The sequence below is a fragment of the Amborella trichopoda genome, chromosome 10 (assembly GCF_054954075.1).
Source record: "Amborella trichopoda isolate Santa Cruz 75 chromosome 10, AtrichopodaSantaCruz75HAP2 v2.0, whole genome shotgun sequence".
NCBI classification, from domain to species: Eukaryota; Viridiplantae; Streptophyta; class Magnoliopsida; order Amborellales; family Amborellaceae; genus Amborella; species Amborella trichopoda.
This window is the reverse complement of record NC_142345.1, coordinates 36,115,904-36,260,082: the sequence shown is the minus strand read 5'-3', so window position 1 is coordinate 36,260,082 and position 144,179 is coordinate 36,115,904. Positions and strand designations below refer to the sequence as shown.

The 144,179-nt window shown below is 35.5% G+C and overlaps 6 protein-coding genes, 1 long non-coding RNA gene and 1 pseudogene across 58 annotated transcripts in view; 2 read left to right on the top strand and 6 right to left on the bottom strand.

The window, feature by feature from the left end:
* The first annotated feature begins 27,368 nt into the window (after positions 1-27,368).
* Positions 27,369-29,354, top strand: LOC148780190 (retrovirus-related Pol polyprotein from transposon TNT 1-94). The gene is made up of 4 exons (XM_088850566.1): positions 27,369-27,527; positions 28,260-28,394; positions 28,614-28,941; positions 29,110-29,354. Exons 1-4 carry the CDS (start codon positions 27,369-27,371, stop codon positions 29,352-29,354), a joined length of 867 nt encoding a protein of 288 aa, XP_088706692.1.
* A 14,787-nt stretch (positions 29,355-44,141) lies between these two features.
* On the bottom strand, positions 44,142-44,936 carry LOC18427631 (zinc finger protein 5). Its single transcript, XM_006836680.4, has one exon. It carries the CDS (start codon positions 44,934-44,936, stop codon positions 44,142-44,144), a length of 795 nt encoding a protein of 264 aa, XP_006836743.2.
* An 8,942-nt stretch (positions 44,937-53,878) lies between these two features.
* On the bottom strand, positions 53,879-72,359 carry LOC18427632 (DNA glycosylase superfamily protein). Of its 2 annotated transcripts, none has more exons than XM_011622619.3 (4): positions 71,816-72,359; positions 58,083-58,283; positions 54,892-54,966; positions 53,879-54,654 (listed from the first exon to the last, which is right to left on the bottom strand). In XM_011622619.3, exons 1-4 carry the CDS (start codon positions 72,257-72,259, stop codon positions 54,439-54,441), a joined length of 936 nt encoding a protein of 311 aa, XP_011620921.1. In that variant the 5' UTR covers positions 72,260-72,359; the 3' UTR covers positions 53,879-54,438. The 2 variants fall into 2 exon arrangements, with proteins under 2 accessions (XP_011620921.1, XP_006836744.1); XM_006836681.4 differs by having other exon boundaries at positions 54,892-54,948.
* Positions 72,360-79,732: 7,373 nt separating this feature from the next.
* Positions 79,733-81,738, bottom strand: LOC148780189 (uncharacterized). Its single transcript, XR_016042907.1, has 2 exons — positions 80,667-81,738; positions 79,733-80,060 (listed from the first exon to the last, which is right to left on the bottom strand). It is a non-coding gene; the product is annotated as an uncharacterized LOC148780189 (long non-coding RNA).
* Positions 80,495-84,962, top strand: SAG101 (senescence-associated gene 101). The gene is made up of 2 exons (XM_006836682.4): positions 80,495-81,750; positions 84,033-84,962. The coding sequence occupies exons 1-2, from the start codon at positions 80,968-80,970 to the stop codon at positions 84,774-84,776; spliced, it is 1,527 nt and encodes a 508-aa protein (XP_006836745.2). The 5' UTR covers positions 80,495-80,967; the 3' UTR covers positions 84,777-84,962.
* A 295-nt stretch (positions 84,963-85,257) lies between these two features.
* Positions 85,258-115,115, bottom strand: LOC18427634 (Glycosyl hydrolase family 47 protein). 50 transcript variants are annotated; one of them, XR_016042906.1, is made up of 17 exons: positions 114,921-115,115; positions 109,680-109,891; positions 102,637-102,679; positions 102,497-102,562; positions 102,331-102,392; positions 98,408-98,507; positions 98,021-98,203; positions 93,356-93,401; positions 93,094-93,273; positions 92,701-92,821; positions 91,414-91,472; positions 91,129-91,210; positions 90,959-91,044; positions 87,337-87,437; positions 86,881-87,022; positions 86,627-86,777; positions 85,258-85,933 (listed from the first exon to the last, which is right to left on the bottom strand). XR_016042906.1 is itself a non-coding variant. In XM_088849866.1 (16 exons), coding segments are annotated over exons 2-16 (1,599 nt in total). In that variant the 5' UTR covers positions 109,682-109,947; positions 114,921-115,115; the 3' UTR covers positions 85,258-85,708. The 50 variants fall into 50 exon arrangements, 34 of the variants coding, with proteins under 34 accessions (XP_088705992.1, XP_088705998.1, XP_088706005.1 ...); XR_016042904.1 differs by having other exon boundaries at positions 93,353-93,401; positions 109,680-109,851; XR_016042905.1 differs by having other exon boundaries at positions 109,680-109,851.
* A 6,076-nt stretch (positions 115,116-121,191) lies between these two features.
* Positions 121,192-123,689, bottom strand: LOC18427635 (peroxidase 31). Its single transcript, XM_006836684.4, has 2 exons — positions 123,201-123,689; positions 121,192-122,200 (listed from the first exon to the last, which is right to left on the bottom strand). The coding sequence occupies exons 1-2, from the start codon at positions 123,618-123,620 to the stop codon at positions 121,625-121,627; spliced, it is 996 nt and encodes a 331-aa protein (XP_006836747.1). The 5' UTR covers positions 123,621-123,689; the 3' UTR covers positions 121,192-121,624.
* Positions 123,690-143,879: 20,190 nt separating this feature from the next.
* Positions 143,880-144,179, bottom strand: part of LOC105420138 (pentatricopeptide repeat-containing protein At4g33990 pseudogene) — a 2,818-nt pseudogene continuing 2,518 nt past the window's right edge. The window contains exon 1 of the transcript XR_016042885.1: positions 143,880-144,179. This exon is cut by the window's right edge and continues 2,518 nt beyond it. The product of XR_016042885.1 is annotated as a pentatricopeptide repeat-containing protein At4g33990 pseudogene (transcript).

The following is a 144,179-nucleotide window of genomic DNA, read 5'->3' as shown; positions in this document are numbered from 1 at the left end:
AATGTTACGTGGTGAAGAAACAACATACTCATAAGATGAAGGCAGTTGAGATGGATGAGTAACAAGACAAAAAAATGATAGAATTCGTAATGAATACATCGTTAACTTAAGCGTGGCTTCAATATGTGATAACATAGACATAGGCTGTTTAGTCATGTGCAATATCCATCTAGAACAACATTGGGTAGGACGGGTGATTTGGTTCAAATGAAAAGCTCTACAAGGGTAAAGAGAAGACCTAAAATGACCTGGATGGATGCAATGAGAAGATATATGGTATCTTATACTTTCATTGAGGGTGTGGCCCATGATAAAGTGGAATGGTGAAACAAGATTTGTGTACTTGACCTGAAATAATTGGTGTACATTGGTGATGGTGATGAAACATGAAAATAAACTTTATAAGGGTTTCCTGCACTGGAAATATATCTTTTAGCACATTGTATAGCCCTTCCCCTTTCATTTTTTTTTTTAAAATTTTTATTTTTGCATCATATTCTTTTTTCATGTTTTTATCATTTTAACCAAATTGTCCCTACTTCGGACCTTCAAGGAGTTTAACTTATGTATTAATGTTTGGTAAGTGTTTCTCATTCACTTATGTCAGACATTTAAGATCTGAATTTGTTCCAAAAGTAAATATCATTCTAAAGTTCTTCCCACCTTAGATGTGCACACTATAAGACGGAATAGCTGAACACATATAAGATAGAATATTTAGGTGTGCACACTATGAGACGGAATAGCTGAACACATATAAGACAGAATAACTGAATACAAGACAGAATAATTGAACACACCAAAGCAATAATTTTAGATAATAGAGAGCTTACAAGTTGAAAGACATAAGAAAAAGCTGAAAGCTGAAAGATAAAGCAAAGAACACCGAAGTAAAGCATACCACACCAAAGCAGTAAACTAGGCTGAGAGGCTCTAAGCAGCACTCTGCCTTGATAAACAACCTATGAGGCCTTTTATAGGAGCCGAATTTGAAATCCGGACTTCCAACAAAAATAAAAAGGTGGCCGACACAGGTGGCCATTTTGTATAGTGAAAAGTAGATGGCCGACATCTACAGTGAAAAGTAGATGAACAATGGACAGGTGGCCGACATCTATAATGAAAAGTAGATGAACAGTGGACAGGTGGCCGACATCTACGGTGAAAAGTAGATGAACAGTGGACAGGTGGACGACATCTACAGTGAAAAGTAGATGAACAATGGACAGGTGGCCGACATCTACAGTGAAAAGTAGATGCTTTCTCATCTTGATCAGTGATTCGTCCTTTTCTTGAACAGTAATTCATCCTTATCTTGAACAGTAATTCGTCCTTCAATCCGAGTCATAGTCTAAGGTAAGCCATCAAAATTATAACTTGGTGAAGAATGGTTGGACAGGCTATATGAGGGTCCCATACAAGTATCATCACTAGAGCTGTCTATCTGTGCTTCAGCAGGGGGAAGGTGATGAGCAAGCCATATATGCAATTGGTGTAGTAGGTCGAGGAGCCTCATCATTCCATATTGTTGTTCATGTATAGACATCCAAAAGAATCCATTATGGCTAGATTTTATTGATGTAGCACATGAGAATTTTTAATTCTTCCATAGCTCCGTTTGAAATAACAAAAAATTTAGGAGATTAGAATCATACCATCCAATAGTCTGAATATGAGGGTATTGGGTAATGAAAGTATGTTCAGGATAAATTTGAGATCGAAGGTCTAGGTGAAAGGCTATAATGATATAGAGTATGCGATAATAACCAAAAGATTTCAATCCATTGATTATAATGGTAATGCTTTAAAAGGAATTTGTAAAAGTTGAAAGCTCTGTGATTGGGGTGAATATAATTATTCCATTGTAGGAAATGATAATGTTTGAGGTAGGATAATAGTTTCCTTAAACATTAATTCATCCTTATCTTGAACTGTAATTCGTTCTTCAATCCGAGTCATAGTCTAAGGTAAGCCATCAGAATTATAACTTGGTGAAGAATGGTTGGACAGGCTATATGAGGGTCCAATATAGGTATCATCACTAGAGCTGTCTATCTGTGCTTCAGTAGGGGGAGGGTGATGAGCAAGCCATATATGCAATTGGTGTAGTAGGGCAGCTCCTCGAGGAGCCTCATCATTCCATATTGTTGTTCCTGTATAGACATCCAAAAGAATCCATTCTGGCTGGATTTTATTAATGTAGCACATGAGAATTTTTAATTCTTCCATAGCTCCGTTTGAAATAATAAAAAATTCAGGAGATTAGAATCATACCATCCAATAGTCTCAATATGAGGGTATTGGGTAATGAAAGTATGTTCAGGATAAATTTGAGATCGGAGGTCTAGGTGAAAGGCTATAATGATATAGAGTATGCGATAATAACTAAAAGATTTCAATCCATAGATTATAATGGTAATGCTTTAAAAGGAATTTGTAAAAGTTGAAAGCTCTGTGATTGCGGTGAATATAATTATTCCATTGTAGGAAATGACAATGTTTGAGGTAGGATAATAGTTTCCTTGTATGGAAAGTAAAGTAAATATGGTGGTTTTGGGTAAGATACCAAAAAAAACAAAGAGCTTCTCTAGGCATATTATAATAATGTCTGGTCTGAAATAAAGATAAAAAAAGATATGGAAGATGGCATCGAATTCCTTAAAAACATTCTCCATGATTTCTTATTAATATTTCATGCATTTTTTGTTGCATAATCTCATTTCTTGCTTCCATTGTCTTGGTGAGTATGATGTCAAATATTTCATCAGGAACATCTCTAGATTCATCATCTATTCTGATTATTGTTCCTAAAAAATGAACAACTTGAAGAACATTATCTTCAGAAAATTTCTTTCGAGAAAACATATCAGCTAAGATCTTGTTCTTTCCAGGAATATGCTTATACTCAAAATTCCATTGAGAAAACCAACTTGCCCATCATCTTAGTAATTGTGGATCTGGAAGAATCTTATTTTTGAACTTGAGCATATTTGGAAAGGCTTACAAATCCATTTCTACAAGAAAAGAATGTTCTATTAGATGAAATTGGAATTTTTCAATTCTTCTTTTTACTACATGGATTTCTTTGAATGTAGAATGGTAATGAAGTTAAGATTCTTTGAATTTTCCACTTTTATATCCGCAAATCATCCTTTCTTTTCCTATTTCTTCAAGCAAAATACAAGCCCAAAATTCATTTGAAGCATTTGTTTGTAAAATCCGTTTTCCTGTAGATGGGATTTTCAAAGAAGGTAAATTTTGAGATAGTCTTTTGCGCTCTAGAACACGCTCAGTCTGTTTTCTTGTCCATTGTGGTGCTTTTTTCTTTAGTAAGAGATAGAGTGGACTAGTAAAGAGAGAAAGCTTAGGAATAAAAGGGGACATATAATTTACAATTCCTAAAAATTGCTGGATCTGCTTTACAAAAGATAGGATATCTGGAAAGTCTAGTAGGTGTTTTGATATATGAGGCTGAAGTTTATACATTCCATTATAGAAATACATACCAAGAAAACAATTTCAGTTCTAGCAAAGACACATTTCTTTTCAGAAAGCATAATTCCATATTTATAACAGAGGGAATGTAATTTTTCTAACAGAAGTATATGACTATCAATATTAGGGGAGAAGAGGAGTATATCATCTATATATATCAGCGCCTGTGTTGAGATTGGTTCGAAAATGTTACTTAAGACTTTTTGAAAATATGTGGCTGCATTTTTCAAACCAAAAGACATGATTGTCCATTGAAAATGATAATTTGGTAAACAGAAAGCTGTTTTAGGATGATCATCTGGATGAATTCCTATTTGCCAAAATTCAGATTTTAAATCAAATTTAGAAAACATGTGTGCGTGAGAAATATAAGAGAATAGAGCAATTTGACTTGGCAGAGGGAATTTATCATCCGCAAGAAAAGCATTCAAGGGTTGGTAATTGATCACTAATCTAAGTTTTCCTCGAATTTGTTCTGCTCTTTTATTAACATAAAAAGTTTCACAAGCCCAAGGAGAACTGGTAGGCTCAATTAAATGTTCTTCTATCAAATCTTGTATTTCTAGTTTAGCTTGTTCCAAAAGATCTGGATTTAAACCTCTGTGCGAAGCCTTTGTGGGATTTATGTCCTCATTCTTCTTAAAAGGCAATTTAACATAAAAACTATGGTTTCTCTAAAGTGGGTTGGTACATTTTTTGAGAAATTCGGAGTGGGAATTGGCACAGCAGTCTGACAAGATTTTCTGTCTAATGGTTTCCAGGGAGTGAGGTTGATCTATACAAGCTATCCAAGGTAGGGTTAGGTTCCTATAATGTAGTCGTTTGGAGGTCCATTGAAGTTTTACTTGGTGTAAAACATTAAATCCAAGAAAAAGTTCTTTATTGGGTAAAGATGATCCTAATAGTTTGTGTTGGATAACTAGTTTAGGAAAAAGTTTAATCAAAATGGGTTTGCTAATCTAGTTTATGGTAAATTTCTATCCATTAGCAGCCCGAAAAGTTTGGTTATATATTTCCCAAAACTGTTTTGGTAGCAAATTTGATTTTAAGATACTAGCTGATGCTCCTGTATCAAAAAATGCTGGTATGGTCATGGGTTTTGGGTAGTGTTTTTGTAATATTTGAATCAGGGCTACTGGGGTAGGCTGAACGGGTAAACTGTTTATGTCTGCACTATTTTCTTGTGGGGACAATATCTTTGAGTTTTGTGTATTGCTTATCTCATTTACCTCATTGTCTTCAGAGTATGCAATGGATAATAATGTTTCAGGACTTTCATCAACGGAAAACGCTTACTCTAGATCATCATCAATTTCTTCATCTAAAACTTGTGACAGGAGATGGATTATTTTTTTCTTCTTTTTTTGATTCGGACAATCTTTTGCAAAGTGCCCCTTTTTGCCATATACATAACATATGTCTCCTTTCTTGTGTTTGAAACCTCGAAATCTTGACCTTCTGAGATATTTGAACCTTTTTAATTTCTTCTTTCTTGTTCTCTGTTCAAGCTTCTGGTATCCCTTCAAAGTAGTTGGATATGCACACTGTTTCACAAATTCGACTTGATTGCACAGTCTTTCTAAAGCATGGAGGAGAAATTGATATAATTCACCAAAACTGGTGTTTTGAATAGTAAGTCCTTGATTTTCCATTGTTTTTGTAGCTTCTTTGCCAAGAGTAGGAGGTATAGATTCAAGATAAAATTGTTTTAAATTTACATCATCAAATCCTCCTATCTTATCGTACCCTCTTATTTATCTCTGAAAAATGTTTTCAAGATCTTGCCTCTTGAAAGAACAACATTTAAGTTGGAAAAATTCTTCTCTTGCTGCTATTTGTTCATGGTTGACTGGGCATGAGAATTCAGACACTAAATAATTAAGAAATTCAACAATGGACTGACTATTTCTCAATTGTGTTTGTCTGTATTGTCCAAGACTTATATACTAGTAAAAAAGACGTCCTTTTAGCCTTACAATAACTTCAGCAATTGTATTGGCTAGAGTATTAGCTGGAGTAAGCATTTCGGAATGCATCCATCCTTGGATTTCTCTGAATCTGTCATTCTATCGTGATGGTGGAATGTCATCAATTGTAAAGCCTTTAGACGAGTCACCATAGGTAGGCGTAGTTTGGGGTTCATGGTGGTCAGGAGGTCTGGGATCTTCTTCCATAGCTGGGTCAGGTTCATGGGGAGGTTCAGGAGGATTCATCATCAACAAGGTCTCTGAATCCATGGAAGAAGAAGATTTATCTTCAATAAATGTTTCAGATGTATTGGACATATCATATGAATATTGAGTTTCATTTTGAAGTTCAATTTCAGGTTGGTTTGTTAAGTTCTTGAGAAATGAACTCATATTATTTAAAGGTTTAAAGGGGATATTTATTTGAGCTGGGACATAAGAGGCTACAACATCTGATTCAGTATCAGAATTTTCAGACATTTGGGTTTCTTGTTTTGGTAATTGAGAATCAGGAGGAGGTTGAACTGTTATTGGTGGTAAGGTAGTTGGGGGACTAGGAATTGGATGTTGGAATGAGCTGGGTATTGAAACATTTGGTTTTTTTCTTAATTGAAGAAAAAACATTTCTTCAGGAAATCGTCTTTCCTCTTCAAATGAACTTAGAGCTCTAAAACCATAATGTCTGAGAGGAATAAGACCAGTTGGCGAGTAAAGATTCAGGACTTCTTAAAGTTGGATACGTCTGGGTATACGGATTTGATAACAAAGGTTAGGATTGGGACTGGTACCGGTACTGAGGGTATTAGAATTTCATCCAAAGATCTCTTTCAAGGTTTTGCAACTGTTTTTCCAAAAAAGCTTTTTCTTTTCCTTTTTGACTCAGCAAATAAGATTGTTCATGAATATCTTTCACAGTATATAAAATTTGCATCAATTCTTCATGCAACAATTGAATTTTTTCTTTTAATTGAACAATTATGCCTGATAATCCTTGCAACTGAGAAGACATAACATTTTGTTTTTCTTCTATCCGAAGTAATGCTAAATTTTGAGATTTAGAATTTCCAGCTTGCCAATTCAGACTGGCTTCGGCTGGAGAAATGGACTTTTGTACACCCGTAGTATCTCTAGTATTGGAATTCTTAATTTTCCATATATGTTTTTTATTTTCTTAGAGTTTCTCATAATCATGTAATGGAGGAAAATTTAAAGCATAACTTGAGCTTTGGGGATCAAAGGCTAAGCATTCTGGGACGTGATTTCTTTCTGGATCTTTTTTATCATCCCATCCTGTCGGGACGATATTCGAAATAGTGTGTTTGGATTTTGAACAACCATCTGTTACGTAGTAATCATATTTTCCAGAACTTTCTCCAAGTAACCCAACAGATGGATCACCTTTGTATATCTCTGATGAAGTTTTTGTTGTAATGATATTTTCTTTCTGTTTTTTCTCTTTGGAAAATCATTTAAATCATCTTCAAGACAAGAAGAGCAATTACAAGAGTAAAACCAATTATGTCCATCAGAAGGTTTTTGTTCATAAATTGGCTTTTCTGCTCTATCAAAAGCAATAACCGGAACTTTTTCAAGTAATCCTTGAAATTGAGTAGGAAATATTTCTCTAGTCTGGTTCTCAGTTACTTTTGGAGTCTGGAAATTTATCTGCACAGTTCCCTCTGGCATTTTAATCATCCTGGAATCAGATTGCATCACTGGTTGACTTTGATTTTGAAAAGTTTTATAATTTGTCACCCATGTAGATGGAATCAATTCAAGCAACCTTTCTCGAGAGATTTGTCTAGGAATATAATGACAGAGAGGTTGGGAATTATTATCCACATTGATTAACAAGGCTGTATTTTCTTGTTCTGGAGGTAAAGGGGTGACTATGTCAAAAGCATGGTTCTGTAATCTATACACCATTTGATAATGGAGTGTAGCTACAGTGGCTGTTTCAATTTGTTTGGTTCTTGTGATTTGTAACTGGACTTTAAAGGCCGAACTCAAATGGGGGTCTTTAATTGGGATATTAAAATTTGGAAAAAAAGTAACAAATATAGTTCTTGCATTCAAAGTTGTTTGCACAGTTCCAATACATGCATGCTGGTATTCTAAAAACCTAGAATCTAGCAAAGCAATTCGAAAACTGCTTTCATACCTTTTCTTCCATGAAAGGTCAAGGGTAGCTTTATGGCTCCAAAGTGAATATGAGTGTAACCATCTCTAAGCCATTGAGGAAATAAGTTGTTGGGTAGGGTAATGGTAATAATGTATTGTTCAGATTGGGTAGCAGGTATCTGGTATCTGGTGTTAGTCAAAAGAAGAGGCTTGAACATATTCTTTAATAACTTCAGGGTTCTTTTTTCCACACAGCTTTTTATTCTTTTGGTCCAATTTAAACTAGAGTTATCATAGGCATGATAAGAATTAATTAACTGAGAATTGGTTTCAGAAAACTTTTATGGGGTATAGGTTATTTCAAAAAGATGGTCTTATTTAGAAAACATAGGACGTAAATTTGTACGAGAAGAAGGGGTACTATCTATAGAGATTTTTGAAACAGTATTTTCTGCCATTTTAAACCTATTTTCAAAATAACTTACTATATTGACTGTATATTTTGAAACAAAGGTAAGGCCAACTTTTTTTTTTTGTTAGCAAGATATGAACTCCAACTATGGCCTTCTCGACTTCAACAGAGTTCCTGTTATGTTAACCTTCAGAAAGTATTGACAGTGGAATAACATCAACACTAGAAATCAACCTTTAGTTCACACCACGTTTTCTGATGCGAGAGATCCTAAACCAGCGAGGCAGACGCAGAGCATACTAATATCAGTATGAGCTTTAAATTAATGCAGCCAATATAATAAATTTTTAGAATTTAATCTCAACACGGCTCTGATACCATTTAGATGTGCACAATATAAGAAGGACTAGATGAACACATATACGACAGAATATTTAGATGTGCACACTATAAGACGGAATAGCTGAACACTCATGGGGCTCCTAAGGAAACAAATTAACTCAATATAAACTTTGAATATTGAAAGCCCAAAGTTTGTGTTCAAAGCTTAGAGTAAACTTTACAAAGTCCAAAGATTATTTTTGGAACAATTTGAGGTTGTACTTCAACTTTTTTTAATTTGTAAATTTTAATTTTAGATGCACCTAACACAGATTATTTTCGAATCTTGGGTCGATAATTCATGAGAATGGAGACATTTAGGAAGATGTCGCGCACAAAACTAGAGTTGGATGGATAAAATGGAAATGTGTTTCTTGAGTCTTATGTAATCATCGCATACTAATGAAACTAAAAGGAAAGTTCTATATGATGGCTGTAAGATTAGCCATGTTTTATAGGACAAAATGTTGGGTGGTTAAGAAAAAACATATTTATAGGAAGAGTGTAGCTGATATTAGGATGTTGAGATGGATGAGTAGCAAGACAAAAAATAGTAAAATTATGAATGAATATATTCAAGGGAACTTAGGGATAACTCCAAAAGGAGATAAAATAAGGAAAAATAGACTTAGATAGCTTGATCATGTTGAATGCGAACCAAGAATGCACCGGTTAGGAGGGGTGATTTAGTGGCTCTAAAGGGTTAAGGGGAATTATCTAAAAGGGCAAAGTGGAGATGTGCAATCGAAGTTTTATGTGTTCGATGCATACCAATGAAATTAAAGGGGGAGTTCTATAGGATAACTATGAGACTAGTTTTGCTTCGTGAGGCAGAATATTGGGCAATCAAGAAACAACATACCTATATGATGGATATAGCTTAGATGATGATGTTCAGATAGATGAGTGACAAGACTAAAAGAGATAGAATTCGAAATGAATACAATTGGAAGAACTTAGGTGTGGCTCCAATGTACATCATAGACCCAATACGACACTTATTAGGAAATGTGAGTTGGTTCAAGTGGAGGGTTAAACAAATGTAAGGAGTAGGCTCAAAAGGACATGATTGGAAGTAATGAGAAAAGATATGGGGCCTTATGACCTCACTGAGGGTATGACCATTGATAGAGCAGAATGTAGTTCAGAATTCGAGTAGTTGACCCCTGATAATTGGAAAAAAGCTATGATGATGATGATGATGATGATGATGATGATGATGATGGAAGGCCCAAAATGACATGAATGGAATCCGTAAAAAGATATACGGTGACTTATGATCTAATTGAGGATAAGACTCTTGATAGAGCAAAGTGGTGAAACATATTCGTGTAAATAATCCTAAATAGTTGGTATAAGGCTTGGACAATGATGATGATGATGATGAATTGTAATCCTAGACCGAATGAGAATGAAACTTTCAATGTCTTGTTACGACACTCGTCACCATGACCACATATGTTTAGTGCCATCTCTCTCTCTCTCGTTTAATACAAGAGAATAAAAATGATCTCTCTCTCTCATACAAATGAACAAAAATAATTTGAGAGCTTGGGTCAAAAAATCCCTTTAGAAAATAAAAAAATAAAAACCAAATAAAAAAAACAAAGAAGCAGTTTCCACCTTGTGGATAATCCCATGGCCGACATTAATATATATTGATTTAAAATTATTGATCTGACTCAAAATCACCCTAGTTGGACTAGGAACAAGAGGTGGGTGGTTCCAGTTTAACGAACTCCAAAATCACCTCAATTCTCCTATTCTTTTTATTTTTTTTTAAATTTTTTTTGTAAACAATCATCCCTATATGATTCAAGAATTGTTCGAAACATACTAAAAAACTCAGGATTAGGATACCTGGTGCCCTATTATGACTTTCAAATCACCATTTGGAAGATCTAAGTTTGGGAGATGGCCTCTACTATATCCCAATGGTGTCATGGATCCTATGACCATGGTAGTAATGTTCACTAATATATTACAAACACAAAGTGTGCCTTGACACGTTGAGGCACATAGGTAGGTAGTGTGAAAGACTAAGGAACTGAGACATGCCATGTGGTCTAATATGTGATCCTCACCTGAATACTTCATGATATCGACCCCCCACCTCAGTATCTATTAATGTATATATGTTTTAATGGTACCTATTTATTACTTTAGTATACGCTTGTTGTGTGTGCATGCTCCTTAAGAGGTAAAAAAGAAGGGAAAAGTACATAAAGAGACTGTATCTTTAGTATAAGGAGGTCACAATTATTCCTGGCTGTCAAAGTTTAAATTGGGTGGTTGTATGTGTGTCATTGAATATACTTCAAGCTTTTAAATTTTTTTTTAAACTTCATGATACATCTCAAATCATTTAATTTAATATCTGACGGCTAGAAGTAATTGTCACCTACTTATAACAATGTTACATAGTCTCATAGTATACAATCTCTAAAAAAAAACCTACATTTTTTTAAAAGATTTTTTTTAGGAAAAAGATTACATTATTTGGTATCATTGGATGCAAAAATATTTTAATAATCATAAGCGATCAACAACATTAGTATTTTCTATAGTTAGCAACAATTGCAGACATATCCTACATTTGAAGGAGCTTGCTGTATATTTACTTCCACTTGTAAAGTGCTAATTAGGAGTTTTTTTTTGTCTAAATTCTTGAAATCAACCTAAGAATCACTAAATGATTATTTGAAAAAAAAATTCGATTTTGAATTCTTGAGTACTTAACACAATTAAAAAAATTAGACGGTCTCTCTTCAACATGTTATTTTTTCACGCATAATTTACATTTAAACTGTTTTTGTTTTTTTTTTGAGGTTGGTCACTAGATTGAAGACGTTGCATCACCAACCAATAAACATATGGCTCCTGCAACTTAAAATTGATTCACCAAACCCTAACCTTAGAATCAGCTACATATTCAAAACTAATTTTCATTTTATTGTAGCGTAATTATGATTTGAAAAGAAACATAGTAGAAAGTGATATATAAGCTGTGGAAAATGACATTTTCAAAACTTGGAAGGACATAACTTCTTATTATTGATGACCCACCGCTTACATAACTGATGTTAACATGTGGCTTTATGTGCCATTAATGGTTAAAGTTCAGTTTCATATTGAATTGTGATAGTGACATTGTGCCTCTTCTTTATGAAATAAATAGTTATTTAAGAATATGATATTGAGTTCAATTATACATTGTCTAGAAAATACGTAGTTGTCAAGTAAATCATAAATGATGGCATTATAGCTGTAATATGAAAGAAAACAAACTTAAATGATAATATAAGAGAAAGTAGATTTAAATAGGCTGGCTATATGCTGCACAAACCCAGTACAACACCTCTTAGAATACAAATTAATTCAAGCGAAAGGCTAAAAAAAGACAAGGGGTAGATCTAAGAGGACATAGTTGGAAGTAGTGAAAAAAAATATAGTGGAAATTATGACCTCATTTAGAAAATGACCTTTAATAGAGCAGAATGACAAATCAAGATTCATGTAACTAACCTCAATTAATTGAAAAAAAACTCTGATGATGATGATAACAATAAAATATTTAAAAATCATTTTTAAAAAATAAAAAATCATATAAAAATCGACATCATCATTATCTTTGAGCCATTTGAACTTATTGTGCAAATTCTTTCCTAGAAATCTATCTACTTATATCAGCAAGTTGGCCGCCTTGTGTCATTCTAAAATATAAAGAATACAATCATTCTAAAATATAAAGAATACAATCATTGTTAAATGATGCCATGACTAAAAATTTCAAAATATACAAAGCCTTTTCACAAATGCTTCTCAGCAAAGTTATGCATGTATCGATTGATTGTCGTCTACTTTACATAATGCAACCCTAAGAATATTAGATTATTAATTCCCCCTAAGGATAAAGGATTTTTATGCTGCGTATTTCCTATTTATTTATTCAGACCGATGACAACCACGATAATCACGGCTACATAAAAGTTATGTTTACATGAGTCACGTTGGTGCACGATAGCTCAACAAAATCTTTATAAAGCCAATGCCCAAAAAACAAAAGATCAGGCAAATATAATGGCAATTGTGATCGATAATTTCTCCACCTGATGTGAATGCGTTTGACTCGGTATTATCAAGATCGGATCGGCTCCCAAACCAAAGGATCTGTCCGGTCAAAACCTCCCAAACCAACAAGTGATCTGTCTAGTCTCAGTTGAATCAATTGGATTGGCTTTGAAAATAAAGAAAAAAAGGACAGGAGTTTAAAATGTGAAGTATCCTAAAAAGTTTTTCAACTTTATTTATTTGAATCAGTTAAAAAAATGGGTCTAATTGACTAAAACTGGTCAATTATTAATTTTGACTAGTTTTCAATCAAACCTGTTTTTTATGTTGGACGAAACTAAACAAGGTACTTGTCAGCAGTCCGACGAGTAGGACTGATCTACTTAGTCCAATGTTGATAGCCATGGTCTTACCTTTAGTCATCATTTTTGGGTCATGGTGAGTTTGAATTTCAATTCAAAGCATCTTTAAATTCACGATGAGTTCAACTTTGTATTCTCTGATATTGTTTTAATATGCTTAAGCTTTAATGCCTCTTTACAAACCTTTGGACCCTTTGCATTTGGTTTCTGCTCCAACCTTTCTATTCATGCATTTATTGTAATAAACAGTTTCATTACATTACAATAAACAAAATTTATTTCTCTTTTACTTGAGCACCAACCTTTGCATTCATGCATTCATTGCAAGAAACAATTCACTGGAGAGGAAACATCAATGTAGGATGCCATGGAACAAGATGAACAAAAACATATAAAAGACAGAGCCCTTCAGAAAATATAAACCCTAGGCTGAAAATGGAAAATATTTGTATCCAAATGCATATGCATGCCATCACTATAAAAATGCATCACCACATGGCACACATCCATTCAAACTTATTTGGAACTTTTGTCTAAATTTTCCATCTGGTGACAAATCATTTATTTTTTATCATAATATGACACCAAGATATTCAATGTAGTCATAATTTTAAATTTTAAATGATCTCAAATTAATGTCATAATACTCCTAATTTAAAATGGGTTAATCATGTTTATGTTTGAGGAGGATGTTAAACCTGAACAATTAAAAGATTGTAGGATTATGGGAGGAAGCCATTAATTCACAGCACTTATGATTTGGGTATAAACAACCTATTAATTGCATAATTTAAACATAGTAATTGACGTGCTATAATTGACTATTACCAGCTTTAAACGCCGTGGCATTCATGGAGTAGCATGGGAGCTATGACTACCCTATGGAAGCTGTGGCTTCCCCATCAATCCCATTTTAAACTTGTTTGGAAGTCATTGGAAACTGCGTCTTCCAAAACATCCTAGTACTTTTTATTAATAAACACGAGAAATGGGCTTGTTTGGATAACAATTAATTTTATCTGAAGTAGACTATCTTATATGAAATTAATATACTCTAGATAATATTATTCTGTCAATTGTTTGATATATTTATTGTTTTATATCAATTTTTAATTTTTTTATAATATTTAATTATTTTTAGCTTCAAATGGTTTTCATCAAATTACTTTGAATAAAGTAAAAATATATTTATAAAAAGATAAATTATATTTGAATTTGTCTGTAAGTTTATCTTAAACATCGCTAAATAACGACGAATTCATCATCGCTATTAACTTTATTGAAATAGTAGATTATTTGTATACCAAAATAATGCCATCAGTGTAATTATTGTGGTAACCATGTGATGCGTGTGATCCATTGTACGCTTTTGAAAAGGGACTTATAACTCACTTCAATTTCAATATTGTATAACAATTTCGAATGATAATTATATTCTGCATTTTAAACTTGAAAGTGTCTAGTTAAAGACCCAACTTAGGTAAATTATCTGGATTATATGTCGAAGTGGTTCCAAATATTTTTTAAAACAGCCCAAACGGTCAGAATGGTGTAAAGTACATTTGGTCACTTACTTTTTTTTCTTTTCCTTTCTTTTCTTTTTTTTCCCTTTTATTATTATTATTATTATGCATTTTAAATTTGACACCCAAAATATATGTGGTTGGCTTCATTGAGGGTATGGCTCTTGATGAAGTAGAATGGTGGATCGGTATTTTTGTGTAATGGATCCCAAATAGTAAAAAAAAAACTCTGATAATGATGATAACGACCCAAAATATAGGTGGCACACTGAAATAGTTTATTCATCTGCTAATAGTATTTGCTGGGTTACTGAAAATTGTGGCCGAATAATGTGCTTCCTAGTGTAAATCATAATACAAATATATGATGAATCATCGATTATCTTATAAGATTTGACGAATTATGGTAGTTACTTTGTGAAATTATTGAGGAGTTTCACATATTTTGAAAAGTCCAAAATGCTCCCCTATGGTGTAACCCATGCTCCGCTTTTGTATATGACCATTTTATCCTTGACGTTTAAATTTTACAAAATTTATGATTAACACTTTTAAAAAACATTAAAATAAATCTCATCATCACCATCACCCCACCAACACTGCAAGTATCAACATCATCATCATACTTTTTTTTTTTTTTTGACAAGGGTTCCAAAGTTTTATTAAAGCAATCAAGCAAAAGAAATTACATCAGCACATGGAAAAATAGAGGGAAGAGAAGACCGGCCTTTGGCCAAAGTCTTAGCAAGAACATTCGCTTCACGATACACATGGGAGAAAAACATTGAAAGAGAGGCATAAAGATCTAAAATTTCCAGCCAGATGGACCTGAGCTTCCAAGGGATAAAGTGTTCTTTCTTGCACCAACCAATCACATTTAAGGAATCACTTTCAAATATGCAACTTCGACCAAGGTTATGGGATAGAAAGAATTTTAAACCTTGTAATAACGAAGCAAGTTCGACATGGTTAGCAGTGGCAATGCCTAAGGGACCAGTGTAGGAAAAGATGATAACACCCGAGCTATTGCGTAAAACCCCCCCATGCCAACTAAACCAAGATTGCCCATAGAACTTCCAATCAAAGTTCAATTTGAAACGCCCCTCCTCCGGTGGTGTCCAAAAATCCGAGGTCTCATTTTAACTTTACCCAAAAGGAAGAGGTTAGGTAAACTAAGCATAACATTTGAGAAAAAGAGACCCCATCCCGGCTTAGTGACTGAAAGCCAATTCCATAACGAGAGCTTGATATTGTCAATCAAGTGAGCATCCGGTAGACTCACCACATCAAAAGTATGCTTATTTCTCTCTTTGCATATTTCCCACATCACTGCCCCTCTAGCAATCATCCAAACTATACTTCCTCCCACCGGTAAATGAGGAAAGGATAGTTGGGAAACAATTTCCATAACCAACTAGGGAATGGGGGTGTGGATTCCAATAAGACCGAAAAACTAATACCAAATTTTTTAGGCAACCTGACAGTGTATGAAGAGGTGATTCCTTGTCTCCTCGTCCATTTTGCACATGAGGCAAATGTTTGGAAGTACTTTACCTCACTTTTTCAAGTTATCCACAGTCAAAGTCTTATTCTGGATAGCAATCCATAGAAACACCCGAACCTTATGGGTTATCAGCCATTTCCAAACCATGGCAACGAGAGGAAGAGATCATCGCCATCTGTCATGGAATAGGAGTCTATAGCAGGATTTAACCTAGAAAAGACCATTACATTCCAATTCCCAGATAAGATCATCTGAGTTGTAAGGGGAAATGTAAACATGCTCCAAGAGCCCCAACCGATGTAGCCATTGATTATAGGCCCCGCTGTTAAGATGGTTGTACGGGAATGAAATATGCTAGGCCCCACCTAGGCCATCGGAATCAAACATATAAGCAACCATGGCATTGGGGTGAAGCACCTTCGCAAAAAGAAGGGAGTAGCACAGCTTAAGTGGGACATCCCCTACCCACTTATGATGCCAAAAAGAAGTGGAAGCATCATTACCAATATTCCATCGAAAATGACTAGCAACCATAGGTATGCATCTGTAAATGGGCTTCCATAAAAAGGAGGCTTCACCAAGTCGTCCACTTTGTAACCACATTCCAAACCTATCCTTCCCATATTTAGAAGAGAGAACATCAACCCAAAGGTGGTTGGAACAATGAAAACTTCTCCACCACCATTTACAGAGCAGAACCACATTTATATATTTAAGTTTGCGAATGCCCAAACCACCTTCCCTATTTGGGGTGCAAATCCGATCCCACCTAGCAAATGAAATTTCTGGTCAGGTCCAAAGGATCCATACCAAAAATTGCGCATCATCATCTCAATTTTCTTAAGAACTGAGGAGGGCATGTGAAGAAGTGACATCCGGTAGATCGGGAGATTTGCTAGGCAAGCTTGAAGAAGAGTTGCCCTGCCACCCAAGGAGAGATATTTTGGCTTCCAAAGATCAAGTTTCACTTGAATTCTTTCTAGCACCTTATCCCAAACCGAGACGGGGTGTCGAGAGAGAGAAATAGGAATACCCAAATAAGAAAAAGGAAAAGAGCCAACAGGACAACCAAGTCGATTGGCCAGAAGAATAGTCAAATCTACAATTGATTCCAAAAAGATGGGTCTTGTTGAAATTAACTTTGATACCCAAAACCGCCTTACAACAAGCCAAAAAGTAGGCAATATTAAAAACTTGGACATCCGTTGCCTCACAAAAAATAAGGGTATCATCAACATACTGTAAATGAGAAACCAGCGGGCCCGAGTCAACCACCCTAAAACCATTGATACACATCATCATCATAATTATTGGTGCACTTCAAGAAACCCCAAGTTGTTGGAGAGGTTTAGTAAATACTACATAGTGAGATCACAGTTAGCAAAACTTTCTTCAAAGCCCAATTTTCTAAAAATATTGTATTATTTAAAATAAGAGTTTCAAAAGCCAAAAATAACAAAATTGTTAAGAAACTCAATTTGTTTTGGAAAAAGTTTATATAAGGTTGCAACCTTAAAATGTAGAACAATGAATGCACTTCAAAAATCCATCGAAAAAGGTTGTTTTAATGTTGAAAAACTCTAATTGAGTATCTCGAAATCAAGATGTATGATTATGAAAGAAAAAAAGATTTTGAGTCCCAGAAATAGTGCATCTTACAATACATTATCAAAATTGTCATAGGTTTATAGATCTACTTGATTTTAACCATTTTTGGAGTTTGAAATTTTATAATTAGATATGAAAATACATTTTGAGATAATCCTAAAAATATTTTGCATCAAAATTATATGTTATGATCAAATATGAAGGTGCACCTTAATTGGATTGTTTAAGGTCGCAACCTTAGAATAACGACACCCATTTGTTTTTGAAGAAAATGAAATATTAACATACAATATCATTTTTTGAAATATTTGAAAAATTGTCCTAAAATAGGCAGTAAATTTCCTTAAAATAAGTTCTGTTCATTTTATAGTGGAATGTATCTCTCTTTGAGCAACAAGGTATTAATATTGGCTTATTAGTTGTTGTGAACTGGAGTCCGTTGTTCTGTTTAAATTTAGTATAATTGACTATCCTCCTCTGTATTAAAAAAAAACTTTCCTCCCCTCACATATATACATATATATTCACATAAATATACCATTCTTTTTAGTCAAAATCCGAACCATTCACGACATTTTTGCTCAAGATCTTGGCCCTTGGGTTATTTTTGGCCCTTCCTTTGCTCCATATTTTGAATCAAAAAATAAAAGTGGCAAATGTCTATAAGTAATGATCCTCTAGGACCCTCTTCCACCCATGTGTCTAGGACCCCAAAGGATCACCATTAAAGTTGGCATGGATCTCTAGGAAAGTTATCACATGGGTGTGGGACTTGACTTTTTTATAGATCCGTGAAAAATTTAATGGTGATCCTTTGGGGTCCTACACACATGGGTGGGGGAAGGTCCTATAGGATCATTTCTCAATGTCTATTACGTGTGGAAATACTTCTGATATGTGCATAATTATGCATATGACTAAAAATTTATACGTGAACTATTTGCAGTGTTCTTTCAACTTTTTGAAGGAGGCCGGTAGTTCTTTATTTAATGGAAAAAGTTTATATTAGGTTGCAAACTAAGGTGCACCTAAAATATTTAGTGGAAAAAGCTGTTTTAACGTTGAAAAACCTTCTAATTGATCATCTTCACATCGAAATGTATGAATATGAGATTTTTTTTTTTAATTTCCAAAAATAATACATCTTGCAAGACATTATCTGGACTGTACATTTTCAAGATTTTCATATGTTTGTATATCTATTTGATTTGAACTATTTTTTGAGTTTAGAATTTTATAATTAGAGATGAAAATATATTTTTAGGTCATCCTAATAAATTTTTACACCAAAATTACATATTATAATAAAATTTGGAGGTATGCCTTAATTTGACTGTTTACTGCACCCTTATTTATTTATATTATTTTAAATTTCAAACTATACTTAACATGCTATTAAGTATTGAGCTTTGAGGAAAAGAGCTCGGGCTTAATTGGTTAGTGCTTGATGATTTGCAACGCTATGTCCTAGACTCAATTCCTCCCTGGGGCCTTTTTCCCACTTACTCACCCAAAAAAAAGAATTATCGAACTTTGCTTATTACATTGGAGAATATAAGATTAAGAGCACTTAGCCATTCAATTAATGGCGTTGAGAGATAACCCCCCATAGCCTCCACATCTTTCCATCACATGCTTAGTTGCTTCATGGATCTCATCTTTTACATGGTGAAGGTCATCTATAGAACCAAACTTTCAGTCAATCTATATTCTTAAGTGGTCCACAAATTCTCATACACTCCAAGGAACAATCTAGAAGATGGATGCTTTGGCAAGAAAACGTCAAAAGTGTTAATAGAGTAATAAAAAGTGTCATAAGTAGTTAAAAGAGGCATAAATTGATGAGAAAACAGACCTTATTGGAGGGATCAATTACAAAATAGGATTACGTTTGTCTTAAATTATGGGCGGCACCCCTTCTTGCGGTTTTTTGTTTTGTTTTTGTTTCTAAGTTACTCGTTGTCCGGTAATCATTATTGGACATGTGGGGTTTATATCATACAAAGTAAAATAGTTGTCCGGTGTTTGAAATACCGAACAGCTTCCCGCCATTTAAGTTTTTTTAATATTTACTGTCCAGTGTTCAAAATACTGGACAACTCTTTGTATTTGTGATAAAGTTAGAGAGTTAGAGACAGAAAGATCGAGAGCTAAAGAACCAAAAGATGAGTCCCAATTAAAGGTCAAGAAATTTGGAAATGGGGCTCGGGGCAAGAGGTTGGGGAGCTTCTGGCCGAGAGAGAGAATGGGTAGTAAGGATTGGTGATGCAGGGAGAAAACAAAACCAGGAAACTAAAAAAAAAGGTTGAGATAATATACCATCTCTCAAGGTTTGCAAGAGAATCCACCCCAAAATAATCTCTTCACGAGACCAAATTTTATTAACTCATTTACCACTTTTACAATGAAGGGAAACCTCTCTTTAAATAGACTAAAAAAAAAGAAAAAGATAAACAATTGACTTTCTATTTTATCTCCCTTAACCTATTTTCTCTCATCCATATCTTCTCTCTCTTAAATTCTTGTGCCAATGTTGAAAAGATAAAGCACCACGTTTTACCCAAAGCTATTGTTGAAAAGACAAACCTTTTTAGATCTAACCTTATCCTATTTATACTCCTAAACTAACCAACCCAATTGATCAAATATCAATCACGACAAAATAAACTCTCCTAATTGTCCCTACGCACTTCCTATTCTTGAGTTAAAAGATAAACTAATAAAAAACTAATAATAATAAAAAATTTTTTTTTTTTTCACTGCATCATTCCCCCGGGGTTGGGAGAAGCTCAACTTCGAGCTTGATTTAAAGCGGATTTCCTTCTTCATCACCATGAAGGTCTATTTGTTGAATGTGATCTTTTGGAACTTCTTCCTCTTCCTTAGTCAAGTATACTTCGATTTTCTTTTTTGGGCATTCAAACAACGATGTCCTAGTTCGTTGCATTGATAACATATAAACTTTGCAGTATCTTGTTTTTCTTTATTAAATTTCATTTGGCGTAAAACCTCCTTCTGGGGGTAAAAGCACTTATCGGTGCTCCCTTGGTATTTCGTTTTTACTCGTAAAGAAAGTTAAAAGCTTCATTTAAAGTCTGTGAGCCATGTAGAAAAACCCCATCCCTAATGGTAGGTTAAAAGCCATGTACATATCGAGTAATCTTTTATCCATCTGTCTCTTTGAGGTTATTTCGAGCAACTAATCGATAAAACTCCCCGGTATTCTACTTTTTTTTCATTCTGTCGAAGATCTTGGAGTTCTTGAAAGAAAATTTGCTCATGATCCCCGCAGGAAGAAAATTTTCTTTCAATTTCTTTTTCATCTTTTGCCAGTTAGTAATTTTTCCTTTTCCACTATGAAATTGGGATTGTTGAACTTGCTCCCATTAGGCCGCAGCAGACGCACGGAGCTTGGTAGCAACAAGTTTAACATTACGCTCCTCTGGCAATTCATTCCATTCAAAATAATTTTCAATTGTACTTAACCAATCAATAAAGCCTTCGATGTGGAGCTTACCATGAAATTCTGGGCGGTCGACTTTAATACCAAAATCTCGTGGTCACTCTATAGGACGCGGATCTGGCCTGTAATCTTCGTTACGCTCGAAATCAACACCCTGATTTTGTCATGAAATTCTTGATGCAAGATTAATGTGGTTGCTAGTACCTTCTTCGTGAGGAAGATTATTCTCCAACCGCTACAACCTCCGATCCAATCATTGCATCCTTTGATTTATCTTATTCTCCAACCGCTACAACCTCTGATCCAATCCTTGCATCTTTTGATTTATTTCCTAATTTATCTCACGTACTTTAGTTCGAAATCCTCTAAGTGTTGCATCATATGATTCATCTCACGTACTTCAGTTCGAAAATCCTTTAGGGCTTTAGTCAAAATTTCTACCCAACGATCATCCATAGTCGGACTAGGACTAGCTTGATTTGCTTTTGGTGGCATTGTAAAATCTGAACAAACTCTGGACCTAACTTGTTTTGATACCAATTGATGCAGAGAGAAAATAAAACCAGAAAATTTAAAAAGAACAGGCTGAGAGAATATACTCTCTCTCAAAGTCTGCAAGGGAATTCACCCCAAAATAATCTCTTCACGAGACAAAATTTTATTAGCTCATTCACTACTTTTACAATAAAGGGAAATCTCCTTTTAAATAGACTAAAACAAGAAAAGAAGATAAAGAACTAACTTTTCTATTTTATCTCCCTTAACCTATTTTTTCTCATCTTTATCTTCTCTCTCTTAAATTCACGTGACATTGTTGAAAAGATAAACCCTCACATTTTACCCAAAGATATTGTTGAAAAGATAACCCCCCTAGATCTAACCTTATCCTATTTATACTCTTAAACTAACCAACCCAATTGATCAAATATCAATCACGACAAAATAAACTCACCTAATTATCCCTGCGCACCTCCTATTATTAAGTTAAAAGATAAATTAAAAAAAAAAATTAATAATAAATTTTCTTTTTTCTTTTCTTTCACTGCATCAATTTGACTCTCTCGCATGCTTTTCTCATAATTGGGTTTTGGACTCTCTATTGCTTCATGCTCTTCTTTGAATTGGGTTTTGAACTCTTTCTCTCTCCGTTTGGGGTTTTGCACTCACAACTACAGACCATCCATTCAATCGGGTTGTGGTAAGTGCATCATGACTAGAGCCAAAATTTAAAATAAAATTTCTCAAATATCGAAATACTCTTCCTAGTGGCATCTATTACAGCGAAGCTTCTGTAATTCCATGGTTGGGCATTTCTTCTGTTACATTGATTATTAAGTCTCTGTTTCGCAGCAGTATTCGTGTCATCTAGGAGTCTATCCATGGAGTAGGAGTTTTTTCGTTCTTTATGAGCGGAGCCAAAAAGATTGACAGAGGGAATAATTTCAATGTCTCCCATGCTCTTTGACTACCATTTCACAACCCAGTTGAATCAAGCCATTATTGGCCCTGTACTTCAATTACTCTTTCTGTCTAAGCCACCCAAGTATTATTGCATGGCTTTTCATGGCTCTCCTTTGCTTGCTCAGAAAAAATGGGAATTTGGTTTTATGGTTTTTTGGTTTTAAGCAATGGTTTAAAAAGCGGATCGGTGATCCGGATCGGGTACCTAAAAAACCGATTCGGATCTGCGAATTGGCGATCCGGATCGAGAATCAACTAAATCGGTCGGATTAAAGCTTCAAAAAAATCTGAAAAAATTATTAAAATTCATTATAAATGTTGTTTTTTAGGAATCCAATAAAAAATGAGGGTACTACATTATTAACTTTCATTTTTTTAATCAATTTGTGAATATTGAGATGTTCTTTCCCTGTATGAACTTATTTTAACTATTAAATTTGCATCACATAAAAGAAAAATCATAAAATTATCATGGATAAAATATATAATTATATATGGACTATTATAAAGAGTAGGCTAATAAATGAAAGAATGGCCATTAAAATCTCGTTTTGACGAAAAACCCTAATCCGCTAAAAAAACCCAAACTATTACAGCTTAACTAACTATAATCCAAAATTATTACAACCTCACTAATTATAATATTATATACTGAAATTATAATTATTAGTTTACATTTTATAATTATTTTATTAAAAAAATAATAACAAATTAAAAATATTTTATAATATTATCTAATTTAAAATGTATTAATGACAACTGTAAGAAAAATAATTATATGATTCATAATGTAAAAATTCATAAATAAAATGAAAGATTTGGTTATCAATGTAAAAATTAATAAAATATGTACAAATTTTGGAAATAACACTTCAATTTTTCAAAAATTTATTTTTTTTGGTTTCTATAATAAATTTAGTAAAAGAGATTGTTAGTAGAAAGATGGAGATTTCAAATAGAATAAACTTTTTATTTTTATTTTTTTTATTCCTTTCATATTATTTACAAAAATAATTATACCACTATATACAACAAAAATTAACTGTTATATAAAAAATTAATTTTTTTATTTTTCATTTTTTTATGTCTTTTATATTATTTACAAAAATATTTATATTTATACCAACCACTATATACACAACAAAAATATTTATATTTATACCAACTACTATATATACAACAAAAATGCAACACATGCAAATGGGGATTTGAAAACAACAAAAATATTTATACCAACCACTATATACACAACAAAAATGCAACACATGCCCAAGGGGATTCGACCTTGGGACCTCAAGTAAAAAAATCAAAGTCATAACCATCAAGCCATCTAACTACATGTGATTATAAATTGTTGATTAATAGACTATATTTACATTTCGTTTTTATTTAATGATGTTTGGGAATTATCCCACATCGAAAGATGGGTATTCAACTTTGGTATATAAATACCTATGTAATATGAACTATAAAATGTGTGCAAAAATATTAAGGCAACCTCACACGTGTGTTTGGATACACGTGTGCATGCGTGAGTGTGCGTGGCACACGTGTGCACGCGTGAGTGTGCACGTGTAAGTGTGCGGGGGGCACGGTTCGCACGTGCGCTTGGACACACGTGTGCACGTATGAGTGCGTGGGGCACGCTCGCACGTACACTTGGACACATGTGTGCCCGTGTGAGTGTGTGTGGGGCACGCTCGCACGTGCGTGTCATGCGTTACGTATGTGAACCGGGCGGAACCGGATAGAACCGGCGGTTCCACTATAGAACCGGGCGGTTCCTGGTTTTTGATTGGAACCGGCACGGGCATGCATGTTTTCGAGTAGAACCGGGCGAGTCCGGTTCGACTCGCCGTTTTTTAAAACACTGGTTTCAAGTCTTCTCCTCGACTGTGGGGAGAGAGACGTGAGAGAGAGATGGTTTGGGGGGAGAGAGAGTATCAGAGAGAAGAAGGGTTGAGAGATATTATTTTTTTAAAAAAATGTAAAGTCACGATGCGAACACTGGACAACTTTGCCCGATATAAACCTCACATGTCTGATGTTCGCATTACTGGACGGGAGTAATTTGGAAAAAAAAAAAACACGCAATGAGTGTGTGCTGCCCGTAATTTGGGACAAACGTGGTCCCATTTTGTAATTGACCCCCTAATATGGTCCGTACGTAAATTTCTCTAAATTGATAGCCAAAAATGTTAAGAGTACCAAACAAAATTGGTTGCTTAGTAATAGTTTGGATATAAATTTTTCTTGGGAAGGGTTTTTATACTTCGCATATTGTATAGAAGTTCTATACTTCCCTCCATCTAGCCATCTAATTTAGATCAAGTAAGCCATTGGCCTTTTGATCTAGATCCAACGTTTTAAAGTGTTTTATGTTTAGTTTTTATTATACAAATTATATGAATTTTGTATGTGCTATCATCTCAATGGGGCACACCTAAACAAAATATTTCCAATTAAATAAAATAACCAAAATACTCCTGAAATTTTTAGGGGTATTTTAATCATATTACTTTATTGGGAATATTTTTTTTATATATATTTTTTGTAGGTGCAAGTTTAATAGAGGAGTGGACGTCCAAAATTTAGTGTCAAAAAATTTTGTAGAATAAATATTAAAAATAAAAATGTATAGAGGCATGACATTATAATTGGATCCATCTCAGTCGTTCATTCTGATTTGACGGCTAGATAAGGGGAAGTATATAACTGCTATACATTAGGGGAAGTCTATACCTTCACTTCCATTAATCTTGCCAAAAATGATGTATAGGTATTAGAATATTGCGCTTTACAAACAAAGGTTACAAGTTTGATAAGGGGAAGAATATTTAGAATTTTATTAATCAAAAGAGGTTATAAGTTTGCTAAACAAAAGCATAATCAGAAACATCAAGAGAAGGAAGAGTCACACTCCTCTTTGCATACACATCTGTTACATCATTTGCCTCCCGAAGCACGTATCAAAATAAGAGAGAACAGAGATATGTGAGGAAGAGAGCTATTGTAATCCTATTCTTCATTGTTAGTAAAGAAGTTCTCATCTTCCGTGGACGTAGGCACATTGCAGAACCACATATATCTTTGCGTTGTGGTTGATTGTCTCTTTTTTTGTGTTTGTTTCTTCTTTCTTGTTTTTGTAGATTGCTTTTCGTTTCTACAAATTGATGTCAAAGCCTACTAGGTTATTTCGCGTTCTGGGGTTTGCTACCACGATGGCAGGAAAGGGCTCCAGGGTCAAGTATACATTGAGAGGTTCAATGGAAAGAACAACTTCACTCTTTGACGATAAAGGATGAAGGATCTTCTGATACAACAAGGTCTGACTAAGGCTTTACTAGGGAAATCAAAGAAACCAGCAAAGATAGACGATGAAGAGTGGCAAGAGATGGAGGAAAATGTGATAAGCGCAATTCGTCTGAATCTATTAGATGACGCCTTGCGTTATGTGGTGGACCTCGAAACTTCTCCAGAGATATAGATAAAACTCGAGAGTATCTACAGACGAAATATCTGACGAACAAGTTGTTCTTGAAGAAGCCATGTATTCTCTTCAGATGGAAAAAGGCATGGATTTGCTTGAACATCTCAGCGAGTTCAACCAGATCATAAGCCAGTTAGCAAGCCTTGAGGTCGAAATCGAGGATGAAGACAAGGCCCTACTTATGTTGGCTTCGCTTCCAGGATCATACGATCACCTTATTACGACTCTACTGTACGGAAAGGAGACTCTTGAGACGGACGAAGTCACTGCTATTCTTATGTCAAATGAGACAAAGAAGAAGACTAGCAGTATTAAATCTCAAAGAGAATATTTCTTTGGAAAACACAAAGAGAGTCTTGAAAGAGGCAGATCAAATCAAAGGAGGTTTATAAGCAAAAGTCACTCAAAATCGAAGGGGAAGGGCAAATTTATTTGCTATTACTGCAAAAAAGAAGGTCATATGAAGAGAGACTACCCGAAAAGAAAGGAGGATATAAAGAGGACAGAAACATGAACAACATCTGATGAAGCTAGCTTGACTGATAGCTCTGATAGAGATGATGAAGATCTTTTCTTTATATCTTCAGGTAAAAATCAATTTTACTGATTCTTGAATTTTAGATTCTGGTTGTTCTTTTCATATCTGGCCAAGTAGAAACTGGTTCGAAACCTACAAATCATATTGTGGTGGGTTTGTTTTAATGCGGAATGATGCGGTATGTAAGACCAATGGAATTGAACTATCAAAATCAAGATGTTTGATGGGATAATACGAATCTTATCAAATGTGAGGTATGTCCCACAATTAAAGAAAAACTTAATATCCTTGGGGGGCCTTGACTCAAATGGTTGCAAGTATATAGCAACAGGTGGAGTCTTCAAGGTTAGTAAGGGATCTACAGTTGTCATGAAAGATCAGATTGCTGAGAACCTATATAGGTTGATAGGGAATACAATTATATGTGGAGCTTCTGTAACCACAAGTGTAGAGTCCAGCACAGATGACACAAAATTGCGGTATATGCGTTTAGGGCATATGAGTGAACGAGGTATGATGAAACTTCATAAAAGAAAATTGCTGAAGGGTGTCAGAGCCTGTAAACTGGATTTCTGTAAGTACTATGTTTTCGGTAAACAGTGTAAGATTAGATTCAGAACGGCAGTTCATACGAATAAGGATATACGAGACTATGTACACACTGATGTATGGGGGCCTTCACCAATCAAATCCAAGGGTGGGGCTGAATACTTAATTACATTCATTAACGATTACTCAAGAAATGTCTGGGTCTACTTCATGAAACACAAAAGTGAAGCATTCACGAAGTTTAAACAATGGAAAGCAGAGGTAGAAAGGAAGACATGAAAGAAACTGAAATGCTTGAGAATAGATAATGGAGGGGAGTACAAGTCTAGAGAATTTCAAAAATTTTGTAAAGAAGAGAGGATTGTACACCGCTTTACCACACCAGAAACTCCTCAGTATAATGATGTGGTTGAGAGGATGAACATGACTCTTTTGAAAGGAGCTCGCAATATGAGATTGAATACAGATTTGAAGAAATTTGTTTGGGCAGAAGCAGTTAACATGGCCTATTTCATCATTAATAGGTCACCATCTACAGCTATTGATTGCAAAATTTCAGAGGAAGTGTGGACAGGAAAGCCGGTAGATTACTCTATGATGAGGATCTTTGGATGTCCAGCCTATCTCCATGTACAGAGTAGGCAACGTTCCAACTTAGACTTTAAGTCTAAGGAGTGCATCTTTCTCGGTTTTAAGAAGGGAGTGAAGGGATTCAAGCTTTAAGATCCTATTTCACATAAGGTTGGGCTTAGCAGGGATGTTGTGTTTGATGAATCTCACATGGTGAAGTCAATCAACATATAAGATGACAAAGTGCAAGTAGATGAAAGTGATGGAGAAAGATCGACAGTCCAAGTGGAGCTAGAAGGATCTGAAACCCTAGAAGAGGTAGAATCATCTAGCAGCATATCTGAACAGCAATAACCATATGGTGAACCCTACAATCTGGCAAAAGGCAGAAAAAAACGTGTTCACAAAGCCCATGTGAGATACGGTTTTGAGGATATGGTAGCTTTTGCTCGAACAGTTCGTACTGGAGAAATCGACTCTTTTGAAGATGCTCTAAGTGAAGCACAGAATGATAAATAGATGACAGCTATGATGAAGGAGATGAAGTCTCTGAAAAAGAACAAGACTTGGGAGCTTATCAAGAGGCCCAAGGGAAGAAAAGTGATTGGGTGCAAGTAGATCTTTCGGAAGAAAGAGGTAGTTACAGAAAAGGAATGTGAGAGATTCAAGGCTAGGCTCGTAGCAAAGGGCTACGCTTAGAAGGAGGGAGTGGACTATAATGAAATATACTCTCCTGTTGTCAAGCATACTTCAATAAGGCTATTACTTGCTTTAGTAGCCATGTTTGATTTGGAGCTAGAACAGCTTGATGTGAAGACAACGTTTCTTTATGGTAATATGGAGGAACAAATCTTTATGGAGCAACTCGAAGGCTTTAAGGTACATAGAGAGGAAGATCAAGTTTGATTGCTCAAGAGATCGTTTTATGGTCTTAAGCAATCTCCTAGGCAGTAGTGGCACAAGCGCTTCGACTCTTTCATGGTGCGGATTGACTATTCAAGAGGTGACTATGATTGTTGTGTTTATTTTAAAGTTCTTGATGATAATTCCCTTATTCTTTTGATGCTTTATGTTGATGACATGCTCATCACTGCCAAGAATGCATATGACATAACATTACTCAAGTCTATGTCAAGTTATGAGTTTGATATGAAAGATTTAGGAGCTGCTAATATGATACTTGGTATGGAGATTCATAGAGATAGAAGTGTAGGTAAACTCTGGGTAACTCAAAAAAGGTATGTTGAAAAGGTGCTGGAGCGTTTCAACATGGAAAAAGCTAAGTCAGTTAGCACTTCATTGGCAAGTCATTTCAAGTTATCTGAACGACATTGTCCCACTACGGATGAGGGGATAGAATATATGTCTATGGTTTGTAGCAGGCTAGATTTATCTCATACTGTTAGTGTTGTTAGTCGATACATGAGTAATCTAGGCAGGGAGCATTGGATTATTATTAAGTGGATTTTCATATATCTAAGCGGGACGTCAGATCTCAGAATTATGTTCAACAGGAAGAGAAACTCTACAGAACTAGTGGGATATGTCGATTCCAACTATGCTGGTGATTTAGACAAGTAAAGGTCTACTACAGGATATATAGTCACACTAGCAGGTGGACCTATTTCATGGAAGGTAATGCTTCAATCCACGATTGCCTTGTCTACGATAGAGGCAGAGTACATGGCAGCAGTTGGGGCTGCAAGGGAGGCAATCCGGTTGACTGGTTTAGCTCATGAGTTGGGGGTGGAGCAAGAACGTACTGTGATGCATTATGATAGTCAGAGTGTCATAAATCTTACAAAGAATCAAGTGTCATACAAAGACAAAACACATTGATGTGAGATATCACAAGATTAAGGAGCTTGTGTTAGAAGGAATCATTCACCTGAAGAAAATTCATACGAATGACAACCATGCAGATATGCTTACAAAGCCGGTCACTACAGAGAAGTTCAAGCTTTGCTTAGACTTACTTAATGTCACTCATTGTTGAACGTGTGGGAAGTAGCCCTGACAAGTGGGGGTGCAATCGCGTACCTTTATGGAGGTACGGGGATGAAGACATCTTCAAGTTATCTCTAGGGTGGCTCGATAGAATTCAAGCCAAGGTGGAGATTGATGAGGATTAATGTCTTATATTATGAGGAAATATATATGCCAAAGGTGGAGTCAAAGAGACGACTCCGGAGGGTCGTTAAAAGCATGAAGGGCTTAAGGCCCGGAGGAACTTTTCCATGTATTAGTAATAAGATTTATTACTTTAATCTCTTCCAACCAAGCCAAATCTAACTGAAAAGGTTTAGGGCTAATAATAGAATTCTCTGATGACAAACAAAGGGGAATGTGATCCGAAGATAATCTGAGCACTAACTTTGGTCAAAGGGAATCTTAATTCCCCATCATCTGAGCAAAAAAAATCTATCAATCTTACGGGTAAGATTATCTGTGCTATTGTTTGACCAAGTATAGTGTACTCCATTAATAAGAAAGTCTACTTTATGATGGCGCATAATGAACTAGTTAAAAATACGCATTGACTGATTCAGAATAGAGTTAGATGAAATTTCGACAGCCCATTTTATCATACTAAAATCACCACCAATCACAAAAGGGAGGTTGAGTTCCAAAATAAGACTAGAAATACCATTCCAAAAAAATCCCCTTTTAAAGAATTTGAGTTATGTCCATATACATTAAACCAAACCCATTGAAAACCATCATTACGCCTTCCAAAATTAAAACATACATTCTTTCTCCCCAAAAAGACCTTAACAGTTTAAAAGACGTGGTATCCCAAACTTTCCACAACCCACCAGATGAACTAACTACATCTACCCTCACAAATCTACTGACCCCCCACCCCAAACATCTTGTATTGTCATGACCGTTGGGGATGGTAATTTCATTTCTTGCAAAAAATGTAAAATGTCAGGTTTATGGATCATAACCAACATCAATATTTCTCTCTTCCGCTTTGCCTCCACCATCCCCCGAACATTCCAGCTAATCATCTTCATTAAAACGGGATGAAGATCGATATCTGATTCTCGACACCACTTCAGATATGGAATTGGAAGATGATGAATTTGAGGCCGCTGAAACGACCTTTTTTCCTTTGACTGATTCTTGAATGACGATCCCCCCCATTCTGAGCAGCAATACGATGAGGATCTTATGGGAGTTGCAGTCACCACAACATTCCTCCCCTCATTCAACCAGGCCTCAATATCTACATCTTGCACCAACCATCCATCAGCCATCTCAATATTTTACACTTTTGGCTTCGCTGGCTCCCCACTCTTATTGTTTGTCTTTACTTTGTCCTTGATCACCCCCAACACCTTAGCTATAAAAACATCAAACCCCATCCCAGTGTCATAAAAAACACATACATAGTCTTAAGGCTCATCAGAAATTGGAGCCCTATAATGCGGACTTGCCTTATCCCCTATAAAATTCCTTCCCCCACAGGTATGTCTCTGCTTCCCTCCCCTTCATCAGCACTCCTCCTATCTCATGTACCTCCCATTACAACAATGTTATCTGCCCCCCATCAGGAATATGATCAGCCACATGCAAGTTCTCCTCCAGACACAGTTACCCTCTATCTAATTGATCATTGCTAAAGCAAAGGGGTTAACTGAAGCTTCATCATCACTAGAGAGTTCATCATTCTCATACCCCGAGGATACGATGATTGATTATGTAGCCGGGAGCATCTGCAAAGGAGCTACATTGATCCCCTCAACTAGGTCAAGCACTATGATTGGAAGGCTTGGGCCACAGGAGGAACTCTAACCCTTCGCTCTCTTCTTTTATGTGTAGCTTGTTTAAATGGCTGAAATTTGAGAGCCTGCTAAGCTAATGAAATAGCTTTAGCAATGGTTCTATGCAATTTGAGCAGAAGAGCCAAGGTAACCAAGATCTCATTTGTCAAATATAGCTTCGCTTTCTTACTTCCCCCACTCTTTGCAACACCTTCGTCAAAATTTCTATTCATCAGTGGGAGAAGATGAAGCTTATGGTTCTTGACCTAAGGTTGCAGCCGCCCACTCCATCCAACAAAAATCTATATTCAGAAATATTCCCCTCAAAAGATGGTCTCATCAAATCTTCCATTCCCAACTCTGTTATAAAAAGATTTTAACTTTTTCCTTTCCCAAAAAGAGATTGCCCCAAGTACCCTTTAGAAGCCCAAGAGGGGCCCACAGATTGAGATGTTACCATGCTTATGAGATTGCATGTTTATTTCCCCATGTGTTTTAACATATTCAAATTTATCAGTTTTAAGAAAACTGCACTCCACTATTTTTGCCCCCTTCTTAGGTACCCAAATCTTTTTCAAATTTCTAGGAAAGTTTTGACCAACCTTCCCTTTTCCATTCCACACATCGGACTGAACATGTGTAGGTTTAGTCTTTCTTCGAAAGGCAGCCTCCATTGGAGCTCTGAATCTGTGCAGCTTTACCTCTCTACTAATGCCTATCATGATTAAGGATGACACCTTTTCACCCAACAGTTTGCCATTCTCCATAAAAAAAATTTGGCTTATTTCTTAGAACCTGATCGATAAAGCCCTCCGCATGTCCTTCAGCTGTCAAAACCTTTTTAAGAGGTTTTTGTATGTCTCGAAGACCCTCGCACACCACTTTGATTAAGAAATCATTGTTTTGAATAGAAACTCAAATATTTTTGGAAATGGTGCTAAAGAGTTCCTTTTAATTTTGATTCTAACAAAAGATATATCTTCACCTCTCATAACATTCCAATCCGTGCTTACAAAATCTCGATACATATTACCTAGTCTTTTTATACACAATGATATTCCAAATATGCGTAGGAACACCATAAAATCTCACCTAACAAAAAATTTTTTGAATAAAAGAGAATGAAAAGAAGGACTCTATTCTCTAATAATTAGAAGCTTACCTCTAACACGTCTTATCGGAATCTGCAAAGCCCTCTTTACATCATCACAAAAAGGTAAGAAGAAAACACATATGTTCTCCTCCACTTTTTAACTGAGGGAGTATATGTCAGACTCCACGCCCTGCGTGCCCATTCTTCTAACCCAAATAGATTATTTGATGGTGGAGAAAAAGATCCTACCACCAGATAGGTGGATCTTCTACCGATTCCCTCACATCATCCTCTTCCAGTAGTAAATAACTTACTGTTAACTATGATTTAGCCCGTCCCCATCATCCTCCTCATCCTCCTACATCTCCTCTTGTTATTGCCCTCTTATGACGGTTCAATCATTTGATTCACCCAAAAATTTGTGGCAAGATGTTCGTTGGAGATGGAAAACAAACTTTTTTTTTGTTTTTTAGAATTTCTTTCATAGATTTTAGAACAACCTCTCTACAGATGGTTGAGTACCATGATTACAATATCACCATGGTTTCTTAATAGAGCCTGGTTTATTGTATCAAACTATCAATCTCTATATCCAAGCCCCTTTCCAACGTGGGCTTCAGACCATGTCCCATTTGATTAGATGATATTTAGGCCTAGCATAAGCGATACAATTTTCTTTAGTGGTCACTAATGAATCATTTTATGGAATTATTTAATCCGCTATAGATGGGTTCCTTTCCTTCACCCATTTATGAAATATTCCTTTTAAAGGCTCCTAAGCCTATTTTTATTTTTGAAAAGCCTTGGCATGTCATTATTTCAATTTAACTACAGAGTAATAAAAATATGGGAGCAACCTATGTTTACTTAGACACTGGCATGGAGTATCGTGTCTCGTACATTGAAATGTCTAGTACTTTGATCTAAAAAGCCAAGACAACAAGATACTCTATGTAATTATTATTTTATAATTAAATTAACATGTATTGATGTATACATAACTCATTTTTATTACAATAAGATATATTCTATATGAACTGGGATGAAGATGTTTTTGTTTCAAAACTCTCGTTGCTTTATATACTTTTTTAATGTCCTAGTGTTCGAAAATGTCTACATGGTGACATCCTAGTGTCTGGAAGTGTCTATTATACGACGATGTATTTGTATCAATATCGTGTCCGAGTGTCAACACACGTCAAAAAATGATGTGGCCTCAAAAAATGAGGTATCTAGTTAATGCAAATGAGTATGCAAACTTGATGTAAGCTTTTCGATAAAGCATGAACCACATCATATTGGCCAAGAACTAATGAGATAGATGCAAGATCCCAAACATTTTCTAAATGAAAATATATAATAGGATTTATATAGTCACGACAACAACTATGACGTATGGTTTACCGTCATTCAATTATTTGGTTGGATAGTGATGGGGAGATATTAGGGATATACGAATCACTAACTAAAATATACACTTAAACCCACAACCCACTCCCTTCGACCATCCAATTTGTTTTTATTTTAAAGACATCGAGAGATCTTTATTAATCACAAAAGGGAGTTTATATCAAAAGAAATACAAAGAAGTACGAGACACCCCTACCATTAGCCTCATGGTACACGTGTGAGAAAGTAATTGAACAGTTTGAACAGAGATCCAAAATCTTGAGCCACACAGATCGTAATTCCCAAGGGACCATTTGTCCCTTACGATACCACCGGATGACATTCAAAAAATCACCTTCAACCTAGTAAGAACTACCCAAAAACCTCTCTCTAAAGATCTCCACACCTTTGAGCAAGGCATACAATTCTGCCGAGTTGGCCGTTGCCACACCAATAGGGCCCGTATAAGCCAACAAAAGTCTACCATCAGAATCTCGAAACACCCCTCCTCTCCCAGCTGGGCTTGGGTTCCCAAGAGAACTCCCATCAAAGTTCAGCTTAATGTACCCCAAAGGCGGTTTAAGGCAAAGGCCTTTGGGTTTACATTTGGGCAAACCAAGAGAGAGCAAGTTAGAGAGATTTATCATAACATCCATTTTCAAGATCCCCCAACCTTCCTTAAAGACCCAGAGGCTTGACCAAATAGACAATTTGATCAAATGAAGTATTTTATCCACCGGCATCACAACTCCTTCAAATGTCCGTCTATTTCTTTTTTTCCACACTTCCACCTATAGCAATTTCCCATATCGTTCGACCCACTTTAGGCAAAAATAAAGGGCTGAAATGATGAAGTAAACCCATCACACTATGTGGTAGAGGAAAAGAAACACCAATCACATTCATTAACCAATGCCATAAAATCGAGACAAAGGGACAATGAATCAACATGTGGTTCACCGATTCCCCATCTTGTTTACAGAGGAGGCAAATATTTGGCAGAATTTTGCCCCTCTTTATAAGGTTATCAACTGTTAAAATCTTATTATATGATGCCAACCACACGAAAATTTGGACTTTAAGTGGTATCTGCCATTTCCATATCTGTGCAATAGAAGGAGCTGACCACCTCACCCGATCATGGAAAAACAAATTATAGCAAGGTTTAACCGAGAATAATCCATAGATTTCGAGCTCCCAGACAAAAATATCCTCAGCATTTTGTGCCACATATGCTCTCTCTAAAAGCTCCATCATTGCACACGATTGTGCTTGTTCCATATCAGATAGCCTCCTATAAATAAGGGGAATACTCCAACTAGTACGACCACCATTCTTCTCCTCTACATCGCAAACCAAGATATTTTTATTTGAAGCCAACCGGTACACATCAATGAAAACGCACTTCAATGGATAATCCCCTACCCATTTATGATGCAAAAAAGAAACTTGTCTACCACTACCAATATTCCACCTAAAGTACCCCGAGACCATTGGCCTATAGTTATAAATGGCTTTCCACATATACGAGATCTCCTTGCCTTGACCCCCACCAATCCAAACACCATAACTTTCAAGTCCATACTTTGCAATCAGCACTTGGCACCACAAATGATTTCTAAAATGGGCATTTCGCCACCACCATTTACATAGTAGAGCTTCATTAAAATATCTCAAACTACGGATGCCCAAACCTCCTTCCTGCTTAGGTGTGCACACTCTGTCCCATATGAGAAAGTAGAATTTGTTATTATCACCATGCGTACCCCATAAAACGCCCCTCATTAATTTCTCTATTCTTTTGGCAACTGAGGCCAGCATGTGAATCACCGACATCTGATATATGGGAAGATTGGCTAAACATGATCTTAACAGAGTGACCCTGCCACCCAACGACAAATACTTATACTTCCAAAGATCAAGTTTAACTTGCACCCTTTCAATGATCCTATCCCAAACAGCAATAGGAAATTTTGAATCTGAAATGGGCAGTCCCAAATAGGAAATGGGGAAAGATTCTACTTTGCAGCCCAACACCAAGGCCAAACTATGATGGCTCGGGCCTGTACAATTAATCCCCACCAAAGAGGACTTATGCAAATTCACCTTTAACCCTATGACAACCTCACAAATTTCAAAAAATCTTACAATATTTTGAATCTGTATTTCATCCACATCACAGAAAATAATCGTGTCATCAACATATTGTAAATGAGAAACAGCAATGTTAGAATTTGTAATTTGAAAGCCCTTAAATTTCTCCCTACTTTTGATCCTAGAAAGCATCAAACTGAAACATTTAGCATAGATGTTAAAAAAGAAAAGGGATAGAGGATCAGCTTGGCACAGCCCTCTAGAGGCATTAAGAAACCAACCGGGCTTCCTTTAAAAAGGATCGAAAAGTGGGCAGTAGAGAGACAGCCAAAGATCCAACTCCTCCATCTTGGCCCAAACCCCATCATTTTCAATATTTCTAACAACACTCCCCACTCCACCCTATCATAAGCATTTTCTAAATCCAACTTCAGGAGCAAACCCGCCTTCTTACTCAGTGCTCGAGAGTGAATACATTCTTGCGCAACCAACACACTATCAGTAATTTGGCGATCCTTAATGAAAGCAAACTGTGAGGGCATCACCCCTTTAAGGCGTTCAGCCAAGACTTTGGCAATGATTTTATAAATGCTTATAACAAGACTAAGGGTCTAATATCTGATAACCCATTAACCACTGATTTTTTAGATATCAATGCCAAATAAGTGGAATTAACAACTTTAAAAATATGCCCTCTTGAAATGACTGATAACCCCATCCTCCATAGCCCCCTTATCCTCCAAGTCTATTCCAGGTATTGAAAGACCTGAAATATTATTATGCCTTCTTCTTACACTAGCAATGGCATGGAAGAACTTCGTGTTCCTGTCCCCTTCTCTTAGTCACTTGTTCTTGGATCTCTGCTTCTAATAAACTTCCTCGACCCTTTTAGCCTCCTCTAATTCTTGCAATTTCTCATGTCGCTCACAAATAAATTGATCTGACAACATACCACTCTCTTGGATGCTCAGGTCCATAACCTCAATCTCTGCCATAATCCTATCAATATTTGCTTTGTAATTGACCTGATTATCCTTTCTCCAATCAAACAATTTCTGCTTGACATAACTAATTTTTTATGTATTTGGAAATCCATAGATCCAGGCACCACTGTATTAGCCCATGTCCTCCTAATGAGGTCCACGGCGTTTTGATTCTCCAACCAACTTATCTCAAATCTAAAAGGTTTTGGGCCACCCCAACTACTTCCTGTGGTAAGAAATAGAGGGAGATGGTCAGAGGAAAGGCAAACCAAAGACTTCTAGAGAGAAAACCTCTGCAAATTTTACAGCAACTAAAAATCTGTCCAACTTGAACATAGCCAAAGCCCGAGCACTGTTATTAAACCAAGTGAACCTTGAACCAATAATAGGAGGATCCATAAAGGTATGGTCTTCAATAAACCTATTAAAAAGCCTCATCAAAGAGTTCATTGGGTGGCCTGCGAGACTTTCATCAGGTCACCTAAGAAGATTAAAATCCCCCCCAATTACAATAGAACAGGAAAAGGATTGTATCACAGTAGATATTTCCTCTAAAAAAACCGGTTTTAAAGCAGCGACAGATGGGCCATAGACGTTCATAAAACCCCAAGAGAGACGTAGGACCCACCAAGCCCAAAAGCAAAAAATTGTCTCTAATAACTGACACAAAATTAGAAAGTACTAAAGGATTCCATAGAATCCAAACACCACCAGAGTTACCCACAATATCAATACCATAAAAACAAACATCCCTTGAGCCCCAAACTTCCCTGGTGAAGGAAAGAGACAGCCTAGGAAGTTTGGTCTCTTGCAATGCCAAAATTAAAAGTTTAAACTTAAACACCAAAAATAACACATCCCTCTTTCGCCTAGGATCCCCTAGGCTCCTGACATTCTATGATAATATATTCATTAAAACAAATGATGAGAGGAAGAAAAACTTGGTCCCGACGGACTGACGCCATCATGATCTCCAATGAAGTCCATAGTCTCCTGATCATTATCATTAGACGAGGACGAGAAAGACGAGCTAAGGTCCACTAGTTGAGGTTCATGAAACAGATAACCTCCTTTAGGGACACCCCTCGCCTCCAATCTAGCCGAAGACCAGAATCCTTGACGGAAAGTCTTCTTGCCCTTCGCCTTTGGTGATGCTTTCCCAATCGGAGTGCAATCCACATCACCGCTAGGATTTACCTCAATCTCCTTCCGAGAGTTGGAATCTATACCCACACGGTCCTTACCTACACCCTCCTCCCCATTCACCTCCTTGAATTTCCTAATCTTGCGAATTTTAGTCATAACCATTGAAAGGGGCATAGAATCCATGCCCATGTCACAAAGCAACTCCTGGATTAAAGTAACATCATCTAGATTTTCATTCGCTGAGTTTAGTCCAACAACAGAAGGATATTGGAAATCATCCATCACAGGAACTGTACCTGGGCCAAAACCAGAGCCATATTATCCTCAGGTTCACCATCAAGCACCATGTTTGAATCATGGACCACACCGGCCTGCACTTCATCCTCCAGAATTGGAATGGCCCCCTGGGTTTCCTCCAACGCCATCAACGGCTCAACAGGGTCGACCACTGCGTTATCCTGCACTTGTTCTTCCAAAAGCAATAAACTACCCTGGTTGTCCTCTAAAACCATCAGCGGCTCAGTGGGGTGACCACCACTATGGCCAAAGGGGTCAATAAGCAATGGGTCAAACCTGCACCCCCCAAACCTCTATGATGGTTGACCTTTTCCAAAATCCTAGCCGGCGCCAAGAACTGAGGTTTCACCGGCAGTCGTGAAACTTCATCAAGGATGCTTTCCTGGTTCACCATCCGAGGACCGGAATTCTTGGCCCTAGTCTCTCCCAAAACTTGAATGATAAAGAAATCATCACCAATATTGAGGCACAACTGATCAGGTAAGGTCAAACCACTAGCTATAGAACTTTTAACTCGAACCTCAAAACATATTAGATTTAAAAATGAGTCCCAATCAAGATCTAGGTAGCAGCCAATGGAACCCACAATCCTCTTTATACTTGCTAAGTTCCACTCAAGCAAGGGAACTCCACGCAGGCATAACCAAATAATCTCCTTTTGCACGAACGAACCATAGTCACTAGGCTTCCAAACATCCACAGAGAGGAGGCAACCACGAATTCAACAAAAAGCGCTCTTCCTACTTCTTCCTCAGATCTCAGCTTAAAAACCACTTTATTCATTCCAATTACCTTTACAACATGAGATATTCGATCCTTCTTAGCCCAACCAGATAAACGAAAAAAATCAGAAATAGAAAGAGAAAAAGAACATGTCACAAGAAACTCGGGCTTGATATTGAGTTTCTCCCATTCACATTTGTCCAACTTAACCAACGGATGGTCGCCAAAAATCCCCAACCCACCTGAAACACCATGCTCACCATCCTTCAAAGCTTTTACCATTTCATCTCCTTCTCATCGGTCTCTTCTCGTCCATTTCATCTCCTTCTACCATCCAATTTGTTGATGGGACTATGATGACCTCATGTTCATGATATTACATTATCATCGCATAATGTGTCAACCTTATACTAGAGAAGTAAGGTGTACCTCAAAAATCCACTCAAAAAGGTTGTTTTGACGTTCTTGTAAAAAAAAAAAAGTGGTTGTCCTGACGTTGGATATAAACAAAATGCATCCCAAGTTCTAAAAAGAGTGCATCTTGTAACACATTATCTAGATACTTTATTTTTAAAATATTTAAGTATTTATGGCTCTACTTGATCTGCACTATTTTTTAAGCTTTGAACTTCATAATTAGGGGTTAAAAGAGATTTTTAGCTCATTATAAAAGTCTACGGCATGAAACTACATAAAAGTTTATGCTTTAACTATTTACATTGATACCTTATGTGAACCACACCTGTGGACCCCACGAAAATTTCAATTGCCACTTAACAATTTACAATACCCTAAAGAAAGGTTTTAAAACTGGCAATTATAATGAATTTAACAGCCCTTAGGCCTGGATCAAGGTAACAACTAGGGTTGTAAGATACAGTTCATACACTAACTGATATTTTCAATATAACGGCCATGATGAAAATAGCGTAAATTGTCAATTATGCAAAGAAAGGAAAAAGTAAATATATTAGAGGTACTCTTCAATTTTATCTTTTATTTCTCCTTTTATCTAGTAATTGTGACATCTTTGTGCCAAAAGTAAATAGTATCGTAGCATACAATCCCTTATATGTTTACCCCTTTCTTTATAAATTGTATTCCCTTTTTCTGTGTTTCTTTCATAATTAAAAAGGGCCGTAACCCGGTGCTAGTCCCGCCTAAGCAAGGCCCCAGGAGGGGTGGGCTGGAAATGGTCTTAGCCTTTAGCTTATGCACAAAGTGGCCGCTCTTAGGATTCGAACCCGCACACTTGCACTAGCTACCCGAGCCTTTACAGTCACACGAAATGAAGGCCTCTTGTGTTCCTTCCATAATTACCTATTCCATTTTTAGTAAGGGTGAGATTTACATTAGGCACACTCTATATATTATAGAAGTAGGGTGCACTTAGTAATTTTTTTTTGGAAATGTAGTTCTGGTGTTAAAAACCTCATGATAGCTTAGGGGATGAAATATTGTAGCTTCAAACGTACTTAAAATCAAGAGAGAGTACAAATGTATAACCATAGTGACTCAGAATTAAAGGTTTGATACTTTTTCATAGAGAGGGTAGAGACGCCCTTTTAAAAAATAAAATAAAATATTCTGACCATTAGCTGTCTTAACCACTAACGAATTTTGAGTGCTAAATAATCACATAGATTTGTATTGAATTATTTAGTATAAAAACCAACAATTGTACCTTTTGGACCATTTGGCCCTCTTGTTTGGCAAAAATATCACACGGTCAAAAAATGTGTGAAGCGTGAGCGAAGGCTAAGGGCTTCTCATCTGCAAGTACGAGGATGTGAAATACACCTTAAGCTAGGACTAAACAGGTCTGATCAGCTTCGGTTCGACCTTAACCCCAATCTGGGTTGGGCCGGCCTGACTGATCGGTAGGTCGACCCAACCCCTATGCTACCTTTGTCTTGAATGCCCTTGTGCATGTGGCACGTCACATGCTGTGAGTGTTACCTAGGCATTCTCGCTCATTTGATCCATAAATACAAAAAGTGAAAAGAGTTTCTCTATCACATGAGCCCCACCTAAGTCCTTTACATTTATATGAGAGAACTTTACTGTTGCACTAGTTATGATAACTATAAGCACCATTACCATAGAGAAATATAATAGTGAATACCAAATACATATTTGTATTTTACACATACTTACCTGACTTATTTCTTTCATAAACACCCCATTTTGAAAAATTGGTAAATTCAATGGCTTTTCTAAACTCTAGACAACCTTAGGACCACAATATCCCAGTAAGCCCCTAGACCATAGACCATTATAGTCCGTAATCCCTATCTTGTGATCCATAATCCTGCAAAATAGAAATTTGGCTAGCAAATCTGCTTGAAATTGATACATGTCCATTCTGATACAATTTGAATCTTTATATAAGCACATTTTGCAGCCCATTTAGGGTTGGACTTTGTGAACCCGTAGGCCAAGAAATCTGAGAAATAGAGAGAGCCAGAGAGCACCCTAGATCTAGAGAAGCAACCTTAAGCCCTAACCCCCCCTGAAACCAACTTTTAACCCAAATCAATAAAAACTCTAGTTCAACCAAGCCAAGGTTTGGTAAAGTTTGTAGAGAGAACAACACATGACATACGTACAAGACTGTGGTTTTGATACGGGCGAGGTCTCGAAGCCTCGGGTGCCTCGGGTGCCCCGGGCCAACTGGGCCGGCCATGTATTTTCCTCAGCATTTCTTTTTCTCTTATTTTTCATTTATTTTGTTAGATTTATGATTTTATTTTTAATTTTTATTCAATCTTTCGTGCTTTTTGGATCGATGCTGGCTTTGCCACTGATCTGAGAGCAGATCTATTCATTTTTTAATCGATCTAGCCTAATATCAAATTTTGATTTTCCCTACTTTCTATTACTTTTAAAATCAGTTTGTAGTACGGATCTGAAGGATCGTAAACATCTTTTAAAGCCCATTTGACAACAATACTTTGTCAAATTTACTATTATATAGCTGGGATACGTGCTTTACGGGATTTAAATAATTTACAAATCTTATCTTTATGTCTAGACATCATATAAATTTTTACATCTAAATCACCATTGAGTAATGCAATTTTACATTTATTTGGTGAATAGCTGGATAGTTACTTGAGACAATATGAGTAGTTATGGTATAGTATATGTCCTAACGACAAGAGCATATATGTTAAAACACTAGACACGTTCTATTTATTTGTATCTTTTTTCCAAGGAAACAGTTCATATAAGGATGCTACCTCATAATGTAAAACTACGGATGCCCCCTCAAAAATCCATCGGAAAAGGTAGTTTTAATGTTGAAAATTTGATTGATCATCTAGACATTGAGCTGTATGATTATGAAAAATAAAAAGATTTTAAATCTCAAATATAGTGCATTTTACAACATATTATCTACACCGTCCATTATCAAGATTTTCATATGTTTATAGATTATCTACTTGATCTACTTGATTTTAAATTATATACCATGATAAAATGTGAATGTGCACCTTACCTCTACACCTACGGATGTATGCAAACTACACCCTTTTTCCAATGACCTGCGCTTACTCTCATTAATGGACGATTGACATTAGTTTTCTTTTAAATATTTAATTACATCCTATTAATTTAGAACCAGGTGATAAATCAACTAGTTTTCAAGGTTTATTAGCCAAAAACCGAATGTACTTTACTGTTATGGCTTCTATGCAAACTACAATATCAAGCAATGGTAATGCTTAATTTAATCTGATAGGGTCATCCTCCACATTAAACACCACTTGAATTACTACTACTACCTCATCTTGGTTAGCTTATATGGTGGATAATTTCTTACTTTTCATTTTACTGAATAATTGTTAGTTGATAAGATAGGCTTATAGCTATATTTGGGCTGGAGAGAGAATTTGTGCTACAATTGAAACTATTGCTTTAGCAGTCATTAGATGATTGGTGCTGGATTAGTACGTTACCCATGGTAGGACGACATTAGTCCAAACTATAGTTAGGGGTGGTAACTAGGTCTGGTAGACAACATGAGACAGGTCCGGGGTCTGGTTCCAAGTCTATGTTTTGGACCCGGCAGGTCAGGTCCTGTCAAGTATCCTTTTTCTCAATCGAGTTACTCGGCCTTGGCAGGTTGCAAGGCAAGTACCAATGCAAAAGAAAGGGAATTATTATAAAACCCATGTAATTGTTCAAATGTCAAGTGACTATTAAGAAAACAATCCTATTGGGAATCTTAATGTAAATAAATGCAATGCAGATGAAAATACACATTAAATTTGTGACAAAATAAGCCAATTCCTACGATGTAGCTTACTTGAGAAATTAGTACTGCAAAAATTGTTCTAGAATTTATTCATGTGTAGTAATTTTAACTATTCCATTTTCGTTTTAATCTTTATTTATATAATTGAGCCTTCCTTCAAAATCAAGTTATTCATACCTATGATAATTATCCTTGTTTTTTTTTCTCATCTGAATTCTAAGACAAAAAAATAACAAGAAAAATGTGGATCAGAGGAAAAAATGGAAGAAGGCCTGGCATAATTTTTGAAAGCCAATTTCTGTACATTCCCTTTGCAAGGCAGAGTTGACCTTTTTCCACAAAGATTTTAAAGATAGAACCTCATATCGTTGAACAAATTCATGTTCTGTCATACAGTTATAATGAAGTTTGGAGAGTGGACAGACAATCCTAATTGGCTTTAAACAGTTAACACAGCTTTTGATCAGGGCAAGCCATGAACCACAGTGCTGTGGCCCTTGTGTCATAACCCCTAACAGCTAATTCACCATACAAGGAACTAAGAAACATGAAATGCAAGTTTAGTCGACGGAAACCTCAATCTATCGTTGAACAAATTTATGTTCTGTCGTACAGTTATAATGAAGATTGGAGAGTGGACAGACAATCCTAATTGGCTTTAAACAGTTAACAGGGCTTTTGATCAGGGCAAGCCATGAACCACAGTGCTGTGGCCCTTGTGTCATAACCCCTAACAGCTAATTCACCCTACAAGGAACTAAGAAACCTGAAATGCAAGTTTAGTCGAGGGAGGGAAAGCTCAATCCACATAAAACATATAAATCATTAACAAATTACAAAATCATAAAAAATGTACTACTAACAGAAAGGCTAATGCATGGTTAGCCCCAATTGAAGATCCAAACTTCCGAGGACTCGCTTTTTAATTGAAGAAGGGCTAGGCTTAATGACAAGAGGCCTAGTTTCGGCGCATTCTCTAGAGTCTGTGCTCTGCACCAGCCTAGACTTACACAAGTCATGCGCAGGAGACTCGTTCGGTGTCAATGAACTTGAAAAGTGAAATCCCTTGAAATTTTGATCAAGAGCCATGTAATCAACGGAACTTTCTAAAAGTATCGGAGTCGAAGGTTTCTCTCCAATGATGGTAAAACCAGGTGCATAGTAAGCATCATAGAACCATGGCATGCTGGAATGATAGCTAGAGCCATAACTCTGGTAAGGCTCAAGGAAACAATTCAGAGTATTTCGCCTAGCTTGAAGCTGCTGCAATCTCTTGTTCTTTTGCCTCTCCTTCTTGTGTGCATTTTGATGACCACCTAAAGCTTGAGAATTAGCAAACTCTCTGAAACAATATTGACACTCGTATTTCTTGTCCTCCCTCTCATTCGACCCGGATCTCGCCTCATCTAGCCTCTCATTTTGTTCCAAGATGTTACTTGATGATTGATCGTCTCCTACTTCAACTGTTTGGCAAGTCTCAATTCCCTTGGATCTTTTGAAGCAGGCATTGATATCTTGCTCCTCCTTTGGAACATAGGAATCCACCTCAAAACCAAACAATCTGACCTTCTTATCCTCTAACTTCCTTTTCAGGCATATATCTTGTACCCTATCCACATGAGCTAGATTTGAGGCAGCTTTCCAGTCTCCCATATCTCCCACCATGACTTCTTGAAAAGGGAGGAGATGAATGAGAGATAAAGACCAATGGAATTGTTTGCCATTTATATAGTAGCCTGAATAGGCAAAAACCTGGGATTTCAACTCAAAGCAATAAACAAAAGGACCCAAAATGAGAAGAGGATTTCTATTCCAAAATTAATTATTGCTCACAATGCCCTATGGGAAGGACACTTGCCCTACTTTAATAGATACGCCTTCTTTGCTTCCCCCCATCAAGGGGATTCTATCAATTTAACAAAGAAGCAATCCCCAAATCTATTATTGTTTATGAGACATGAATGATGAACACTTTGACATTTTAAAAATAGTTCTTATGAGAGAGAGAGGATTAAAGTAAAAAAGAACATATGGATCCCTCTTTCCTTCCCCATTCCCACACCCCATCTGAGAGTCTTCAATTATTCAACTTAACCATGGTTTAATAAGGATGAAGTTTCTATAGGGCCTAGGCATTATGAAAACAAAATAAAGCCTCCCTACAAATCTTCATCCGGAAAGTATTTTTGGGCACAAAAATCTCTATGATGGCTCTAAAATCAATATCCAATGCTGACAATGAAATTTGAAATTCAAAATATTGTACGGATCTTGCAGATCTATGAACAGTAATTTTTAGGGCGATATGGATTGTCTAAATAATTTATATAATATATACTATTTTTAGAGCTTGAAATCCTAATTTTTGTTCACGATCATAATGCTCAAGCTTTATGAGATTATCTATATAAAGGTCTTCCAATGCTTGAGTTGTAATTTTCGATGAATTATGAAATGAGGCTTTATTTTATTTTATTTTTTTGAAAAGGCTGCAGCCCTATCAAACCATTTTCCTTTAATCAATAAACTATTTTGCTTGCCTATGACGCACCAATCACAAGGGTCATAGTGGAGTGGAATCTTGTGAAAAATGGAAGAAAATAGTAAAACAATATATCACAAGCATATGCACATTGCACAAGGGTTTCAAAACCGCTTGAATGCAAATGCCTAGAAACATACATAAGAGAAAACAACTAAAAGCAATGATCTTGATCTGTGAAGACCCTAACTACTAAAGTAATATGGTCAAGTAGGACAAATCAACAAAGAGAGTTTTTCCATGGTAGTTGGGATTTTATTATAATTTGTTGATATCTAGGCGTATCTTCTTAGAGATAGAAAACTCTTACTTTGACAAAAGTAGAGGTTGAAAGATGAGGCAAATGCCAAAGTAAAAGAAGAGAGAGAGATCCAAAGCTTAGCTACTTTTGTCCCATGGAAACTTATCTCAAACCCTATGTTCAGACATGGGGGTCTCTTATTCCTTGGCAAATCTCCATTTAAAAATAGAAAGAAACAATTGTGTTTGGGAGAATTAGGTGGGGAAGGCAGGCCTTCCATACATTGCATGTTTCATCATTCTTGACCCAATTCCACTTCCCAAGGAAATCAGTCTATTATTTTTTTATGGGAAAAGTTTATATAGAGTCAGGCTCTAAACAATCATATTAGAGCCTACTTGAAAAATTTCACAAAAAGAGGTTGTTTTGATACCCAAATATCCTCAAATTGATATCAAGATGCATGGACATGAGAAAAAAAAAATACATTTCAAGTTTTGAAAATAGTGCATTTGTAATGCATTTTTGGACCGTAAATTTTCAAGATTTTCAAGTGTTCATAGATCTCTCGATCTACATTATTAGTTAAGCTTTAAACTTTATAAATAAAACTGAAAATATATTTTAAGGCTATGAAAAATATTTCCGGTATTGAAACCATATTTCTCGATACTATTTGAAGGTAGGCTCTAATATGATTGTTTATAGCCTAGGCTCTATACAAACCGCACCCTTATTTTATTAGTATGCAATTCGTGAGACACATGTGAGGGAAAGATTTGGTAGTTGTCAAGAATATTTTTCCACCAAGTTCTTGTCATGAGCAGTAAGGGTCAAATCATGAGGATTTTATCAAAGGAAACAAATTTATGCAAGGGTGAGGCCCTGAACAATCAAATTAATGCGTACATCAAAAATTTACAAGAAAAGGTTACCTATCCAAAAAATCTTTAAATTGATCATCTCAACCTCAAAATATATGAACATGAGAACAAATGGATTTTAAGTCTTAGAAATAGTGCATCTTGTAATGCATTTTTTAGACCGTCAAATAATAAAGATTATCAATTGTTTAAATATCTGCTTGATACATTATTTTTAAGGTTTAAGTTTTATAACTTGAGATAAAAATAAATTTACGGACCATCACAAAGATTTCTAGTATTGAAATAATATTTTTGACACCATTTCAAGATGCGCCGAACTTTAATTGTTTAGGGCCTCAGCCTTATACAAACCACACCCTTTATCTAATCTCATCAATGATGGGAACTCTCTCTCTCTCATGCACCCATCCTGTCTAGGATGCACATATACATCTCTGACAACAAATATATAACTAATAAATTTATATAACGTTTCTTAGGCTTCGGCTTGGTGGTAGACATATCAATTTGGTTAAGAGCGGTTAAGAATCTAAAATCCCAGAAAAGCCGAACAAGCTAACCATGCCCCTTTTTCGAAGAGAATCTCGATGACCAAAGGGATAGGCCAATGCGATAGCGTCCATTTTTAAGGCCTGCGGCATCACATCACCAATTTGCCAACAAAATATGTTGTTTATTCTTTTTTTATTTTGTGGGTAGTTCAGCAGAGAAAGAGTCCCGACCCGTAGTAGGAATGGAATTAAAAATACCACCCTAACCATGTCTCTTACAATTTCCTATCTCACATCAAGTCCATCAATGCACCACACTAGAATATTTATAGAAAAGTTAATTCAATATTTCCTAATAAAGAATGAAGGAAAATGTGGGCTACACATTAAAAATCAAACCTAGTTTCGTCATTTTGATAAGGTGGAGAGACTGGTAGGTTCTAAAAATGTCTTAAAGACTTGGAACATTAAAATACTGTCCATTGAAACCAGGGGCCTTCTATAAAGCTTCACTAAAATACACATAAAACTTGACATAGTGCCTTTGATAGATTTAGTACGGATCACCCTCTTAGCCGGTGGTTTGGAACTCTTATTCTTCTCAAAGTGTTCTACTTTGAATTTTAGCATGGAAATATGATAAAGAATGCTTTAAAAAAGGGGTGAGGTTTGTATAATGCGGCAACTTTATACTATTGAAACAAGGTGCACCTCAAAAATATGTTGAAAATGCAGTTTCGGTTGCTAGAAAGCCTTATGATGACATCAAAATCTATTGTTGCCTTTAATTATGAAATTTAAAATTCTAAAAATGGTTCAGATCAAGCAAATCTATAAATACTTGAAAATCTTGAAAATGGATGGGTTCAGATAATGTGCTAGAAGATGAACCATTTTTAGAACTATAAGTCCCTTTTTTTCATGTCCATCAATACTAAGGTCGAGATGATTTATTTGAGGGCTTTCTAGTATAGGAACAACATTCTCTAGTGGGTTTTTTTCATGTACCTTACTCGTATAGTATAAGGTTGACACCTTATATAAACTTTTTCCTTAAAAAAGAGAAAAAGGAAATACATATATTCTTTTGCAATTGGTGGAAGGAATGGAGCCGTGCTCTTTTGCGGAGCATAATACGGTGTGAAAAAAGGATCTACTTGACAGGACCACCTGAATAATGCTCATGCTTCAAAGAATGATAAAGAAATAAAATGGATTATTAAAGAAATAAACAATGTATACGCTTCTTCCCATTTTCTTAAAGAAATAAAATGGATTATTAAAGAAAAAAAATGGATTATTAAAGAAATAAACAACGTATACATTATTAAAGAAATAAAGAAGAAATAAAATGGATTATTAAAGAAATAAACATAGTTGAGAGAGAGGGAGAGAGAGAGAGAGCCAAAAATTAACAATGCATACGCTTCTTCCCATTTGCTGATAAAGAAATAAAAAATGAAATAGATTAAAGCAAGGAGCTTGAAGGATAAGAAACACATAAATAAACAGAGCAATAGAAAAATAATAACCTAGTTAAACGGACAAACCGAATCAATAATGGAGAAGAAAAGTTTGTCAGAATAGAAAAAAACATTATGAGAAAACTGTGAATTTTTAAGAAGGAAAAGTATCATATTCGTATTCCTACATTTTTTTGTCGCCCGAGGCAAAAACTATCCATCCCAAAGATGGATGTCAATAGCGGTCTTCTAAAAAAAATCTGAAATCAATAGTCTAAATATTTCTTTAAATTTTAATATTCATTTTGTTTTCATAATAATTGTCTTTAGAGATTATATATTCCTTAAAAATTAGGACCAAATCCATTTTAATAATGGATTATTAAGAGGGAACGCGTTTCTACATTTGAGTCATAAAAACTGTCCTATAAATACCATCATATTTAAGAGCTGCATTTCTACATTCCTTCTATGAATACCAGCACCATCTGTATAGGTACCATACGTATGGTATGGATACCAGGACCATCTGTGACATCAACCATCTGCTATCAAGATGGCTCATAGCTGATGCTACGGGCACCAAAAGGAACAGTACACTACGGGTATTATCATAGACTTTTCCAAAAACTATATCTGGTTTGTATAAAGCTGAGGCCCTAAACACTCAAAAAAAAGGCATACCTTCAAATAGTTTCGAAAGATGTTTCAATACTATAAATCTTTGTACTGGCCTAAAAAATTATTTTCACATCTAATTATAAAAATTAAAGCTTAAAAATTAGTGTTGATCGAGCAAATCTATAAATGCTTGAAAATCTTGGAAATTGACGGTCCAGAAAATGTATTACATGATTCACTATTTCCAAGACCTGAAATCCACTTTTTCCTTATCTTGATATATCTTGAGATCTAGATGCTCGATTTGAGGATTTTTTATTATCGAAACAACATTTTCTAATAAATTTTGGACGTGAGCCTTTAGGTCCTCACCCTTATATAAACTTTGTCCATATCTAAAAACAATAGGAAAAGTACACTATGATAGCATTTATGTTGAAACATTTTGTAGAGGGTTCTCGGGCCATCCCATTTCAAAACAGAACCGCTGAGGTTTGTTGTTCCTCAATTAAAAGTCCCTCCAAAATAAAATGCAAACTGCTTGAAATGCAAGCATATACAACAGGTACAACCCTAGGAAATAAGACTTGGTGGTCCGTTATGTTGCCAGGACCAAATTTTCCTGAATCACCTTTTATTTGGAGCGTATTTAAGAAATGGGCTTGTCCTGAACTCTAAAGGTGGCCGTGGCAACAGTTCGGATCGGGTCTGGGCACCCGGACCCAACTGACCCAAAGTTATTGGACCCGACCCAAAAATAAAAAATATATATATTTAACTTATTATTTAATATAAGTTAAATACATGCATGTATTACTTAAATATTATAAACCTGGACCGAATTGGACCGGAATCTCCCAAAAAAAAAAAATGTATATATATATGGAAAAGTTTATCTAGAGCCAAGGCTCTAAACAATCAAATTAGAGCCTACCCCAAAATTTCACTAAAAAAAGTTGTTTTGATGCCCAAATATCCTTGAATTGATCATCTCGGCATCAAGATGCACAGACATGAGAAAAATATGGATTTCAAGTTTTGGAAATAGTGTATTTTGTATTGCATTTTTGGACCGTCAATTTTCAAGATCTTCAAGTTTCATAGATCTACTCGATCTGCACTATTTTTAAAGCTTTAAACTTTATAAATAAAAATGAAAATATATTTTAAAGTTACACAAAAATTTCTAATATTGAAACCACATTTCTCAATGCTATTTGTAGGTAGGCTCTAATTTGATTGTTTAGAGACTAGGCTCTATACAAACCACACACACACACACATATATATATATATATATATATATATATATATATATATATATATATATATATATATATGTGTGGGTTCTATAAGGTTGCAACCTTAAACAATCCAATTAAGGAGCACCTCCAAATTTTATCATAATTTTGTTATAAAAAATTCTTAGAATTATCTTAAAATCTATTTTCATATCTAATTAGAAAATTTTAAACTCAAAAAAGGATTAAAATCAAGTAGATCTATAAACTTATGAAACTCTTAAAAATGGATGGTCTACATGTGTTGCAAGATGCACTATTTCTAGGACTCAAAAACATTTTCTTTCTTTTTCATATTCATACATCTCGATGTCAAGATAATCAATTAGAGGGGTTTTCAACATTAAAACAACCTTTCCGATGGATGTTTGAGGTACATATGTAATTCTATATTTTAAGGTTGCAACCTTATATAAACTTTTCCATATATATAGCAATGATCCAATGCAACGGTTGTGTCATAGATTAATGCAACGACACTTCTAGAAAACTATATTTGTGGTATTTGTACACTCTCTTCCTCTCAATAATCAATCCCCCCCAAAAAAAAAAAAGTTTAATTTGAACCCTAGAAATGGTCAAAATGAGTCCCCTTCAAAAACAAATCTAGACCATTCATTTTGTGAATTTCAAGATCTTAGCCTTTATAAACTTAAAATCATTATTTGTTTTTTTAAAATTGTTCATCTAATGATAATAAAGCCATCCAAAAAAATGAAAATGAAAAAAATCCTTCTAAAGCCTAGATCTAAGCATCTCACCAAAATGATTGCCCTATATTAATTGGATTAAAAAATACTTCTAGGTTGTGTTTTCAATTTTTTATTTTTTCTTTTATTGTTCTTTAGAATGAAAATAGTGTATATTTCAAAAATTTTGGATCAAACAAATGGCCATAAGATGGTTTTTTAAGATTGTTGCATCATATATATATATATATATATATATATATATATATATATATATATATATATATATATATAGCATAAGCCAAATACAAACATGTATTACTTAAATATTATAATTAAAATATATAATTATATTTATTTATATATTATTTAAATATTATATGTGAAATATTAAATAAAACACTATTTAGGTTGGGTCCACATAGCCAAACCCAAATCCGAATAGTATTCCGATCCAATATTTGGACCCAGATCCAACCCATCAGGTCCAACTTTTGGACCCAAACCCGGTCAGATCAAGGTCCATTGCCACCCGCTCCGAACTCCTAATTGGAGAGAGAGACCGCCTCCGGTGCCGTTTTGTGGATCAGGTAAACAGGATTAAACTTTTCTTTTCACGTCCATCCATGGATGAATTTTTAAATGCCCTAGGCAGGAAGTCTCCTTTGTTTTTTTCATCGATGGTAGGCCCTCCAAACCATGGTTTGAAAGGGGCATCCAGACACATGCCCATAACTTTTTGCATTATCAGTGTCTCTGCAACTTCTTTCTCTTTGCAATCTCAATGGATCACTCCATCTGCCTCACATGTGCACGAACATTTGGACAAGGATGCACATCACCTCAAATGTGGGGGAGGTGATATTTTAGACAATTCATAAACGGGCTGGACTCAGGTCAAGACACACTTAGCCCGGCTCAAGTCCAAAACTATTTTGTCAAACGACTGGAGAATATCTAGCTAAAGCTCGCCTAAGCTCAGCCTAAACACAGCAATAGAGGCCGAAGCTCGGCCTGTCCAGGCCTGAATGTTTTGGTTCAAGGCTTTAAAAGACATTTCTAAACTTCAACCAAATTTTTATAGCTCTTCTCCCGCTCTGGCCGATGTGGAACTATAGAGAGAGGGGCATCACTATTCTGATATCCAACAAATGAGGGTCTCTACATCATCCCCCAAATTTACAAAATTCAGCACTAATTTCCATGAACAAATTTGTAAAACTTAACCTCTCGCCTTGATTCAAGGTACGAGTGTTGTGCAGTTCTACCAATCATAAAACTTCTAAGCACTAGGCATGTATTCTACTCTATTTTTCCATTCATTACTTTGATTAATCGTCATTATGATCATTAAGCTTCCATCAAATGGACAAAGCAAACTTATAAGATGGCGATCTCAACCTAGATATTCATGACAATTTCTTCAGAAGAAACCATTAAAAGTCCTGATAAAACAAGAACTTCACCAACAATAGCAAGAGATTAATGAACCTCAAAACCCAAAATATCATAGGAATATGAAAATTTAGAGAGAGATTCTCAGCTAAAAAAGTAACTTTTAGTTCTTGTTAGAGAATTTGGAAAAATTAAAAACAAATAACTGGCCCGGATCAAATAGAGGAGAGAAAAAATCAAGGCCATCGAGACCCCACCTGTTTAACAACCATGAAAGTGAGATTTTCAGTCAAAGAGAGGCTAAACAAGAGAGAGGTGGCTTGAAAAATCACCTCGGTCAAGAAAAATGCAGCCCAAAATTGGAGTTTCAAAGGGGTTGCTGAGTTGGGTTAGGGAATTTCCTATCAGCTATCTATCAAGCACAGTTAGGCCACCCTCCACCATTAATAGGAGTTTCTCTAGAGAGAGAGCGCTGCGTTATATACAAAAACCTTAAAATGCCACTGAAATAGGGTGATGAAAATTGGGGAGAAATTACAAAAGGAGACTGGGTTGACAGCTTACTACGTATATCTTGTACAAGAATGATCTCCAATAATTCTAACGAAGGACAGCACTCATTGATCCATGGAAAGAGAGAGAAAATTTGACCCCATCCAAACGCTTCCACCTGCCCGTCTTCCAGATCCAGTTGTGACTCCTGGATAAACATGACCTCCACTTTGTGTCTCCTCAGGAACTTAAGTTCAGACATTTAAGAAAAGAAATGCAATAGGGTTTCTCCTTTTTGTTTTGTATCTCTTTAAAAGAAATCAGTCCACAATTCAGAATGTCTTTACAGGTTAAATAGCAAAATGGTATTTGCCTTTTAATCTACCATTAAAGGTTAATAAAAGATTAATTATTAACAAAAAGCGACTGTACACTACGATGGTTTCTTCAATAAAGGGCTCATGTCAACCAATTCGCCCCTTAAGTTTGTCAAGTCTGCTTGGTTGGATTAACAGTTGCAATCAGCCAACTGATTTGACACCAGAAGACTGAAGCTATAGTATCATACAGAATACACTGCCACAAATATCATGATATACTTTCCTCTATTATATAATACAAAACAAGGAAGCCAAATTGGCAACAGGAAAATTTCAAGATGAAGATAACCGCACTATAGAGGCTTACTGATCAAAAAAGGGGAAAATAACTACATTTTAATCGCAATAAAAAAAGGGAAATACAAAACAAGGGAAAAAAACAAAGGAAAAAAGGATTTCTAACAACCTTAAGTTGAAGAAAATGAAAGGGCATCTAGACACCCTGCTTCACCAGATATGACTGCCAAACAACTCAGTGCTCCTGCAAAGCACTCCTCAAAAGCCCAAACAGCCATTAAGTCCTCATCTGCTCCATCACTGTCTCTGAAAATTATCCTGCATGCTCATAATTGGTCAACTTCTATGAAATACTGATCTCCTGGAAACTTTGGGCTCTCACATGCCTTAAAAAGCCAACCCAATATCCCCTCTGATTTAGAATGCGCTCATACATAATAACTTGATAGAGGACATGAGCCAAGAGGGGTTCGCTGGGCTCGGTGACCTTTAGTACACTTCTCACAGTGTTTCCCATGTGTTACGAGGAGACAATTCAAATCAAATTTTAGGTCATCAGGAATTTGACTGTTGAGGTGTAGGTATGCCTTCTCCCGATTTGCCTCCGAGGGAACCCAACCTATAGCCTTCACTATCCGAAATACCTATTCATAGAAATGGTGCTTTCATCACTTCACCTTGGTGATCTGGAATTTCTGTGTCCTCATAGTCATTAAGATTCTATACTTTGACTTGTCTTGAGTTTGTCAAAGTGAGGATCCAAATTTAGTGTGAATCATTTTTTCATGAATAAGAATGATCCAGGACGAATATGCTTTTTTGACAGAATGATAACTGAATGATAAAATATAATATAAATTTAGGTACAGACAATTACTTACATGAGTGTCGACTGGGAAATCATCTTTCTGAAGATAAAACATCAGTACACAAGCTACCTGCCAACAAATTAAAGCCTTGAAACAGTAAATAATCAGTAACCAAAAGAAGGGAAAGGACACAAGAGAGATTAGTTATAATCAATGTTTTAATAGCCACGCTAGGGCATCATCTGGGCCCAGTTGGCTCAGAGAGTCCCCCCAAAATGGCAAGGGCAAAAAAGGAAAAAAGAATTGCTGAGAGTTTGCCCCAAAAAAAAGTGAAATATGTGGGAATAAAGAGAAGTAAATGATTATTTATAATGACGAGAAAATAGAAAACTTATAGATATTGAAGGTTTCAATTGCCAGAGTGCTAGGCATTCATTCAACAGTCCAAATTGGGGTACATATCAATAGTGACTTTTATAGGAGCTTACAAACCAACAAGCAACATGACTCAATCTACAACCACTATCAATAACAGGGAGGCTCATAATTATACCAACCACGATCACCAGACTCTCTTTGTAACAGTTTAAGAATGACTCTTATCAGTTGGGTAGCTTCAATAGTCCCTCCTAATCAAAGTCCCCAATGTTAGTCTAGCCCTCGTGCTGACTCCCACCCCTACTACTGGCATTTTCTAGTTCAGCTGCCTCATCATTGTCATCATCTCCTCCTCCCTCTTCCCCTTTCTCCTCATGCATCCCCTCCAACTTTTCCCTCTCTAGTCCCACCTTCATCGCTTTTCTCTTTGATGGGGCCAAATTTTTCTTCCAATTTCCTCCTATGGAAAAGCGGCTTCTCCACTTCCACCACCACTCTTCAGCTGGTTCCCCTAGAACAGAAATATGTGATCCAAAATGATAGGTCCATAGTCCTCAACAACCCCCTCCCCCACAGCTGCCACTTTCAGTTGAGAAAGCATATTTTGCTTGACTTATCTCTATAATGATTTTTGATATGATCACTTTCAGAGTCTATTAAAATTGTTCAACTTATCTATAATGATTTTCAAAGTGAACATTTTTAGAGTCTATTAAAATTTGTCCATAAAAATAATAATATTTTCATATGGTTCTTATTGGGAAGTGAAAGGTTTTACGCAAGTGTTTTATAGTCAGCTGCTTTTTAAATCTCTATTTTCCATGGGTAGTGTGGATTCCCTCTTTTATAGATTTAACCTGGAATTGTCCCTTATTGAGGATTTGGGATCCACATTTGTCTATCCGAAAGGCATAACAATCTATTTATAATGCCCAAAGGAATATAAATGTCGTCTTCTATCTATCTGATTCTTTGATTTGAATTCGCCAAAATCCATATTTCATAGCAAACTTCAAAAATATTTTTGCACTCTGAATTCTAGAAATAAGACCTTGTCTGTTTGGTATAGATTGTCTTTTCCATTTTAATATTTTATTAAGGGGTTTATAGTGCATTACTAATTTTGGAACTCCTCTTTGTAATTATGCTGCATTTCAACATAAATGGTTGCACAACTCAAGAAATATCTTCTCATTCGAATTAAATTCTTCTTCATAAGATATTCTATATCTTTTTGGCATATTTCTAAGTATCGCTAATTCACTCATATAGGTCTTGCCTTGGTCGGGGTTCTCCTACATGTTTCGTCCTATGCCAGAAAGCACTAGGGAGATCTTAGCAGGTTTCTTTTATTAATTTTTTTTTTAATTCTTCTATTTTTCTTTGGAAATATATATCTTTTTCCAATCTTTCTTTTATTCTTTTTCTATCTACTGTGGTTTCTTAGTTCGTTAATAAAATTAGTTTTTGTATTGATTGAATCATGGATTCCAAATTTCTGTTATACTAGGTTTTTCACATAAAGTAAAATAAACTTGTGATTCCCCTATTTTTCCATGAATTCCTCGATCATCAACCAGAAATGGTTGAATCATTGTTAAAATTGGAACTAATAGTTCATTGAATATCTTTTACCAAAACAAAATTAATCTCTATACAGAATCCATTATTACATGGATGAACATTTGAAATGTTATATCATATGATCCTTTTATTAAAGTTTTCAAAATAGAATTTTTTGTCACTTTCTCAAAGTGTTTTGGAGGAACAACTTCTTCTTTAATACAATTTTAAGTCTGCTCCTGAATCTATACGAGCGTTTGATTGGAAAACAAAATCGTCTATTTTTATGGAAAGGAGAGATTACCATCTTTGTATTCTAAATTGGATCTGATTTAGAAAATCTTTTCTTATCCAGAAGTAGATGGTTTTTCTTCTTTTTCTTCTAAGATTATTACTCATTGTTTTAATTATTTAATCTCTTGTTTTTTTTCATTTAGTTTTCTTTTCATTAAATTTCTTCTTATTTCTTGTTTTTTTTCATTTAGTTTTCTTATTTCTTTCCTTTTGAATTTGCCGCTTTTAAATTTCTTTCCTTTTTTCATTTGAATTTACCGCTTTTAAATTCCTTTTGAATTTACCGCTTTTAAATTCCTTTTGAATTTACATATAAATTGATCCAATATAAATTTCAGATAAAACTGTTAATTGTAAACGAATTAGATCAATCACAAAATATTGGTTTTAAAGAAGACGTAAACTGAACTTGTTAGTGCAATGTAACCATTACTGCTGCCTTCTACAGATTTTTTTTCTGCAAATGCACTAATAGATACATGATGTATGTTTCAAGAAATATCTAAACAGATCATACATCAACATAATTGTTTACTTAGTTTGCTAAGTTATAACTTCATCAAGCTAATAATAATAATGAATGTCATATAAGAATGTAGGGTAGCACTCATGCAAACAAAATCCCACAATATCAGTCCTCCTCTGAACATGCAGTCACCAGACATGTAATCTGCAAAGAGGACAGTAAGTTTAAAAATGATTTTGGAAAATTTTAACCTTGCATAGGCCTAAGGGTTCTCCATATTTAATGAGAACCTCCAAAGCAAATTTTTTAGCATATGATGCTAATGCAAGGTTATATACAAAAAATAGAAGTCATTAGCAGGAAGATAATTTTCAATCATCAATTGGAAGGTTTTTTTTAAAAGAAACCACTAGTTCTTACATCCTAATAAAGAGAGAGAAAAAATGATGAGTGAAGCGTAAAGGAACTAGTTTACTTCTGGAAGTTCTGTAAGGGACATAAAAAATTTCAGAGTTTCACAGGAAACAAAAGAAATCAAAGGATGCAGAAATCAGTGACTCACTGTTTTTGGCCCAACTCCTTTGAAATGTCGGAGCTCAGCCTTAATTTTGTCAATAGGCATCTCCCTCAAATAGTCCAAGCATATTTTTCCTTTCTGTTCAAGAAGTGCGCTCAAAATGTTCTTAATACAAGAAGCTTTTGTCTCTGCTAAACCACCACATTTGATGGTATTCACCACAGATTTGGATTCTGCTGCGTGCACCTGATTGGAGAACAGCAAGAGTACAAGTACATAGACATAAGATGGATAGCTTTGCTAAGTAATAACTAGAACATTTGTGCCAAATCATAACAAAGGTCTCAGAACAAAACTTGTTAAAAACAATATATTGAATCTATGTTCAATACGTTAAAAAAAGCAACAGTTCTGATATTTGAGGCAATTATCAAGAAATTGTAAAATAAAGGTGACAAAAGTTCCAATATCTGGGAAGATTATGGGGGGAGGGCAATGTTCAAAAAGTTGGTCGCCCTGCCACCTAGGCGGGCCGCTAGTCAGCTAGGGCACCGCCTGGGCAAGCACCCAGCACCTGGGCAGCCGCCTAGGGCCCTTTTGGCGAGGACGAAAATAGGCATCGCCAAAAGGGCGATAAACGTCCTTTCCCCCCTTTGAAAAGCGGCGAAATAGTGGGGCATTTTGAACCCCCAAAACCCTAAACAACCTTCATGTGCCCCAAAATAACAATTTTTTTTTAAAAACAACTAAATCTTTTATGGAGTGAATCCAACTGCAAAGCTTTTGATATCTTGCAAAATTGACTTTTTAAGGATAGACTAAAAATAGTGAGGGAGGAGAGAGAGGAGCCAGAGCTAGAAGACTCAGAAGAGACCAATGAAAAAGAACGATATGGAAAGGGATGATTTTGATGACGATGGCACGGCATCATAGTCATCATCTAATAGAGTGTTGGTAGGAGAAACAAGAGAAGAGAGTGTAGGAAGTGATGATGAAACCCAATTGGGCCCTTTTTTATTTCATGATCATTAAATTTTATATAACGTTTTGAATGTTTGGAACTTTGGAATGCATTGAACTTCGACTTTTGAACTTTGAAGAAATGTTTGAAGTGCTAATGGGTAAAAATTATGTTTATATGACTTTTTGTTTTGGCTTATGTGTGTCAAATTTTAGGTAATTTCAACGTTTTAGTTCTTTAAACATGTAAATTTTAGTAAATAGGTACAATAGGAAACCCCCTCCCCAGGTACAATAGGAAACCCCTCCCCCCTTCCCGGTCGTTTTTCTTTCTCCCAAGACAGTCCCGCGCAGGTCACTGGGCAGCCCTTTCCATGTTCTTGAACATTAGGGGAGGGTATCCTAAAACCCTTGGTAAGAGAGACGAAGAGGTGAGAGGACATGCTAACTTGTAGAGGAAGCTACAATGACTTGAGCCACCAAAATGTCATGAGGCATAGAGAGAAAGGGAAGCCATATGGGGATACAATAGTGACACATTGTCTAAGGCTAAGCATGAGATGATGTCATTAAATTTAGTCGAATAAGGAAAGAACACAGTGGTTGCAGGGGAAGAGATATGATGCAAATCAACTTAAACAAATTTGATTTATTTCAAACTTTATTTTACTTTTTTTTTTTTATTAAGTGTTATGGGATTTGTTGACTTAGAGGGGTAAACATTCTTGGAATGGGAGTTAGTGAGGTGAGATTTGTTGACTTAGAGAAGAAAACATTATTGGGATGGGAGTTAATGGAATTTATCGACTTAGAGGGAAAAGCACTCCTGGAATGGGAGTTAGTGAGATTTGTTGACTTAGAGGGGAAGCATTCTTGGGATGGGAGTAAGTGGGATTTGTTGACTTAGAGGGAAAGGCGCTCTTGAGATGGGAGCTAGTGGGATTTGTATGACTTATGGGTTTATGGGGCACGAGAGTCAAAAATAGAGAGAGTATTTATGGGGGCATATATTGAAAAGATAGGCTTATGTTAAGGGGACTTGGTAATTTTTGTAGAGAGAGTTTATTTTCATGAACGAAGAAAGAAGTTCTTCTCATCCTTGGCTTGATTTACAGCCACTTATTTCCTCCATTATTACCAAGTTTTTGCTTGTTTAATATCGAAAGAAGACCGGATTTAGTTTTGAGGGCTCCTTTCGCATCAAGTAGTATCAGAGCACAGTTCGAAAAAGTTTAACGACTACGATGGTTAGTCGTGGAGATCGCAACCATAGGAATGCCAAGCAGAACCAAATATACAAGAAAATCGATAACTTGATGACGTTAGTTGAAAAGTTGTTGAAAAAAGAAAGATTGCAACAACACACATCGAACAAGATGAGATCTACAGTGTTAGATCCATATTATTAGAGTTCTGTGGAGATCGACGTAAATCAGAAAGTGAGTCTAAGTTGGAATGGCATGATGTTATGTTTGATCGCACTTTTGGGTTCAATACACGATGGCATCGACAGAAGCATGAATGCATAGAAAAGTTGGGTAACCAACAACCCCAAAGCCGATGTGATTGGTGTAGAGGAGTATACCGAAATCAGTGTAGAGACGCGCCGAGAAAGAACTTTACCACATCCAGATCCACCCTTGGAGCAGGATCAACCCAGTCTAGGAGACTAACTTCCAAGCTGGGGAGTTGCCATCCTTACAATAAAGCTGCGCCTTGAACATCACAGAAGTAAACAAAGGTATGTGATTTCTTTATCAAAGAAAATACTAATTTGTCACTAGAGAAGTTAATGCATTGAAAGATACAAAAACCCTTAAATATGGTGAGAAAAGGGTAAATATATTTGTAGATCAATCTGCTGAAAAAGAAGAGATAATTGGGATATGACTAACATTTTTATGTATGGAACTATGGAGGATTCTAAATCAGATAATGAAGAAATTCGGCATTGTATCAATCAGAAGGAAATGTTAACTTTTAACATTATTTATGTTGAAGACAATGTTGAATTTGCAAATGGATCACTCCTAATGAACAAGGAAGAGCGACCCATAATTGTAATCAAAGGGGATTTAGGATTGGATGCGAAAGCAAAGATAGTGGTTTCTGATCCAAGCAAAGTGTTGATGGTTAGACATGAACCATCTTTGTTGTCTTTGAGTGAAGAGATTTCAACCAAATCTTCCAAAGACGAGCGTATGGCACTACTCTCTATGCGAACGTACAGGTAAAAGTGATGTTGATGACAATGCTAGTAAAGGTATTGTTTCTCTTAATGTCTTTTCTAAATGGAGGTGCATACCAAGGAACTAAAGGTGCTTTCAACTTGGTTTCTTGACAATAGCCTTGACATAAATAATGTCCACCTTGAAGTTGATAATGTTGTCCTCAATGGTGAAAGAAACGTCGAGCCATTGTTTTGTTTTGAGTTGAAGATTCCAATCTCAACTCATGGATTATGAGTTGAAAGAAACTATGGGGTAAATGTAGGACTTATCTTGATCCACTTCAAATTCTTGGCCAAATTTTCTCAGGTTTCTTTGTTTATGGGTCATAATGCTTAAGAGAGATGGAGGCCCATGGTTTTCATTTTTCGTATTCTACTCTTATTGGTGTTTACATATTTGATTGGCGCAATAAAGGTATGGAGAGTAAAAGAGCCATTATGCAAATCCATACTAAAGTTTTGATGTGTGGATTAATTAATGGCCCTTGCATTGCCAATGCACTTTTTTCATCCCATTGCAAAGTTATTGAGCTCCTTACTGCAATCTTGATGCTTGATTCCATAAATTACAAAGGTAATGATTTTTTGGAGAGTTTTTGTTAGAGCTCTCAAAGAAGGTATGGGCCATGGCATCTTGAATTTCTTTCTTCTTGTTCTTTGTCATGGTTTTAGACCATATGATTTTGCCCTCCTTGCTGTTAACAGTGCATGCATGTGCTTGAACTCGAGGGATTAAGCCTTGAGTGTTCAAGTTCATGGGTTAGGTGTCAAGTGTAGCTTAGATTCAAGTGATTTTAGAAGGAATTCTTTTATTGCACTTTGGGCTGGCTTTTGTTTGTTGGAGAATGCACAGATTTCTTTTAAGAATTGGCAAGACAAAGATGTTCCTAGAGGAGGCTTTATAATAGGAGCTTATGTTGTCCAAGTTCATGGAGGAAGAGATCTGAATTTTTCTTCAAATTTCATGGGCATATGCCTGACATTGAGTGAGCTGACTTTTACTAGCTCCTTGTTGGCATCCGCACCTGTTGCCATTCTTGAACATGTAAAGCAAGCTCGTGGTTTCATGCAGAATTTGAGACCTCAAGCAGGGTTTGAATCAGATAAGGAAGACAAAAATATACGCATAAAGTTGTAGTTTCATTGATATTTTGCACCTTACTTTCAGTTGTGAGGCCATACCTACTTGGAAGTAGGGGTGCGATGGAACCGACTAGACCCGGGACCCGACGGGTATATACCTGACCTTGGCTCTGGGTATGGGTCCAAATTTTGGACCCGAATACCATTCGGGTCCGCATATGAGTCCAGCCGGACCCAACCCATACCCGTAGTCATAGAGTATATGATGGCAATCATGTGTCTTTAGGCGCGTGCTAGGTGTTCATATTGTCACAATATTTACAACATTATTGGCAAAAAAAGCTCATAGTCATAAGGTATATGATGGTAAAAAAAAGCCATAACAAAAACAAAAAAAAAAGCTCATAATCATATGGTGGCAATGGATCCAACCAGACCCGAGACCCAACGGGTGTGGGTATGGGTTCAAAATTACCTGAATACTATTCGGGTCTGGGTCCAGGTCCAGCCAAACCCGACCCGTTGCCACCCCTACTTGGAAGATTTTTTGGAGTCAGTAATTTTGCAACTTATGCTGAACTCATGGAGTCAATTATCATTTATTTATTTCGTGGGCAATTCTTTCAAGACCAGACATGGGAGAAAGCTTCGTCGATCAGGAATCAAAATTCTTTGATGGGAAATAATTCTTCTTCTTTATCAAGGGCAGTCAATTTTGAACTCTCAGTCAATAATGCCTTGCCCCATCTTATATGCCTAATGGATAACCATAGGAGGTGCATCCTGGTTGTTTGGCCTCATCACTTACAAAGAACAATTGTGTGGAAGTGTAGGGCTTCACAATCAGCTAAGGGAGGATGATGATGCAACAACAAAAACTCAAGACGAGTTTTTTTTCCATCCCGGGGAATATGATGCAAATCGAATTAAAAACAAAAAATTTGATTTACTTCAAACTTTATCTTTTTTGTAAGGAGTTATGGGATTTGTTGACTTAAAGGGAAAAGCATTCTTAGAATGGGAGTTAGTGGGATTTGTTGACTTAGAAGGAAAAGCACTGTTGGGATAGGAGTTAATGGGAATTGTTAACTTAGAAGGGACAACATTTTTAGGATGAGAGTTAATGGGATTTGTTGACTTAGAGTGGATAGTAGAGGCGGCAATGGACCAAGACCCGACCTGGGTTCGGGTATGGGTCCAAAAATTGGACTCGGTGGGTTGGGTCCATGTCCAAATATTCGATCCAAACACTATTCGGGTCTGTGTCCATGTGGACTCTACCCAAGTCCAGGTATGGGTCCAAAAATTGGACCAAACGAGTCGAGTCCGGGTCCAAATATTTAATCCGAACACTATTTAGGTCCGCGTGGACCCGACCCGACTAGTGTTATTATTTAAATAATATTTAATATATAATATTTTAAAAGCATTTAAATAATACTTAAATGAATATAACCATATATTTTAATTATAATATTTAAAAAATACATGTATATATTTAATATAATATTTAAATATACTAAAAAAAAATATTTTTTTTGGGTCGCGTCTAGGTTTAGTCGGGTCTAGGTTTGATAACTTCGAGTCCGGGTCCCATAATTGTTTTTCGGGTCTGAGTCTAGTCCTAGTCGGACTCAGACTCAACCCAATCCGTTGCCACCCCTAGGGGAAAGCAATCTTGGGATGGGAGTTAGTGGGATTTGTTGATTTGTATGACTTATGGGTTTATGGGACACGAGAGTCAATGATAGAAAGAGTGTTTATGGGGGCATATATTGAATAGATAAGTTTATGTTACGGGAATTTGGTAATTTTTTGTAGAGAGTTTATGTTCATAAAAAAAGAAAGAGGTTATTCTCATTCTTGGCTTGATTTACAACCACTTATTTCCTCCCTTGTTGCTGAGTTTTTATTCGTTGAAGATCGAAAGAAAGTCGGATTTAATTTTCCGGGCTACCTTCGCATCAAGAAAGGATGCCTGAAAAATTAAATCCGGCCTTCTTCATTCTTAAACAAGTAAAAACTCAGCAACAATGGAAGAAAGAAGTGGTTGTAAATCAAGCCAAGAATGAGAAGAATATCTTTCTTCTTTCATGAAAATAAACTCTCTACCAAAACTTACCAAGTCCCCTTACCTAAGCCTATATCTTCAATATATTCCCCATAAATACTCTCTATCTTTGACTCTTATGCCCCACAAACCCATAAGTCATACAAATCCCTTAAGTCAACAAATCCCACTAACTCCCATACCAAGAGTGCTTTCCCCTCTAAGTCAATAAATCCCACTAATTCCCATCTCAAGAATGTTTTCTCCTCTAAGTCAACAAATCCCACTAACTCCCATCCCAAGATTGATTTTCTCTATAAGTCAACAAATCTCACAAACTTTCATCCCAATAATGTTTTCTCCTCTAAGTCAACAAATCCCACTAACTCCCATCCCAAAAATGTTTTCCCCTCTAAGTCAAGAAATCTCATAACTCCCATCTCAAGAATGATACAAATATATACCAAGTCAACAAATCCCATAATTCTTAATAAAAAATAAAGCAAAATAAAGTTTGAAATAAATCATTTGTTTTTTTAATTCGATTTGCGTCATACTCCTTGGGTTGGAAAAAAATCTTGTCTCGAGTTTTTGTTGTTGCATCATCATCCTCCCTTAGCTGATGATGAAGCCTTACATCTCCACGCAATTGTTCTTTGTAAGGCATGAGGCTGAACAACTAGGACGCACTTCCGATGGTCATCCATTCAGCATAAATGATGAGCAAGGCATTATTGTCTGAGAGTTCAAAATTGACTGGCCTTGACGAACAAGAAAAAAAATTATTTCCCACCAAAGAATATTGATTCCTGATCAAAGAAGCTTTCTCCCATGTCAGGTCTTGAAAGAATTGCCTCCATGATTTCAACCCTGGAAATAAGCAAATACTAACTGACTCCATGATTTTAGCATAAGTTGTAAAATTTACTGATTCCAAAAAATCTTCCAGGTAAGGTTCATGTTTGACAAGAATGCCCTTGGCTAATGACAAAACTGCTATTGCATAGCCCCAAACATTACCAAGCTCGATAAATACTTCATCTGGTGTGCCCAAGAACTCAGCAATTGTTATGACTGTTTCAAGACTCTATTGATTACTTCCGTTGAATGCAAGGAAGAAATGTATAGCCTCACAACTAAAAGTAAGGTGCAGAATATCAATGAAACTACAACTGACGTTTATGCCTACATGCTTGTCTTCCTTATTTGATTCAAACCCCGCTTGAGGTCTCAAACTCAGCATGAAAGCATGGACTTGCTTTATGTGTTCAAGAATGGCAAGAGGAGTGGATGCCAATAAGGAGCTAGCAAAAGTCGGCTCACTCAAAATTTGAAACAAAATTCAGATCTATTCTTCCATGAACTTGAACAGCACAAGCTCCTATCATAAAGCCCCGTCTAAGAACATCTTTTTATCTTGCTAATTCTTAAAAGAAAACTATGCATTCCACAATGAACCATAGCCGACACAAAGTACAATAAGACAATTCCCCATAAAATCACCTGAATCTAAGCCTCACTTAACACCTAACCCATGAACTTGAACACTCAAGACTGAATCTCTTGAGTTCAAGCACATGCACAGACTATTAACATCAAGGATGGCAAAATCATATGGTCTAAAATCACAGCAAAACACAAGAAGAAAGATATTCAAAATGCCATGGCCCATACCTTCTTTGAGAGCTCTGACCAAAACTATCTCAAAAAAATCATTACCTTTGTAATTCATGGAATCAAGCATAAAGTTTGCATTAAGGAGCTCAATAACTTTGTAATGGGGTGAAAAAAGTGCATTGGCAATGCAAGGGCCACTAATGAATCCACACCTCAAAACTTTAGTATGGATCTGCATAATGGCTCGTGTACTCTCCATACCTCTGTTGCGCCTATCCAATAGGTAAACACCAATAAGAGTAGAATACGAAAAATGAAAACCATGGGCCTCCATCTCCCTCAAATATTGTGACCCATTATCAAAGAAACCTGAGAAAATTCGACAAGGAATTTTGAAGTGGATCAAGATAAGTCCTACATTCTACCCATAGTTTCTTTTAGCCCATAACTCATGAGTTGAGATTGGAATCTTCAACTCAAAACAAAACAATGGCTCGGCCTTTCTTTCACCATTAAGGACAACATTATCAACTTCAAAGTAGACATTACTTACGTCAAGGCTATTGTCAAGAAACCAAGTTGAAAACACCTTTTGTTCATTGATATGCACCTCCCATGGCCCTTCAGATTCCAAAAAAAAATTAAAAGCAACAATGCCTTACTACCATTGTCATCAACATCACTTTCCCCCATAGGTTCTCACATAGAGAGTAGAGCCACACCCTCGTCTTTGAAAGACTTGGGTGAAATCTCCTCACTCAATGACAACAAAAATGGTTCACAGTTAACTTTATCAAAAAAGAAAAAAAAAATGACAACAAAAATGCTTCATGTCCAACCATCAACACTGTGCTTTGATCAGAAACCACTATCTCTGCTTTCACATCCAATCCCAAATCCCCTTTGATTACAGTTATGGGTTGCTCTTCCTTGTTCATTAGGAGTGATCCACTTGCAAATTCAACATTGTCTTCAATAGAAATAATTTTAAAAGTTAACATTTCCTTATAATTATACAATGCTGAATTTCTTCATTATCATATTTAAAATCCTCCGTACTTCAATGAATAAAAATATTAGTCATATCCCTAATTATCTCTTCTTTTTCAACAGATTGATCTATAAATACAAAATACCCTTTTCTCATTAAATTTAAGGGTTTTTGTATCTTTCAATGCAGTAACCTCTGTAGTGACAAATTTAGGATTTTCTTTGATAAAAAAATCACATACCTTTATATGTTTACTTCTTTGATGTACAGGTCGCAGTTTTATTGTAGGGATAGTAAATCCCCAGCTTGGAGGTGTCAATCTCCTAGCTTGGGATGATCTTGCTCCAGTTGTGGATCTGGATGTGGTAAAATTCTTTCTTTGCACTACACTGATTTCAGTCTACTCCCCTACGCCATTTACATCGGCTTTGGGGGGTGTTAGTTACCCAACTTTTCTCTGCATTCATGCTCATGTCAATGTCAGCATGCATCGAACCCATAAGTATGATCAAACATAACAGCAGGCCGTTTCCACTCAAACTCACGCTCTGATTTATGTCGATCTCCACAAGAATTCAAACAATATGGATCTAACACCGTAGATCTCATCTCGTTCGATGTGTGTTGTTACAATCTTTCTTTTTGCAACAATTTTTAAACCATCTTCGTTAAGTTGTTGATTTTCTTGTATATTTGGTCCCGCACGGCATTCCTATAGTTGAGTCTTCCACAATTAGCCATCATAGTCGCTAAACGATTTTTAACCGTGTTGTGATACCACTTGGTACAAACGGAGCCGGAGAAAATCCGGCCTTATTTCGATCTTAAACAAGTAAAACCTCAGAAATAATGGAGGAAATAAGTGGTTAAAAATCAAGCCAAGGATGAGAAGAACTTATTTCTTCTTTCATGAAAATAAACTCTCTACAAAAATTACCTAGTTCCCTTAACATAAGCCTATTTCTTCAATATATGCCCCTTAAACACTCTCTTTATCTTTGACTCCCGTGCCACATAAACCCATAAGTCATACGAATTAAGTCAACAAATCCCACAACATTCTTTAAGTCAACAAATCCCACTAATTCCCATCTCAAGAGTGATTTCCTCTCAATCAACAAATCCCACTAACTTCAATCCCAATGATGCTTTCCTCTCTAAGTCAACAAATCCCACTAACTCTCATTCCATGAATGCTTGCCCCTCTAAGTCAACAGATCCCACTAACTCCAACCCCAAGAGTGCTTTCCCTCTGAGCCAACAAATCCCATTAACTCTCACCCCAAGAGTGCTTTCCCCTCGAAGCCAACAATCTCACTAACTGCCATCCCAATAATGCTTTATCCACTAAGTCAACAAATCTCACTAACTCCCATCCCAATAATGCTTTCCCATCTTAGTCAACAAATCCCATAACTCTCATCCCCGGAATGTAAAAATCTATTCCAAGTCAACAAATCTCATAACTCCTAATAAAAAAAAAAGTTTGAAATAAATCAATTTTTTTTTAATTCGATCTGCATCATGCTCCCCAGGTTGGAAAAAAAACTTGTCTCGAGTTTTGTGGAAATTGCATCCATTTAGATGGCCAATTCAATCTAGTTGTGCTATAGTGGGGAAGATCCAGAGGAGGGCCTACTCAAAGTAAGAGCACCACTCGTGGGCATTAACATGCTGAAAGATGGACGTATATGTTATAGTGCCATCTGAAGAGTTAAGCAAGTTATTCTAAATTACAGTGCTAAAAAGATGGATGGCGCTTGCACTTATAAAATGGAGAGTGGCAATAGAGGTCTACCCACTAACAAGGGATAGTTCATGAAATGGTGTTCCTCTCCATGGGCACCCAAAACCTTCTATGTAATAGGTGAAGCCCACCAAAAACTTGCAGAGGTTGTTCTAGAAATAGAATCAACAAAGGATCATTACATTTCATAGAACCATATATCACCTTTAGAAGGGCCATATCATGGCAATATGAAACCAACTTTCTAGTAATTGAAAGCAAGGGAGGGTATATGATACAAATAATCATTGAGAGTTGTCTATGGTGAGGCCCCCAATATTTTTCTTTTCTAAATGGCAAACCCACAATATGCATGTCAAAGAAGGGAGGGGGAAGGAAACCTCGTACTAATCTGGACCTAGAGGAAACTCTTATAGGAACTAGTGACCTACTTGCACAACATTCCTACCAGTTGTAACCACCTTCCTTCTAGGATTATCTATCAAGATGAAAAGAATAAGAAGACCATCCTTCTATAAGCTTTCAACTTTGAGGGTTTCTAGGAATTCTTATGCTTATAGTTTTCAACTCTGATCATTTTCCTCCTCCTCCTCCTCCATGTATCCAGGAGGCATTATGCCCCCTGATCCAAATGATAAAACAGAAAAGGAACCAAGAAAGATGTTTACTACGCAACTCGTTATGCCCTAGTATTAAGACTAATAATTGATGTGGCTGATTTTGCATCAATCAAGTACAGTAGTTGCCATGTTTCATGGTATTTAAAATTAAATACCACCGAGATATAAATGCATGCCATCATCGAACACTGTGAAGGTTTTGCAACTAGTTTGTCAGAATTGCACTCGCCAGTGGATATCTTATTGTTATCCATGAGCTTGCAATAGGTGAAGCCCACCAAAAGCTTGCAGAGCTTGTTCTAGAAGTAGAATCAGCAAAGGATTATAACATTTCAGAGGACCATATATCACCTTTAGAAGGGCCATATCATGGCAACATGAAAGAAACTTCATGATACAAGTAATCATTGAGAGGTGTCTATGGTGGGGCCCCCAATATTTTTCTTTTCTGAATGGTGAGCCACAATATGTATGTCCAAGAAGGAGCGGGAAGGAAATCTCATACTAATCTGGACCTAGAGGAAACTCTTATAGGAACTAGTGACCTACTTGCACAACATTCCTATCGGTTGTAACCACTTTCCTTCTAGTATTATCTATCAAGATGAAAAGGACGAGGAGACCATCCTTCTATAAACTTTCAATTTTGAGGGCTTCTAGGCATTCTTATGCTTACAGTTTTCAACTGTGATCATTTTCCTCCTCCTCCTCCAAGCCTCCAGGAGGCATTATGCCCCCTGATCCAAATGATAAGATAAAAAAGGAACCAAGAAAGATGTTACTATGCAACACGCTATGCCCTTGTATTAAATCTAATGATTGATATGCAACTAATTTTGCATCAATCAAGTACAGTAGTTGCCATGTTTGATGGTATTTAAAATTAAATACCACTGAGATATAAATGCATGCTATCATCGAAGACTGTGGAGGTTCTGCAACTAGTTTGTCACAATGCCACTCGCCAGTGGATCTATTATTGTTATCCATGAGGGATACTACACAACAAAGTGTTCTTCTCCTTTGATTGAATTCAGGTTATCAATGGTTCTGAAATTCAATGATTGAATAAAGTGAAAAGATCACTTCACAAATGCTGCATTTGCTAGATATTTCTTCCTCAAGTGCTTAAACACTGAAATTCATTTGAAGCAGCAAAGATCGCAGAAAGTTTCAAAACTAAGCAATTCGTTGTTCAATGATTGGGAGCAATACCTGTTAAAGGTTTTTACTATGAACAGAAGTTTTTGAGAATATCCGAAGTCATCTGGTTCTACTTTGAAAAACAAGAAAGCACATCAACAAAAGTTACTTTTCCTATATAAATGCTTTCCACAAATGCCGCAATTTGGATAACTCTTCTACACAAACTTCATATAAAAGAAAATGACACTACTGATTAATTATATAAAAAAAAAGAAAACTGGTGTGCCAGTAGAATTTAACATTCGGAGCAGGCAACTCATGTCTCTATTTCCACATCTGGTATTATTCTGTTGATTGCCACAGAGATAGATATCAATGAAAATAAACTCCAGGGTCCATATCATTTACCATAGTATATAATGAATTTCCACCATGTGAATACTCAAAGTCTTGTACTGGGGAAGGGGAAATTTTCTTTCTAAATTTTTCTTTTGCTAGTTGCCTAGTTGGATTGGTTGATATCCCATTGAAAACTTTCTTAGTTTTATTGAGGTCCCTTTTCAATGTCCCTGTAGAAATATCTCAGCCTATTTATAACCTGCCTTTGTGGGCAAGTATGAAAATAGGCACCTAGAAATAGCCCAAATCACCGTTGAGCCAATAAAGTTAAGAAGGATTCTTTTCCTTTTATCTCTATCAGCAAAACCCCACTATTGGCAGCATTTTTTCCTATAACACTAGGTTCCATTCTTGAAGTTGTGCCTGCAAATAGTTGCAAGCGGAGCTGGCACACACCACCACTTTGCTACACACCCGAGGGCCGGTGTCACATGTCGCCACTTGTTGACACGAGTAAAACTGAGAATGGGAATATATATATATATACCCACCACTCTGGGAGAAGTAGTAGACACTTTAATATGCGTTGGGTCCCAATTCAATGTAAGTTTGATCACGACACCCCTCCTAACTCCCCCAAAACTAAGAGCAATTTTCAAGTTTCAGCTTTCAAGAAAGATAAATAACAACAGCATAAGGAAAGACTATATGAACAAAAGGAAAAAAATATTTATCCATAACCAAGTACATGCGTATATGACTAAACATATACCCTTGACGCTAAAATGCACTATGTTGCATGATTACAAACTCCAAAGCACATCAGGACTGTATTCAAAGCACCAAGAAGAACCAGAAATACATCAACAAATACGTTGATAAGGTACCCAATCATCAACGGAAAAATGAGATAGATAGATAAATGCATCCGGTATCAAAGAGAATGAGCAATTTAATTCCATTTGAGGAGAGAGAGGGAGAGAGGCTTCACTTACATCCTCCCATGTTGGAAAAGCCAACTTGAGCGACTCGAAAGCACGACGAGAGTTCACATCAGTGGTGTTCTGAGACAAAATGACGCTCACGAGCCCATCCAATACGCTCCCTCCTTGAATCAGTGGCGCAATTCGAACCTCTCCCTCATCATCCAGCTTTTGCTGTTTTTCTTCAAAAGAATCATTAACGACCGCCTCCTTTCTTCTAAACTCTGCAAACTCTTCAGGGAATCCATGTAGAGAGATAAGAGCGTCTCTAACAATAAGGCATTCTTGAGGAGTGGGCCTTTGGAAATTAGGGTAAGGGCTACGGGGATTTGCAGAAGTGGTGGTTTCTGAGTTGGGAAGAAGATGATGTTCGGAATGGTGGAGAAGAAGGGTAGAAGGGGGAGGCGGAGAGCTGATGCGCCTCTTCTTTACTTGTGTCTTTCTGGACATCCCCATGCATCAATGCTTCACCCAGGGAAGCAATGCTTCATCCTCACATGGCAGTAGAGAGAGAGAGAGAGAGAGAGAGAGGGTTTCGTATGAGAGACACGGCAATGGAGATTCAGAGGTCAGCGAGTAGGCAATTTAAGGGTGGAAACGGGTCGCGCCTGTTGACCCGAAGGGATCCAACCCAAAAATCAAAGGGTTTCCTTGCGGCCAAGCCTGCATATGTAGAAATACGGGCCCCTTAATAAATAGATTTTTTAGATGGATTTTAGGACTTTATTCTTAGGGAAATTATCGCTAATATACCTATATTTTCAAAAAATTGGAAAAAAAACCCTTCCAAAACCTTGTCCACACCCTTTTGCCCCATTTTCATGAAATTTCAGACAAAAATGCCTTCTACAGTAGTCGTCGTACCGTAAAAACAATTACAGTCATTTTATGACCGTAATGTTCTCTAAAAATATTACGGTATTAAGAGTATCGTAATGCTCATTACGGTACTCTTAGAACCGTAATGGTTTTTTTTTCTTAATTATCGATTCATCCTAATCTTGGGCTATTACGGTACTCTTATTACCGTAGTGTTATTTAAAATCATTATGGTACTAAAAGTTCCGTAATGGCTTTTTTTTTTTCTTATCTTGGTGCATTATGATACTCTTAGTACCGCAATGTTATTTAAAACCATTACGGTACTAAAAGTACAGTAATGGTTTTTTTTTCGTTCTCTTAATTATATCGATTGACCAATCTTGGAGCATTACGGCACTCTTGGTATCGTAATATTATTTAAAACCATTATAGTACTCTTAGTACCGTAATATTATTTAAAACCATTACGGTACTCTTAGTACCATAATATTATTTAAAACCATTACGGTACTAAAAGTACGGTAATGGTTTTTTTTTTTTTTTTTTTTAATTATATCAATTGACCAATCTAGATTACGGTATTAAAAATACTTTAATTGTTTTTACGGTACAACGACTACCGTAAAGGGCATTTTCATCCGAAATTTTACAAAATAAGGCAAAAGGGTGTGGGTGAGGTTTTGGGAAGTTGGGGGTTTTTTTTCCAATTTCTTGAAAATATGGGTATATTAGCAATAATTTCCGTAATTTTTAAGGTCATATAATCTCTAATATGGAGATCATGAATATGAATAAATAAATAAATTTTAAAAGCTAGAAATAATAATTCTAGTAAGAAAATAGTTGGATAGTTTCTATTATTTTTAGATGAAACACCTACTTGCATCCATCTTTAAGATGGATGCTTTACACTTTCTAGACAGCATATGTAGAAATGTGGTCCGGCCTGCATGAAATAATTTTCCAAAATCAAAAGATATGTTTAAATATATTTTATAAATTTATTATTATTATTATTATTATTATATATATATATATGGAATGGATGTTGTCAACCTACGGGCTAACTGCTAATGGCTCAGATTGAATCTAGGCCGATCTGATAGTCACGACCTTATTTCATATTTGAATTTTCAATTCTTTTGTACAAATCCAAATCACTTGAACATTTATGAGCACATTTTACTCATCAAGGCACACCTATTTTGGTCAATTTATATTTTTTGAATTATTTTTTTAATATTTTAATTAATTTTTAATATTTTTTAAAGATAGACTCTCAAATTTTGAAGTGATTTGTATTTGTATAAAAAAAATAAAAATAAAATCAATTACAAAATGAAGTCGTGACCATTTGAATAAGCCCAGATTCAATCTGGGTCGTTGGCATACACGAAATGAGTTCACGACCTTATTTTGTATTTGAATTTTTATTTTATTTTTTTATTCAAGTTATATGAAATTTGGAGCGTTTATTTTTCAAAACTAAGAAAATCTAATAAAAATATAAAACAAATAATTCAAAAATTATAAATTGATAAAAATACCCCCAAAACTTTTTAAGGGTATTTGTTCAATTTGTATTTTATGTATTATTATTTTTTATATTTTTATTAGATGCGCCTTGGTGAGAACAAAGGAATGTTTAAAATTTCAAGTTATTTGGATCTATAGAAAAAAATGAAAATTCAAATACAAAATGAGGTCGTAACCGTCACATTAGCCTAGATTCAATCTGGGCCATTGGCTGACATTGTAGCAAACAACCCGTAGGCTGACAGAATATATAAAAGGTTATGTTAAGGTGATCAAATTATAGAGCATTTTATAATTATACTCAGCCTTTATAACATTTTTTCTATTAGGACATCCATTGGTCATTAAAGAGATGTGTGATATCATCCACATGAGATGTGATATCACCCACATGTAGCACACTAATGATATTTAATAATTCATGTGGGTGATATCACACCCCATGTAGATGATGTCAACCCCCTCCTAATGACTAAAAATACCCTTACTAAAAAAACCTCTATGACTAAAAATACCCTTACTAAAAAAAATCTTCATGTACAAAATAAATGTATATAAGTGTCTAAAATTTATTGAATACAATTATAAATTGCTATATAGTGTGAGCACCATAATATAACCTTTATTTAAATATTATCATTAAAAATATAATATTATGTTTATTTAAATATCAATATTATTTGGGTTCAAGTCCTTGTCGACCTGAATCCATATTCGAATAATAGTATCCGGGTCCAAGATTTGAACCCAAACCAAAACCGCCGAGTCCAATATTTAAATCCATATCCAAACCTGGGTCCAGGTTTGTTACCGCCCCTATGCGAAGTTGTTGGAAATTGTCCTTTCAAGCCCTTTTACTCAAAATATCCAATTATTACGAGCATAAACATATTAGTCTAGATGACAACTTGTCAAAACTCCCTATGCCTTTTAAGGTGAATAAATATAAGAATTACAATTTAAGTCTCAACGTAATTAATTATTATAATTAATTCTATCAGGTAGGGACTCTATAAAATAGAGGGTTTCTTAAAGAATATAATGGACAGAGATGATGGGAGAAGATTTGATCGCAATGTATACCCCTCACCATGGGGTTTGGCCTATAGGATTTGGGTAGCACCCCTTACTCTTTGTGTAGTTTGGGGACAGATCCAAGTATCAATAACCCTATCATAAATTTTTATTTTTTTTATTGTGGCATTTTTTTTGAAGGAACCAACAAATGAGATTGGGAGGAGACAGACGGATCGGATGTTTTGCTGCTTTTGCAAAATTGAAAATGATAGTCATGAGTAGCTGTCACATTGGCCTTGGTTTTGCGGAGGATCAGCACTCTTGCGATGTACTTGTTTTCTAATAAGTTTTCATGGACAATATAAAAAAGGGACACGGTTCTTATGAGTTCATATAGAAATGATTCACCTTTTAACTTTTTATTTTTGAAATGGATTTTGGGACCTAATTTTTAAGGACATATAATTTTTAACGTGGAGATAATGAATATAAATAAATAGAAAATTTTAAAAATTAAAAATAATAATTTTATTAAAATAACATATGTACTGTTACTTTTAATTATTTTTAAATGAACCACTTATATGTATTTTTAAGATGGATGCTTTATATCTCGGGGACCGTAAATGTAGAAATGCCTCGGGGACCGTAAATGTAGAAATGTGGTTCCCACGCATGAAACAACTTTCTTATAAAAAGAGATATAATTACATAAAAAGAAAAACTAAGAAAATAAACATGGATTATATGGAGTGTATAGAAAACATGTGTACACTGTCTTTTAAATCTCATTTTGCTTCTCTGTCATAATTGCCCAGTCATTTCTCAAATTCATACAACAGATAGGTATTGGCTCAAATCTCTCACCAACTCAATGAAAAAACAAACTCAGATAGTACATACACATCCCTCACGGTTTGATAAATTATCGAAACTTTTTACAAAACATATCTTTTGTATAAATAATAAAAGGAATGATCTTATGTATTGTCGATACATAGTTTGAGATGATTTTAGCTCTCGACTGTTAGATCAAAATCCAATCTCCCCCTTACCAGCTAAATTCATTCGACAAGGTGACTCTCATATTTTTCAACTTTACCCGCTAAATCTTTTTACCCGAACTTTATTAAAAAAATCTTTTACCCGAACAAAAAATCTCCTATTTTTCCTCCCCCTCTCGGGGCGAGCCTACAAGAGAGTTTAAGGTAAAAGAGGTTTGTTAAACCAAAGAGATCAAGAATAGAGCCATGAAGCATGTTTTGTCGATGAACCAGGGTTGCTAAGGCTTGAGTCGTTGGATTCTGGCTGGTATTTCATTGGAAAGTGAGTTCCGGCTAAAGTCAAACCAGGTTAGCTTTGTCAGAGTGGATATGGAATTTGGAAAACTGGTTTCCACTAAATCTGAAAGCCTCTAGACCAAATAACTAGGCTATGTTCTCAGGCAAAGTGACATGGAGGTCACAATTCTTTACTTGAGGTTGGGGTTTTGAATAGAGAGATAACGGACAGTGCCTATAGTTTTTCTTAAGTTTTGGAGATAAATCCCATCAAGTTAAGCTTAAAGAGAGAAATGAGAGGGGGAACTTACCCCAAAAGAAAAAAGGGATGGGGCGTGATAAAAAGCATGTTGGGTTTGGTGATAGCCATATCACCCTACCCATATTTTATTTTAAAATATCAAGGAAATTATTGTATAATAAAAAATAAATAAATAAATGATTTTATTGGGATGTGGATCTCTAGTTTTGGTAATTCAGTTTCCTACCCATTTTTTAAAAATAGAATAGAGAGTTAGCTTTTTGAAGGTGATAGTGGGGCGGTGTTAGAGGTGGGAATAGCAACCATTTGGAGGTGTTAGATGTGAGAATAGAAACCACAATGTGATGACTATGATAGTCTAGTGCTACCACAACAACCCCAACCCTTTCTTTCTATCTAAAGGAGTTAAAGAAGACCTAATACCCATACTTTTAAGAATTGCCCCTTTGGGAGTTATAAAAAGGGATCTCCAAATTGGGGATTGGTCTCCAAGAGAGAGACATGACTTCGAGAGAGAGGTTGCATGGTTTTGGGTTAGTAAGGCTTCTGCTTTTAGAGAGAGAAAATTTCTTGCTCTCGAGATTATCATTCTAGTGACGGTATTGTAGTGTGAAAGAATGTGTTGATCGACGGTGTAGCTCAATCGGGAGAGTGAGTTTAGAAGAGTAGATCGGTAATGGTCTTTTACCGATGTCTCTAAACGAGACGTGGTATTCCCATGGGTTTGGAGTTGGTAAGGGTTCTACTTATAGAAAAAGAAAAAATCTCTCGATTGCTCTCGAGGTTATCTTTTCGGTAGCGATATTGCGATGTGAAAAAATGTAGTGATTGACAGTGTCGTTAGGTTGGGAGATCGAGTTTAAAAGGGAAAATCGGTGATAATTTTTTACCGATGTTTAGAGAGAGTTATATCTCTTGTAATCCAAAATCGAAAATCTTCATTATGATATTGGATTTTTAGTTGCCGAGGCCGTGGATGTAGTAGCCCTATAGGGCGAATCACATAAATAGTGTTGTAGTGTGCTTTTTTATGTTTGTTTTATTTTTTGCATTCCATTTATAATTGCATTCATCTACTTCGCATTTAGCCAATCATATACATAATCTTGGGTGGAATCCCACTATTCGAAATTTTCGATTCCACAAGTTAGGGCTTCCCAAAAACCCTACAATCAGCGAGGTGACATTTTTTAGCCAAAGTTGGAGCCCGGAGTTGTAGGGGGAAAGTGAATAGTGAGACAAAGAAGGGGAAGAGAGAGAGTGAGAGGTTTCATGGAGGGTGTGAGTTTTTTTTTTTTTTTTGCACTAATTGTACTTTACTAAAGGTAAAATGAAAGAGAGAGAAGAAAAGAGCACATGCATTTTTTTGAATAAAAAAAATTTAGCCGGTAAGGGGAGAATCGATCTCGAGATTGGATATTGACCATTGGTCAACAGCTCAAACCTGTGTATTGAAGATCCATAGGATCATACTCAAACTCTAAGGGGTCATTTGGTTTGTATAATAATAAATTGCAAAAAGTAATTTCAAAAATTCTTTTTCATAGGATCTATGTGAAAAATGTTTACCATAAAATGACATTTTTCCCATAAAAAGAACACCCTACCTCATGAGGCAGGAAGAGAAAATTACCTAGGGTTATTAAGAGGGAAACGATCTCTCTCTCTCTCTCTCTCTATATATATATATATATATAGAGAGAGAGAGAGAGAGAGAGAGAGAGAGAGAGAGAGAAAAAAAAACTATATCAAATTTCAAGTTTTAGATAAACTATCTCAAAATTTTGAATATAGAGAAACTATCTCAATTTTTTTAAAGAGAGAAACTACCTTAAAATTTAAAATTTTAGATAGGGAAACTATCTCAAAATTATTAAAGAGAGAAAGTATCTTAGTTTTAAATTTTAGTTAGAAAACCTATTTCAAAGTTATTAGAGGGAGAAATTATATGGAATTTCAAGTTTTAGGATTGAGAAACTATCTCAAAAATTTTAGAATGAGAAACTATCTTAAATATTTTAAAGGGATAAACTATCTCAAATTTTAATTTTTAGAGATAGACACTACCTCATAAATTTTAGAGAGAGACTGTCTCATATTTATAGTTTTAGAGAGAGAGGCCATCTCAAACTTTTAGAGAGAGAAACTATCATAAACTTTTAAAAGTAAAAACTATCTCAAACCTTTTAGAGAAAGATGGCATATCAAATTTCAAATTTATTTAGAGAGAAAACTATGTCAAAAATTTTAGAGAGAGAAACTATCTAAATTTTCAGTTTTTAGATAAAAAAAATATCTCAATTTTTATGAAACTTGCAAGATATCTCAAAATTTTATGAAACTTTCCGGATTAAAGGGAGAAAGTATCTAAAATGTTTAGAGAAAAAATATCTTAAAATTTTTAGATGGAAACTTCATCAAAGTTTTTAGATAGAAAAGCTAATCTCAAATTTCAAATTTTTAGAAAGAGAAATTATCTTTAAATATTTAAAGAGAAACTATACCAAATTTTAAATTTTAAAGGGAGAACCAATTTCAAATTTCTAAGAGAAAAAACATAAAAAATAAAGAAAGTAAACTTGAACGATTATTTTCCTGTAGATTATTTGTATAAATAAATATTTTTTCTATAAACATATTCCTGTGAAACTAACTTCACGAGAACCAAGAACCCCTAAATGTGAAATCGTTGATCTTTCGTTTCGTTGAATTTCCCAAACAATTATCGAGCGGGTAGAGTTGTCGTATGTAAATTTCCCTTTTTATATCACGCAAGGATCGGTGTGAATGTTATGTTCCTGCAGGAGCACACTATGCATGTACTCTCTTAGTTAGGAAGATAGGATTCTTCTAATATTAAAATTTAGAACTCACTTAAGAATCATTAGATGATTATCACCAACTAGACAAGTTTGAATTTGGGGTTCTGCATCACTTAGATCTCGTGCATTAAAAATTGGGCGACCGCTATTCAATATTGACATTATTATTTCAAGTGCATAAAAGGTACACTTGGAAAACTATTTCTTAATAAAGGGGTTCATGGTAGCATCCTACAATTTAATCACAACGTTGTGGTCTTTAATCTCACCACTAACACCACCTCACTAACACCTTCAGATAGCTAATTTCTAATCAACTTGGAAAAATGTCATATATAATGATTTAATATTAATATATAATAATATAGTACGTGTTAAGAGGTCTTGATGGTAGCATCCCACAATCTAATCACCATGTTGAGGTCGTGATGGCAGCATCCCACAATCTAATCACCATGTTGAGGTCGTGATGGCAGCATCCCACAATCTAATCACCATGTTGTGGTTTTTAATCTTACCTGATAAGAGGTGACACCTTCATATAGCTAATTCCTAATCAACTTGAAAAAATGTAATATATAATGACTTAATGTTAATATATAATAATATATTGCTAATTCCTAATCAACTTAGAAAAATGTAATATATAATGATTTAATGGTAATATATAATAATATAATATGCGTTAAGAGGTGCAAGTCAGTTCAAGTGGAAAGCTAAAAAAAAAAAAAGAAATATACTTTTTTCAGATAGCTAATTCCTAATCAACTTGGAAAAATGTAATATATAATGATTTAATGTTAATATATAATAATATAATACGTGTTAAGATGTGCAAGTCAGTTCAAATAGAAAAGCTAAAATAAAAACAAAAAAAAAAGTAAGGGGTAAACCTTTGCTACGTATGATTTCAGACCCTTGATAGAGTAATATAGATTTAGTATTCGTGGCGGAAAATGGCTATGTTAATATATGGGTTTTAAGAAGACATCCCTGGGGCCTTCAAATTAATTTTCGATAGAGGCTTATCCGAGTGAGTAGGACAGTTAGCTCCCGCAGGAACATTATATTGCGTGGAAAATTAATTTTAGACAGAGGCTTATCTGAGGGAGTAGAACAGTTACCTCCCCCAGTAACATCATATCGCGTGGAATATTTTATTTCCAAGGAAACTGATTACTTATGGGCGCTGGCACCTTCCCGGCAGAAGCTGGTTGACTTGTGGCCGCGTTGGACCTGCGAATGCTTCTCACTCCAGGAATCTCAGCTCCTCTTCTGCACCACTCTCTGTCTCTCTTTCTCTACAAATTCCTTTCTTTTGTTATCATTATCACAACCTTCCTCTCATCGAATTCTCTCTCTCTCCAAATTCTCGCTCTCTGATTTCTATTTCTTAACCCCCCATTGTTCCATTTCACTTGAGCCATGGCCGATCTCCTCATAACCAGCGGCCTCCTAGACCAAGCCTGGATCGGTGCCCAAGTCCACTCTGCCTTCTCGATCTTCAACCTTCACACCTCCCCCTCCTCTCCCCCCATCATCTCCTTCTCCCCACCAAAACCCACCTCTCCCCACTCTCTCTCTCCTCTTCCCAGCAACACTCCACTCTCTTTCCTCAACCTCCAAACCCACAGTTACCCTCCTCTCTCTATCTCCATCAACTCCGCCGCTCTCTCTCTCTTCCAATCCATCCCACATGACCAGCTCTTAGCCGAGGCCACGCAGCAGCACGGCCACGGTCCGCTCCTCATCACAGGGCAGGGCCTCGGTGGTGCGGTGGCTACACTCTTCGCTCTGTGGGCCCTGCAGAAAGGTATCCATGTTCTATGCATCACGTTCGGGTGCGCCCCAATTGGCAACGAAGGCCTGGCACGCGCGGTGGAATCGCAAAAGCCCTGGGCCTCGCGGTTGATTCACGTCGCCGGTGTGCCTCGCCCTCGGGCCGAGGGGCTTTTTGGGGAGTTTTTGCTGTGTGGGAGGGATGGGTATGCTTTGATTGAGGGCCATGAATTTGCATCAAGGGCCATGGATCTCAGCAATGAGGTGGATTTGAGTCATGGAGAAGAAGACTATGGAGTGATTATTGAGCAGTTGAGAGAGAGAGTTATTTACAGGGGAGGAGAGGTGGAGGGTTTGGATGAAGGGTGGTCGAAGGTTAGAGTTGGGCTGGGGATTCAGCTTAAGGAGATCGGGATCAAAGGAGGAGAGGTATGCATGTTTGCTTTTTCCTGAAATTTGGTTTTGCTTTTGCTTTTGCCTTCGCCTTTTCTTTCGAATTTTGATCTAGATTTAGGGTTACGATTGGGGTTATGACTAATAGATTTGGATGCAGTCGATTGGGTAGGGCTGGACATGGGTGGTAGCTTTTAGGGAAATTTTAGTAAATATTGTTTTTTTCTTTGTGCTATTGAAAATAGGAAAAGTATTTAATGAGACTATTTACCTTGGTACAAGACGATCACTATTAATCTTGACCATTGCATGTGAAATTAAGTGGTATGATTTATTTCATTGATCAAGCTCAAAGTTTAAAAGAAATTTTTTTGAACTTTGTGACACACCCAAGCTATCAGATTGCACATCAGATAGTTGTAAGTAATTGTAAGTTTCTTGTACCAAAGGTTAAATTGTCCCATTATATATTTGAGATAATCTAAAGTTCACAACCCTTCAAATTATAAAAGTTAATGATATAATGAATTGTAAAATGTGGATTTATTACTTTGTGGTCTATTTTTAAAAAAGCAAAGTTACTTTTTTTGATATTTTGCTAATTAAGTAAGAATATTTTTATAAATATCACTACAAGACAAAATATACCTTTTATCATCTCCATAAAGAGTAAAGTTGAAATTTTTACTAAATGACGAGGCAGTCTACAAGTAAAGTTTCATAATACTAATTTCCAAAATGCTATTTTACTTTTATAAAAATTTCAAATTTGTCATTGTTTCGTGGTTAAATCACCTATTAAAATAATTTTTAAATAAAAAATAATGATCTTTTTGATAAAATACACCCATTACAACCCCTTCTATCGTTAACTTTTGCATTTTGAAGGGTTGTTAACTCTAGAAAAATTATATATATATATATATATATATATATATATATATATATATATATATATATATATATATATATATATATAGGTGTGGTTTCTATAAGATTGCAACCTTAAACAATCCAATTAAGGCGCACCTCCAAATTTAATCATAAAATATAATAAATTCTTAAGATTATCTAAAAATCTATTTTTATCTCTAATTAAAAGTTTAAATTCCAAATATGGTTAAAATCAAATAGATCTATGAACACATGAAAATCTTAAAATTGGACTGTCTAGATAATGTGTTGCAAGATGCACTATTTATAGGGCTCAAAATCTTTTTTTTTTTTTATATATTCATACATCTTAATGTCGAGATGATCAATTAGAGGGTTTTTCAACATTAAAACATCATTTTTCGGTGGATTTTTTAGGTACCTTATATATTTATGGGGTTCAAAATCTTTTTTTTATATATTTATACATCTTAATGTCGAGATGAACAATTAGAAGGTTTTTCAACATTAAAACAACATTTTCCGATGGATTTTTTAGGTACCTTATATAAATTTTTTCATATATATATATATATATATATATATATATATATATATATATATATATATATATATAGAAAAATCTTTCTAACGTCTATAGGCAAAAATGAATAGTTATTTCACCTACTTTCATTATCGTCCAAGTTTCATCGCGCGGTCATGATTGTCCGGTAGTGTTTTATTTTTTATTTTTTTTCTATAAATCGGAATAACCTGAAATTTGGAGGGTATGTACATCTTACTGAGGCCCATCTAATAAAAATTGACAAAAATACCTTAAAAGAGTTTCGGGGGTATTTTGATCAAATTTTTTCATGTAAAATATGTTTTTATATATTTTTCAAAGATTTCACTATTTTTTATGAATACACGCTCCAAATTTAAAGTCAATCCAATTTGTAGAAAAAAAATAAAAAATGAAACACTACTGAAAAATAGTGACCACGCAATGAACTTTGAACGGTGATGGGGCTAAGCGAAATCATTGTTCATTTTCGCCTATAGGCGTTGCGAGGCGTTTTCCTATATATATATATATATATATATATATATATATATATATATATATATATATAAGACCATTTACATTTTTGTACAAAGTGGTTACAATTAATCATGACCATTAGATGTGAAATTTGATGGCTGCATTTATTTTATAGATCAAATTCAAAGTTCAAAGTTCAAAATAAATCTTTTCAAACTTTGTAACACATCCAAGCTATCAGATTTCACATTAGATGGTTGTAAATAATAGTGGCATCCTTGCATTCAAAGTAAATAGTCTTATTATATACAATCCTCTATATATATAGAGAGAGATTCTTGGCTTCTGCTTTCCAACTAACAAAAGCAAGAATCGACAACACCACCACGAAATGTGACAGGGACGAGACACCCTCTTAACGGCCATGGAGAAGAGACAGGAGGACTTGAACTCCAATCTGGTTTTCCACCCCTCCAAGAAATTGAATTTGATGAAGATGAATATGGCGCAGCTTGAGTGGTATATTAAGCAGTGTAAGGACCTGGATATGGGCTACTACGATTGCTACAAAGATTGGACATCGCGCCCAGACCGGGACGCCACCAAATACAAGACAGAACTCGCAAACTACTGGAAAGAGGAGGTGGAAAAGGCTCAAGCAACAAATGTCAAGCTTCGGATTGCTATACTCTTTGGAGGAACTAACTTTCGTCGGATGGTCGAGCCCCTTGAAATTGCCGACTACTATAGGAACGGTAGAAATAGAAACTACGTAAGCGAGGGGAGACCTCATTACTATGCTGTCATAGAGGGATGGTTGGAGAAGGGCGCCGACTCCGAGAGAAACAGCAAAGGGTCCTTGACACATGACTCCTGTTTTTGGGCTCATGTCGAGGAGGCGAGGCTCAGGGTGGCGGAAGTGAAGCTTGATGGGAGTACGAGAGAAGAGCAAATGGCCGAGTTAAAAGCCTTTGAGGACTACGTTATGGGATTGATAAAGAGATGTGAGGTTTCTTGTGAGATATTCTTGCAAAAGAGCAGCTTCATGAGCTGGTGGAAAGATTATGAAGGTATTTTGAAAGTGGGTTATAATTCACCTCTTGTTACCTTCATGAAGAATCAGGATTACAAGAAGTACATTTGAAAAATGCATGCATGTAAAACGACAACCAGGGTTATCCATATATGTAACGAGAGAGAAAGAGGGAAGGTTCCAATACCTGTTTCTCATGTGAAGGGCTTTTTGTATCTGTTACTTATGTGAGAGCTGATTGTCCTTCTGTAGATGCATAAATTCAGAGATGTTAAAAGTAAAGGGAAGGTTCCGATACATGCTCCTGTGTGAGTGACTTCCCATACCGGTTACTTGAGTGAGGAGCTGATTGTCTCTACTTTTGTAGATGCATAAATTCATTTTTCTGTATACATAAACTCTCTCTCTCTCTCTCTCTCTCTCTCTCTCTCTCTTTTGTCAGCCCTGCAACCATGTAGAACCATATCAATGGTCGACGATGCACCACCATGTGAAAGCTACACTGCCTTATCCAAACCATTTAGAAACTCTTGCTCACAATAGTCAGATTCAAAAACGCTTGTTCACAAGGTTCCAATTTCACAATAAAATCTTTAGCATCAGAAATCTCCTGCATCCATTTATAAATTGAGCGCATTATTCAAAGTCTGTGAAGGATTGCATTCCTCATGTTGAACTACATATTTCATCATAGAAGAATGCTTCTAAGAAAAAAAAAAGAAAATATTTTACTTTGAACTATCAAGGGTCTGCTAGACCCCAGTTAAACAACCCAATCCACAGAGATTTACGGTTTATCTGGAGTTCACCACACTTTGTTTTCTTCTTTCTCATTCTGTAAATATCATGATGAACAACACTATATTACATTAAAGGAAAAGTTTCCCGGCAATTGGGAAGGTAATTGCATATCTTTGGGTTTGCAGCTTGAGACCTCAAAACTAAATGCCGCATTAGCAAAATTCGCTGCATATGGTGTCATCTTGTTTATTTGGCATCCGAAAAAATTGAGAGGTACACCATTCGAAGTGGATGATAAATAATCAAATCAACAACCATAGTCCACAATAGCCAGCTAGACTACAACTTCTCTGCCTACATGTGGTCGAATCAATGCCACACTCTTCGTGGCTCTCACATCTATGGCTGGCTCGGCCATCATGTATATGACATGCGCTCTCAACCGGCTGGTCCTCCTTTAAAGTGGCTAACAGAGCAGGGCAAATTTGGGATGAAAGTGCGCTTGATTTGGTTGATAGGTTGTTAATCTGCACAACATTCCTTCACAACAATCAGACCAATAGAAAACCTTTAGGAAACACACGTAGGTTCGTAGAGCTCTAAAATTGATTTGATGGACATGTCACATGCATGCATTTGACCAACAAGAAAACATAAAACAGTACAAGAGAAAACCATATCCCCAATTATATCTGTTTAAAAAAAATAAAATACAGAAGAAAATGGTCTGGCAACAGTTTGTGTTCAAAGGTATTTATTCTTGCTTTTTTTTCGAGTATGTAATAATTCTAGCAACTTGTGGAAAGGATAACGGCCAGAAGTACAAGTCAGATCAATGAAAATTTGGTTCCAATGAGGGTAACTAAGGCCAGAAGGCCATACTAGACAATATAGTGTTGCTCATACAAAAGACTAGGCCATTTTGTCCCTATGTGATCGCTTGTGCCAAAACATTTCTCCCAGAACTTGGGTTTTCAAATATCTACATAGAAAACATAAAAACTGCCCCATGCTTTCAACATTGACACAGTAGAAATTTTAAATCGTATAGTCCATGGAAAAGTAAGAAATCTCATGCTAAAGCATTAGAAGTTAGTTACTAACTCACTCCATGATGAGCATCTTAAATGACCATTAATTTTCACTTTAATAATTATATTCCCAGTCATTATCTTCAGTAGATTTATGTTAATATATACTGCAAAATAACAGAATATCACCTTGACACTTGTTACATCAGTAGGCATAGAGACATCTGGAAGCCAATCATGCCAGGAGCTTCTTACTGGGAGAGGATGGCCCTCAGTGGTAAAGACATAATTTTCACTGGCCAAAAATGAACTGTCAAAGAGAAGATAAAGGTATTTGCACCTGCAAGCGGGGCGACCATTGTAGTCAATGACATCTTAAAGAGAATCCCTGAATTTTTTTGCAAATCTGTTAAATGCATGCTCAATTATCAAAAAATACTTACGTTTCGGCAAGAAAAAAACTATGCTGATGGTCTTCAAGTTGCATGGTACTCACATCCCTTATACTTGCAAATCCACCATCCACTTTTGTGTACATATTAAGAGATTTCATAATTGACTCCCCAACATCAATGTACCATGGATCTGAAAAGATATAACAGAAACAAATTATAAGGGCAGTAGTGACACGACTGTTGAGTTTCAAAATAAGTAGTTCTGCATCATGTTATTCAAGAACTGGAAGATATTCTTGTAAATTACACGAAGCACAGTTTATAGAGTTTAAATACAAATCGGGAATAAGCTAGGTCTGAAAAGGCCAGCTGAGGAAACAGAGTTCCTGTCAACTACTCTCTTTTATTTATTTATTTTCCATTTTTTTATATGTCTGTTACTTTTTAGAACTTGAGATTATATTCAAATTTCAACAATAATGATCCTATATGAAGCAGGCATACCTTTTGTAGCTTGATAAAGATAAAGAGTGGACTCTGCGAGTTCGGGACGTAAAGGATAATATTTTTCAGTAGGATGGAGCATTGCCCGATCGAGTAAATATCTAGACAAAAATTCAACAAAGCACAAGCTATATCAATCAAAGGCACTCATATGGAATAAAAGAAAAAGCTCAAAAAATGGAAGATGCTCATTCCAAATCTTCCATAGGAATTAAATAAACAGATTCACATGTTGTAATGGAACCCTAAACAATTCAAAATGCTTTTCAGTGGACTATGGATATATCTCCAGACTAAGAAGAATCATACTTGGAACTACAACCTTTTTCCAAGAAAAAGGAACGACCATGTTTAAACTACTCAACTTCTCCCTTCCATTCATTTTGTTATGGATTAATGATAAAACATAGACCAATCATAGTATCAATGTTACATCCTGAGGAGCATCACAAGGGGCAGCTGCATATTATGTTTCACTTCAAAATAAAAGGCATAGATGTTTTTGTGGTTGCTGTAGGAGACATTACTCAATTTTAATTTTAGATCTACAAAAAAAAGGTCTTTTACCTGCTATTTTTTTTTTTTTTCCTGATAATGGTATTTTCCCTGTTTGTTAAAATAATAACTTCACATTAGTTGAAAAACTGGGAGTAAATAATATGAAATTCAAAAACACAGCCAAAAAAATGGCCTCCATCTTTGATGAAGGGAAAAATTATACTTATTTTTAATTTTATTCATTTTTAAAGAATGTATATTTTGATTTAAGTTTTAGAATTTATCTTTAGGATTTTTTGTTTTTTAGGAATTCTAAGGTCGTTATATTTTTATTTTTATTTCATGAGGACTATTCATAAGTACTAATCACGAGTACTGTTCACAGAGGTATAATTGTCATTACAGACTTTAAGTTTAAGTTATGATATATAAGTTATTTTGATCATTGCATGGATATATAATGTCTTTGAACATTGAATTATAATATATAAGATGTGTGTGGGGCATTGAGAGGATGAATTCCACATGATATTTAGAAATTAAAAGAAAGAAAAGCTTAGGCTTTTGAAACGCTAGCTTGGGTTAATGATTAATGATAAAAACATAGACCAATCATAGTATCAATGTTACATCCTGAGGAGCATCACAAGGGGCAGCTGCATCGTATGTTTCACTTCAAAATAAAAGGCATAGATGTTTTTGTGGTTGCCCTAGGAAACATTACTCAATTTTAATTTTAGATCTACAAAAAAAAGGGTCTTTTCCCTGCTTTTTTTTTTTTTTTTTCCCTGATAATGGTATTTTCCCTGTTTGTTAAAATAATAACTTCACATTAGTTGAAAAACTGGGAGTAAATAATATGAAATTCAAAAACACAGCCAAAAAAATGGCCTCTATCTGTGATGAAGGGAAAAATTATACTTATTTTTAATTTTATTCATTTTTAAAGGATGTATATTTTGATTTAAGTTTTAGAATTTATCTTTAGGATTTTTAGTTTTTTAGGAATTCTAAGGTCGTAATATTTTTATTTTTATTTCATAAGGACTATTCATAAGTACTAATCACGAGTACTGTTCACAGAGGTATAATTGTCATTACAGACTTTAAGTTTAAGTTATGATATATAAGTTATTTTGATCATTGTATGGATATGTAATGTCTTTGAACATTGAATTATAATATATAAGATGTGTGTGGGGCATTGAGAGGATGAATTCCACGTGATATTTAGAAATTAAAAGAAAGAAAAGCTTAGGCTTTTGAAACCCTAGCTTGGGATATGAAGAAGAAACCCAAGGTTTCTTTGAATTATACTTGAGGCTTTGTTCCTTGCTGATTTTACTGTTCCCTCAAATTTCTCTGCATCAAATTGATATCAGAGCCCGCGATCTACATAGAAAGTATTATACCAGTGCATGAAAAAACTGTAGCACTGTACGGTGTTACTGTAGCACTATGTTTTTGGTGCCCTAGGCCAAAAACAAAGTAAGGAAGTTACAATGGGGGTCTAGGGTCTGCTGATTTTGACCAAAGCTTTGTCAAAACAACCTAGATCTTACTGATTTCAGCACTTTTTTTGTTAATCATTTGCCTAGGGTTTTGTTATTTCGACGAACCCATGACTGCGAGAAGGGGCTATAGAAAGAGGATTTTCATAGATTCACTCTATGATCCCATAGATAACAAAATTGAAGAACTTGAAAGGAAGGTACAGCAATTGACGCAGCAGTTCGTGAGTCTCTTTAATGGGTAAGACGATGATCTTTTAGCTCAAGAGGATCTCAAGTACAAGCCTTTTTCACTATCGTACTCTGCGTGTGGAGTTGAGTGATGAGGATAGTGACAGAAGACCTAGAAGTGGAGATCATCAGTCCAGTGTTTTCGATTTGAATGATGGGATTCTTGATTTTCACCCAGATTGCATCGAAAATCAGCAAGTTGTAAATTGATATTCACCTCCAATCTTCGACGCATACTTAGATGAAGACAATATCTTGAAGGAGATCCAATCTATGATAAGGATTACAATTATGGTGAAGATATTTTGGAAGATGGTGAAGAATATGGAGAGAAGGTAACATGAGGACTGATCAAAATCGTGGCCTTTGAAGATCTCATTAATATCAAAGAGGTAATGCATTCAAGAAATTTAGGGTATTGGAATTGGAGTAGTACAATGGAAGTATGGTCGATTCAGAATCTACAAATTGTGGCCCTGATTCCTCAATATACATATAAGGATCCGTTTCTTGAATAATTATTTTAATAAAAAATAATATTTAAGCCAACAAAGAAAAAGAAGGTTGAAGAAGGTGGTTTTGATGCTGAATTCATCTTAGCACACTTCAAAACTCAATGACGAGTTTTCTCCAACTAGGGGAGAATGATGAAGGTTAAAATTATATTTATTTTTAATTTTGTGTAAAGATATATAGGTCATTTTAATCATTGCATGAACATGTGATGTCTTTGAACAATGAATTATAATATATAAGATGTGTGTGGGGCCTTGAGAGGGTCAATTATACATTAATTTTAGAAATTAAAAGAGAGAAAAGCTTAGGATTTTGAAACCCTAGCTTGGGGTATGGAGAAGAAGCCCTAGGATTCTTTGAATTATACTTGTGTTTGGCTTTGTTCTCTGTTGATTTTACTATTCCCTCAAATATCCCTGCATCAATCTGACATGAATATGCAATCAAATAATTTTCTTAGAATCATACAAGAATACTTCTCCTAGAATCATGCATGAGTACAGAAAAATATTCCATTTAAGGACCTTTCAATTCATTAGGATCCTAGTAAATAGTAATAATAAATTCCAGCGACAATATACATGCCATGTTCAACAAGAAACTAGATAACTTCAGAATTAAGAAGTTCGTCTTACTATTTACTATATCATGGGAGAAGTAACACATCAGTTAACACATCCACACAGAGGCTGAAGTATGCCCAAGAAAAATATAGACAAAGTGAGAAACTTAAAAGAGAAGATAGAATGCTGAAACTAAAGGTTCTAAAATAGGTGAAACCAAATCATGGTTCAAAAATAACTGAACAGATAAAACAGATTTTTTTTTTTTTTATTTTGCCAAATGGCAATGAAGGTCATGAATACCTCTCCGGTAAAACTCCAAACCTTTTCCATACATAAAAAAATTCACGATGAGTTAAATTCGCAGCTGGAATATCTCCAACTAGAACCTGCAGCAAGTAACATGATATGTTGGTCAAAATTCCGAAGACCCTTTGCAAATTATCATCAGGTAAAGCACTATGAATACTAGCCTGAAGACCTGGCCAAAATGCTTGAAGGCTTGTAAGTTGCCAATAAGTTGCCTTTCCTGTTCTCATGTCTGCCTCATGATACCTGAAACTTAACCAAATATAAACCCCATCAAGGTTATGTATGAAAACTTGTAAGAGCTTGATGAAGTATAAAGATGAGCTAATTCATTACTACAGTCAAGATTTGGTTAGTAACATTACATTCTAGCAAGAAGCCATATCACAAGTCTACCAATGCACTGCAAATATAATCCGTCACTGTAACACAAGATAAATATACAAAACCTTGGGAGATTGAAGAGGTAATTGGTCAAATCCTCAATCCCAGTTGCTAAAAGTATTTTCTGAGAATGAGACAAAGCGAGTGAAAAGCAAGACATGGCCTAACATACTTTTGCTAGAAAAGAGATCTCATCAAGAAAAAACACAAAAGAGAATGAAGGGATCAAGCAAAGTCTTAGAGTATAGGTCAGTTTGAGCTTGTAATGTTACATAAAGCTAAGATGTGAAAATTATGTGAAAATTTTCATTAGTAAACGAAACAAAATAAAAGAAAAGCAAAAACGGAAAAAAGAAAAAATGCATAACTATATGCATTACATCATGTCAGTACAAATGTATCAACCATGACAGTGTATTCACATTGTCTTGGCTTACAAGGTTTCTAAGTCCACATCCCTTGAAACCAACACATAATTGGGTAACTCAACTACCAACTTTTTAGAGTCAGCATCCCTTGCAATCAACACATAATTGGGTACCTATCAATATTTTATACCCAGCTAGTGAAGTTTCCATTGCAAACTTGGAAATACTATGAAGAGTCGATTCCCCAGATTCTACAACTCACTAAATGGGAGTGCGCCCAAAATATCTCTCGATCAAGGTTACACGTGGAAAACATTTTTAATATCTACCCAATGTTCTGTATATTGCTGATGCAATGACTATCGACTCCAAAATCAATCTTTCCCTTAGAGAAAAAGGTTTCCCAATAATCAAACATTGGAGACAAGCAATAGCTTATGCGCCCGCCTTGCACTATTCCTCTCTATGCTTGGACCTACCATTGATTTATCACTGAAAATCCACTACATTGTAACACAGGTAATGTGTTCTTGAATCAGAATTAAGATCCCTAAGTGCAGAATAGTCTGATAAGTGCAGAATAGTCTGATAAGCATTACGATGAGCGATGGGGTTGGGTGATTCATAAGCCTCCAATGCCAGAATTTATCGAAGTGCTCTCCATATCAATTTTATGATGAAACTCATGACATACAAACGTAAGGAGCATTAATTGGAAACTGCTCCAAGACCTTATGTATTGGTTGCATGCCAAAACTGACATCAGAAACCATCAAAACCCCGCTCTGCATTGCACATATATCATGAGTTTGTATTGACATTTCATGTTTAGATGTGCTCAACTCATGTAATCAATAATTAAGCATCAAAACACATTCCATTCACCAAGTACAATTGAAACACAGCATCATCAAACAGGTGCCAGTCAATTGTTTTGCATATTGAATACAAAGAAAACATAATAATAAAAGTTTAGAACAGCACCATGGGCCATGCCGGAAGTGTTTCTGAACAGCCAAATATGATGAATGGAACATGTGCCAAAACTCATCCCTTCCGAAAAGAATGTAAGCTTTCAAGAGGTACTCGTAAAATGAATCAATGCCTAGAATGTAGCACAATAAAGTATACTTGTTAAAGTCCATATTCAATCACTGACTTGGCTTTTGAGATATTAGTCTATAAAAGCCTAAAATATTGATTGAGCTGAATCTGTGAAACGTAAAATTCCTCAGTCCAACAAAAAAACACAATTTCTTATTTTAGTCAAGTAACAGTGACCGGCAGTCAACAAGCTTATTTACATTTAGCACAAATTATAGATATGAAGTAGAAAGAAAAAAAATGACCATGAAATCAGAGAAAAGTTTGAAGTACCGGCTCCAATTCCAGAAGAGTACTCTAACCATTCCCCAGTTTCCACATCCAAAGTTGTACCCAAGAGATTTAAAGAACTTCTCATACTCCATAGTTTACGAAGAGCACGTAAAGCTGCAGCGTCATATATAGGGTTACCAGTCAATCGCGATAATGCCCCCATTTCAAGAATGAGAGAACCTGCATTTATAAAGCAGACATGTACCCTATAAGTATGTCATGTTAAGTATGAACTAAGACAAGTAGCATAGCTCCATACCACACCCCGATGTGCTTGTCTCTGTTGTTTCATCTTCCATCACTCCATGCTGTCAATCAAGGACACCAACATCATTATTATGTGCAACTTTTAACAATAAAATCAATTAGGGAAGTGCTTTTCATCCCCTATGGTCCTTTCCATGATTGCATCCTACATCTCAGAAGTATCTATTTTGTTTAAGAATGACCTTTTGTCCTTTTACATTGAACTGATTTAAAAGAAGCTCTGATATTGATGCCATCTATTCCATTACTAGATAATCATGCTATGTCAATCTCAGCAACACAAAAATATGCTCTGGAACATATAACTTTTATTGAAGGAAGAGAAAAACCCTGCACTAACATTTCAACTGCAGAAAATTCAACAAGTTGCCGCATAACAATACTTAGAACATATAAAAGTACATTAGCAAATTGAAATTTTAAAAAATACTTCGATATTAAAAGTAATTTGTTGATAAGAAAAGAAAACATTTATGTCATATAATAATACTAAAAGACTCCAGAATTAAAGTGTTAAAATCATTTGAACCTTTCACTCTACAGTAATACTTGCAAATTCCAAATAGAAGCTTCGATGTGTATTTACCAATTTGCCAAAAAATCTGTCAATTTACAACAAATAAAGGTCAATGTCATTGTAAATGTGAATTTCCCATATTGGACAGTAAGAGGAAATGAAGAAGATGCAGCCCAGAATATTCCTCTCGTGTATTTAGACAAGAGAGATAAGCTTAAAGTTTACAGGAGGGAGCACAAAAGGGCAAATTAGTCATCGAGTCTATCCTTTTATGTCGTTTATTTATTTCTTGAGTCTTTTTTATTCACTTAGGGGAATAAATAATAATTTCTAGAGTTTTTTGTCTTTCAATTCACTTAAAGCCTTTTATAATAAAGGGCCATGATTAGATTAGATGGATGGCCAGGATTAAGTCTTGTTTAGGATTTTTTTATATAAAGGATGTACTCAACCATAATGGGTATTATGGATTTTTATTCAAAACCCTAGAACAGCAAGTGCTCCTTCTTTTATCTTTGGTTTTTGCATCTTTTTCTAATTTTGGATCTTCCCTATCTTCTTCTTTGCTAAAACCCTAGCTCAAGCTACTAGGTCTACGCCACAATAAATGGAAGACATAGATACAAGTAGTTATTTGGGCGAGGAAATTCCAGCAGCTTAATGCAAGATTGCAAGATCAATGGAAAAATATAGGAAAGGAGAGAACTCTAACATTGACAAGTCAACTTCATGAAGATATGGGCAAGATTGGGCTCAGTTTGCAGTTAATAATAACTCTCTCTACAGAGGCACCATGGCAACAGGAGGCGCCCATGCGAGGACCATGTTTGGTGGCATACAACACAAAGTCTATGAGAATAAAGGAGAAAATATGAAAATAGTGTTGGAATTTAGGAAGGTTGGACATGAGCGTCAAACTTCAACATGCGGATATACCGCACAAATGGATGGATCTATTCTTAAGCTTCGGCAATTTCAGGATATATTTGACGAGATAGGTGCATGACCCTCAATAATTGATGAAATTTACGAGTCCAGGCACACAATAAGCATGTGCATGACACATAATTAATTAATAATTCTGGTGTCCAGCAAATAGTACAATGAGAAAACTGCAGAAATTGGCAATAATCTTATATGGAATAATGGATGGGAGCAAATATAACTAAAGGACTTTGATGCTTAAAGCCAGCTCTTCATTGGTTGGCCTGCCCACATGATTATTGCCCCTTAGTGATTGAACTTCCTCTCTCAACTCCAAGAGCTGCGCCTCATAAGCCTTGCCTTAAAGAGTCTTCTCTTTATAATTTGGTCTAAATGTTTCCCCCATCTTTAAAACCCAAAATTTACGTTAAGATGTATTTTTAAAGTCCCACTATGGAGCCTGTGAAAAGGGAGAGGGGACTCTTACTTAACAACACCAGTAAAAAGAGTTCCCAAAAAGACTGGAAAGGTGTTCCCAAGAGGATGGCTACACATTACGAACACTTTGCAACTCGCGAACTGCATAACCGTATCCTTGGAGCAGGAGCTACCTTAGATGGAATATTTCAGTAACTACACTTTCCGACTTAGTACAAGTCGCAAATTCAAAACTTGTTTGGAAATTGTTTTCCTCCCTTTGGTTTTTCTAACTATAGAGTAGGGCTGGCAATTGGCCAGGTGGTCCAGCCCAGCCTGGCCTGGTCGGTCCGGCCATAAAAAGATGAGGCCTGGGCCACAAAAAGTGGCCCGGTGGCTGGGCCTGGCAGCTCAGCCCAGCCCTCGTTTTTCTTGGTTTCCCTTTTTTTTTTCATTTGTTTTTGGCCCAGACCAGCCCTGACAGGCTAGGCTTGGGCCTGGTACAGGGCTTCTTTGGCACTCTCGCGGCAGGGCAGCCCTATGGGGACAAGGGCTGGACCAGGGCAGGCCCAGCCCTTTGCTAGGCCTAATATAAAGGACTTCATGAGGCCATTTCTTTAAATATAAAGACTTCTAATAAGTGAATTTGTCAGACTAAAAAGGCAAAAAACGTGAACGGGGTATAGGTCTCTCTTTATAAGCCTCACTCCAGGATTTTCCATATGTGCAACAAAGTTCACGAGTGACAATTATCCAAAGGTGAAACGTAAAACCAAAGAAAAGATCTAAAAGAAAAAAAGGAGAGACAAAGAGAATTGTTGGGGGGGGGGGGGGGGGGGGGGGGGGCAAAAATCGGGGGTTTCAAAGGACATCTCAGCTCCCAAAACAAATCACAACCCTATAGCCTACCAACCCTTCCTTTTCAATCCTCTAGTAGAACATCAGCATCCTCATTCGCTTGTAGAACATGCTGGAAAGAAATCTTCCACCCATAACAAGTATCAAAGATCTCAGATCTCCATGAAGGTTGTCCTTAAGTGCCTTGGAAAAGGGCCCTCCTTGCCCCACAAATCAAAATCGCATTCATCAATCTCCCTACGCCACTAACAATATGCCTATATCAAATGAGCACAACACAAAGCCCCCAGCAATGCCTTCGGCCCCCATTGAGTCACGCTAACCCAATGGACCAGAATATGCTTTAATCCTATGGCGTGCTTCATCTCAAAAAGTAACTCCCATCCTGGCTGGGCCTAGATAGCCCTGAGAACAATCATCAAAGTCCACTTTTAGCAGTTCTAACTTTGCCTTTGTGGGGGAAGACCAGCCCACGACCGGTCAAGGGATATGAGGTGTCAAAATAGAATCCAATCCCCAATTCCTAACAAAATCCATCACCTTGTGCCCCTCAAACTCAGGTAGACTCAACACCTCAAGTAATAGCAGTGTCCCTAATTCTCATTCAGAATTAGCACATACACTACAAGCATGGTCTCATGTTGGGCCTTGGAACTTATCCATTGCCAATTTCTTTGACTTGACATGAATTATTTAGATAAACTTATATTAAAAAAGAAGTACAAAATATAATTGCATGTACATAACAAACAGGTCCACAGACCATTCGGTATCAACTAGGGGCAGCTTCATCATGTCTTTCCTTCAATCACCTTCAAAGAAAAATATGATGGATGAACGCACACCTCGAACCATCTGTTGTTGACATCAGATGCTAAATTGGATAGTCCATTTAAAAATAATAAAAATAAAGACAAGACATTGGACATTATAGACATTGGATATTCTATGCAGAAAGATGCATTTAAGAGAATAACGAGGAAGTTTCCAGCCTAAACACATAAAAAGCACCAAATGAATGCTTTTAGATTCAAGTATAGCATTTCAAAAATGTGTCCTCCCAATTGATGAAACAATACTTGTAAGATGCCCTATTCATGTCCATTACCTTGAAAATATATGTCAAATCACATGTAACCAGTGTTTCAAAAGCGCTAGGTAGCACCTAGGCCATCGGGGGGGTCCAAGCCGCCCAGCGCCTAGGCAGGTTCCCAGAACCGAGGCAACCCAATAGACTTTATTTTTGGGTTTTCTCTCTCTAAAATAGCCTCTAGTAAGTTTTAGGTTTCAAATGAACCTAAAACCCATAATTTTGCCCCTTTAGTATTAAAACAATGACCCAAAAATACCCTTAAGGAGCCGTATTTCTGCCCCTAGGCGGGGCGCAGGCCCTAGGTGGGTTTAGGCAATCGCCTAGGCGGGTTCCCGGGGCCGGCGCCCAAGGATACTCGCCTAATTTGGCTGCCTAGGCCTGGGCGCACTCGACTGCCTAGGCGGCCGGCCCAGTGCTGGGCGATCCGCTTTTTAAAACACTGCATGTAACCAAGTCAAAAGTTAGGCGCATAGACATATCATCATGTTTATCATGCCCCGTGTTCAACACAGCTTACAATTAATTCTCTTCTGTGCACAACAATGAAATAATGAATAAAATTCCATCAAGACTATATGTGAAATAGATCCAGTGGCATTCACATCATTGCCACGAATCCCCGAAAAATAAAAATAAAAAATTCTCTCCCTTATCTAATACCAACATAGCACTAACACATAAAAAGTGGATGAAAGCTGCACACTGACTGTACATTGAACTAAAGTACATGGAAGGAAAACACTGAAGCATCACAAAAAGCAATTATAGATCAGTGAACCAGCAAAGCGTTTAATCGAGGTTTTTGCCAATATGAGGAGACAATGTTGCAAAAATGATTTGAAGCCTTATACCTTAAGATTAATCCATGCATAGGGCAGGCCAGTGGAAGTATTAAATGCCCATAAGAAACGACGCCCCAAATCATTAGCTAGATCAAGTAACTCATTGTTGTACTTCCCTTGAGATAGCCTTTTTGAAGAATCAGTAGCAAGAAGATGGGCAGAAACCAGGCCTCCAAGAACTCTAATGTTGCACTGCACAGCAACAAAAAATCTTCATTGGAAGAAACCATCATTGTACCACTAAAATGAAAAGGCGAAGGATTTGTTCACCATGTCAGGAAGTCTATAACAAGTAACCAGCATCTAAACAACTGGGAAACCTTATCTTTCAGTCCTAATAGGAACAGAAGACTCAACTCACAATATATAAGATTAGCTTCACATAGAATCAAGTACCTCAAAGAGACTTATCCGAGCATCTACATCAAACGTAAGGTTTTCACTGAGCCATAGAACTGCTCTTTCAAATTCTGTGTTGTTACCCATGACAACAAGGCTGCAATAATATTAAACACGAGAATGAAAAGAAGAGACAAATGCTATGCCTCTGACACTGGCTGAAATATCAGAATTCTACAGCAGTTATTTTTGCCAACACCACTTCACAAGATGTAAAGAAACAGTTTCAACTGAGATTATGCCTAAATGCATTTTTCCTTGTTGATAGATTATAACCAAATGCATTTAAACACAGATAGTGCCATGTGTGAAAGCAAGGTGGTTACTCCTTTTTTCTTTACAATGACAAAAAGAACAATCTAGGATTTTAAAATTGGGGTAAAGAATAAACTAGAAAATTTTGAATGAAATTTGAGAGGTTACATGCCAAACAGTATCCAAAAACTCAGATAGGCGGGCGCGAAGTTTCCCAAGCAGACCAAACACAGGAAATGTTCTGGAGCCTCAAGGATGCCATTGGTGGCTTGGGTTGGATACCAACCCCCCACTTCAACTTATGTAATAAGAGTTAAAAAAAAAAAAAACTATTTTTAAGGTGTTTTATATTTCTTATTGTGTTGCAGTATTTCAAACTCAAATATACATGAGCTCGCCCAGAATCCATACAAAACTATACCAATCACTAAAGAGTTTGTTAAATAATCCGTCATTACATGACACTATGTCATAGTCAGTTCATATTCCACAATCCACATCAACCATCATATACAACAGAAGATCACAAAAATCAAAACTAAAAGGACTTAAAGAAACAAAACAAGACAATAAATCTCCTTAACTCAAATTTCAAATTGAGTTTCATCATCATTATCACGCCCACCACCACTACCAATAGGAACACCACCATCTCCATCTCCATCTCCAGGTTATGAGGAGCACCGCCAGCGCATCCGAATCCAATAGGAATACTTACCTTCAGAAACCCAATCAAAGTTGGCTCAAACCAGTGAGCTTTGGTCGTTGAAACACCTCTTCATCTCACATATAATTGGATTGTATAATTTCTGATTTTGCAGGAAATCATCTTTTTGAGTGAAGTTAACGACTATATTACTGGAAGAGCATCAGGAATTTTGCAAGAAATCATCAATAAATCTCAAAAGAATTTGATTTTGATTTGATTTCTCTTTGAAAACCAAGCAAAGAGGTGGGGGGTAGGATGCCCCCAAAACCGCTTTCCCCTCTTTTATGGGCAGAAGTGACCAAATATGACCCCGCCAAGGGCTATTTCCACCCTCAGCCAGTGGTTCTTGAGCTGCCCACTAGGACACCAAAAAGTGGCACTAGGTGCCTGCCTGGGGCCTAATTGCTTTTTTTGGACCAAAAGGCCGGCTGCCTTTTGGGAGAACTAGGCACTCGCCTACCATAGGCGGTGTTCTCAGGGCCGTCAACCACCTATACGGTGAGATGAATGCATTTTGCAACACTGATTTTAATTAATCACATTATTTAAATATAGGTATACAATACCATTAAGTTGTTACCAATGTGTGCCACACACCATACTATTAAATACCAAAAGTTAGAGAAGTCGATTACACACATCATTACATTATAGTCTTGCTAAAGAATTCGATCTAAATTATTGGCAAATGGTAAAGTGAGGTATCATCAAGTAATTAAGTAGAGATTGGCATCGCTGCCCTTACACATTCATAGGGAAAAAGCATGTGTACAGCACAGTCTCAAACCTACAAGGTCTCAAGTTAACCACCAAACCAAGAGCCCTTTGGGATGGCTAGGTACATTGAGATCTACAGCAATATAGTGGCGACCTGATGATGTTATGGTGTATCCAGCTAATCACCAGTTTTAAAACAGCCTACAAAATTCACATCGTTTTAGAGTCACAACCACATGGGGTTGGATCACAGTCAATGTTGAATGTAATTTGTGCTCCGTATATTACAGATCCATAAGAGAACTATAGGGGATACAGCATGCCGATTGCAAGCATATGCGTGAGCCCCTCTTTTTTGAACCAGAAATCACTTACAAACTGACACCCAACAACCAAAAATATTAATCTTTATGATATGGTGTCAAAAACTTCTGAACTTATTATCAAGAATCTTCTTTTAGCATGAGCAATCAAGCCCCTAATATTCATTCTTACTCCTCGAGACAATCGGTGAATCAAAGCTTTGAAGCTCCTTCCATACATTTAGATTTGAGCGTTTAGGCTACAAAGTGAAGGAAGAGTGGAGAAAACACTGTGATGTAATTCCCAATGAACCTCAATTAGGGTAAAAAGAATGATATAGATGGTACAGTGAACATGAATAAAGGCTAATGACATAAGCAGTCGTCTCGCCATATCCTATAACCACATCTCAACGTCTCTCCATGTCATCATACAATGACAATATTTACTACACATGACATGCACAATTTACACAGCCTCACTCTAAGATGTAAGATTTAGAAGCAAGGCATCAAGTCATTTAAAATCCGATCAATAATTATCAAGGACTCCAGTGTCTCTTTATATAGATCCATGAGTTGATTAGACAAAATTTAAACGAAATCATCAACAGAACTTGTTTTAGTTTTATTAATGTGTTCCAAAACAACTTTTATTTGAAAGTTTTATTATGGACTAGTTATTTAGATTGTGGTCTTCAGGACCATGTTTTTATGGCCATAAGAACATTTTTGATGGACATCATCTCTTTCATGGTCCATCAGGATCACCTCTACCTTTTCATTCTCTCACTTGTTACTTTTGATGTGGGGATCTTCAATTCTCGTTTTGTAGTCTTGACACTTATACTACTATGTGTAAGTTTTCTCTCTCTCTCTCTCTCTCTCTCTCTCTCTCTCTCTCTCTCTCTCTCTCTCTCTCTCTCTCTCTCTCTCATTTATTAATCTATCTCATATCACAATGATGTGTAAACATCATCACCCATCATCCATGTATTTATTTCCTCCACATCATATCATCAAGGATTCTCTTGTTCTATTTTGAGGAAGATCTCTCTCTCCAAAGAAAATCTCTTTTCACTCTCTCTCATCATAAATAATTTTGACAAACTCATTAGATGATGCATCATGCAATGAATGAGATGCTCCCACATGATAACATCGCTCGTATATATTTCTTCTCGATATTTTGAAGCATCAGGTATGTGGTGTGGTAACTGTTACAGTCATGTAGTTCAATTTTTTATGTCATTTTGCAGTGAAAGACGAAAATGTTATATGTTCTTTGTTAGACATTTGTCTCTCTGACACACATGTCTGTCAGATATACAAATCAGTATCTAGTATGGTGGTTGTATACGAGTCCTTTGAGCATGCAACTCAGAGACTTGAAAAGTGTAATTCTGATCTGGCTGTGTCCTCGGGGTGTACCTGTTGGGACTGATTACATCTTGGAATTTTTCTGAGTTCGGGGTGCTTAATATTTCGAAGAAAGCAAACCCATCTCCTGCCTCCAGATCTATTGTCCATAAACTCCGAACAAAGACCTAATCCATACAGGAGTTGATTGGAAGTAAGAGTATTGTTATACACTCAACAAACCGGACCTAATCCCAATAGGGTTAACTCGGAGTAAGAGTGTTCTTATCTTGATAAACTTCAGACCAGGACCTAATCCCTAAGGCGGTTAACTTAGCCCTAAAACCCATATTGACATTGAATTAGGTCAAAGGAAGATTAAGCTCGAATTTTGGTTCTAGGAAAATAGAAAAATCAATAACTTGGACGTAAAACAACCGATGTAAATGCAAACCATAACATAGATACAGAGACACTCAGGAAATATTATTAAAACTGATACTGAGAGTGTTGCTTGCATAAAAACATGTTTAAGAAAATAAACTATGAGAGATATCCTTTAAAATACATACGCATACCTTGACAATGATTCGATAAGAGTCAATGCAGATCCATTATAGCTCTGAGGTAAATGCTCAAGCTGAAAAGTGAATGTGTGAATGGAGATGAGAAGGAGATGCAGATCCTGAGATGAATGCATAAGTATCATGGGCCAAATAGAAATTTCTTAAGCAATATACAAACCTTAAGATTTCCGAGCTCGCTTAGAGAGTCTGTGAAAGACTTTGATAGAGGCTTCAATTCATCATGCTGCAGAACGATAAACGGTAAACCAATAATTCTTCTCAGAAATCTAATAACAGTGGAAGGGTAGATGAACTAACCGGAAAGGCATAGGTCAGGTAGTTGTCATACGCATGATAAAACCTGTTACAGAAAAAGCATTAGATGGTGAAATTTAGGATGGTTCGTTTACATAAAATGAAAATAAAATGATCAGCAAACAAGGTGTTCAAGTAATATACTACTTGAATGATCACATCCAAAAGAGTATACATCTCACATGCATAGGTTGATGTTTCTCTTTGCTCTTGATCATATTCAAGAATGTGAATAAAGTTATTGATTTTCAACTAGCGATTAGGTAATACCAGATTGTTGCAATTATACCAGACCCTAAAAACTTAATGTCCAAATTTGATTACAAGTCCTATTACTTTCTTACTAAGTTATCCAAACCTCTTATCTAACAGGGTAAATACATGAAATTCCCTTCATCCAAAACTAAGTGTTGCTCATCCAAAGGCCAATCAAGAATGCCATGCATATCTCAGTAGATGATAATTCACAGAAAAAATTGTGGTTGTATTTTCCAAGAAAAAAAACCAAAATCCATGAGCTCATTGAATGGAATATGATTTGCGGATAGATGATCAGCAAGTTCATCCCTACAATATAAAAAGAATGAACTCTAACTAAAAAATCGAAACTTATGTCTGTCTTCACGGTTGACCGTATTTCTTAGTAAATAGTTTTTATAAGAAAAAGGAACCAACGAGAATGATCTAAAGAAATTTCTTTAACAAACCATAATCTTGAGGATTTGGACTAAAAAAGTGAACATGGCAAGTTAGTGAACTAATTGATCGGATTGAAATTCCTTTAATACTGGTCCTCTCTATAATATATTGCAAATCGTGGTGAACATATGTGTTCTAATGCACATGCTCACCGCACTAAGAAACTCACAGAGTCCTAATAGGTAAGTTCTCCTTCGAAAAATCAATATGAAGAAGGAATCAGCATTGACGTCAAACAAAATTATAAAAGCCAGAAGAAATGTAAACATTTCAATAAATTTCACATCATGTTGCTAAGCGCTTTAAATACAGGCAAAATATACCATAGATGACCTTCATTGCATTTTTGCCTTCAAGCACCACATTATTGACTTAGAACATATTTTCTAAAGCATTAGAAATTCAATTCAGACACCTAACCTTTCTGAATGTTCTCCAGGAATGTAACAAATGGACTTGCTGGACAAGTAGAATAGATGCTGCTACAAAATGGATGGTATAAGTTTTTTGAAAGGTCATGAAATAGGATTTTAATTAATACAAACAAGTAGGAAATGAGTGTGCTAATTTTAAAGGAGAAGTTAAAGGTAAAAGAGAAACGAACAACCATCAGGAGATTTTGAAAAACAATGGTGCTGACTGAATTGAGAACAAAACAAGGAAAGAGTAACGAGGTAACAAATAGTGGGGCAAAGAATGGAGGCAACCTGCACTAGAAAAGGTAAATTGCATACATGCTTCCTCAACGAACTACAAGGGAGGAAAGAAGGCAAAAGATGAATTTGGAGACATTTGGTTTTTCTTTTTGACAGTCGACCTGGACTACAAGGGATATTAGGGTGATATGAATCCAGAGGCAAGAAGAGAAAGATATCTATAAATTTGCAGTGTCTATAAAGGGCAAAAGGAAGTGGGTGGGTATGGCTTTGAACATACATAAAAATGATGTTCATAAACTTTATACTCCACAAGTCACATGCATATACATATGTAGTGACTGATGTGGCTATGCAGAATTTCAGCCTGTAAATTCAAAAATTTATTTATTTTCTTTTATCAATTGCTGGAAATTCTACTTACACGTGTCACAAATACAATAAAATTGGACTACTATAATTTACAAACTTAATAACTTACTGAAAAGACAAACTTTTATTCAAACTGAATATAAACTAACAATTTTAGGAAATAAAATAAGGCAAGAACAACAAGAAATAAAATTAAATGATTGAGGGGAGACTTACTAACTTTTGCCTAGGGTGACCCCCGTAGGGCTTAGCACACCCCACACTTCGACCACTTGACCAATGGCGCACCTGATTCCTAACACTACTAAATCCACAAATCTTAACCTAGGGAAGAAACTCCGGAACACCTTTATCCGAAACCATAGGGCTGAGAGCATGGGTCACAATTAAGATTTCACAAAGAACCCTTTTAAACCTTGGGCCATGCCACAATCAGCACCTCCCCTTAATCTAAAAGACTAGGGCTAGGCGTGGCCACACTTTCTAACCCCTCTTAGAGGTCTTGCCACCCCAACTCATATGGGGGGTGGCGTGCCACCTATTTGAGAGGGGAAAGAGAGAGAATAGAGAGAGAGACGAGAGAATGGAGAGGCATGGGGGGAACAGAGATAGATGTAAGAGATGTGTAGAGAATAAGGAGGTCCACCTCCTATTTAGAGGCCCCAAAGGGGCCCAGGGAGTCCTAGTTAGATTAGGATTCAACGGTATCTAAAATATTTAGGTAATATGTGAGGTGAGACATAGAATTAATCAGATCCATTCTTCTCCAATATCAGCTATCATAACCTAGAGTGAGTATTTAGGAACCTTATCCCCTGATATTTGACCTATATGGACTACTAAATAATTTAAATTTTGTCTCATCACAATCTTATCTTCTAGGAAATTCTAGAATAATTCAGAATATTCCAGATTTCCTATTCTCCAAAATAAGGGATAATTAGAAAATAAATTAGTGATCAAAATCTAGATCCCCTTAAATCTCTCACAAAATATTTCATAAGATATTTTCAACTAAGAAAATTAATATTTTCAAAATAAAATACTGGCATCTTTATGTAGGGCATGTGGCCCAGGTGGGCCCCACACGTCCCACCCTTGTGGACCCCACAAGTGCTGGATGTCCGGCCCTTAGCCCCCTCCATGTGGATCCCACCTAATAAAATGAATTTCCTAAAATACCCTTATAGGATCTTTACAACAATACACTTTAGGGGCTTTTTATGCATTTAAGAACAATTTTTAACTTCTGAACATATCCAAAAGTCATAGTATCCCAAATTTAGTTGAAAACAATATTTCTACAGTTCCACAACAATGTAAAACAAAAATACAACTTGAAGTGGATAGGTACCTAATATGTCATAAACAAGTGAATGTTAGAGCACTCCACCTGTGCAAGGATCCATGATCCACTGTTGTATTCTCAGACCAACCCAAGAAGACCCATAACCCATAGTCAAGTGCTAGGGCTCATGATTGGCCTATCAAAGCTGACCAATAAACAATGCAACCATAGTCTTAATATATAGATCATAGGATCCTCCCTTAAGAGCAAGTCAAAAACTGCACATATCACTGATGTGCAGGGCGCTCTTTATGCACATGCACATGTGTCCTTCTATATAGGGTTGCTTCCCAAAATAATATTGTCATGTGCACATGCCGTGCAAAAAATTTTTTAGGATTTGGCCCTTTCTTTCACAGGCTCTTCCTCTGCACACAAGAGACCACACAACTCTCCTGGTCTACAAACACAACCCTGGGCATCTTTTCGACCCCAAAAAGGGACGATCCACTATAAACCCTCAACAATAGTGCTACATGCTCAGGGGTAAGGGTTTTGGATATAACCTGGGCCATAGACCGCCCAACCCAAGGTCAGTCAAATCCATGCACTCTCACTAAAATACAATATCCACTATAATTAATTTTATTTGCATGCTCTCTAGGCCAAAAAAGCCACAAGCCCCAACATGTAATACACATACATGTCTAGATACAAGCAAACGTGAGCATCCTACGGCAGCATTTTTGTTACAATTAGTAACTAAGGATTCAATCTGGACGTTTACTACTAACACAAGCATCCCTGCATCTATGGTGCACACATGAAACACATAATGGAACAGCGAACACACAGATCTATGAGGGTGGGGGTGTTCTTTATACATTTCAAATTACAAAAGAGCCAAAGTGATGCGGACTGGGACTTGCGAGATGTTGCCGGGAATCTCTCAACCAACAAGTTAGAGTAGGAATCACTCATGTCGGAAAGGAGGAATCAAACAACTCCAAGGACAACAGAAAATTGTTAGCAACAACTGATATTTTTTCATTCAAAATTCATCATTCTCTTGACATTCATTGTATAACCCTTTTATAAACTAAAAATCTAAGTCTATTACAAACTCAATAACCTAAGCATACATGTTTCTAAAGACCCCCTAATCAAGTCCCTATACATTGGAAGACCAAAACCCACCTTTGGAACTCTTAAAATAATAACTACATGCAAAACTAACCAATTACCCATGCAACATAAATTCCAATGCAAAATATATTGACTTAATGCAAGACTCATATTTTCCATACACACTATCTTCCATAGTAAAATAAACTCATGCCATGCAACATGTAATACCCAAGTCCAAGGTAACAACCACATTAACTAGGCATCCACCTTGGCACTTACTAGAAGCGTAGGCCCAGGGCTACATCATTCCCCTCTTGGAAAGAACTCGACCTCGAGTTCATTGTGAGGTCTTTCCAAAGTTGCTTCAACTCTTCTTTGAGGGGCAGTCTTCTTACGCTTGTATCATACGCCCCTTGTTGGAGAAAATCCATCATCATATTTTGAAGTGGGTTAAAATGAAGCCAATGCCAATGCTCTTCCACGACACCACTCTGATTTTATTGGCATTATACTCCATGAGTTTGTGAATGCATAATTCCAATGAATTGTCTTCAACAAGAAACATAATCACCTGTTTTGGAACAAATAAAAAATCAAACACATTGCAACCTTTACCAAAAATATTCGGCACTGCTTGATTACAAAACCCCTTCATATCAATCTTGGCAAATACAACAACGAAATTTGTAAGGAAAAAAAAAATTTCCCTATAAGAAACTTCATTCTGCATTGGTACACAATTTACTGCTTTGCCTCTATCAAGAGAATGCTTCTTTGTCCAAATAAGGAAAGCCCATTCTAGTTCACCATACCATTCAAGAGATAACGCATCTTCTCCATAGATTGCCATTGGTTCTAATCCTTTATGTACAAGGTCATGTATGACATGAATGTTATAAGCATATACCGAATTGCATGCCAACAACATGAGCCATACTTAACTGCCAACAACAATAGAACTGGATTCGCATGTCTATCATCGAGGAATACGCACTTTTCCCCAATTTTGATGAGACCCAATTCAAGAAAGCAAGGGAGAAATGTGATCCAAATTACTTCATCTCTCATAAAAACCTTATCCATCATGTTTAGTCCACATGGAAAATTGTTACATTTGTAATACATGTGCATAATATTATTGTCCATAAACATACCTGAGATTATTCGCTTTACGAACTTCAAAAAGGGTTAAGAGGAAACATGTGTTGCAGCCGCAACCTCTTCCTATTAGAACTTGGTGTGTTGTTATTGGGACTCTCCACTGAAAACAAAGCAATAGCCCAACAAAATCACCACCATCTTAACCATCATAATCACCGTCACCAACATCATCTTCCTTGCCATTACTCAGTTCTTCATTGAACATAGGACTTTCTTCTTTCTTTTCATCAAATGTAGGATTACCAACTTCTTCATCCTGGATTGATTCTTCTACCAAACTCGAATCCTCATCAGGATACACGTCAAAGATTGGTGGTAAGTCCCAATTTACGACTTCCAAACTTCGTGAAAAGAAAGATGAGAATAAAGGATTGTTGTGGGTTACTTTAGCAGCCATTGCACACAATTGCAGTGTCTAGGGTCTTCTCTGATACCAAATGATACAGACGGGACCTGCGGGATGTTGCCGGGAATCTCTCAACAGACAAGGCAAGGGCAGAACCACTCACACTGGAAAGGAGGAATCACTCAACTCCAAGTGCAACAGAAAATTGCTTGCAACAAATGATATCTTTTCATTCAAAATCCGTCATCCTCTTTTCAGCCATTGTCTAACCCTTTTATAAACTCAAAACCCAAGTCTTTTCTAAAGATCCCCTAATCAAGTCCCTATACAATAGAAAACCAAAACCCACTTTTGGAACTCTTAAAACAATAACCGCATGCAAAACTAACCTATTACCCATGCAACATAAATTCCAATACAAAATACATCGATCGACTTTAATGCAAGACTCCTATTTTCAATACACACTATTTTACAAAGTAAAATAAACCCATGCACATGCATCATGCAATACCCAAGTCCAAGGTAACAACCACATTGACTCGTTGTCCACCTTACTAAGTGCGTAGGCCCAGTGCAGCATCACCAAGTTAAAAGATAAGAAAGGTCGAAAAAATCATTTTAGTGATGTTTCATTATTACGTGTTGATGATTTAAGTGTAAGGTACGACCTAGAGTTCCTTTTTCCAATTACACAAAGCTCATTTGTCGAGTTCGAGCAAAAAGCAAATTGATACTATTCAGCACATCAGGTACTCATTGATGAAAACATATGTAACTGCCCCCAAAAAAAAAAAAAAAGCTACATCTGTGGTTTTGCCCTTTCTTCTTCTTGTTTTCTTTGTTCTCCCGCCAACCCCTTTCTGTTATGTATACGGAGCATCCAGGTCGTGGGCTGCCTTCACCTTGCTTAATTAATATGTAATTCTTCTTCATTCATAAAGTTAACCGATTCTCAAAAAAAAAGCTACATCATTTGCACCGCTGCTTTTATATATCCCACTGAAGTTGTTAAACAAAATTGCAAAACTAATCCAAATGCAACTCCTGATGCTTTCAATGATTTTTGCAGTGAAGTTCGACTTCCTTTGTGTACAATTTGTAATGTTATGAATTCTCTACAAGAATATTCTAATTTTTAGGAATAAATCAAGTGTGTCGAGATATAACCAGTTGTTATGTTAGCCCTCTGCCTCCTTTTCTATTTCTAGAGGAACCCAAACGATAAAGCAAATAAACTTTTGTTTCCCAAAAAACCAATGAAACCAATTCAATTCAACTCTAGGAAAATTGTATTAGTGAAATTTAGAATCCAGAGCAGAGCAAATAGAAAAGAATTATAGAGAGAGAGTAACAAAACAAGAAACCCATTAAAGAAAATCCACTAAACACTCACATTTTTCTGGCCTCCTGGCTCAAATACTTCCTTTTAGCAGCTATATATGGTCATTGAAGTCGGACATGGCGAAACCACACGGCAAAGGCAGAGTTATGATGCAGAGAGGAACCCATCGTCTCACTAGATTCATACAACTGGGGAAGGCCATGGATCCGAGAATCCTCTCTCTCTACATAGCAAGCGGCAAATTGCCCCCCTTTTGTCAAAATCTGAATTCCAGGGGAAGTTTAGAGAGACAAAATGCAGTGTTTGGAGAGAGCACCTCCTGTGTAGCTGATAGAATTATTGACAGCGCCACGCCAGGGTAAGGGGATCTTTCCCCATCGAGCTATCGAGAAAAAAACAGAAAAAAAGAGGAAATTTTTTTTTGCAGAGCCGAATATTTTATTTTAATAATGTGTCCGCCTCATACAAGCAACCGATGATCCATTTTGCAAGCTTTCAACATGGTAAGGTTGTTTTTCTTCTTTTTTTTGTTGGTTTTTTTGTAATACTGTTTCCACGTCATACAAGCAACCGATGATCCATTTTTGCAAGCTTTCAACATGGTAATGATGTTTTACCTTTTCTTCCTTTTTTTTGGTTTTTCTTCATCCTAGTGTAAAGATTATTCACCAAACAAGGTGGGGTTTCCCTCATACAAAATACCTCATCTTATTCAACAAGGGTATGGGTTTTATTCTTATGATTTCCCTGCTTTTTTCCTCTAGATGGTACTGATTTTTTGAGAGAATTGTTAATTGGAGCTGATTTGTTAATTACCAAATATTTTTCCTACGATTTCCCCATGAAAATTTGTTGCTTTTTTTTATTTTTTGCTTATTTTATTGAGTATTGGAGAACAAATTGCTACGTAGAAAAATGTGAGTATGGGTTTTTTTGTTGTTTTATTTTTATGTTGTCTCTTTTTTTGTTTCTTGCTGAGTATAGTAGCAGCATTATGATTTCAATGTATTTTGTCTGTCATTCGATGTTAATTTGAGTGTTCTTTGGTGAATTATTTGATTTGTTGTTGTTGGACTTTGGTTCCTAAGAGGTTGTTAATTTTTTTTATTTGAATTTTGTTTGTATATTCTCCTGTAAAATGGTTTTATTGTATGTTGCATCGCTGTTACTATCGTATTATTATCTCATCTATCAATGGTCTTACATCGATTTTGATGTGCTTTCTCTCTGTTAGTTATTGATATTTTATTTATTGTCCTATGTGTTTCAATACAAATTCTAGAAATTGTAGATTTTTTCAATGTGATTATTTTACAATAAAAAAGAGTATAAGGAAGAACAGATCACATGTGTTGGTATATCATTGACATGCCTATTTTGTAATAAATTGTATGGGGTAAAGTGTGAAAGATGAAGATAATTGACCATTTTAATTACCCATATCTAAAAAACAATTGATTACTATGTTTCATGATTCTTTCATGAACAAGTTTTACTTTTGTTGAACACAACTATTCTCTTGAGCATGCTCTTATAATCTTTCATATTATATTGTAGATGTGATATGTATGATGCACAGTGGCATAATGTACAATACTTTAAGGATTGAATTACTTGTTTTGAGACTCTTAGAGCTTTGTCTGTAATATACTATCAGTATAGTATTTGTCACTCGTGCTGTTATTGCATTTTATGGCTTTGTCTTTCGTTGATCTCATAGTTAAAAATGGTTATGTTTGATATTTTGTCAAACAACTCAAATACTAGTTTGATATGGAACCTGTTCTTATCGATTCATTTTTTTTCTTGTTTTTCATCACCATGTATTCCCTTATAGGTGCCTTTAAAGAAAGACAATGGCCAAACTGCACTGGTCCCCCTTTTCCAAAGCCAGGAGAACATTGTTGGGGAGGTAAGTCACTTGTTGCTTAGGCAATGTTTGACAGCCGAGTAGTCTGCCGACTCACATGTCTGTTGCAATGAATCGTGGACATCTTCTCAGTATTTTTCTATTTATTGAGATTGTGTTTTAATTCCTGTAGTGGAAAGGATTTTAGCTAACTTATATGGGTCCATTTTTTTCTTCATCAACCTACTTTTACTATTTTGGTCAAGGGATGCTTGTAGTGTTATTTTCTCCGCATCGTATGGTTGCTGCAATGAACTGATCATGACAGCATTCTACTCTTATTCTATAATTTTGTCATGGCATGCAGGTCTCGATTGAACGAATCCAAGGAAAGAAGGTTGAACATAATAGTGTGAAAATCAACCTTCTTGGCCAAATAGGTAAGTTCAACTATGAAGCTCTAGTTTAATATAGTAACTTGCAATCTGAATTCTAGGATCAAGAGGCTGTTTAATAATTTGCATACCTATATCTTGAGGCTTGTTGAAATTTCATGTTTTTATCCCTAGAAATAATAGCACAAAGCCTTTATGCTTTCATTTGGTAATGCATGAATGATTAAATATTAAATAACAGATATCCAAAAACTTGCAAGTATTAGATGACCAAGTGTTTAATTAGTTTGATGAGTGCAAGGGGAATCTAGAGCCAGATTAATCTGAAAAGTAGTTACTGTAGAGACTGAAGTGAAGGTTTCTTAATTCTCCTGTCCATGCTCCTAGTCACCTATTCACTCCCAAGACTGTCAATCTAGATTTGAACCAACGAAGTCATGCCCTGTATGAGTTCATCACTTGCCTAAATTGCAGACAAAGCTCTAAGAGTCTCAAAACAAGTAATTCAATCCTTACATTATTGTACATTATGCCACTGTGCATCATATATATCACATCTACAATATAATATGAAAGATTATAAGAGCATGTTCAAGAGCATAGTTGTGTTCAACAAAAGTAAAATTTGTACATGAAAGAATCATGAAACATAGTAATCAATTGTTTTTTAGATATGGGTAATTAAAATGGTCAATTATCTTTATCTTTCACACTTTACCCCATACAATTTATTACAAAATAGGCATGTCAATACCAACACATGTGATCTGTCATGTGATCTGTTCTTCCTTATACTCTTTTTTATTGTAAAATAATCACATTGAAAAAATCTACAATTTCCATAATTTGTATTGAAACACATAGGACAATAAATAAAATATCAATAACTAATAGAGAGAAAGCACATCAAAATCGATGTAAGACCATTGATAGATGAGATAATAATACTGCAGTAACAGAGATGCAACATACAATAAAACCATTTTACAAGAGAATATATAAACAAAATTCAAATCAAAAAAATTAACAACCTCGTAGGAACCAAAGTCCAACAACAATACACCAAATAATTCACCAAAGAACACTCAAATCAACATCGAATGACAAACAAAATACATCAAATTCATAATGCTGCTACTATACTCAACAAGAAACAAAAAAGAGAAAACAGAAAAATAAAACAACAAAAAAAACCATACCCACATTTTTCTACATAGCAATTTGTTCTCTTGTACTCAATAAAATAAGCCAAAAATAAAAAGCAACAAATTTTCATAGAGAAATCATAAGAAAAATATTTGCATTGGTAATTAACAAATCAGCACCAATTAACAATTCTCTCAAAAAACCAGTACCATCTAGAAGAAAAAAGCAGGGAAATCACAAGAATAAAACCCATATGAGGTATTTCGTATGAGGGAAACCCCACCTTGTTTGGTGAATAATCTTTACATTACGATGAAGAAAAACTAACAAAAAAAAAGAAAAGAAAAAACAATCTTACCATGTTTGAAGTTTGCAAAATGGATCCTCGGTTACTTGTATGAGGCGGACACAGTATTTAAATAAACCAAGAAAGAAAAAAAGAAAAAAAGAAAAAACAACCTTACCATGTTGAAAGCTTGCAAAATGGATCATCGATTGCTTGTATGAGGCAGACACAGTATTAAAAAAAATATTTGGCTCTGCAAAAGAATTTCTTTTTTCTCTTTTTTTTTTTTTTTTTTTTTTTTTTTCCTTTTCCGACAGCTCAATGAGGAAAGATGCCCTTACCCTAGCCGGCACGTTGGGCAGAACCACTCACACTGGAAAGGAGAAATCACTCAACTCCAAGTGCAACAGAAAATTGCTAGCAACAAATGATATCTTTTCATTCAAAATCCGTCATCCTCTTTTCAGCCATTGTATAACCCTTTTATGAACTCAAAACCTAAGTCTTTTCTAAAGATCCCATAATCAAGTCCCTATACATTAGAAAACGAAAACCCACTTTTGGAACTCTTAAAACAATAACCACATGCAAAACTAACCTATTACCCATGTAACATAAATTCCAATACAAAAGACATCGATCGACTTTAATGCAAGACTCCTATTTCCATATACACTATTTTCCAAAGTAAAATAAACCCATGCACATGCATCATGCAATACCCAAGGCCAAGGTAACAACCACATTGACTAGTTGTCCACCTTGGCGCTTACTAGGAGCGTAGGCACAATGCTGCATCACCAAGTTAAAAGATAAGAAAGGTCGGAAAAACCATTTTAGTGATGTTTCATTATTACGTGTTGATGATTTAAGTGTAAGGTACGACCTAGAGTTCCTTTTTCCAATTACACAAAGCTCATTTGTCAAGCTCGAGCAAAAAGCAAATTGATACCATTGCACACATCAGGTACGCATTGATGAAAAAATATGTAACTGTCCAAAAAAAATAAACTAAAAAAAAGAAGCTATATCTGTAGGTTTGCCCTTTCTTCTTCTTGTTTTCTTTGTTCTCCCCCCAACCCCTTTCTGTTATGTATTCTGAGCACCCATGTTGTGGGCTGCCTTCACCTTACTTAATTAATACGTAATTCTTCTACATTTATAAAGTTAACCGATTCTCAAAAAAGAAGCTACATCATTTGCACCGCTGCTTTTATATATCAAGTTGTTCAACAAAATTGCATGATTAATCCAAATACAACTCCTGATGCTTTCAATGATTTTTGCAGTGAAGTCCGACTTCATTTGTACACAATTTGTAATGTTCTGAATTCTCTACAAGAATATTCTAATTTTTAGGAATAAACCAAGTGTGTCGAGATATAACCAGTTGTTATGTTTGCCTTTCTGCCTCCTTTTCTTTTTCTACAGGAACCCAAATGATATAGTAAATAAACTTTCGTTTCCCACAAAACCAATGAAATGAATTCAATTCATTGTCTAGAAAAATTCCATTAGTGAAATATAGAATCCAGAGCAGAGCAAATAAAGAAGAATTATAGAGAGAGAGTAACAAAACCAGAAATCCATTAAAGAAAATCCACATAAACACTTACATTTTTCTGGCCTCCTGGCTCAAATACTTCCTTTTAGCAGCGATATGGTCATTGAAGTCGGACATGGCGAAACCACAGAGCAAAGGCAGAGTTATGATGCAGAGAGGAACCCATCTTCTCACTAGATTCGTAAACCTGGGGGAGGCCATGGATCGGAGAATCCTCCTCTCTCTCTCTTTAGGTTCCCGCTAACATAGCAAGCCGCAAATTGGCCCCCCTTTTGTCAAAATCTAGGGGAAGTTTAGAGGGAGAAAATACAGTGTTTGGAAATAAATGTGAAAATCTAGGAAATATTTTGTCGATATCGTTTAATTCTTGCTGTATTTAGAGAGGATGAGGTTTCTACAGTGCCTTTTAAAAAAGAGTGCGGTTTGTATAGAGCCGAAGCTTTAAACAATCAACGTAAAGCCCATCTTCAAATAATATCGAGAAATGTGGTTTGAAAATCATTGTGATAGACTTCAAATATATTGTTACCTCTAATTATAAAATTTAAAGCTCCTAATATAGTGTAGATCAAGCAAATCTATAAAAATTTAAAAAATTTGAAAATTGACGGTCTAAAAATATCTTACAAAATATGCTATTTCCAAAACTTTAAATCCATTTTTTTCTCATGTCCATGCATCTTGATGTCGAGATGATCAATTTGACGAAATTTGGGTATCAAAACAACCTCTTCTAGTAAATTTTTTGAGGTAGGATCTACTTTGATTGTTTAGAGCCTCGGCTCTAATTTGATTGTATTTCCTCCCAAAAAAAATTACTTTGGGCATGTTTTTATGGAAAGTTTTTATGATAGTTCTAAAACCTATTTCTTCCACCCATTATGAAATTTATGTAAATCTATGAATACGTAAAAATAGATAGTCTATAGAATATGTTACAATACGTACTATTTTTAAGCTTAAGATCCAATTTTTTTCGCAAGCATAATGATCAAGGTCGAGATGAATGATTTGAAGGTCTTCCGGCACTAGAATTTGAGGCGAGGTCTTAATGTTTTCCATAAAAGCCTAGGCCTTATTTTAACTTTTTCTATTTAAAAAGGTTTTTCATTTTTCCATATGTCTATGGTTATGTTTCAATTTTTTTTGAGTTTTTTATTTTTCTCAAAATAAGGTACATAACTTCCCAAGATACTGTGATACATAAATTTCCAAAACAAAAGGGTTTTCTTTTTTGTTTGACTGAGAGATTGGTTCGGAACTCAAAGTTCCTAACTGAATTTTTCATACCTCGAAGTTCGTAACCAAATTTTTAGTAAGTGAATTGGTCCAAGACTTCAAGTTCCAAACCGGATTTTTACAAAAAGAACGAGCGAAAGAGAGGCTTGAAACTCGAAGTTTTGGATCACTTATATATTTTTAGAATGAAAGACCAATTCAGAACTTGAAACTTATGTGAAGTTTTATGATTTTTAAAAAAGAAAGTATATGATGCTATTGGAATAACACATTGCAAACTTAGTCCTTTGAATAAAAGATCTCTTTAAATAACAAATCTAAAATTTTCCTTTTTGAAACTAATCATCCATAAAACGAAAAGTAATTGGTGCATCAAGAGATAATCTAAAATTTCCTTTTTGAAACTAATCATCCACAAAACGAAAAGTAATTGGTGCATCAAGAGATAAATTTTTATAATAGCATCCCTTGATGCACTCATGGTCATTATCCATCTTATAGATGGATGTGAACTGATGGTGGCCCCACCCAGATTCGAAATTAAGGTTGTTAACATTATATTCAAAAGTCACTTTTTTAACTTTTAAAATTTATTTATTTTTTATATTCATAATCATCATGTTTAGATTTTCAACCTTTAAAGTTTTTTATATCCATATTAAATTAAGGAGATGATTATTTTCAAAAAAAAACAAAAAAAACAAAAATTAAGATTTTGATCTAAATAGGTTAGTTTATATTTTTTATCTAAATAAATTTTTTCATTCTATGGACTAAGTTTCCAATGTGCTCCCTCCGTGGCATATCATTCTCACTTTTTTAAAAAGTGGAGGACTAGTTTGGAACTTCACCCTAAAAAAGATAAGTGACCGGTTCAAAACTTCAAATTCTAAAGTGGCTTTTCACTCATTTTTTAATGAAAACACGGTTTAGAACTTGAACATGTTCTTTAACGATAAATTCGGTTTGAAAATTAAGTTCTTAAAGAATCTATCAGTTTTTTCTGAAAAAAAGGGCCCAGTTCCAATCTTCAAGTTCTAAACCAGGCCATTTTGGGAAAAATCAGGACATGAGAGTCAAACATGAAATATCAGGACATGAGAGTCAAACTTGAAATATTCGGACATGAGAGTCAAACATGAAATATAGATGATATTTTTAAATACCACAAAAATTTAAGAGACACTTGTGAAAATTTCTTGCAAAATATGAAGCATTGCAAAAACATAGCTTTTTCCACGTATTTTATATGAAAAAATTACTATACATCCCCACTCTTATATATTTTACCTACGCCCCTCATCTCTGATAGCTTTTGCTATAATGTCTTAAGTAAGCTGCTACTCGATTGATTTTTTAGTTTTTTCTGCAAATCATATCAACATGAAATTTGGTGTTGGCATTATTTCAAAGGGGTGCACCAAAAAAATATCTCCAAAAAATAAAATGACCAAAACGCTCTGAAACTTTTAAGGGTATTTTGTACATTTTATTTTTATCAAGAATATTTTTTTATATTTTTTGTAGGTGCGAGCCTAAAAGAGGATTAGAAAATTGGGTGTCAAATATCATTTCTAAAAAAAATTTAAAAATAAAATATTGTTTAAGTATGACATTGCAATTGGGACGTAGGTAAAATTTATAGGGGTTGGGATGCATCGTAAGTTTTCCCTATTTTATTTGGGTGAGCATGATAGTTGGACTAATTGATACTCTTGTACAGTTTTGGGTCGGAAAATGATAGAAAGTAGCAGTACAATTCTCAAAACTCAAAACTCTAGAACTAAACTAATAATAATCATCATCATTATCTTAGTCTTTTTCCAATGTCAAAACTCAAAACTTTAAAACTAAACTAATAATAATCATCATCATCATTATCTTAGTCTTTTTCTAATTACGACTCTAGAACTAAACTAATAATAAAAAGAAATAATTAAGCGATGATTATTTCTTTTGATCTGCATTATGGTTTGCCATTAAAGTTGTAGCCCTAGGAAAGTCATATCACCTTACTTTTGATATGCCAGTTGTTCATACTTTGTCCTGCCATATTTTGATTTTTTTTCAAAATTTGTAAGATATGCTCATGTAACATTGAATTTCCAGGTTGAACATTTGCAGTTCTAGGGATGTAAGACATGAGAGATGGAGGGCGTTTTCCATAAACAATGTCATATGTAGATGGTATTATCCCACCATTCAGCCAATAGAAGCCACTGATCCTAATGTTTGGATTGTTTGATGCAAAACGCTATAAGTAGGTGTCCAAATATTTGTTGTCCAATTCGAATTACTCTTAGGTTCAAGTCGGGTAATCCAAATTCATTTTCAATTATGCATCTTGAAACTAAAACAACTCAATTACTTGTGAACGTTGTTCCATGCCTCGCCTGAGTCTACTCGGATTGCGGCGAGGTAGGGGTGAATTCCACGATAACTCGCCCAACCCTTAGAATTGTAGTAAAAGATATAAAAATTAGAAAAAAAATAATGTAAAAAAATTGGGAAACACCATTGTACTTGTAAGAAATAAGTTTTAATATGATTTTAGTAGTTTCTAAGATGATTTGAGAATTTTTGTGTTTTCTCCCTTTTTAAATTTTTTGAAATATGCAAAATCTAAATCAAAATTTGCAATGATCCATATTTTATATTTTTTTTCATGACCTATAATGATTTCTACCATCTCTTTTATGCTTTTTTTTTAAAAAAAAACATTAATTTTTTTTTTTCCTTTTTTTTTGAGGTTGTGCGTGACTTGGCAGATAGTCTGCTCAGATTCGATCGAGTGACTCACCTCGGCCATGGCCCGAGTACCTTGGCCAATATGAGTTCTAGAGTATTGCTTGCGAAAATAGCACCATGATCACTCAATCTAAAGTTTGTCACTGCATGCCGCTCAAAAATATTATCAAGGAATACTTGCAATCACATTTTTAGTAGTAAAATAGGCATGAAAGAGGACAAAAGTGAGCTTAATTTCACAATTGAAGTTTCCATGAGAATTGTTTAGGGACAAGCTTTCTATATCTCCCTTAGGAAAACTCTTCAAAACGCTATAGGCGATTTTGAACAATGTTTGGCCTCGCTATGGACATGCTATGCTATGTCCGTGGTGGTTTATTAAAAGGAGCTACAACTAACAACGCGTGGTCTATGGTGGTTCCGCGTGTTTTTTGACCGCCACAGACATGCTAGGTCCGTGGCGGTCTTTAATCCTCACTGTCCAAAAAATTCAAACGATGTCGAGCCTATGGGTGAAAACACTGTTTTATTTTCGCTTATAGGTGTGGCTTCCAAAACTTAAATACTTCCCCCTATCCAATCGTCCATTTTGAACGGACAGATGAAATGACCCTAATCACAATGTCACGCCTTTACACTATTTTTACTTTTAATTTTGTCTCTACAAAATATTTTAACACCAAATTTTGATTGTCCACTTCTCTCTTAAACTAGCACCTGTAAAAAATATAAAAATAATATTCTCAATCAAATAAAATGACCAAAAAGACCCTAAAAGTTTAAAGGGTATTTTAATCATTTAATTTTATCGAAAATATATTTTTAGGTGTGCCCTATTGAGATGATGGCACGTATCAAATTTCTTATTCATGTAATTTGTCAAAAAAAATAAAAAGAAAATACTCTCAAATCCAAATCACATGGTTAGTGACTCATTTAATCAAAATTGGATAGCTGGATAGAAGGTAAGTATATATCTTCCATAGTAAAGAAAATATAGAAACCTTTGTAAGAAACTATTTTAGTATGTGCGCTTGATTTCCTTCCAATAGAGAGAGCTGACAACATGCTTAGAGGAAAATCTGAATGGCCCAAAATCAGTCTCCTGTAAATTTTAGCATATGATGTCTCCAAGATGAAGTTGGTGCCACTACCACATGGATTTTGTACCATAAAACCCTTCCTTGTCATGATAAGTCGAAGCTGGTGGAGATGGTTTGGTGATTGACAATGGCGGAGCGGAGCGGTGATGGTGGTGGTGGCTAGGCGGCTGCTATGGAGGTTGTGATGGTGGCAGCGGTGGGGCTGTTGGCAGAGTAGTCGTAGTTGAGTTGAAGGTGATGGTAGTGGTGGTGTTGCGTAGTACTGATATTGGAGGTTAGAGAACAATAATGCTGGTGGTGGTAAGTGGAAAAGTGGGTGGTATGAAATCACACTAGACATTATTTTTCAGTCAAAAATAACAGCTCTTGTGCACACGCTCTAATTTAACCAACTTTGTGTCGTTGCATGTGACTTGAGAAGGAGAAAACCGTGAATGTGACCACCGACACTCCATTCATGTATTGCCCCAATTCAATCATCAATGGCCTGCACTCTATAAATTACCAACTATAAAAAGCATCACGTAACAAAACACAGCGCTCAATCCATTTGCAGTGTAAAGACAAAGTACACCTCTTTCTTGAGCAGAAGAAAAGAGCAGACAACTCACGCACACTCTCTCTCTGTCTATCTACATGTCTATAAAGAGAGATCAATACAGGCAAAAGCCTGTGTCATTTTATTAGCAGAACCACTGTTTCTGTTTCTCTCATTCTCATAGCCATAAGACCTGTCAAATAACGACAGAGCACAAAAAAAAAAAAGGGTTTTGTGGCCCTCTCGATTGTTTAATAATCACCAGTTGAAAATGGGCGATTCTGGTTCGAACCAGAACTGGTTGGATGGCAATCTTGTTCAAGTGCAGCCTTTGCTTGCCCTTATTGCAGTGTATACCTCGGCAGGCATACCCAGAACCAATTCACCTAATAGGTCCCCTTTGCCAATCTGTTACGAGAGATGAGGGACTATACTATTAGATTAGAGAAAGAATTGAACCCAAACTCACGGAAAGTAAAGGAATATGCCCGGTGAACCAGGTTCTACCACTGCAGCACCCAATCATACTCAAAAGAAGAGTTTGATCCTGGCTCAGAATGAATGCTAGCTATATGCTTAACAGTTCCCCCCACTACCCTTATGAACCTTCCTTTATTGTTAGAGGTGGAGCCTGATGTCCCAGATTTTGATTTTCTCCTTTGTTTTTTTTCTTTTATATCTGTAAGATGATCTTATAAATCCAGAGACTAACAAACAATTGGTATAAAATATCATGCACACAGATACAGTCCACCAACACCACCCAACAACCAGAACGATCATAAAAAGTACCAACTTCCAAGACTTGGGTATGCATGGAGAGAAAATCACATCGTGACTGATGCCTGAGTACGAAAGGGCGGCGATCGATCCTCATCTTTTGAAGAATTAACACACGCACACACTCACAAACACATACAAATGAATGCGATACACAAAAATATAGTTTCCATCCACAATGAATGACTGCACTCTTCATCATACATAAAAAATACATCTCCCCCTATCCGCAACCCAAAGAGAGAGAGATAAATCTCATATATTCTCTTGCTCATTAATCTTCTTGAGTTGTCTCTCTCTCTGGAATTTCCTCCCCTGTGATGGTGGTGGTTGTAATTATTTAATATATCAGTTGACCTCGTCACAGCGGCGGCGCACCTCGCCGTTACGCCCAGTCTTGACGCCAAGCACGCTGAGCTTCTCCATGGCATGTGCAAATGCATTAAAAAATTCTGTCTGATTCGCTGCAAAAAGATCGACATATTCCTTGGTGGTGGGATCGGCATACAAGCCCTGATCAGAAGCAAGCAACCCGAGGCCTCTCTTCAAATTCTGAAAATACATATTATCAAACTTATTTGGGGTCATTATATCATTGAAAACCGAGAGCGCAGGGTTGGAATTTAAGGATTTGCAGGCTTCTTGGAGGCCTTGTGCGTAGCGGGGATTGAGGGCGGGATCCACAGTGGAGGTGCGGGAGAAGTTGTAAATACGGGAAGAGAATTCCTTGCAATGAGAGAAGCCGATTGTGTGGGCGCCAGAGAGGGCGACCATCTCGGCAATGGAGAAGCCCTTGGACTCAAAGATGTTGGCCATCTGGGAGATAGACATGGAGGGAAGAGGAAGGTTGCCAGCGACATGGGATGCCATGGAGACTTTGCCATCCTTGCGACCCAGACGCACCTTATAGAAGGGGCCTCCCACCTGCACAATGAAATCAACACTGAGAGATTGTGGGTGTTTAGAGAGAGAGAGCACCAAGAGGGAAGCTTGAGTTCTCGGGCCGAGGGATTAAACCAAATTTCACAATTGGAAGCTGCCCTTTCAATTGAAAAGCATAGCTCAATTGGAAGGCATCCACAAGCACACCAGCAATCCAAATTTGAGCACTAAGGCTAGAGAGAAGATCAATGTTCAAAGCTCAATATGGAGAAAGAGAGAGACAGAGAGAGAGAGAGAGAGGTTTGAGCAGTTGGGAAAAAGAGGGCATGGAAGTACACAGCTCAGTAGAGAGAGAGAATCCAAAATTAGATTGGGGCCTCATGGATCTGAAAACTAACGAGGTAGAAGAGTATATGAGGGCGGAGGGGAGACAGAGATAGGGCATGTGATTGGCACCACAATGCTTAGATCACAAACACACCAGGCGCTGCTAAAGATAGAAGAGAATGCAGAAATGCAATAGAGGGTCTGACAATGAAATCGACATCCTCCATTCCTCTTTCCCTCTCTAAATTGAAGAGAGAGAGAGAGAGGAAGGGGATTGAGGTCCCCATTATTCCTCCCTGGACAGCAACAAGAGAGAGGATCGAAGGGGGGGAAAGCTGAATGCCTCTCTATCTCTCTAGCTCAAGTAAAGGCCCACCATTTAAATCGCCATTGTTATTCCTCCTTAGGGTTCTCTGAGAGAGAGTGAAAGGTGCTATTTGCATTGCCCCTTCCAAGATCACCCATGTATCCAGTTATCCACAAATGCGAAAAGAATGACACAAATAGGGGGACAGGCTGCATGTCACAGTGGCCCTCTCTCTCTCTCTTCCCCCTGTATATCTATCTCTCTCTAAAAACAGAGCTATTCAGATTGCCCACTCCCCAACACACACTCCAGAGCCTCCCCTTTGTGATCACAGGTAGAAAAACCAGTAAAACAGAAGCAAACAAAGACAATGCGCGTGAGAGAGAGAGAGAGATTTCATCCACTGACCATGGTGATGAGGTTCCTGGTGGCAAGGGACATGATATCAGAGCACGATACAACCCCCGGGCACGACAGCTCCAGCGCCGACTTCGCCCTCACAATCACATCAAACCCATCCCCGGGCAGCGACAGATTAATGTCGGCGTCATTCTCCGCCTTATTGAAAGGTGTCGACCTCACCAGCACCGACGCATCACACCCCTCCACAAAGCAGTCGTGAAAAAACAGCCTCACCATTCCAGCGGCCGTCGAGGGGCTATTGATCTGCTTCTGCACCACGACATCTTGGACGATCTTCTCCACCTGCGGGCAGCTCTTCGCGTAGTAATTGGCATTGAGGCGAGCATCGGCGAACGCCACCACGGCCGCAAGCAATGACGCCACAAGTACTAGGCGCCGCAGCGATGCGTGGAGAAGCAGAGCCATTTGATGGGGGAGGCGGAGAAATGCTCTGCTTCTTCTCTCTCTGGTTTGAGTTTCTTGGGATTTTCTGGATTGAAGACTGTTTGTTTTTTTTTTTTTTTTGTGGGGTTTTTGGAGGTGGTTTTGGTTGGGGTGGTGAACAGGTCAGAGAAAGTGGGGTTAAAATTTAGGGGTTGAAGGAGCGGGGATGGCGCTTGGCCGCAAGAGCCCGAGCCCGCACAAATTAATGCCAACGGGCGGGACACCTACATCAGCGCTCACCCTCTCTCTCTCTCTCTCTCTCTCTTTTCCTTTTGTCGTCTCTCAACTTTGTTTCTCTTCTGTTTGGAAACTCAGGAAATACTCTCTCTCTCTCTCTCTCTCTCTAACTTCTCCTTAAAATCCTATCTTCTAATCTCTAGCCCTTGCTCGGTGCTACCCTCAATAGGACCAGCCCGGTACCGGGTAGGCCAATTTTGGGCTTTGGCCCGGTCCTTAGTTCTATCAAGGCTGTGCAAGGTCAAATAAATATCTATAAATGAAAAAGTAAAAAACGAAGGCTGAAATTGGCCGGCCCTATGCTAGGTCCTGCCCGACCCTACCCTTGAGTTGTGGTTGCCCAGCCCTGGCCCAGCACTAGAGCCCATTATGACCCAGATCCTAATTCTTTTAGGACCCAATAGTGCCGAGTTACCAACCCATTTCCACCCATCTTTAATTACGGCTGGCAACAGGCTGAGCCACACCTAGCCATAGCCCTCTGCTGATCGGGCCAAAAAGGCTTTGGCCCAAGTTTGCCATTGCCCTATAAGGTCTTTGGCCCCAAGTCCGAGCCGGGCTGGGCCACACGTACTCCGAATGTATTTAGCTATTTATTGCCCTAATTTGGTTATCCATGCTAGCTGGAGGGATCATGTGATCCTTCATAACAATCGCTTGTCCTTTCCGCGTAAGTCCGACCTTTCCGCATTCTTCCTCTCGTTATTTATTTTATTTTGCTTACATCAATTCTCATTTAAATAAGATAACGGTGAAATGCACGTAATAATTTTATGCGTTAACGAGAATGGGGCGGGCCTCGCAGTGCACTACTTGGATTTAGGCTTTCATTAACATCAAACACATTAAAAAACTACTAACGATTTTTTGAAATTCTGGTACGTGCTCATCATCCCCACTTAATTACTCAAAAAAATTATCATCTAACACATTAAAAATCATTAATAATTTCAAAAAATGTGTAGGCACTTGTCATCCCCACCGAATTACTCAAAAAAAATTAGCCTCACTTAATTACCCAAACGAATCTCACCAAACATTTCAAAAACCCACTACCGATTTCAAAAAACGGGTACGCATTTGTCATCCCCACCAAATTATCCAAAAAAAATTAGCCTCACTGAATTACCCAAAAAATTCTCACCTAATACTTTAAAAAACCACTACTGATCTCAAAAAACGAGTAGAGGCCCGTCACCCCCACTGAATTACCCAAATAAAATTATGTGTTAATGTGTGTGATGTACATAAAATATCAATATGTATAGGCATATGATTGTACTTGTAGATAAGGTATTTACACTATTCTTTTTTCTTTCAACGTGGTCTAGGGCTGGCAACGAGCCGGCCATGCCTCTAGCTTGGCCCTAGTCCTCATAGGGCTGGCCAAGGTTCAGCTCAGCCCTGATCAGGCCAAAGAGGTCCTACTTAGGCCTGCCAAGCTTGGCTAGGTTCTATAAATAAGAAAATAAATAAATCAAATAAAGGAAAATTGGGTTGAGTTGGGCCGGCCCTATCCTCAAGACCGGGTGGCCGCCCCTGACACGAACCCTACCTTTTCAGTGCCAAGCCACATTGCCTTCCCTATTGGTTTCGTTTGGTTTGCTTAGGGATACATTTATGAACACCGCACTAACGAGACCTTGTGTAGAGAAATGAAAATCCGATAATATTAAAAAAAATCTCAGTTTTCGTAATAGAAAATCCGGATATTCAGCATCCGGGTATGGACTAAATAAATGAAGGTACATTGCGTGAAAAGCTTACAAATGCCAGGTTATGCAATCTCCGATTGAATCTCCTAAATGAAGATGCGATCCACTTGGAACCACAAACTAATCAAGTGAATTTCTTTAAAAACGTATATATGGTTTATGCCTGTTATATGGCTACATATGCCTTGAATTTGTAGCGGAAAAGTATACAAATAATTGTGACACCTTTGTATCAAAAGTAAATGGTCTCCCTGTATATAATCTCATTTGTAGCATACGAGAAGTAAAGTGGTCGTGAGACATCACAAAGAGTGCTACCAGAAGCTGAACCTCCGAACTGGTCATTGATCTAGTCTCATTTGTTTAAAAATAAAAATAATAAATATAAAATATTTTACAAAAAAGTTTCCATCTAAATTTAAACCATCTAATCAGTCAAAACCGATCGTTCCAATCAACCGATTCTTGTCAAATATTTGTTTCAGCCAACAAATTCAATTATAGAAGCTTCAATTTTTGCATTGGACCAGATAGAGCTTAAACTATTGGCTGGTTTTAGAGAGAGATTACCCTTCTATTAAGGGTTAACTAAGAAACAAAAAGATGGGTCAAGTAGGAAATTGGATTCTTTGCCGTTTATATACGGTGTCAATTTTAAATAATCAAAAGTAACGCCTTCTTCCAAACTTTGCTAGATGAATTTTTTTTTTGGATAAGTCATTGGGGGAGACGGCCTCTACCTTTGTACGAATTAAGCTACATGTAGCGTTGCAAATCGTCAAGCGCTAACCAATTAAACCCCTCTTTTCCTCCGAAAGATGTTGTTCTAGTGCTGAAAACCTCTAAGATGACTTGAAAATCTACATCTACCCCTTATTATGATATTTAAAAGCTTAAAAAATGATGCAAACTACGAACACTTGAAAATATTAAAATAGATAATCCAGATAATACGTTACAAGATGTATTATTTTATAAATTATAAATCCTTTTTATTTTTTTTCATCTACATACATCTTGAGATCAAGCTATTCTTGGAGTGCCAAATTGTGGGTCCCATTAGCTTTTGTTGGTTTATGGAGAAAGCTTAGTTTCCATTTTGTGATTTTAAAGCCTTGATTTGTTGGTCAAACCGGGTGATGGGTAACTCAGTTCTAACTAACTTTGGTGATTCTGGGCCAGCATCACTTTTAAAACATTGATTTTAACAAAATGAAAAACCTTTAGAATAATTTGTGGGTGCTTTTGGAAATTGGTGCAATGACTAAAAGGAAGAGAAAAAATAATCTAAAGGGTATGGTTTGTATAAGTAAAGGGTATGGTTTGTATAAGGTTACAACTATATATGTAGAAATAAGATTGCGAAACTCAATGTCCCCCATTTTATTTAGATGTTGTAGATTTGACATATGTAATATTGTGTCACTGCATGATATGTCTTTTAAGATAGTGCCCAATCTATATCTTCTTAGTGAAATTGACAATGTAAATTATTACAACATTATTTTCATAAATAAGGTTGCAATCTCATATAAACTTTTTTCAAATTTAAATACTCATAAGAACTTTATTTGATGATAATCATTCCTCCGCCAGTGCATATCAGTTAGTTTCTCAAACTATAATTAAGCCTCTTGATTTCCTACTTGATTTTAGTGAGCACCCTTTGACATTGATTTTTGAGAAATTTATCAAATTACTAATTAGATATGAAGTATTTGACAATTTATCTATTTACAACCATACAAACTCATAACCATATATTTTTGTACGGGTATTTTGAAACGAATGCAATTTCTATGAGGTCTAGGCCTTATGAAAAAGAGCAAAGCTTCACCTCAAAACCTCATCCCAAAAACACTTCGGGCTTGGAAATTCCTATGATGGCTCAAAAATCTATTTCTACCATTGATTATAAAATTTGTAGCTCAAAATATAGTATGGATCACGGGGATCTACAAACACTTGAAAATGAACAGTCTAAATGATGTGTTATACTATACATTATTTTTGTTATAATATAATGAAACCATTTATTTTTGGTACCAGGAGGTGAAAATTACTTATAACCGTCCAATGTGAAATTTGATAGGTCGGGTGTGTCACAAAGTTTGAAAAAATTCATTTTTAATTTTTAGGTTGCTCGATGAAATAAATACATCCACTCATTTTCACATCCAACTATTAATATTAGTTATGACCACTTTATTCCAAAAACAAATAGTCACAATGTATACTTTTACCCAAAAACAAAGCTTTCTTGTTTGGTTCGGTACCCGAAGTTATTTATTATCTCATGGAAAAGGGTCCAAAATACCTGGATAATCCGTTAAAAAGAAAACAAAATTAATTGTATTTATATCTTTAGCTAATTTACGAGGAACAAAAATCTTCCAAAATTAGTCACTAGTTTAACATTTGTACTTTCTTCTTCCAGTTTACATAATAACCAAGACATAATTAAAAAATCCGTGTGTCAAAAACGAAAAAGACGTGATTAGAAAAATCCAGGGTGAGGTTTGTATCAGGTTGCCTCGTAGTATCGTAGAAAAAAATTGTGCCACTTTTAAAATTCGTTTCGAGATGTCATTCCAGTATCGGAAAATTAAAAAATCTATTTTCATCTCTAGTTATAAAATTTAATATCTAAAAAATAATATAGATTTATCGATTCAACACTTGAAAATCTTAATAATAGACGGGTCATATAACTTGTTACAAGATGCATTATTTTTTAGATTCTGAATTCTTCTTTTTTTTATATCCGTACCTTTCGAGGTTGAAATAATGAATTGGAGGTGCACTTTACTTCAAATATTATAAAGTTGCAACTCTATATAAACTTTTTCCCAAAAAATCTTTGTTCTATGTTAAGTACTAGTTTTGTGTAGGAAAAAAGCTTGGGCTTAATTGGTTAGTGCTTGACGATTTGCAATATTATGCCGTAGGCTCAATTCCAACCAAAGTAGTGGGGAGGGGGTAGTGGGGAGGTAGGGCCCCCTCCCCATCGACTCACAAAAAAAAGAAAAAAAAAATTACTAGTTTTTGTGGGTGCTTCAATTGTATTATTATCACCCCCATTTTGTAGTTTTCTAGGTTTTTTGTAGTTTTCTAGGTTATATTACATTATATGTTGGCTCCTTCCTAGATAATCAATCAAGAATTGAGCCCATTGACCGGTGCCTATGAGTTGTAGAGAGAAATTACCAAAATCCATCGATTTTGGTCAAATATTCAAGAAGAGTGCCTCGCCTCATTACTCCAAGGGAAGTCAAAAGTCGCTTTTTTCATTTAATTTTCTTAAAATTTCCTTGAATTTTCTATTACTAAAAGATTTTATACTCCAACAGAATACCCAAAATCTGGGATTATTCTGATGTGTGGAATAAAATTAATATACAATTCAAGATCACAAAAATTGAACTTGAATATAAAACATAAAAGAGTAATGATCCTATGAGTAACAGGGAAGACTATTTATAATAAAATTAAATTTTATTATATTTTGGCCTCTTTTTTTTTAAGGGTACACTCTTAAATTCTATCATAACATGTATTTTTGGTGTAAAAAATTTTCAGGATGATTTAAAAATCCATTTTCATACATTTAATCATGAAATTTTAAACGTAAAAACTAATTCAAATCAAGTAGATCTACACATGAAAACCTTGAAAGTAGACGGTCTAAATAATATGTTACTAGATATACTATTTTTAAGACTTGATATCTTTATTTTTACATATTCATATATCTGGATGTCGAGATGATTAGTTAAAAAGGTTTTTAACATAAAATAACAATTTTTTTTAATGGATTTTTGAGATGCATCCTAATTCTACATTTGAAAGTTGGGACTTTTCCTTTATGGATACGATTTGTAAATTGCATTTACAGTAGTGTTGATGTGGTATTTTTCCAATAGCCCATAGAATCCCTATCTAAAAGCATTTGAGACGAGGAAAAGCAACGCGTCTTGGGTTTTGTAAAGTGGTTCATATCACATCACATCGCATAATGAGTCCAACGACCCTATTGCCATTTGCCCACACCTTAGTTGCCCTAAAAGTAAACTCAATCATCAAAAGCCTCCGCAATTTTAGGCCTAAAGTTGGAGTAGGCAGATGGAATTATGAAAATGTTGTTATGAATGGGTCCACGCTCTTAGAAGACACAGGCTTTCAAGTCTTCAAGAGGCACATGCTTGTGTAACCTAGAAAAGAGCATTCGGAGAGAGACTCATGCTTATGTGACCTAAAAGAGAGCATTTATATATATATATACACAAAAGCAATGGTTTAAAAATCGGATCGGTGATTCGGATCGGGTTTTTTAAAAATCGATTCGGATCGGCAAATCGACGATTTGGATCGGTGAATCGACGATCCGGATCGAAATCGGGTGAATCGGTCAGAATAAAGCTTCAAAAAAATCCGAAAAAATTATTAAAATTCATTATAAATATTGTTTTTTAGGAATTCAATAAAAAATGAGGGTACTCCATTAAGAATTTTCATGTTTTTGAATGAATATGCGAATATTGATATGTTCTTCCCTTGCATGAACCGCCATTCAACATTTAATTTACATCACACAAAAGGATAAACATAGAATTATCATGGAATAAGTATATCAACATACATGGACTACAATAAAGCATAAAATTAGTAACATACGATCTAAAAATAAAATGATAGACGACGTTGTTGTTCTTCTTGGTCACACTGGTGCCATTGATTGAATTCGTTTGACAATTCATTGATTCGATCTAAAAACGAATCATCGATATTAGTAGGCGTCTGACTATTCTCAAATCCCTGAGTGTTAGTGTTTTGTTGTGTTCCCAATCCAAAATCACCGAAGCTTGTCCATCCTTCATGCTCACCTGCACTGTCGTGCTCATCCCTACACTGTTGCTGTTGGGACTCGATATGTGAATAATATGGCTGGGATAGGGTGGCCACAGAATCATCATCTCTCTCATTTTCTCTTAGACCCCCTTCCCACTCTCCCTCATTAGGTAGAATATCACCGACATATTGTGGATACATTGGCTGGCTGCTTCCTCTTTCATGCCGCTCATCACTTTCTTCAATATCTTCATCACTGATAGCCTCAAGGAACGCTTTCTTGTGCAACACTGGCTCCTCCTCTTCTACTACCCATCGGTCTGCTGTGTCTGTGACAAATATTGTGTCTAAGTCTATCGGCCCATAGTCTTCAAGCTTCTTTCTTATTTGTCGCTCTCTAAGGTTTAAATTATAATGAACGTAAACTAGTTTATGAAGCTTCTCAGAAGCGAGTCGATTCCTCCTAGTAGTGTGCAACCATTGGAACGCACTCCAGTTGCGCTCACAGCCAGTAGCACAACATGTCTGGGAGAGCACCTTGATTGCTATCCTCTTTAGGTGAGGTGCATCAGTACCATATATCTCCCACCATTCAGCTGGATTAAAATGTAAAAAGCATTGTAAGGGCAAGAACAATTCATAAGATTAAATATATGAATAAACAAAATATTAGCGAGGGGATAACCTGGATCCATCATAGTTCGAGAATTTCTGGCAAGTCTAGTTCCGAAGGATCCTATAGCATCCCTATACATAGCAAGCTAAAACAAATATATTACGTTTTAGTGCATTATTCCTCACAAATATAACAACTCAATGAAGTTCTTATCCAAACATTAAATAATACCTCTTGTATTGCTGCTACTTGGTTTCGATGGCTTCTCTCCAACCTTGCAATAATGTATCTGACCCCTTCCATAATCTTGTGGGGTTGTTCAGGTGTCAAATAGAAAAATTTTGGGTTGAAGTAGTAACCTAAAAAATATATAGGTAGAAAAATGTCATTTACAATTTCATAAAAAAAAGGATTTAAACTGAAACATTGTAATGATATAAATATATAATTACTAGCATAATGAATTGGACGTCCGAATTTGGTGTTCCACCTCTTTTCTATAATCTCGATCACTTTGCTAGCAAAATTACACTTCTCCCCTATAGCTGATTTCGCCCTCTCAATACCTTCATAAAGGATACCCATGGTAGCTTTCTTATCAGCATTCACCATTCTTAACACCGTGACCAAAGGGGCAGTGGCCTCTACAACACTGGAACATCGAGACCAGAACAACCTATTTGAGATTATGTTGTCCACTTTTATACCGGTACTGGACTTCGAGAGGCGGTCATTTAACTACTCTTCACAAGTAAACAATCTCTTTAATGCACCTTCAGATTGTCGAATGGAGTCCACAGCTAAGTAATCGGTCGCAAAGCGGGTTATGGCAGGCCTGATTATCTCTTTTTTCTTAGAGTGTTCTCTAAACAGAAATAATATTTTAGAGTGGTTGTATATAAATCTCGACACCAACCTTGCTTCATCAAGAGTCTCCTTCACAATTTTGATCTCACCGAATTCCTCTAACATAAGATCGATGCTGTGTGCAGCACACGGGGTCCATACTAGATGCTTCCTCTTATCCATCAACTTGCTGCCCGTAGAAACACATGCACGCGCATTGTCCGTAATAAACTGGACTACATGCTTATCTCCCACCTCCTCCACTATCTGATCATATAGTCGTACGTAGAAGTTTGTATCTTTCTTCATCCCTGATACGTCTTTGCTAGAATAAAAAGCTGTACCTTTTGGGGAATAGGCCAAGAAGTTTAAAAACTCCTTTTTGCTAACTTTATTCAACCAACCATCACTCATGAGAGTAATTCCTGTCCTTGGCCAACTCTGTTTATATTCTTCAATCCACTTTTTAACTTCCTCTACCTCTTCATCTAATATTGGCCCACTGAGCTCATATGCCGTCGGGGGTTTTACCCCGGACCCGGCTCTCTGGATTGCACTAACCATAGGTGAAAAATATGGGCTATTGGCTGCATCAAAGGGAATCCCTTTATCGTAGAACCATTTACCAACATATCTCCCTAACATGTTTCTTGTACCTTTAACCATGCCTTTTAGGGTCATCTGTTGTGACTTAGGCTTTGAGAGAAATGGGTCTTTACGACCATGACCTGTAATACTGGCACTCCTAGGTAACTTAGAAACAATTTCTTCAACAACTGATTCTCCTTGATACATATTGCCACCAACCCCTCCATACATATTTGAGCTGGGCCCGCCATACATGCTCGAGCTGGACCCGCCATGCTTATCTGAACTAGGCCCACCATGCATATCGGAGGCCCACCATGCATGTCTGAGCTAGACCCACCAGGCATTCTAAACCCACATTCCCTCTGATATTGTTCATGTAAACTCAATCTTGTGGCCATGTCCAGCTCATTATTATATTGCTCTTCTAGGTCATAATTATATTGCTCTTCTGTATCATTCCTGCTTGATGGTGTATATAAACTAGCTATCTCCTCATTCATCCTATGTTTGGCAATTTTTTTACCTTTGCTAGCATTAAGAATTGCCACCATCTGTTTTTTTACATTACTAGGGACACTAGTGCATGCAGAAACTTCTCCCTTAACCCCTGCCAAGTGTTGCTTGAACCTATATACCCCACTACTTATCACTCTTTGACAGTAATTACAAATAATTTTGTCTTTCTTGTTGGGATCAAGTCTGACCCCATGTTGTCATGCAGGGTCTTCTGTAGATCTTGACATGATTCAACTGTTTTAAGATGTAAAAAGTTTAAATTAACCTGACAGTTCAAAAAGAAAAATAATCACCATATGTAGTGATAATATGTTGCGGTAGTTCATGTAGTCATATTCGTTGTTATTTGTTATTGCAAAAGGACAATAATATTTTCGTACATATCAATTACAAATATTTAGAATAATACAAAATGCAAGCTCCAAACATGGCTACAACTCAATTATCAAGAACATACATTTTTTGCATTAAAAAATTAATAATAAAAACAATTCTTCAAAGAGCCGGCTAACATAAGTCATTCCAACTAAAAAATCCATGAACAACAGATAAAAAAAATACAGTTTTGTATTGAAAATATAATAACATGCATTTTTTTGCATAAACAATCCATCAACATACAATTTTTTCAACAAAAACTTTACCAATAAAAATTTAAAATATGGTTTAATACCTCATGATAATTAAAACCTTGTCACGATTTTCACATCTTTTCGGAAAATCATCATTTTTCAAAAAATTCGATCATGGAAAAAAAAAAAAAAATTTACAGCAAACTCAAACAATAAAAATTAAAAATTGGGTTTAAATGTTTAATACATCATGATAATCAAAACTTTATCACGATTTTCACATCTTTTCGAAAAATCATCATTTTTCAAAAAATTCGATCATGGATAAAGAGAAATAAAAAAAAAAAGTACAGCAAATTTTCAAAAAATTCGATCATGGATTAAAAAAAAAAATTAACAAATTTTCAAAAAGTTCGATCATGGATTAAAAAAAAAAAATCATAAATTTTCTAAAAAATCGATCATGGATTACAAAAAATTCGATCATGGATTACATAAAATTCATTCATGGATTACAAAAAATTCAATCATGGATTACAAAAAATTCGATCATGGATTACAAAAAATTCGATCATGGATTACATAAAATTCGATCATGGATTACAAAAAAAAAAAAAAAACATAAAAAAACAAAAAATTCGATCGTAGATTACAAGAACAGGAAAAAACAATTCGATCATGGATTACAAAAAATTCAATCATGGGTTACAAAAAAAAAAAAAAAACAAAAAATTCGATCATGGATTACAAGTAAAAAAAACAAACATTTCGATCATGGATTACAAAAAAGTCGATCATGGATTACAGAAAATTCTATCATGGATTACAAAAAATTCGATCATGGATTACATAAAATTCGATCATGGATTACAAAAAAAAACAAAAACAAAAAATTCGATCGTGGATTACAAAAAAAAAAAAAAACATTTACATCATGGATAACAAAAAATTCAATCATAGATTACAAAAAACTCTATCATGGGTTACATAAAAAACAAAAAACAAAAAATTCGATCATGGATTACAAAAAATTCTATCATGGGTTACAAAAATAAAAAATAAAAAATAAAATTCGATCATGGATTACAAGAAAAAAAAACAAACATTTCGATCATGGATTACAAAAAATTCGATCATGGATTACAAAAAATTCTCTCATGGGCTACAAAAAAAAAAAAAAAAAAATTGTTCTTCACAGAGTTCGTTTTACATAAGCGATTTTAACTGTAAAATTCCCCTCTAAGTGAATAAATTACATCCAATTGAGTATATTTTCTGATAAACAACAATATAAGGAATCAAAAACCTAAATTTCTAACACATTATTTCTAATATATCATGAAAACAAAATTAAAAGGCGGAAAAAAAAAAAAAAACAGCGGAATTTGGTTCCGCAGACATCTCACTGTTCATATCAAATTTCTTGCTGTAATTGACTAGATTACGTAAAATTGAAAATTTTAAATCATACTAGACATTATAAAGATTAAAAACCCTAATTATTGAACTCATTTTGTTCAAAATATGCCGTGAAATAAATCAAATGGCGGAAAAAAAAAAAAAAACCCAAAGTTCTTACCTGTTTTTGTGAACCGAAGCCTTCAATCTCCAAAAAACTCTGTTTTTCTCAACGATTATCACAAATTAGTAACAAAAGGTTTTGATTCACAGCTTTAAGATCAAAATGCCTACAAATTTTGAAAGATTCATGCCCTATTTGGCATGAAATTTCAGAAAAGGCGGAAACCCTAAACCCCGAAATTTTTGTGATTCAAAAACAACCAATTTTTCCACCATTTAATTCTTGAAAAAGCTGAATAAAGCTGTTTACAGCCTGCAAATTAGATCACATGCCAAAAAAAACAAAAAAAATGATCAAAAAATGACAAATTTGAAAGAATCCGTGAAGAACACTGTGCAACCCGTGTTCTTCACGGACTCGTCGATTCCGCACAGTGAATCGGCGAGTCACTGTGCGGAATCGTCCGGTTCTCTCTAGAACCGGACGATTCTCGATTCTTGAAACGATCCGGTCCATTTTCGTGAAATCCGAGTTGAATCGGGCGAGTCCGGTTCGACTCGGCGATTTTTTAAACGCTGCACAAAAGTAATGATTATATGGAAACTTCTTACACCTACATCGGTCGCCATTAAATTATATATATATTTTTTAAAAATTCAAATCCCATATTTATGTGATAACTTTTTTAGATATCCGTATCAAATTTAATGGTCATCTTTTGAAGTCTTATGCACATAAGTATGGAAGACTCTCATTGGATCATTACTATATATATATATATATAAAAGCTGAGATTAGCCCACTAGCTCATATGAGCATATAAACCCAACGGTTCAGATTGAATCGGGACTGATCTGACGATCACGGATGTCTGGTAGTGTTTGAATTTTAAATTTAAAAATCCAAATCACTTGAAAATTTAGGAGTGCGTTCATAAAAAATAGTCGAATCTTCAAAAAAATATTTTACATGAAATAAATTGATCAAAATACCCTCGAAAAGTTTTAGGGGTATTTTGGTTATTTTTATGAATGTATTTTTTTATACTTTTATTAGGTGTGCTTTGATGAGAAGAACACACGCCTAAAATTTCAAATGATTTGGATTTGTAGAAAAAAAAAAAAAAAATTCAAACACGAATGAGGTCGTGAACGACAGATCGGCCTAGATTCAACATGAGCCGTTGGGCTCATATGTTCATATGAGCTAGTGGGCTAATCCCAGTTCACATAATAGTATAAGCCCAATGGCCCAGATTGAATTTGGGTCGATCTGACGGCCGAGAGTGTTTGAATTTTAAATTTTTTTTTCAACAAATCCAAATCACTTGATATTTTAGGTGAATATTTTTCTCATCAAGCCGCACCTAATAAAAATATATAAAAAAATAATCCGTAAACTAAAAATGACCAAAAATACCCCAAAAAATTTATGGGGCTATTTTGGTCATTTTTCCAGGTAAAATATTTTTTTAATATTTTCAAATATTCACCTATTTTTTATCAACATATGTATAAAATTTTCAGTGATTTAGATTTGTAGAAAAAAAAATTAAAATTTAAATACTATCAGGCATCCGTAATCGTTAGATCGACCCATATTCAATTTAAGCCGTTGGGTTCATTTTTTCTTGTGAGCCTATATATATATATATATATATATATATATATATATATATATATATATATATATATATATATATATATATATATATATAAAATATGCAACCACACTTCTAGAAAGTCATGTTTGTGGAATTTGTACGACCAAAAATTTTAAGGCTTAAATCTAAACATCTTATCTAAATGGATGGCCTATGTTAATTGGGCTAAAAAAATACTTTTTAAGTTGTGTTGTTAAATTTTTCTTTTTTGTGATTGTTTATTAGAATGAAAAGAGTGTATATTATAAAATTTGGATCAAACAAATGGCCCTAATATGTTTTTTGAAGGTTGTTACATTATACTATGATACAACCATTCATGAAATCACTATATATATATATATATATATATATATATATAGAGAGAGAGAGGGATAACTGAGAGAGAGCTATGGCCTCTAAGGGATAACTGAAAGCTAGATTTGATATATGAAACTAGCAAAATAGAGTGTTTCATAATGAAAGTTAGATTTGATATGTGAAACTGGCAAATAATGCGTTTGGTAATCTATCTCAAAGTTCGAGGAAGTTTAGGAACCTTTGATTGAATTTGGAATCCTAGGAACCTAGAGATTTGAAAATTAACCAGTTTTAATTATTTGTTGAAATGGGGGTGGGGGGTTGGGATAAATGGGCCTGGCTAGTTCTGCGGGCCTCCAAGGCCGGAAAAACTTGGTTGGGTTTGGGCCTCTTCATAGGGCTCACCAATCCTTGCCACGCCTGAATTTCAGACCATTAAATTAACGGGCTGGGCACCGATCCAGTATTAAGGCCCAAAGATCACTGGTTTGTAGTGATTTTTCAATTAATGAGGTATATGGCCCGGTGGGCCGCAGGCTGACCCAAAACGGGGGTGGTTCGAGTCCCCCTTAGAGGCCCTATTGAGCTAGGTACGGCGTTGCTAGCTAAAAGGGCTCATGGCCCGAGACCTTCCGGCTTACAACCCTAATTGAAGTTATCATTGGTGGGGGTGTTAGATGAATGCGATTTCCATGTCATAGCTTCACGGTTAGTCTAAAGTCTAAACAATTGGATGGTCAAAATCACATAAAAAATAATGTGGTTATGGGTCACCACAAAATAGATAGGTGATAGCAAGTCTAACAATTTCAATTCTATCTTTCACGAGATTGATCTAAAATTTTAGGCACCCATACTTGCCACCCTCATGCACCTGCATAAAATATAAAAAAATATGTTGAAAATAAAAGTGTTTTATTTGAATTATATATATAGATTTGTCAAAATTAGGCATATAAACAAAATAAAAATGGATGAAAATAAGACTAATATCTTCAAAATGACCAAATAATCCACATTGTAGATCACCTAAAAGGGCATTGCTCTCAACCTCCCAATCTTAATCAGATAATTGAAAGTATTTCTAAGTATTTGAATTTTATCTCTTTGCATATTTTTTTATTTTAGAATGAGTAAAATTTTGGGCGTCCGTTTTCCTACTCTTCATAAGGTATAAGATAAATTTTTTTTTAAAAAAAAAACCAAAGTTCCATTGAATCAATACTTTGCCCATTTTAGTTTGGTTGACTTATTGATTCATATAATTTACATAATTTTGATTTTATGTATTTTAGAGATGTGCCCCAATGAGGAGTAGAAATCATAGTTAGCAAATGACCGATTTAAACACTTAAAAAAAATATATTATTTTTTTGTTATATGTTAAAACTGTCTTTTTTAAAATAGCGGAGAAAAAATGCAATATTTAATCAATATATGCTGTGTAATATAAATTACCTCAATAAAGTAAACATATAATATAATATAATATAATATATATTATATATAATATAATATAAGATTTATATATAATATCGTAAAACATATATTATATATAATATAATATATAATATAAATATATATTAATATTATATATTACATGTAATATATTATCAATAAATATTATATAATATAAATTATATTAATAAAAACATAAATATATAATGTAATGTAATATTACTATAACATAATATTATATAATATAATACTATTATAATAATATTATATTACATTATATCATATTAATAATACAATTTTTTTTATATATATTATGTATCATGAATAGTGATAAGTAAAAACGTTATGAAAGATTAAGTTCCTATCCCCCTGTCTCTTAGGGACTTAATCTTTCATGTTTTAACAAAAGAACGAGAACTTTTGTTGAAATATTACTTTATGAACTTTTAGATGAAATTGTTATTCAGACGTGGAACTTTTAAAAAATAAGAAATAAATCTTTCAAAAAAAAATCAAACACGCCCTAAATTTTTTTATATATTTGGGGGTGTTTGTTTACCGGAAAGAGAACTTTTAAAAAGATAACGTTCGCAGTTCCACGTTTGGCTATGCTGGAACTGCTATAGTAATGGGAACCCAAACTTTCTCTAAAGTTTCTTTTTTTCTTTTAAAATGAGTAAGTTTAAGTTCTTTGGAGGCCTAGGAACCCAAATTCTCTGACCATTTTTATCGATTACTGCTCCTGATGGGCGCTGTTCACTATTAATTATTTTCAATATAATACATAATATCACTATCATATAATATTATAAATATATAATAGTATATAATAGTAATATTATGTAATATAAATGTCAATTACTATATAATATATAAATAATATTTTATATAAATAATATACTATTTTATTTTATATTATATTGTATAACATTAGATAATATATGTATAAGATAATACATAATATCACTATCATATAATATTATAAATATATAATATTATATGATAGTAATATAATATGACATAATATAATATTATACTATATATTAATTTATATATTACATTTTATTATATTATACATTATATATTTGTATTTGTATTTATTTTATTAATGTGATTTATATTACATATATTTATATTATATATTATGTCTTATATATAATATTTATATATGTATATTATATTATATATTTACATTTATATTATTAACATATTTTTGTATTATATATAATATGTAGATAGTATTATATATTTATATAATAGAAAAAATTTATATAGGCTCTAAACAATCAAATTTGAACCTAACTCAAAAAGTTCACTATAAGAGGTTGTTTTGATGCCCAAATATATGCAAATTGATCATCTCGACATCAAGATGCATGGACATAAGAAAAAAATAGATTTCAAGTTTTGGAAATAGTGTATTTTGTAACGCATTTTTTGACCGTTAATTTTCAAGATTTTCAAGTTTTCATAGATCCGTTAATCTACACTATTTTTTAAGCTTTAAACTTTATAAATAAATAAGAAAGTATATTTTAAGGCAATCACAAAGACTTCCAATAGTGAAACCACATTTTTCGATACTATTTGAAGGTAGGTTCCAATTTGATTATTCAAAGCCTAGGCTCTATACAAACCACACCCTTATATAATATTACTATAATATTATATAATATGAGTAATGATCCTATAGGATCCTCCCCCACCGATGTGTGTAGGAACCCAAACGATCACTATTAAATTTAATACGGATATTTAGAAAAGTTATCACATGGGTGTGGAACTTGATTTTTTTACAGATCCGTGCCAAATTTAATGGTGATCCTTTGGAGTCCTATACACATGAGTGGGAGAGGGTCCTATAGGATCATTTCTCATATAATGTTATACTATATATTAATTTATATCGTCATCAGCATCATCATCCTTTTAGCCCTTTCCCAATTAATTGGGGTCGGCTGCATGAATCATTTGTCTCCATTTTGCTCTATTAAAGAGCATATCCTCAATCAGGTCATAAGTCTATAAATTTTTTCGAACTATTTTCAACCACATCTTTTTGAGCCTATTGTCATTTTCAATCCTTCCACTTTGGCTAACTCTCATCTCTTAATAGATGTTGTACTTGATCGGCACCACACATGACCAACCCACCTTAGTCTAATCTCTCTCGTTTTATCACCTATTGGTGCCACGCCTAAATTCTTTCAAATAGATTTATTGCGAATTCTAGCTCTTCTTGTCTTGCCATTCATCCATCTCAACATCCTCATCTCCACTACACTCATTCTATGGGTATATTGTTTTTTGTCTGCCCAACATTCCGCCCCATAGAGCAAAGATGATCTCAACGCTGTGATATAGAACTTGCCATTCATTATATATATATATATATATATATATATATATATATATATATATATATATATATATATATATATATATATATATATATATATATATATATATATATATATATATATATATATATATATATTAAACATTATATATTTATATTTATTTTATTAATGTAATTTGTATTACATATATTTTTTAAGTGTAATTTGATCCTAATTTTTAGAGAATATATAATATTTAACACGGAGATCATGAATATGTAAAAATAAAATAAACTTGAAAATTGAAAAGAATAATTATATTAAAAAAACATTTGAATCGTTAGTTGCACTTGTTTTTAGATGGATTACCTATTTGCATCCATCTTTACTATGGATGATTTATGCCTTAAGACCGCATATTGTAGAAATGCGGTCCAGCTCACATGAAACAATTTTCCTTTATATTTAGGAAAAAGTTTATATAGAGCCGAGGCTCTAAATAATCAAATTAGAGTGCACTTAACAAATTTCACTAGAAGATGTTGTTTTGATATCCAAATGTCTTCAAATTGATCATCTCGACATCAAGATGTATGGACATGACAAACAAAATGGATTTCAAATTTTGAAAATAGTGCATCTTATAATGCATTTTGGACGTTAATTTTCTAGATTTTCAAAATTTCATAGATTTGCTTGAATTGCACTATTTTTGAAGTTTTAAATTTTTATAATTAGATATGAAAATATATTTTGAGGCTATCACAAAGATTTATAGTATTGAAACCCCATTTCTCGACATTATTTGAAAGTGTGCTCTACTTTGAACGTTTAGAGTCTCGGTTATATACAATCCGCACCCTTATATTTATATTGTATATATTTGGTATCAAATACAGGCACCCAAAACTTCTTTAACATTCCTCGTAGGTACTCAGAACGTCTTTAAGTAACATTCCATTCCAAGGCATATTTATCTTCTAGGAAAACAAACATGGCCTAAAGTTTGGGTAAACTTTGGCTTAATAAATACTATGCAAAGTTCCCTAAAGTTGAGTAAGCTTTGGCTTAATAAATGCTATATAAATTAGTGTTTCAAAATCTGAATCGGTGGGGCGGATCCATTCACCAACAAACCTGATAGGATTGATGGATCGGTGATTCTTCGAAATTGTGATCAAGAAAAAAATAAAATAAATTAATAATTAATATAGCGGTTTATTGGATGAGGATTGGAGGGCACTTAAAAAACATTAGATAAGATTCAGAAAAAGGGAACATATATATACATGTAGACATGTTCTCAGCTCAATTGAAAATTTGTGTTTTTCTTATTTTCTTGTTTGCTTTTTTCTTTTTTTAGAGCCATTTTTATACTATCATGTACGCGCACACACATAAAAATGGAGAGACAACAACTGTAATAAAAATTGTTGGCATCAACGAGATCGTGTGAAGGATTTTAGAAATTTTAACAGCAACAAAAACCATTAACCACATTGTTAAAGCTAACACCTTAAATTTTATTGGATCATGGTATTAATTATAAAATTAATTCATAGACCATACTTAACATCCCTAGTCCAAATTTAGAAGTTCCTTTACACACGGAAGGCACCAAACTGCCACAATACTCACAGAAACCATGAAAATTACATCAAAAGGATAGGCCTAGCAAAGTCATATTCAAATAGTCTAAAACCCATATAAGCGTATGAAAAACTACACAAGCTTTCTGACAATCCAATGGTGGAGGATCGGGTATAGATCAGCCTGGATCGGAGATCAAAAAAATATTAAAAATAAAACAAGTTAAAAATTAAAATAGAGGTTCATGGGGCGGGAGTTTAGAAGGGCCTATAAAAATATTAGAGAAGCTTTTTTTTAATATATATATATATATATATATATATATATATGAACTTTTTTAAAGATCCATGCCAACTTTAATGCTGATCTTTTGGGGTTCTATACACATGGGTGGGGGAGGGTCCTATAGGATCAATATATATATATATATATATAAGAAAACCAAGTTAGGACTCATACCATCTCAAAACCGGTTCGGTCTTGACCGATTCCCATCCAAAATGACCATTCGAATTGGAAATCGCTAGGTTTTAACACACTGACGAAGAATGAGTACAATATGATATAGGAAACCTAAATTAAGACTCATACCATCTCAGAACCAATTTGGGCTTGACCGTTTCCCATCCAAATTGGCAATTTGTCGCTAGGTTTTAAAACACTAATGAAGAATGAGTGCGATATGACCACATATCACCATTAGATCAATTGGATGGACGGTGATGAAGAGAGTATGCAGCCCACCAGAACATGAAATTGAATCAATTGTATGTCCCAATCTCTCCATCACCCTCCACCTCATTAATGGATGCCGGAAGGTACAGACCCTTATAATCACATGTTAGTCACATGAATAATAGGCATAGTATGAATTCAAAAGCTCAGGGGGCATGTAAGCCCTTTAATTAACTTCCATTTCTCCTTCTCAATTTTGCCATTCCCATCATCATAAGCTGGGCCAGTTTCTAGTATTGGTTCGGATAAGTTTACCCCATAATAGTGATCAGAAAAAAGGAAAAAGTTTATATAGAGCTGAGACTCTAAACAATCAAATTAGAGCCTACCTCAAAAATTTGGATGCTCAAATATCCTCAAATCCATCATCCTAACATCAATAATTCATTTTGGACAGTCAATTTTCAAGATTTTTAAGTTTTCGTAGATCTGCTCGATATACACTATTTTTGAAGCTTTGAATTTTATAATTAAATATGAAAATATTTTTTAAAGCTATTACAAAGATTTCTAGTATTGAAACTGTATATCTCGACACTATTTGAAGGTGTGCTTTACTTTAATTGTTTAGAGCCTTGGCTCTATACAGAAAAAAAACACCCAATCAAAACTACAGTTTTTCAAAACGTTTGGCCCACGATATAATGTCGTTTCTGATATTTTATAAAATCTCTTGATGGGTAGTATATAATATGTCACAATTTTCAGAACGTATAACTAAGAAAATTCATAATACATGCCCTGTATTTTCCTGTCACAAGAGTCTAAATGGAAAGTTTTTCCTTTGTGATATGGCTAATGTCCATGAACCCAAAATGATAAAAATGAATTATTTTTTTTGAATTGAATGACGAAAAGTGAATTTAACTTCCTTCACCAATAGTCACTGCAAGAGCACAAGCCATCCTTGAAATGGTGAAATCGACGAGCATCCCTGATGATCAGCTCTCGCCCTGTGACCTTCGAGACGAATTTGGTATAGACATGGCAATC

What these genes read in the sequence shown, in the direction of transcription:
- LOC148780190 (XM_088850566.1), top strand. Translation starts at nt 27,369, where the DNA reads ATGACTCTTTTGAAAGGAGCTCGCAATATGAGATTGAATACAGATTTG. An exon ending in AGCAACTCGAAGGCTTTAAG is followed by an intron (nt 28,395 to 28,613) that starts GTACATAGAGAG and finishes ATCACTGCCAAG; the next exon opens with AATGCATATGACATAACATT. An exon ending in TGTTGTTAGTCGATACATGA is followed by an intron (nt 28,942 to 29,109) that starts GTAATCTAGGCA and finishes GGTCTACTACAG; the next exon opens with GATATATAGTCACACTAGCA.
- LOC18427631 (XM_006836680.4), bottom strand. Translation starts at nt 44,936, where the DNA reads ATGGTGGGAGATATGGGAGACTGGAAAGCTGCCTCAAATCTAGCTCAT.
- LOC18427632 (XM_011622619.3), bottom strand. Translation starts at nt 72,259, where the DNA reads ATGGGGATGTCCAGAAAGACACAAGTAAAGAAGAGGCGCATCAGCTCT. An exon ending in CTTTTCCAACATGGGAGGAT is followed by an intron (nt 58,284 to 71,815) that starts GTAAGTGAAGCC and finishes TTCTCCAATCAG; the next exon opens with GTGCACGCAGCAGAATCCAA. An exon ending in ATTTCCCAGTCGACACTCAT is followed by an intron (nt 54,655 to 54,891) that starts GTAAGTAATTGT and finishes TTCTATGAATAG; the next exon opens with GTATTTCGGATAGTGAAGGC.
- SAG101 (XM_006836682.4), top strand. Translation starts at nt 80,968, where the DNA reads ATGGCCGATCTCCTCATAACCAGCGGCCTCCTAGACCAAGCCTGGATC. An exon ending in TCGGGATCAAAGGAGGAGAG is followed by an intron (nt 81,751 to 84,032) that starts GTATGCATGTTT and finishes GAAATGTGACAG; the next exon opens with GGACGAGACACCCTCTTAAC.
- LOC18427634 (XM_020663179.2), bottom strand. Translation starts at nt 115,069, where the DNA reads ATGGCCTCCCCCAGGTTTACGAATCTAGTGAGAAGATGGGTTCCTCTC. An exon ending in CTCGGATAAGTCTCTTTGAG is followed by an intron (nt 98,204 to 98,407) that starts GTACTTGATTCT and finishes GTTGCTGTGCAG; the next exon opens with TGCAACATTAGAGTTCTTGG. An exon ending in TTTGGAGTTTTACCGGAGAG is followed by an intron (nt 87,438 to 90,958) that starts GTATTCATGACC and finishes ATTTTTGTCTAG; the next exon opens with ATATTTACTCGATCGGGCAA.
- LOC18427635 (XM_006836684.4), bottom strand. Translation starts at nt 123,620, where the DNA reads ATGGCTCTGCTTCTCCACGCATCGCTGCGGCGCCTAGTACTTGTGGCG. An exon ending in CCAGGAACCTCATCACCATG is followed by an intron (nt 122,201 to 123,200) that starts GTCAGTGGATGA and finishes TTCATTGTGCAG; the next exon opens with GTGGGAGGCCCCTTCTATAA.